Genomic DNA, 135,543 nt, shown 5'->3' with positions numbered 1-135,543 from the left:
AGATGGTTAGTTAGCGTCATTGACTCAGTGGACATGAATCTGATCAAACTCTGGGAGACAGTGAAGGACAGGGAAGCCTGGTGTGCTGCAGACCATGGGGTCACAAAGAATCGGACATGACTTAGTGACTGAACAGTAATGGCAATAGAAACTAACGCAACATTGTAAAGCAGCTATGTGGTTGTTTAGTTGCTAAGTCATGTCTGGCTCTTGCGACCCCATGGACTGTAGCCTGCCCGGCTCCTCTGTCCATGGGATTTCCCAGGCAAGAACACTGGAATGGATTGCCATTTCCTTCTCCAGAGGGTCTTCCCTACCCAGGGATCAAACCCAAGTCTTCTTCATTGGCAGGCAGATTCTTTACCGCTGAGCCACCAAGGAAGCCAGAGCAACTATACTTCAATAAAAAAATTTAAAAACAAGTAAAACACACACTTTTAAACTATAGAACATATTTGATCACTGTCTGCAATCATCTCGCTTCCTTATTTACTTACTTCTCATGCATTTTCCCCACCAGGTCACTGCCTTCAGAACAGGCACCTTGTCAGCCTTATCAGCCCGGAGACCCTCTGTGCTGACTCAGAGCCTACTGTTGCTCACATTTGGATGAATGAATGGCTTACAAGGCCCTTGTGAATCTCTCCAAGAGCACCCCAACCCTACCCTCCATCACCATCCTCCAGCTACATCAGCTTCTTTCAGTTCTCCTGTCAACTCTCCCCCCCCCACTCCACCCCCTGTTGCCCCAGGACCCTCATACATGTTGCCGCCTCCCCAAAGGACAGTGTGTCCTTCTTTCTGCTTCCTACTCCATGTATGCTTACCTGTGTGGTTTGGTTCAGTCAGTGGAATTTGAGCATAAATCGTTCATGCCGCATCTCAGTAGAAGTTTTAAGAGCTCCAAGGTGGCTTGGCCTTTCCTGTTTTCCATCTGCCCTGGGTCAAAGGTACCTCCAGGTGGTGGTAGCCTCTCTAGCCTGGGGTCTAGAATAAAGACAACATAGGGACTTCCCTGGTGGTCCAGTGGTTAAGATTCGGTGCTGCCACTGTAGGGGTCTCAGGTTCAATCCCTGGTCAGGGAACTCAGACCCCACATGCTGTGTGGCATGCCAAAAAATGAACAAACACACACATTCAAGCTAAACAGTGAAGGACGTGTAATATGAATAGGAAATAAACTTTTTGAAAATGCTAAAGGAAATTCTCTAGGCAGGAAACACAAGAGAAGAAAAAGACCTACAGAAAATAAACCCAAAACAGTTAAGAAAATGGTAATAGAATCATACATATCATTAATTACTTTTAATGTAAATGGATTAAATGCACCAACCAAAAGACAGACTGGCTGGGTGGTTGAAAATGTGCGTGTATGCACTTCCACTTACCACAGCACTCTGCTTGACCCCCCAAATTGTATGTAATATTTTATTGTTAGGTTAATCATGTTCCCAATATGACTTGAAACTGTAATTATCTTTTATTTTTTGTCTGGCTGCTGCTGCTACTGCTGCTAAGTCGCATCAGTCATGTCCGACTGTGTGCGACCCCATAGATGGCAGCCCACCAGGCTCCCCCGCCCCTGGGATTCTCCAGGCAAAAACACTGGAGTGGGTTGCCATTTCCTTCTCCAATGCATGAAAGTGAAAAGTCAAAGTGAAGTCGCTCAGTTGTGTCCGACTCCTCACGACCCCATGGACTGTAGCCCACCAGGCTCCTCCGTCCATGGGATTTTCCAGGCAAGAGTACTGGAGTGGGGTGCCATTAACTTATAAACACCTTTTACTATTATGATTATGTAACTATTACTCACTTAATACCATTATATCATGATTGGTCAACAGAAAAATAATAAAATTCTATATCACCAAAACTACTATTTAGTAGAAAAACCTGTAATCACTTTTTAAAAATCCAGATGCATATAAGAATTATCTTGGAAATTTTTGAAAAGTACAAATGCTCAGGTATTGCTTTTTTTCTCAAATTCAAGACATGTTTCTAATGAGCAGCCCTGTTTAAAAACAACTGGACTATATGAGGATCTTTTACTTTTAACTATTTTGTTTCACTTTTTCTATTTTATATTCAGTGCTGCCATTTAATTTAGTTTATGTTTTCCAATTTCTTCATCTTTTTTTAAATGTTCTTTCTCCAGCTTTTATCAAGTGAGGTAGAAAAGATTTTGTATACATTACAAATTTTTTTAAATTAGAAATCTAGAAATTAACCAAAAATTTTTAATTAGACAAAATTCATGTTTTCTGAAATATATATATTGTACATACCTAATAAAATTTTAAAACATTATGACGTTTTGATTCTACTTGTTTGACTTAGTATGAACAGAATGCTAGCTTTCTAATTTAAAAAACAGATATGCAACAAGCAACAAAGCTTTACTGTACAGGGAACTATAGTCGACATCTTATAATAACCTGTAATGGAAAATAATCTGAAAAATAATATGTATGCATATGTATAACTGAATCACCTTGCTGCACACCTGAAACATTGTAAGTCAACTGTACTTCAGTAAAATATATATATTAGGAAAAAGATGAAAAAGAATATAGGTATAACTAAATCACTTTGCTGTACAGTGAAACATTGTAAATCAACTCTAATTCAATTTCTTTTTAAGAGGAGACTCCTTGCTGAAACTCAAACTAAAAATCTTAATTTATCTACTTAAAAAAACTTGTAATATACAGTGGAATTGCATGTAACTTTGTTCTGTATTTTCCAGGCCTCCTGTAAATGTGTTATCATACTTTCATAATTTAAAGAAAAAAGAAAATGAAAAAAAGGAGACTCTTGTTAAACATTTCCTCTAATTCCTCTTTAAAAAAAAAGATAAGAAAAACTTCTGTTTTGAAAGCTGCTGAGATTTTGGATATCATTGATATCAAATAATTATTGATATTATTGGGTTGGATTTCCATTTCCTGCTCTAACAAATCACCACAAATTCAGTGGCTTAAAATAATGTGAATCTATCATCTTCCAGTTCTGGAGGCCAGAAGTCTAAAATGAGTCTCAGTCTGCTAAAACCAAGGTGTGGGTGAGGTTTAATTCCTTCGGGCGGCAGCCTCATTCTTTGGCATCTGGCTTCCGGCTTCCTTCCTCCTCTTCAAAGACATAGCTTCTACTAACTCTGATCCCTCTTCCACTTTTTTTTCTTCTCTTCCACTATTAAGGACCCTTGTGATTACACTGGGTCCATGTGAATAATCCAGGATAATCTCCCCATCTCAAGATCCTTAATCACATCTGTGAAGTCCCTTTTGCCATGCCAGATAATATGTTCATGGGTTCCAAGAACTGGGATGGGTACATATCTGGGAGGTTATTATTCTGCCTACCACATTTATCACAGCATAATTTCTACTGAGCTAACTAATATACAGTTTATAAAATAATTGTGCTACAAGCTAGAGGCATACGTCCGTTTATTGTGTTTTGCTTTATTGCATTTCACAGATATTGCTTTTTTTTTTTTTACAAATTGAAGGTTTATGATAACTGTCAAAAAGAATAATCAGTAAACAATCTATACTAGGAATAGAAAAGAGGTGTTTTTTTGTTTGTTTGTTTCTTGGTTCTTTTGTTTTTTGGCTGCACTGCACAGCTTGTGGGACCTTAGTTGCAGGATTTTAATTGCCCCTGGCAGTGGAAGTGTGGAGTTCTAACCACTGGACCACCAGGGAATTCCCTAGAAAAGAGTTTTATTTGAAGCAAGCTGAAGACTGTGGCCTGGAAGCCAGCTTTCCAGATTACTCTGAGGAACTGCTCCAGAGGAGCAGGCTTTTCAGCACGGTTTTATAACTCATCAGAACAAAGAACATTAAACAAATCAGAAATACATTCCTTCAAGGTTTTGAAAAATGGACTATAGAGAACGCAAATCAAAACTGTAATGAGACATCACCTCACACCAGTCAAAACAGCTATCATCAAAAAATCTGCAGACAACAAATGCTGGGGAGGATATGGAGAGAATGGAGCCCTCCTACACTGTTGGTGGGAATGTAAATTGGTATAGCCATTATAGAGAATAGTATGGAGATTTCTTATAAAACTAAAACTAGAGCTACCAATGGCAACCCACTCCAGTATTCTTGCCTGGAAAATCCCATGGGCAGAGAAGCCTGATGGGCTATACAGTCCATGGGGTCACAAAGACTAACACTAACAGAGCTACCGTATGACCCAGCAATTCCACTCCTGGGCATATACCTGGAGAAAAACATGGTCCAAAAGGATATACGCACCCCAGTGTTCACTGCAGCACTGTTTACAATGGCCAAGACATGGAAGCAACCTAAATGCTCATCAGCAGAGGAATGGATAAAGATGTCATACATAGATACAATGGAAGGTTGAAAGTGAAAGTTGCTCAGTTGTGTCCAACTCTTTGTGACCCCATGGTCTATACACGCCATGGAATTCTCCAGGCCAGAATACTGGAGTGGGTAGCCTTTCCCTTCTTCAGGGGATCTTCCCAACCCAAGGACTGAACTCAGGTCTCTTGAATTGCAGCCGGATTCTTGGGAAGTAATGGAATGTTACTCAGGCATTAAAAAGAATGAAATAATGCTATTTGCATAAACATGGATGGACCCCAAAATTGTCATACTGAGCGAAGTAAGTCAGTGAAAGGAAAATACTGTATGACATCGCTTATATGTAGCATCTAAAAGAAATGAACTTATTTACAAAATGAAAATAGGCTCACAGACTTTGAGAACCAAATTATGGTTACCAGGGGGGAAGGGTCGGGGGGAGGAATAGTTGGAGAATTTGAGATTGACATGTACACACTGCTGTATTTAAAGTAGATAACCAACAAGAACCTACTGTGAACTCTGCTCAATATTATGTAGCAACTTCAATGGGAAAAGAATTTGAAATAGATGCATGCATATGCATAACTGAATCAGTTTCCTGTATACCTGAAACTATCACAACATTGTTAATCAGCTATCAGTTCAGTTCAGTTCAGTCGCTCGGTCGTGTCTGACTCTTTGTGACCCCATGAATTGCAGCACGCCAGGCCTCCCTGTCCATCACCAACTCCCGGAGTTCACTCAGACTCACGCTCCAACATAAAACAGAAAGTTAAACAAACAAGAAAGCAGACCAGCAAGTACAGCGAGTCAGTATGGATATGGCACCTGGGAAGTGGTCTTAAACAAAAGAGGACCAGCATTGGGGTCCCAGGAGGCATTTAATCTTTACTTTTAACGTGGATATTCTTTGCTTCTGGTCATCGCGTCTTTTTATTTCGTAATTAAAGCAGCTAACCCATGTATAAGCCAGAATGACTTTCCCACAGCTCAATATGTGAACATTTCTTTTATCACAACCATACGCCGAGCTCATCTATCGGCATCATTTTTCCAACAGCATTTGCTCACTTTGTGTTTTTGTGTCACATTTTGGTCATTCTTCTAAAATTTCTAACTTTTTCATTTTTATTATATTTATTGTGGTGATGCTACTATTGCAAAAAGATCATGACCCTTCATTAATTTTATTTACTTATTTTTGGCTGTGCTGGGTCTCCGCTGCTGTGTTGGGCTTTCTCTAGTTGCAGAGAGCGGGGGCTGCTTTTTGTTGTGGTGTGCGGGCTTCTCACTGCGGCAGCTTCTCTTGTCGTGGAGCTCGGGTTCTAGGTGCAAGGGCTTCAGTAGCTGTGGCAAGTGGACTCAATAGTTTCGATTCCCCAGCTCTATCGCACAGGCTCCGTTGTGGACACAGGTTTAGTTGCTCCACAGCATGTAGGATCTTCCTGGACCAGGGACTGAACCTGAGTCTCCTGCAGTGGCAAGTGAATTCTTTACCACTGAGCCCCTAGGGAAGCCTTGAACATGACTCTTCATGATCCATCGTCATGAAGGCTCAGATGATGGTTACCATTTTTAAGCAACAAAATATTTTTAAATTAAGGTATGTACTTAGTTTCATTTTGACATAAAGCTATTGCACACTTAATAGGCTATAATAGAGTGTAAACAACTTTTATATGTACTGGAAAACCAAAAAATTTGTGACCTTGCTTTATTGCAATATTATTTTATTGTAGTAGTCTGAAAGGGAATGTACAATAACTCTGAGATATACCTGTATTTATACATGAAAAACAGGATAGTTCTAAAAGATGCATGTAACACATTCAGAAGCAGAAGTGAACCCACTAGGTGGCGTTTCAGAGGGCTCTGAGGAATTCTGATCCTTAATGTCTCAGTGCAGAAAGAATTTAGTGAGAGGTAGAGTGGTAGACACAATAAACTGTGGGAAATTCTGAGAGAGACGGGAATACCAGACCACCTGACCTGCCTCTTGAGAAACCTGTATGCAGGTCAGGAAGCAACAGTTAGAACTGGACATGGAACAACAGACTGGTTCCTAATAGGAAGAGGAGTACATCAAGGCTGTGTATTGTCACCCTGCTTATTTAACTTACATGCAGAGTACATCATGAGAAACGCTGGACTGGAAGAAACACAAGCTGGAATCAAGATTGCCGGGAGAAATATCAATCACCTCAGATATGCAGATGACACCACCCTTATGGCAGAAAGTGAAGGGGAACTAAAAAGCCTCTTGATGAAAGTGAAAGAGGAGAGTGAAAAAGTTGGCTTAAAGCTCAACATTCAGAAAACGAAGATCATGGCATCTGGTCCCATCACTTCATGGGAAATAGATGGGGCAACAGTGGAAACAGTGTCAGACTTTATTTTCTTGGGCTCCAAAATCACATCAGATGGTGACTGCAGCCATGAAATTAAAAGATGCTTACTCTTTGGAAGGAAAGTTATGACCAACCTAGATAGCATATTCAAAAGCAGAGACATTATTTTGCCGACTAAGGTCCGTCTAGTCAAGGCTATGGTTTTTCCTGTGGTCATGTATGGATGTGAGACTTGGACTGTGAAGCAGGCTGAGCTCTGAAGAATTGATGCTTTTGAACTGTGGTGTTGGAGAAGACTCTTGAGAGTCCCTTGGACTGCAAGGAGATCCAACCAGTCCATTCTGAAGGAGATCAGTCCTGGGTGTTCTTTGGAAGGACTGATGCTAAAGCTGAAACTCCAGTACTTTGGCCACCTCATGCGAAGAGTTGACTCATTAGAAAAGACTCTGATGCTGGGAGGGATTGGGGGCAGGAGGAGAAGGGGACGACAGAGGATGAGATGGGTGGATGGCATCACGGACTCGATGGACGTGGGTCTGAGTGATCGGGGAGCTGGTGATGGACAGGAAGGCCTGGCGTGCTGCGATTCAAGGGGTCGCAAAGAGTCGGACACGACTGAGCAACTGAACTGAACTGAACTGAGAGTGATAGATCCGAAGTGATTTATTACAATAGGATGCTTGTGAGGCTTACGAGGGGGTAGGTGAGCATCGCACGGCCCTGAGTACTTCAGTTCAGTTCAGTTGCTCAGTCGTGTCCAGCTCTTTGTGACCTCATGGACTGCAGCATGCCAGGCTTCTCTGCCCTTGACCAACTCCCAAATCTCGCTCAAACTCATGTCCATCGAGTCGGTGATGCCATCCAACCATCTCATCCTCTGTCATCCCCTTCTCCCCTGACTTCAATCTTTCCCAGCATCAGAATCTTTTCAAATGAGTCAGTTCTTCCCATCAGGTAGCCAAAGTTTTGGAGCTTCAGCTTCAGCATCAATCCTTCCAATGAATATTCAGGACTGATTTCCTTTAGGATGGACTGGTTGGATCTCTTTGAAGTTAAAGGGACTCTCAAGAATCTTCTCCAACACCACAGTTCAAAAGCATCAATTCATTGGCACAGCTTTCTTTACTCACATTCATACATGATGGATGGAAAAACCATAGCTTTGGCTAGATGGACCTTTGTTGGCAAAGTAATGTCTCTGCTTATTAATATGCTGTCTATGTTGGTCATAGCTTTTCTTCCAAGGAGCAAGTGTCTTTTAATTTCATGGCTGCAGTCACCATCTGCAGTGATTCTGGAGCCCAAGAAAATAAAGTCTGTCACTGTTTTCATTGTTTCCCTATCTATTTGTCAAGAAGTGATGAGACTGGTTACCATGATCTTTGTTTTTTGAATGTTGAGTTTTAAGCCAGTTTTTTCACTCTCCTCTTTCACTTTCATCAAGAGGCTCTTTAGTTCTTTTTTGCTTTCTGCCATAAGGGTGGTGTCATCTGCATATCTGAGGTTATTGGTATTTCTTCTGACAATCTTGATTCCAGCACTTAGTGGGTTACCTTTTTATAGGGAGAGAACAAGATCATCTTCTCCCTCATTCTTGAATAGACATCATGCTTCCATTATCAGCTCCTCCTCCAGGTTGGGCAGGGGAGTTTTTTTTGTCCTTACATGGTCAAGCCAGGACTGTCAGGGTACAATGGAAAAATTATTTTAGGTCTCAGTACAATAAAGGGCTTTCACTTTTAAGTGTATCCTTTCCACAAATTATCATGTGTGTAGAGAGCATGACCTAGGGATCATTAACTTATGAGCTCACTGGGCAGAATGTGGGTTTCATGCCACCATTGTTCTATTGTTCTGAGGCACATCTCATTCTTCTGTTGCATGTTTTTGTTCCTTAGCGAGCTTACTTGATTTTGTAGTTAAGCAAACCTGTTTTCTTGAATGGTCATTAACTCACCATGATCTCTCAAAGCCCCTTAAAGTTTCCTCTCTATTTACAATCCCCTAATGGGATTTCTGAGCTAACTATTTGATTATCCTACTTCATCTCTATCAGAAAGATGGAAAAAAATACTAGGCAAATGTTTACTAAAGGCTGGAATAACTATATTAGAAAAAAAATCAGAAAAAATTAAATTTCAGGTTAAAGAGGTTGCTTACTTAGTGATTTTTAAAATACACAGCAATTTAAAATTCATCCTTAAAAATAAGATCAACAAGCAATAAATATACATATATATATATATGGTTCTATCCTATATATTTGTTGTTCAGTCACCAAGTCATGTCTGACTCTTTGCAACCCCATGGACTGCAGCATGCCAGGCTTCCCTGTCCATCACCAACTCTTGGAGCATGCTCAAACTCATGTTCATTGAGTCAGTGATGCCATCCAACCATCTCATCCTCTGTTGCCCTCTTCTCCTTCTGCTTTCAATCTTTCCTAGCAACAGTGTCTTTTCTAGTGAATCAGCCCTTCCCATCAGGTGGCCAAAATTGGAGCTTCAGCTTCAAAAACAGGCCTTCCAATGAATATTCAGGGTTGATTTCCTTTAGGATTGACTGGTTTGATCTCTGTGAAGTGCAAGGGACTCTCGAGTCTTCTCCAACACCACAGTTCAAAAGTATCAATTCAAAAAAAAAAAAAGTATCAATTCTTCAGCGCTTGTGGTTCTATTCTATAGAATAGAATATACATATATAGGACCGCAAGGAAAAGCAGATTACATCACAATTTTATTTGTAGACTCCATGACACATGCAAGCAAAAAATTTTAGCTGGGATATAAAAGATATGAAGAATATGGTTAACAAATTTGACCTAGTGAAGCATTGCATGTAAATGCAGAACAACATATAAAGAACATTTCCCATAAATCCATCAAATTCTAGACCATCACACAACTCAACTAGTTTCAAAAAAGTAAAATCATACAGTTTGTATTCTTTTTACTGCAACATAATTAAGTTAAACAGTGCCAACAAACAGAAAAATGGGGAATCCCATGCATTTGAAATTAAGAAACATTTTATGAAATATCTGGATCATGGGGGAAAAAAACCCACAATTGAAATTAGAAAATAGAGTATAAATATGTGTTGTTTTAGATTATAGTCATAATGAAATATCATATATCAAAGATGGAGGATCCAGCTAAAAATTCTTAGAGAAAAATTTATGACCCCAAGTGCGTACATTGGAAAATAAGAAAGGGTGCAAATAAATGAGCTTAAAAGTTACAAGGTGGGACTTCTCAGGTGACCCAGTGAGATTCCAATGCAGGGAATAGGTTTGATACCTGGTCCGATAACTAGATCCCACTTGCTGCAACTAAGAGTTTACATGCCCCAACTAAAGATCCCAAAGGCTGCGGGGAAGATCAAAAGATCCCCCTGGTACAACTAAGACCCAGCGTAGCCAAATAAATAAATACATGTTAAAAAAAAAAAAAAAAACTTACAAAGTAAAAGCAGAGGGACTTCTGGGTAATCAAGGACCACAGTGGCTGCCTATGTCCCCATCTCACAGTGCTTCCTTCCCAAGCAAGTCGAAACAACAAGCATGGGAGATAAAACTCTGCTGTAGCCTCAGCATAACTTGAAAGCAGAGAATGTCCACACTTCAGAATGAAAGTGAAAGTGTTAGTTGCTCAGTCTTGTCTGACTCTTAGCGACCCTACGGACTGTAGCCCTCCAGGCCCCTCTGTCCATGGGATACTCCAGGCAAGAATGGAGTGGGTTGTCATGTGCTTCTCCAGGGGAATCTTCTCGACCCAGGGATCAAACTCGGGTCTCCTGCATTGCAGGCAGGTTCTTTACCGTCTGCGTCACCAGGGAAACTACTCTTCAGAATAGCTGTAAACAGAATGACAGCGAACCATAGGGTTATGCTGGTCTCTTGCGCTCTGGCCCCGCTCCACCTTCTCAGGTGGCTTTCTGCCCAGAAAAACAGGGAAGAGAGAAAAGGACAGCTGGCAACACGGTCCAATTCGTCAATCTAGAACCTTCATCAGGAAGAGGACTTTCTTTCTTCAGGCTGTAAATAATAGGAAAATGTCCTGGGACATCAGAATGCAGACCGCTGGGAAGGGACTTCAGGTATATGGCATCAGGTATATGGCATATGGTCAGTCTTTCAAATACATAGGTTCTGGGAAAGGAGAAAGGGGGGCAGCAAATGGTTGAAGAGTCTTTGGGCAATTGAGTGATGAAGGAGGGGAAAGGCAAAAATTTAGGGTCTTACAAGACAAAAGAGACACAAAGCTAAACAGAAAATCGGAGGACACAAACCCCTTCCCCCAACTAAACAAATTAAAATCCACTAAAGTGTCTGGACTTTGGTATATTGACATGAGAGTGTTCGATAGAGCTAGGAATCTAGTAAAACACCCCAATAGCACAAAAAAATGAACAAGGAAAAGGTTAACAGATCCATTTGGAACTATTATTTAAAAAACAAAAAATTACCAGAACATAAAATCCAACACACATCAACAGAGGAAACTTTCCCCTGAAAAAGAAAAACCCATAAATCCAAAGAAACAAAAAGTTAATCATATTAATCACAAAAAAATTTTAGTAAGTTGAATAAAATGGAAATGTTATAAACAATATTCTCTGAATACAGTGTAACAAAATGAGAAGTCATCAACAAAGACAAAACCAAAATTAAATAGGTGAAAAACTGGAATACAAAATTCTAAAAAATAATAAGACTCTATGAGATACACTTAAAGCAGTGATTAGAGAGAATTCCCTGGTGGTCCAGTGGATAGGCCTTTGAGCTTCCACTTCAGGGAGCATGGGTTCTATCCTTGGTCAGGGAAGTAAGATATCACACATCATGCAGAGCTGCCAAAAAAAAAAAAAAATAAATCAAAATAAAAGTACAGCAATGATTAGATGAACGTTCATAACACAGAATCATTTTATTATTTAAAGTAAAAGAAAGAGAAGAATTGGATTTAATTCCCAATTCTAAGAAACTAGGGGAAAAAACCAACAAGAAAGTAAACCAAAAGAAAGCACAAAGAGGGAAGAATAACGAGAAAAACAGAGATTAGTGCAGGAGAGGACAGAAATTAGACTTGTATTTTTGGAAAAATTAGCAAACAGACAAACCACTAGTTAACTTGTTCAAGAAAAGGGGGGAAAACATATATACAGCAAATAAGCGACAAGAGGAAAACCACCATTGGAATAAGAAACTTTTTTAAATCTTAAGATTGATTTTTAGAATGGCAGAGTGAAGAGCACGGTTGAAACTCCCCCAGGTAAAACAACTATCTAACTAGAAAGAAATGTTTTACCTAATTATTTAGTCTGGAGATTATCCTAAAGGCACATCCAGCAAATTCAGAAGCATTCATTTCAGGGAATGTTGCTCAAAACAGTGAGAGTCGCAACAAGGATACACTATTTAGCACAGGGAATTGTACCCATTATCTTCTAACAACCTCTAATATATAATCTGCAAAAACACTGTCTCTCTGTGCTGTACACCTGAAACTGACACAGTACTGTGAATCCACTGTGTGCTTAGTTGCTCAGTCATGTCCGACGCTTTGTGTCCCCTTGGAGAGGCCCCCCATGCTCCTCCGCCCGTGGAATTTTCCAGGCAAGAATACTGGAGGGGGGTGCCATTTCCTTCTCCAGGGGATCTTCCCAACCCAGGGATCGAATCCACAGCTCTCGCATCTCCTGCCCTGGCAGGCAGAATCTTTACCACTGCGCCACCTGGGAAGCCCAAATCAACTATACTTCAATTTAAAAACAAAAGCAAACAGATAAAAACAGTGAGAGTCTATGACTTCTGAGCTACCACCTACTGCTTTCTCTTTCCTCTTCTCCTTTCTGTCTTCCAGGAGTTTAATTCCACCCAAGGGCAGCCAAGAAAATAGGGGGCGCCCTCTACCACTCTAGTCCCCAAATCCCAGCTTAGAGCAAAGCTCTCACCTTGAGAAAGGCAGGTGGTCCATGTCTCTCATCCTCTCGTTGTTTAAGCTCTGTCCCAGGTAGGTGCAGCAAAAGAGAACTGGGCATCTCTTCCTTGACACAACCCACACTTGCAGGCAAGAAGCTCTACAATCTGGGGACGACAGGCATAAAATACTGGATCCTCGTGGCTCTCCTGAAACAGAGAGTCCACGCCAGAAGGGAAAAGTCAAGAAGAACAGGAGCTGCTATCTCCCACTCCCACCAGCTTCTAGAGCAGGGGTGTCACTCATGGATAATGGGCTGCTTTCCCTACTCCTAGTTTCTAAAGTGTGGGGCAGAGGTTCTGCCCAGGTGGAAAGGCAGGCCATAAAGAACTTTGCCTGAGGCACTTACCTTATCTGGAACAATGCCTATTAGCATTATCAAACAAAATGAGATATTTGATATTTTTGTGGAGAGCGATTAAGAAGGTACTCCTTGATACTAGTAGCAATAGGTAAAATGGCAACTGGACGTTTACAAGACAATCAGGGAAAGAGGCAGCCAGGAAGGGCCCTCCTTGGGTCCCAGTCTACCCTGGGGCTTGGGAAGGCTGTGCACAAATACCAGGCTTCACCCACTCAAGAGCCCAAAATAGAGCCACATAAATATAGTGGGTCTTTCTTTGACACAGGAGCAAAGGCAATACTGTGGAGAAAAAACTGTCTTTACAACAGATGATATTGGAACAATTGGACATCCACATGGAAAAAAAAATCTAGGCATAGACCTTATACCTTTTACAACAATTAACTGAAAATGGATCATAGACCTAAATGTAAAATAGACAACTATAAACCTCCTAGAAGTTAACATTACAGAAAATCTTGGGTTTGGCCATAACTTTCCCCCCCAGTTTTACTGAGATATAAATGACATATAACATTGTATTAGTTTAAGGTGTAAGGCCATGATTTTTCAAATACCACACCAAAGGTATGATCTGTGAAAAAACAACTGATAAAGGAATCCATAAACATGAAAAACTTTTGCTCTGCAAAAGACAATGTCAAGAGAATTCGACAGGGAGACAACATTTGTAAAAGAGACATATCTGTTTAAAGGACTGTTATTCAAAATATACAAAGAACTCTTGAAACTCCAAAATAGGAGAGAATTCCCTGGAAGTCCAGGGGTTAGGATTCTGTGCTTTCACTGCTGAGGGCCTGGGTTCCATCCCTGGTAGGAGAACCAAGATCTTGCAAGTCAAAAAACAGACAAAAACAAAAAGATAATGATAAGAAACAAAATCCGATTTTAAAACGGGCCAAAACCCTTAACAGACATTTCACAAAAGAAAATATACAGACGGCAAATACTCATGTAAAAAGATGTCTCATATCATATGTTATTAGAGAAATGTAATTAAAGCAACAGTGAGATACCCTGCATCCTTATTAGAATAGCCAAAATCCACAACACTAACAACACTAAATGTTGATGAGGATGTGAAGCAGTAGGATTTCTTAGTCATTTCTGGTAGGAATGAAAAACAGTACAGACATTTTGGAAGAGAGTTTGACAGTTTCTTACGAAACTAAATACATTCTTACATACAGTCCAGCAACCATCCTCCTTAGTATTTATCAAGGGAGTTGAAAATTTATGTCCACCCAAAAACCTGCACACAAACGTTTCTATCAGTTTCATTCATAATTTCCAAAAACAAAAGCAATTAAGATACCCTTTAATAGGTGAATGGATAAACAAAGTTGTGGTATATCCATAAAATAGAATATTACTCAGTGGTAAAAAGTGAACAAATGATATAAAGAAGGATGAACACTGAAGAATTAATGCTTTTGAACTGTGGTGTTGGAGAAGACTCTTGAGAGTGCCTTGGACTGCAAGGATATCTAACCAGTCAATCCTAAAGGAAATCAGTCCTGAATATTCATTGGAAGGACTGACGCTGAAGCTGAAGCTCCAACCCTCTGACCATCTGATCTGAAGAGTCAACTTATTAGAAAAGACCCTGATGCTGGGAAAGATTGAAGACCGGAGGATAAGGGGATGACAGAGGATGAGATGGTTGGATGGCATCACCGACTCAATGAACATGAATTTAAGCAAACTCTGGGAGATGGTGAAGGACAGGGAAGCCTGGTGTGCTGCGGTCCACGGGGTCACAAAGAGTCAGACACGACTGAGGGCCTGAACAACAACAAAATGAAACGAGCTGTTGTGATGGCTTTTCTTTTTAATTGAACTCTGGTTGATTTACAATATTGTGTTAGTTTCAGGCATGCTGCTGCCGCTGCTAAGTCACTTCAGTCGTGTCCGACTCTGTGCGACCCCATAAACGGCAGCTCACCAGGCTCCCCCTTCCCTGGGATTCTCCAGGCAAGAACACTGGAGTGGGTTGCCATTTCCTTCTCCAATGCATGAAAGTGAAAAGTGAAAGTGAAGCCGCTCAGTTGTGTCTGACTCGCAGCAACCCCAGGGACTGCAGCCCACCAGGCTCCTCCGTCCATGGGATTTTCCAGGCAGGAGTACTGGAGTGGATTGACATTGCCTTCTCCAGTTTCAGGTATACAGCAAAGTAAAGATTCAGAAATTGATGTGGGTATGCAAGAGACTCAAAATAATCAAAACAATCTTGAGAAAAAAATTAGAGTACACTTGAAACGAACACAACATTGTGATTCAGCTCTACTCCAATAAAGATTTAAAAAAGCAAAAATAACCAATACAGTATTGTAAAGTAAAATAAAGTAAAAATAAAAATTAAAAAAAAATAAAAATAAAAAATAAAAAAGTAAAAAAGCAGAGAGAGAACAAAGCTGCATGATTCATTCTTCCTGGACTCAAACTTACTGCAAACCTACAATAACCTGGACTGTGCGGTACTGCCATTGTACCCGAAAGTGGGGTCCAGGTGCTTGCTGCTCAAAAGCCAAAAAAGAGGCAAGGTTGGTGGAAAGGAAAGTTGACTTTATTTTGGATTCCAGCAACCGGGGTTGGGAAGGGCTACCACCTGTTCAAAGGTTGACTCTCCCCCACTGACAATATAGACAGAGGGGGCTACATGCAGAAACAGCAGACAACTCTGACAGGCATCTTGAAACTGATCATCAGTGGTATGACCAGTATCGTCTTGATTGTTTTAAGTACAGTTAATCTTTAGTTCCATGGTTGATTTGTTCCCATTTCTTAGAGGCCAATTCTTGAAATTTGTCAGATTATCTCATGGCTACTATCTGGTCATCCTGTAATTAACTTCTTCCACCAGGTGGGGGTTTCAGTATCTAAAAGACAGCTCACAGGATACGGCTCATAATATTGTCTATAGCCCTTGAGAAGGCACTAAACGTCCTTGACCAGATTTAAGGACTAAACAATTACTTAGTCTTGTTGGACTGTTTTCCTTTGTTTCTGATTTTCTCGCTTCTCTGATTAAACTTACTCTTTGGCTAAGACGAAAGGTAGGCTGAGGACATGGGGGCAAGGATCATAGGGTCCTGCTCCATCTCACCATTAAGACAGACAAATAGATCAACATAATAGAACTAGGCATCCAAAAATAAACCCCTGCATTTGCGGTCAACTGATTTTCTGTAACAGTGCCAAGATCTTTCAATAAGGGAAGAATAGTCTTCTCAGTAAATGGGTGCTGGGACAACTGGATAACCACATGGAAAGGAATGAAGTTGGACACCTGCCTCACACCAGATGAATAATAAAATAAAAATAAATCATAGACCTAAAATCTAAGAACTAAAACCATAGTATTCTCAGAAGAAAATATGGGCACAAATCTTCATGATCTTGGGTTAGGGTTTCTTAGATACAACACCAAAAGCACAAAAAAGAAAAAATTAGCTACATAAAAATTAAAAACTTTGCGCTGTGAAGGATACTACCAAGAAAGTAAAGAGACAACTACAAAATAAGAGAAAATATTTGCAAACCAGGTATCTGATAGGGAACTTGTACCTGTAATATTTAAAGGACTCTGACAACTGTAGCCCTTATTTTTTCATTTTCATTTTATGTATTTATTTATTTATGGGCCCTGCTGTATCTCCATTGCTGTGCAGGCTTTCTCTAGCTGCAGAGAGTTGGGTCTACTCTCTAGGTGCAGTGTGCAGGCTTCTCATTGAGGTGGTTTCTTGTGTTTCGGAGTACAGGCCGTAGGGTGTGCAGCCCACGTACTTTTGACACGTGGTCTCAGTAGCTGGAGCTCCCCGGCTCTAGCACACAGACTCAATAGTTGTGGCTCACGGGCTTAGTTACCCGGCTGCACGTGGGATCTTCTGGGACCAGAGACTGACCCTGTGTTTCCTGCATTAGCAGGCAGGTTCTTTACCACTGAGCCACCAGAGAAGTCAAATAGTCCTATTTTTCAAATGGGCAAAAGAATAGACATTTCTCCAAAGAAGATACACAAACAGCCAAAAGCACACGAAAAGACGCTCAGAATCACTAGTCATTAAGGAAGTGCAAGAAAAAGAGAAACCACAACAGACACTACTTCACACCCACTAGGATCCTAGTGACACAAAATGACGGGTGTTGACAAGGGTGTGAAGAAATTGGAGCCTTCATACATTGCTGGTGGGGATGTAAAATGGTGCAGCTGCTTCAGAAAATAGTTTGGTGGTTCTTCAAAAAGTTAATTATAGACTTACCATATAATCCAGTCATTCTGCTCCCAGGTGTATACCCAAGGGAACTGAAGATATATGTTCACACGAAACCTTGTATGTGATATTCACAGCAGCATAATTTCCAAGAGCCAAAAGGCAGAAAGAACCCAAATGATGAGTGGATTAAACAAAATGTGATGTGACCATGCAAGGGAATATTATTCAGTCATAAAAAGACATGAAGCACTGGGAATTCCTTGGAGGTCCAGTGGTTAGGACTGCATGCTTTCACGGTTGAGAGCTAGGGTTCCATCCCTGGTTGGGGACTCATGATCCTGCAAGCCTTGAGGTATGGTGGTCAAAAAAGAAAAAAGAAAAATGAAGTACTGATGCATGCTACAACACGGATGAGTTGGACAATATTATTTTACATGAAAGAAGACAGTCACAAAAGGCACTATATGGTATGATGTTATTTATGTGATATGTCCAGAATAGGCAAAGCTGTAGACTGAAAGCAGATTGGTGGTTGCCTGCGGCTGGAGGAACAGCCAGTGGGGAGTGACTGCTGATAGATACTGAGTTTCTTTTTGGCATCATGAAAATGTCCTGAAATTGGATTGTGGTGATAGCTGCACAACTTTGAATATACTAAGAACCCATTTTACACTTTGTAGGAGTAAATTATATGCCATATGAATGCTACCTCAGTAAAGACTTTTTTTTAAACTTACACAAAATAGTCAAATTTATAAAGACAGAAAGTAGAATGGTGGTTTCCAGGGGCTGAGGAGAGAGGAAAACGGGTACAGAGTTTGTTTGGCAAGAAGAAAAAAAGTTTTATGGATGGATGGTGGTGAGGGATGCATGATGTGAACCTACCTAATGTTGTTGTTAAGTCGGTAAGTCATGTTTGACTCTTTGTGATCCCGTGGACTGCAGCACACCAGGATCCTCTGTCCTCCACTATCTCCAGGAGTTTGCTCAAATTCAAGTCCATTGAATTGGTGAAGCTATCAAACCATCTCATCCTCTGCTGCCCCCTTCTCCTTTTGGCCCTGAATCATACCTTTAAAAAAATTGAAAAATGATGACTTTTATGTATATATGCTCAGATGCTCAGTCGTGTCCGATTCTTTGTGACCGCATGAACTGTAGCCCACCAGATTCCTTTGTCCGTGGGATTTTCCAAGCAAGAATACTGGAGAGGGTTGCCATTTCCTTCTCCAGGGAACTTTTATGCATATTTTACCATAATTTTTTTAAATAAAGAAACTTTTTAAAGAATTTTGAAATTATGAGGTTACTGTGCAGACTTTAATAAGAGTAAATTTGGAAAGCCTGGGATAAAGTAATAATGTCCTAGGGAAACAGAGATTAGCAAAATTTATCTCATTATAATGAAAAAAATCTTAGCTAGACCAATATCCATAGAAGAAATAAGAAAAGTTTTAAGGAACTACCTCACAAAAAAGCACTGGGCCCAGATGGTTTCACAGAAGTTTCTCACATCTTTTAAAGAACAGATAGTCCCAATGTTCTAGAAATCATTTCAGAACATTCTTTCTTTTATTTTTCTTTCAGTTTAAAAAAGTTTACTGTATGGATGTATGCTTGAGTTACAACTTATTTCTTTTATGAAGCAAGTAAAACATTAACATCTAAACCTAGAAGGCAGAATAATAAAAGATAACTACAGACTCAAATCACTCATGAGTATTGAGACACAAATACTAAGTAAAATATCACCAAATGTAACCCAACGCTACAGCAAGAAAACAATGCACCACGACCGAGTGGAATTTATTCCAGAAGCCCAAGATTGATTTAATGATAAGAAATCCATTAATATCACAGGCCACATTAATAGATTTAAGGGAAAAAATTATATGATTATCTGCATAGATGCTAGAAAAACCTACCAAATTCAACACCCTTTCTTTTTAAAAACATTAAAGAAAATAGGAATTAACAGATATTTTATACATTAATATAGGCTTCCCTGGTGGCTCAGACGGTAAAGCGTCTGCCTACAATGCAGGAGACCCGGGTTCGATCCCTGGGTCAGGAAGATCCTCTGGAGAAGGAAATGGCAACCCACTCCAGTACTCTTGCCTGGGAAATCCCATGGACGGAGGAGCCTGGTAGGCTACAGTCTATGGGGTTGCAAAGAGTTGGACACGACTGAGTGACTTCACTTTCACTTTATACATTAATATATAGTATGTATGTATATATCTTAATATATGTATATGTACTTATACAAATATGTATATAATAACCAATGTATAATATAATGTTACTTTGTATAATTAATATATAATATAGAATGTTAATATATATAATGTGTGACATATATTTCTTCAGTTCAGTTCAGTTGCTCAGTCGTGTCTGACTCTTTGCGACTCCATGAATCGCAGCATGCCAGGCCTCCCTGTCCATCACCAACTCCCGGAGTTCACTCAAACTCACGTCCATCGAGTCAGTGATGCCATCCAACCATCTCATCCTCAGTCGTCCCCTTCTCCTCCTGCCCCCAATCCCTCCCAGCATTGGAGTCTTTTCTAATGAGTCAGCTCTTCGCACGAGGTGGCCAAAGTACTAGAGTTTCAGCTTTAGCATCATTCCTTCCAAAGAAATCCCAGGACTGATCTCCTTTAGAATGGACTGGTTGGATCTCCTGCAGTCCAAGGGACTCTTAAGGATCTTCCCCAACACCACAGTTCAAAAGCATCAGTTCTTCGGGGCTCAGCCTTTTTCATGGTTCAACTCTCACATCCATACGTGACTCCTGGAGAAACCATAGCTTTGACTAGATGGACATTTGTTGGCAAAGAGATATCTCTGCTTTTTAGTATGCTGTCTAGGTTGGTCATACCTTTTCTTCCAAGGAACAAGTGTCTCTTAATTCCATGGCTGCAGTCACCATCTGCAATGATTTTGGAACCCAAGAAAATAGTCTCTCATCATTTCCATTGTTTCCCCATCTATTTGCCATGAAGTAATGGGACCAGATGCCATGATCTTTGTCTTTTGAGTATTGAGTTTTAAGCCAACTTTTTAATTCTCCTCTTTCACTTTCATCAAGAGGCTCCTTAGTTCTTCGCTTTCTACCAGAAGTGTGGTTTATTTGAGGTTATTGATATTTCTCTTGGCAATCTTGATTCCAGCTTCAATCTTTGAGTAACTACTATAAGAAAAAAGAACTGAACAATACAAGTATTGTACTCTTAGTAGCAACTTTGTTTTTCAGAGAGATGTGGGTTAGAAATTCTGAACCTATTTAATATTTACAAGTACTAAGCACATAAATAGAATATTGTAAATTATGAGAATCCGATTTCTCACTGTCAGAGAAGAATTACAAGTAGGGAAAGGGGAAAGCTAGAAAGAACCCTGTGATGTTGGATGAGAATCGAAGGCATTAGTATAAACTTGTGTGATGAATACATATGTACAGATGGGTAGATCTAGAAATAAACAGATGGGTACAGACATACATATATTTCCTACTCTATCCACTGAGAGGACCTGGAGGCGATAACACCCCAGTAACAATGAGCACTGCTGACGCCCAGTTCTTGGTTCTTAAATTCCACTCTTCAGTGAAAAGGAATCAGGGCTCTTTGGAGAAATGGTTCATTTCAGCGCTGGTGCAGAGATGGTACATCATGAATCTGGAATATCACCTAGTGACAGAAAGTAAGGAGCAAGATGAGTCAACCTGAAGGAGCTCCCTGGGGCTTAATCTGGGACAATTTGAACAATAAAATAAGCAATGATAGTGCATTATTTAGGGTTCTTCAGAGAAATAGAACCAATAGGATACACATACAAAGAGATTTAGTATAAGCAGCCGTCCCCAGCCTCTTTGGCTCCAGAGACTGGCTTCTTGGAAGACAATTTTTCCATGGTGGAGGGAGGCGGGGATGGTTTCCAATGATTCAAGCACATTACATTTATTGTAACTCTATTTCTATTATTATTACATCAGCTTCACCTCGGAGCATCAGGCATTAGATCTGGGAGGTTGGGGACCCCGGTTATTAGGAATTTCTTCATGCAGTTATGGAGGTGGAAAAGTCCCACCATCTGCCGTCTGCAAGCTGGAGACCCAGGAAAGTGGTGGTGTAATTACTTCTGAATTTGAAGACATGGAAACAAGGGTGGCCAAGGACAGAAGATCGATGGCCAGCTCAAGGAATCGGGTAAAGGGGTGAATTCTTCCTTCCTCCACGTTTTCCTTCTACTGAAGCGCTCAGTGGGCTGGGTGATGCCCACTCGTATTTGGGAGAGCAAACTTCTTCACTGATTCTGAGCAAACTGGAAGTTTCAACTGGAAATACCCTCACAGAAATAAATATGTAGCCACATATCTGGGCACCCTTTGATACCGTCAAGTTGACACATCTATCATAGATGGTAAGGGATTGCTACCCATGGAATAAAACAAATATCCATGAGTCTATACTGGTATAAATAAATAAGTAAATGGTGGAGAAGTGACAGCTCTTTCTCTTTTAAAAACTTATTTATTTTTGGCTGTGCTGGGTCTTTGCTGATGCCCGGGCTTTTCTCCAGGTGTGGCAAGTGGAGCTGTGGCTCCTAGTCTGGCTGCTCTCTAGTTGTGGTGGTGGCTTCTCTTGTTGTGGAGCACAAGCTCTAGGCCACTTGGGCTTCCGTAGTTGAACCACGTGGGCTCAATAGTTGTGGCTCCCAGGCTCTAGAGCCCAGGTTCAATACCTGTGCACGGGCTAGTTGCTCCAAGACATATGGGATCTTCCTGGATCAAATGGTCCAGCCCATGCCTCCTGCATTGGTAGGTGGGGTTTTTACCACTGAGCCACCACGGAAGCTGGATAGTTGTTTTTTCCAGTAGGATTTTGTAAATAAAAGGAAAAGGCGTGATTAAAATAGAAATTCACCAATAGGCAAATGCCACAGTAGTACTTGTTGCAGTCAGGAATCACTATGATTAAAAAGGTATGATAAGAAACAAGATATTTGCATAAATTCAAAGTATCTCCCCTCACCCAAGATATTTACTAATTACAAAGGGGAAATGAGTCAGTTTGCACTGGAGAAACCTGGTAGACATATCCTAACCAAGTGATCAAAGTTAATGTGGACCAATCACAGACAAGCCAATTTCACGTACCACCCAGTAGGATACACTGAGAAGCGCACATCACTTCTGTATTATTCTTGCCCCTACTGAATAACCTCAAAGTAAGCATTAGAAAACATCAGATAAATCCAGACTGAGGGATCTTCTACAAAATAACTGGCCAATACTTTTCACAAGTTTCAAGTTCATAGAAGAAAAAGAAACCTGAGAAATTGTTCCAAATGGAGAAGACCGAGGACAGTTGTGGTAGCCAGCCTCCCAAGTGGCCTTCAAACGAGCCTGGTATTCATGGAATAAGGCTGACCTGTATACCAATGGGACATTGTGGAAATGACATCTTGTGACTTCTGAACCTAGATGGTAGAAGACTTTGCAACTTCAACCTTACTTTCTTTTCTTTTTATTATGAAATTAAAAGACACTTGATCCTTGGAAGGAAAGCTATGACAAACCTAGACAGCACATTAAAAAGCAAAGACATTACTTTGCCAACAAAGTTTCATATAGTCAAATCTATGGTTTTTCCAGAAGTCATGTATGGATTTGAGTTGGACCATAAAGAAGGCTGAGTGCTGAAGAACTGATGCTTTGGTATTGTGGTGCTGGAGAAGACTCTTGAGAGTCCCTTGGATAGCAAGGAGATCAAACCAGTCAATCCTAAAGGAAATTAACCTGAATATTCATTGGAAGGACTGAAGCTGAAGCTGAATACATTGGATGCTGAAGCTGAAGCTGCAATACTTCGGCTACCTGATGCAAAGAGCCAACTCATTGGAAAAGACCCTGATGCTGGGAAAGATTGAAGGTGGGAGGAGAAGGGGATGACAGAGGATGAGATGGTTGGATGGTATCACTGACTTGATGGACATGAGTTTGAGCAAGCTCCAGGAGTTGGTGATAGACAGGGAAGCCTGGCATGCTGCAGTCCATGGGGTCGCAAAGAGTTGGACATGACTGAGCAACTGAAAGGAACTGAATGATACCAATAAAATTGACAAGCCTTTGGCAAGCTGTAATCAGAGTAATTTTTAAGAGAAGGCACAAATTAACAATACCAGAAATAAAAAGTGAGATATGTTAGACAATAAAAATGCAAAGACGTTATAAACAACTTTATGCCAATTCTTATGTTTTATATCATTTTAATATATTTAAATTATATAAAAATAGACAAGTCCCTATACAAAAATAAAACTCAGCAAAACTAAAACAAGTAGGAATATTAATCCTGATTAGGGACATCCCTAGTGGTCCAGTGGTTGAGAGTCTGCCTTTCAATGCAGGGGACGGGGGTTCCGTCCCTGGTCAGAGAACTAAGATTCTGTATGTCTCAGGGTGACTAAGTCCTTGAGCCACAACGAAAAGTTCACACAACAACAACAAAAATGCTGGTTAATCCTATAATATTAAGCTGAATCAGTAGATAAAATTTTATTACAAAGATGTAGAATGGCTAAACAACAAGGTCCTACTATATAGCGCAGAGGACTCTATTCGATATCCTACGCTAAACCATAATGGAAAAGAATATTTTGAAAAAAGAATGTGTACACATGTATAACTGAATCATTTTGCTGTACACCGGTAACAAACACACCATTGTAAATCAACTATACATCAATATAAAAATTTTTTAAATCTTATCATAAAAGCCTCAATAGAAGATTAACTAGACATTCAAAGAACAAACACTTCCATCTTGCATAAATTCTTCCAGGGTATATAAAAAGAGGGACCTTTCCCACTCACATGTAATAAATGTAGCATCTAATCTGTTAAAGGGTAAATTACATTAATTAATTTTCCTATTCCTCACCTTGAAGTTTTGGAATAAATCCAACTTGGGGACAGTGTGTTACCTTGTTTATATATTACTAGTTTGGTTAATAATTTGCTTAGGTTTTTTACATCTGTGTTTATGAGCCTGCAGTATCTTTTTTTCTTATGTAGTCCTTTTTAGATTTTGGCATCAAGTATGCTCATACTTCGGAGAAGGCAATGGCAACCCACTCCAGTACTCTTTCCTGGAAAATCCCATGGACGGAGGAGCCTGGTAGGCTGCAGTCCATGGGGTCGCAACGAGTCCGACATGACTGAGCGACTTCACTTTTACTTTTCACTTTCATGCATTGGAGAAGGAAATGGCAACCCACTCCAGTATTCTTGCCTGGAGAATCCCAGGGATGGCGGAGCCTGGTGGGCTGCCGTCTCTGATGTCGCACAGAGTTGGACACGACTGAAGCAACTTAGCAGCAGCAGCAGCATGCTCATACTTCAGGCTTCCCTTGTGGTTTAGCTGGTAAAGAATCTGCCTGCAATGTGGGAGACCTGGGTTTGATCCCCAGGTTGGGAAGATCCCCTGGAGAAGGAAATGGCAGCGCATTCCAGTACTCTTGCCTGGAGAATTCCATGGGCGGAGGAGCAGGACAGTCCATGGAATCGCAGAGAGCCGGACACAACTGTGCAACTAACTTACACTTTCACTTTCATGCTCATAATACAGGCTCATAAACGCAGATGTGAAAAACCGAAGCAAATTATTAAACTGAACCTAGTAATATATAGAAGGAAATGGCAACCCACTCCAGTGTTCTTGCCTGGAGAATCCCAGGGACGGTGAGAGAATCCCAGCCTGGTGGGCTGCGTCTATGGGGTCGCACAGAGTCGGACACGACTGAAGCGACTTAGCAGCAGCAGCAGTAATATATAGACAAGATAAGACACCCTGCACAAGTTGGATTCATTCCAAAAATGCAAGGTTAGGGATATGAAAATTAATGTAATTTACCCTTTTAACAGATGAGAGGAAGTAAAAAGTGCATCATCTCGGAGAACGCCAAGGCTCATTGTGCCGTGCCCAGTGATAAAGACCGCACGAGGCAGAGGGGGACAAGTGGTTAGAGCAACAGGAGAGGCAGTGGTTGAGATGGGATCAAAATACTGGCAGCTTTATCCGGAGTGCAGTCAATTCCGCGCTGAAAAGCAAATCCATTCAATGATTAACTGGAACATTTTTGCAAGCATATTTACAATAAAATAACCACTTTGGTTTATGAGAAAAATAAAATCAAGGTAATGAGTTTAAAACCATTTAATATTTAAAAATAATATAATTGGGAATATGGTATCTTGGGGTAGGAGACAGGGAGGTGTGATGGGAAAGGGAAACAGGGAACTGGCGATGTTGCTAATAGTCTGATTTGATTTCACTCCATTGCTTAAGTATTTGTTATTGTTGTTGTTTAGCCCCTAAGTCATGTCCAACTCTTTTGGGATCCCATAGACTGTAGCCCGCCAGGCTCCTGTGTCCATGGGATTTCCTAGGCAAGAAACTGGAGTAGGTTGCCATTTCCTTTTCCAGGGCATCTTCCCAAGCCTGAGATCGAATGCAGGAGGATTCTTTACCCCTGAGCCACTGGGGCAGCCCTTGCTTATGTATATTTGACATCAATTACTTTGTACATGTCAGATATCTCATTATCTTACAAAGTGAACTTGACATGCTGCCTGCAAATCTGCTGTCTCTGGGAAGCCCCATCCTCAAGAACAGTTCTACCTCCCACAAGAAGACTGGGGCAGGTGGTTCAGAGATGAAGACTCCACACGTCCACTGCAGGAAGTGTGGGTTGGATCCCTGGTCGGGGAACTAAGATCCCACATGACTGCCGTGCAGCCAAAACAGGAAAAAAAAATAATAATAAAATAAATATTTAAAGAGAGAAGAAGACTGGGGCCTCTGAGGTCCTTCCCCCGCCCACGCATAATCCAACAGTGCCTCCTGGCCCGTCATACCTTCAGCCTGTCCACCCTGCTCAGCCCAGCACCACTGTCTTTATCACTCCCTGAGCAGTTGCATCAGCTTCCTGACCACTCTTCCTGCTCCAGCTGAAGCTCCCCTCCCTCCTCCAGGCTGGTGCTCCGTGCAGATCTGTTCAGCTATCTCCTGCTGAAACCCTGCAGGGTCTTCCTACTGACCTGGATAAACCCCAAGTCCTGTAGAGAGTTCGGCACATCAGGCCCCACCCACCTGCTCTGACTCCTTTTCGGCCATTCTCAGCCTCTCTCCCCAAGCTCCAGTCACCCTGGGATTCTCTTTGCTTCCTAAAATACAGACTTTCAGGCCAGAGATCTTCCCACTGATCTGTATGCCTTTCTCCCTCTAATCCTCCTTTGGCTCCATTTTATATGTCACTTCCTCATCCCACTTTTCATTACTCTTTAGTATTCATTACCAGATATGGCCTTTGAAAACCTCTGTCTCTTACGATCTCTCTCACTTTCTATATCCTTGACTTCCAGCCAAATGCAGAAGATTTGCAGGGAACTCTGAAGGCCCCTTGGGGATAGCAGGGCCATCAGATAGGAGTTGGGTTCTTGAATATGCTGAGAGGAAGCCCACCCTTCAACTGCTCCTTAATCTATCCATGACACCTGGTGTATGAGTTAACTGTTGTTGTGTAAAAATTATCCCAGGACTCTATGGCTTAAAATTTTAAAAAGCAATTTATCTCACTGTTCTGTGGGTCAGGAATTCAGGAGCAACTTAGCTGGGAGGATCTGACTCACAGCCTCATGAGGTTTGTAGTGAAGCTGGCCAGAGCTGCAGTCCTCTGAAGGCCTGGCTGGGGCTGGAGGATTCCCCTTTCCCAGGGGTCACTCTCACAGCGTGGGCCTCAGTTCCTCAGCACCTGGACTTGCCTGTTGGGCTGCTTGCGTGTCTTCCTGCCATTCCTACCCCCTACTTCATTTTATTCTATTCATTACAAGCCAGTCACTGAGTATGGCTTACATTCAAGGGGAGGAGAATTAGGGTCCACCTCTTGAAATGAGAGGTATCATGAATGTATGGACATGTCCCCAAACTGCCACACCCAGAAGGTTCCATCCCTGGCTGAACACTTCCACCAACTCGGTGCCTGTGCGGGGGTAGAAATCAACTCAGATAACCAGCAGGTTGTTTCACTTTGAACTCAGGGCCAGAGGGCCATAAAATTCTTTGGACACATATGCTTCCTGGTACTCCTGCTGCAGCTCAATACAAAGTTCCTGTGCCCTCTTTCTGAGATAATTAATCCCAGCTTCTCCGCACGCCTCGCTTCTCTTTTCCTGCTCCTGTATCTACCTGAATCCACATCTATATCCACCTCCAGCTCAGACAGAACTGTCTCTCCACCTTTCAAACACTCAGGATCCTCCTCATCTGCTCCACCTTCCCTACCTTTCTAAAATTTTTAAAAATATGTTTTGTTTGGGATCTAAACTAAAGTGGGATCTTTAGTTGCGGCATTTGAACTCTTGGGCTTCCCGAGTGGTGCTGGTGGCAATGAACACACCTGCTACTGCAGGAGACATAAGCTGCGCTGGTTTGATCCCAGGGCGGGGAAGATCCCTTGGAAAGGGGCGTGGCTACCCACTCCAGTATTCTTGCCTGGAGAATCCCACGGACAGAGGAGCCTGGCAAGCTATAGTCCATAAGATTGTAAAGAGTTGGACATGACTGAGGCGACAACACACACACACACACACGTGCTAACTCTTAGTTGTAGCTTGTGGGATTTAGCTCCCTGCCTAGGGATCAAACCTGGGGCCCCTGTGTTGGGAGCTCAAAATCTTAGCCACTGAACCACCAAGGAAGTCCCTCCTCTCCCCTCCCCTATGGATTTCCCAAAGTCCTCACTTCGCTATGTGTTTCCTTGTTTGTCATCTTTTATTGAATGCATGCTCCAGGAGGGCAGAGATTTCTATCTCTTTTGTCCACAAATTCATTCTCTACTCTTAGAACAAGGGCTGGCTAATGGTGATGACTCAGCATATACTTGCTGGATGAATGAAAACCCATGGGAGGAGGGAAACTCCATCTGTTCTAACGGGAAAAAGACGGGAGCAAGGGAGAAGCAGGAGGAAAGGAATGTGCCTTGGGTTTCTTACCCTGGGCAAGAAGGCTCCAGAGAGCAGAAGGTGTCTTTTTGTTCACAACTGAGTTCCCAGCACTGAGCCCTACTCTGACGCAGAACAGGTTCCACACAAGTGTGTTGGGCTGAGTGCCGGCTGATTGCCCAAGCGACACCTTTCTTTGTCTGTGCTAGACCTGGGCAATAGGTGCTGTCCCTGGACCTGTCCTCTGTATTGTGTGTCCCTTTCACTGAACCCCTGGTGGCCCAAGCTGCATCCTGATGTGGTCTCAGACCTGGCTGCCTGCCCCCTGTGGTGGGCAGAGACTCGGACTTCGAGCCCTGTTCTGCCCTCCTAGGACACCCAGGTGGTCTAACCCAGTGGTGGCTGTCCCCTGGCTTTGCCCAGAGACTGTTGGGAAGGACACAGCCCCCTGACCCTGCTTGGACTGGGGGTGGATTCATCACAGACCCTGAGGGAGTTGGGGCCAGACAGTGGGACCTGGTGGCTTATCAGAGGGCTGTGGTGTGTCAGGGAGCCAGACAGTCCCACCTCAGCCACTCTCCAGGGTGACTTAGGGTAAGTTCCTTGCCCTCTCTGAGCCACTGCTTTTTCATCAGTGAAACAAGTTGTCACAGGATTGAGAAGATGGGCATGTTGCAAAGTACGGAGGGTGAGAGTGGGGCTGTGGGCCACACTGCCCACTTCACTTATTTATAGAAATTCTCCTTTTTAAATTTATTTATTTCTCTTTAGCCGTGCTGGGTCTTCGTCGCGGTGCACGGGCCCTTCTCGCTGTGCCGGGGCTTTCTCTAGTTGCCGTGCTCGGGCTTCTCCTCGCGGTGAGTTCTCTTGTTGCAGAGCACGGCCTCTAGGGTTCACAGGCTTCAGTAGCTGTGCCGCACAGGCTTAGTTGCCCCTAGGCATGTGGGATCTTCGTTCCCTGACCAGGGATCAAACCTGTGTCCCCTGCGTTGGCAGGTGAATTCTTAACCACTGGACCACCAGTGAAGTCCCCACACTGCCTGCTTTAAATCCTGACTTTGTCTTCCCCTATTAGCTGTGCAAACCTTGGGCAAGTCGCTTAACTTTTCTGTGCCTTGGTTTCCTCATCTATAAAATAGGCATGAGAATAGGACCTGACTCACAGGACTGTTTTGAGGGTTAAACATGTGTCTGGTAGACAGTCCGAGCTCAACATGCCATGGGCTGTATAACTATCCTTGCAATTTATAGCACATGTACAGTACTTTTTTTTATTTTTATTCTGAGCCCTGCCCTGATGGAGGTCACAGACATTGGAGCAATTACAACATAGGGTCGCACAAGACTGTGTTCCCATTGGGTCAACGCCACTGGTGCCAAGACAAAGGAGAGACTCACTCAGATTCTTAGCTGATGCTAGAAAGTGTCTCTGGGTATGTGAGAAGGGTTTCTGAGCAAATAGGAGACAGAGAGCATCTTACAGAAAGAGGAGACACCTAGTCTGAGGAACAAGCATATTTCAGGGAATGGGACAAGTTAGTCGGCCACAAAACAAAGTGGGTCATGTGGAAAGGGGGAGGCAGGCTGGATATAGATTGTGCAGGAATCCAAACGCCCAGTTGAGAAGGTCTTTGGCAGAGCAGCCAGTAGAAGTGGAAGTGGGTGTAGCCGACTGGCTCACTCAGCATCTGTTGCCACCTCCTCCCAGCTGCCTTCCTGGACTGCAGAGGCTGGAACAGTAAAAACCACGTGTTCCAGGCATTCCTCCCACAGTTGCAATCATGCGAGACTTACATTTGGAGCTGAGTGAAATGGTGGCTCTCCAGGCATCCCTTCGGCCACCGTGGTTCTGGCAGGTATGGTGTGGTTCTGGCGGGTATGGTGTGGCTCTAGAACTCCTGCACCGCAGAGGCTTCCACGTCTCCAGGTTGCCCTTGAACGGCTGTGAGTGCACTGCCTGTAATACACTGCCCCAAGTAGACCTTGCAGGCGCCCTGCATTTATAAAAATCCCAGCAGAGACTGTTGCCTCATCCTCCACAAAGCTGTTACTCTTGGGATCCCTGATTCTGCCACAACCTACCACCCACAGGTTACCAAAACAGTTCACTTATCCCTCCATCACCCATTCTTCTATCCATCTATCCAGCCATCCATTTGTTCATTCACTCCTTCAATACTCACTGAGCTCTTATTTTTGTACCAGGCCCTGGAGCTGGGCCTGGGAACAGGGAGACAAACCAGACGTGCTGCCGACTACCTGGGTTGTCAATGACTGTGGAAACAAAACAAAACAAAACAAAACACCTGAAACCTGGAGGTTTGCAACAAGAACAATCATTTATTTCCTTACCATTTTGCAATTTGGTCAAGGCCTTGCACGAGCCTCACACGTGGTGCAGTTCTGCGGGGTCATTCTAGGAAATCGGGAGAGGCTGGGAGTACTTGGGAGTGTTCCATCAAGAAAGTGGCAGGACAGGACTTCCCTGACAGTGCAGTGGCAAGATTCCAGGCTTCCAGTGCATTCTATCATGCCTGTGTGCTAAGTCACTTCAGTCGAGTCCAATTCTTTGCGATTCTATGGACGGTAGCCCGCCAGACTCCTCTGTCTATGGGATTCTCCAGGCAAGAATACTGGAGTGAGTTGCCACACCCTCCTCCAAGGGATCTTCCTGATCCTGGGACTGAACCTGTGCTTCTTACATCTCCTGCCTTGACAGGTGGGTTCTTCACCACTAGCGCTACCTGGGAAGTCCAGCATTCCACTGCATGGATACATAATTTAACCACTGCCTGTTGATGGATGTGTAGGTTGTTTCTCAATTTCCTCTATTACAAACCCTGCTTTAATGACTTCTGTGTGAGGATAGGTTCCTAGAACTGGAATTCCTGGGTCATTGGTATCTGAATTTTCTGGTTCATTGAAATCTTCAAAATCATTTTATAAATTATTATATAAGTAGTAATAAACAGGGTAAAACACAGTAATCTCCCCTCACAACACCCCACCCCCATTCTCCTTTCTCTAGAGATGTCCATTGTTTAACAGTGTACCCTTCTTTAATAGGTTCATATCATACATATGTATATAAATATACACTCATAGCTTATTTGTGTTTATGTAAATGAGATCGTGTTTATAACGTTTTTCTAAAGGTGGCTGTTTTAAAACAATCATTTCTTAATTGATTTTGGGCTGTACTGGGTCTTCATTGCTACACGTGGTTTTCTCTAGCTGTGAAGAACGGGGGCTGCTCTCCGGCTGAGGTGTGCCAGCTCCTCACCGAGCTGGCCTCTCTTATTGCAGAGCGTGGGCTCCAGGGCTCAAGGGCTTCCACGGCTATGGCCCCTGGGCTCAGTAGCTGTGGCTCCCAGGCTCTATCTAGTGCAGAGGCTCAGTAGTTGTGGCTTAGGGTCGCAGTTGCCCAGATCAGGGATCGAACCCATGTCTCCTGCTTTGGCAGGCAGATCCTTTACCACTGAGCCACCAGGGCAGCCCTGAAAGTTACTTTTTTAACGTCATAAAATGTCTTAGAAATTTTTCTATACCAGGATACACAGATTTGCCTCATTCTTGTTACTTAAATATTTCAGATTACAAAAAGAGAAAAATGTAGGTGCACACACACATACCCCCCGACCCAGCGCAGGAAAAGAAACACTATAAACACAGCTAAGTATCTCTGTAGGACCATATTTCTTACATTGCCCCACTTTCATCCTAAATTTGGGGCAGTTCTTTATGTCTTCACTAGTAAGTATATCTCTATCCATAACAAAATGTAAGAAAGGGTGTCATATTCTACGTGTTCTTCTGTAACTTGTTACTTTGATCAACACGTTTTAGAGATTTCTTCATGTTGAATTTGTTGTTCTGCTGCTAAGTCATGTCTGACTCTTTGTGACCCCATGAACTGCAGTTGCACCAGGCTCGTCTGTCCTCCACTATCTCCCAGAGTTGCTCAGATTCATGTCCATTGAGTTGGTGATGGTATCTAACCATCTCATCCTCTACCAACCCCTTCTCCTTTTGCTTTTAATCTTTCCCAGCATCAGGGTCTTTTCTAATGAGTCAGTTCTTCACATTAGGTGGCCAAAGATTTGGAGCTTCAGCTTCAGTGACAGTGCTTCCAATAGATATTCAGGATTGATTTCCTTTAGAATTGACTGGTTTGATCTTTTTCCAGTCCAAGGGACTCTCAAAAGTCTTCTCCAGCATCATAGTTCAAAAGAATCAATTCTTCAGTGCTCAGCTTTCTGTATGGACCAGCTCTCAGATCAAGACATGACTACTGGAAAAACTATAGCTTTGACTGTACAGACCTTTGTCTGTAAAGTGATGACTCTGCTTTTTAAAACGCTGTCTAGGTTTGTCTTAGCTTTCCTTCCAAGGAGCACGCATCTTTTCATTTCATGGCTGCGGTCACCATCTGCAGTAATTTTGGAGCAGAGTCCAAGAAGATAAAATCTTTCACTACTTCCATTTTTCCCCCTTCTATTTGCCATGAAGTGGTGGGACTGGATGCCATGATCTTAATTTTCTGATTGTTGAGTTTTAAGCCAGCTTCTTTCACTCTCCTCTTGAACCCTCATCAAGAGGCTCTTTAGTTCCTCTCACTTTCTGCCATTAGAGTGGTATCTTCCACATATCTGAAGTTGTTGATATTTCTCCTAGCAATCTTGGCTCCAGCTTGTGACTCATCCAGCTCAGCATTTCAAATGTTGTACTCTGCACAGAAGTTAAATAAGCAGGATGACAACGTACAGCCTTGTTATATTCCTTTTCCAATTTTGAACAGTTGTTTCAGGTAAGGTTCTAACTGTTGCTTCCTAACCCACATACAGGTTTCTCAGGAGACAGGTAAGGAGGTATGGGACTTCCATCTTTTTAAAATTTTTCCACAGTTTGTTGTGAACACAGTCAAAGGCTTTAGTCAATGAAGCAGAAATAGATGTTTTTCTGGAACTCCCTTGCTTTCTCCATGATCCAATGAATGTTGGCAATTTGATCTCTGTTTCCTCTGCCTCTTTGAAACCCAGCTTGTACATTTGGAAGTTCTCAGTTCATGTACTGCTGAAGCCTAGCTTGAAGGATTTTGAGCACCTTGCTAGCATGAGAAGTGAGAACAATTGTAAGGTAGTATTCTTTGGCATTGTTCTTCTTTGGGATTGGAATGAAAATTGACCTTTTCCAGTCCTGTGTTCACTGCTGAGTTTTCCCTCTGTTCATTTTCAGTATACAAAATTCCACCACATGATTAAATTACAACTTACTTATGCATTTTCTTCTAAAAATGCCTACTTGGATGTCTCCTCTACTTATGAAAAACCACAATGAATATTCTCTGCATGTGTCCTTTCTGTACACATGGGAGACTTTCTCAAGGAGTGAAATTGCTAGGTTGAAGGGCAGCTATGTGTTTAAATCTACCAGATATTGCCAAACCACTCTGCTTTACCTTCTTCCACCAGAGTTACTTTGCTTTATGTTCTTTTTGGCCATGCCTCAGCATGTGGGATTTTGGTTCCCACCAGGTTAGAACTCATGCCCCCTGTGGTAGAAATGTGGAGGCTTAAACACTGGATCACTAGGGACAGGGATGTTCAAACTTTTACTTTTTGCCAACACTGTGAATAAAAAATTATATCTCATTTTTATTTGTACATTCATTTCCCTAATCATTGGTGATGCTGAGTACCTTTTCAAGTTTTGTGGATTAACTGGTTTTATTACACAGTCAAGGAATCAATAAAACAGCATTTCATCTAACAACTAGAAAAGTGCTCCAACCATTTTTCTTTCAGGTTTTCTTGTTGATTTGGAAGAGTGCTCTTCATATTCTGGATACTAATCCTTAGTCTTCTCCCAATCTGTCATGTATTGTTTCCTTTACTTATGGAATCTTTTAATTTTTTTAATGGCATAAATTTATTGAGGCTTATCTGACATATGTCATTTGCCCACTTAGAGTGCACAATTCAACAGATTTTTAGCAAATTTATCAAGTTATACAACCTTCATCATAAATCAGTTTTAGGACATTTCCATCACTTCAGTATGATTCTTCACATCCACTGTTAACCCTATTTATGGAATCTTGAGTACATAAAAATTTTATGTTTTAATGAAGTCAAATGTATCCATATTTGTTTTCCTTTATGGTTTGTGCTTGTTGGGTCTTTTTAAGGAAATCCTTGACTACCTCATATTTCCCCATATTTTCTTCTGAAAGTTTAAAATTTTTGCTTTTTAACATTTAAGTGAATCAATTTTCCTAGAACTGATTCTTGTATATGGTGTGAAATAGAAATCCAGTTATTTCCCACATGGATAATCAGTTGTGTCTGGAGGAGATTGTTAATACTGAGTCATCTTAAAAATATTTGTTGGTCTATTCATGTTCTCTATTCTGTGTTGCGTCAGTCTTACACACCTTTTCTTTTCTAGGAAATTATTCCTTTCACCTAAGTTTTCAAATGTATTGCCATAAAATTACACCTATCATATTCTTATTATTTTTAAACCTTTGCTGTGTTTGTGGTTATCTCCCATTTTTATTCATTATATTTTTTACTTTTAACTTCACTTTATGTTCTTAATCAGCCTTGCCAGAGTTTTGCCTATTAGCTTATTCAAAGAGCCAGCTTTGTACTTTATTAATCTTCTCCCTTTTATTGACATCATAGAAGTATTGAGTGTTCTGCTTCACAGATATGGTATATCTCTCCATTTATTTAGATATTTAATTTCTCTTGGCAATGTTTTGTACTTTTCAGTGTACAAGTCTTGCATATTTTTACACCTCCTGACCTGGGGAGTTCATCTTTCAGTGTCCTATCTTTTTGCCTTTTCATACTGTTCATGGGGTTCTCAAGGCAAGAATACCGCAGTGGTTTGTGGTCCAGTGGACCACATTTTTGTCAGAACTCTCCACCATGACCCATCCATCTTGAGTGGCCTTACACAGCATAGCTCATAGTTTCACTGAGTTAGACAAGGCTGTGGTCCATGTGACCAGTTTGATTAGTTTTCTGTGATTGTGGTTTTCTGTCTGCCCTCTGATGGATAAGGATAAGAGGCTTATGGAAGTTCCTGATGGGAGACACTGACTGTGGGGGAACTGGGTCTTGTTCTGATCGGGGGGACCATGCTCAATAAATCTTTAATCCAATTTTCTGTTGATGGGTGGGGTTGTATTCCTTCCCTATCTTTTGATGTTACCACCCTTATGGCAGAAAGTGAAGAGGAACGAAAGAGCCTCTCGATGAAGATGAAAGAGGAGAGTGGAAAAGCTGGCTTAAAACTCAACATTCAGAAAACTAACATCATGGCATCTGGTCCCATTACTTCATGGCAAATCGATGAGGAAACAATGAAAACAGTGAAAGACGTTATTTTCTTGGGCTCCAAAATCACTGCAGATGGTGACTGCAGCCACGGAATTAAAAGACACTTGCTCCTTGGAAGAAAAGCTATGACCAACCAAGACAGTGTATTAAAAAGCAGAGACATTACTTTGCTGACAAAGGTCCGTCTAGTCAGAGCTATGGTTTTTCCAGTAGTCGTGTATGGATGTGAGAGTTGGACCATAACGAAAGCTGAGCGCCAAAGAATTCATGCTTTTGAACTGTGGTGTTGGAGAGTCCCTTGGACTGCAGGGAGATCCAACCAGTCCATCCTAAAGGAAATCAGTCCTGAACATTCATTGGAAGGACTGATTCTGAAGCTGAAGCTCCAATACTTTGGCCACTTGATGCAAAGAACTGACTCATTGGAAAAGATCCTGATGCTGGGAAATATTAAAGGCAGGAAGAGAAGGGGACGACAGAGGATGAGATATTTGGATGGTATGACATGAGTTTGAGCAAGCTCCAGGAGTCGGTGATGGACAGGGAGGCCTGGCATGCTGCAGTCCATGGGGTTGCAAAGAACCAGACACAACTGAGACGGAACTGAACTGAAGAAGTATTTTTAAATTTTTAATTTCCAATTGTTTACTACTAATATTTAGAAATGTAGTTTCTCTTGTATACTGACCTTCCATCCTACACCTGCTGAACTCACTTAGTTCTAGTGGCTTTCCTGTGGATTCCTTGGTGGTGGTTTCGTCACGCAGTCATATCCAACTCTGTGCCTCCAGGGACTATACGGCACACCAGGTTCCTCTATGAGATTTCCCAAGCAAAAATAGTGGAGTGGATTGCCATTTCCTTCTCCAGGGGATCTTCCTGACCCAGGGACTGAACCTGGGTCTCCTGCATTGCAGGTGGATTCTTTACCAACTGAGCCACCAGGGAAGCACTTAGTAGTGTTTATATAGACAATAATGCTGACCGTGAGCAAAGACAGTTTTATTTCTTCTTTTCCAATCTGTATTTTTTTCCCTTGTCTTAGTCTCCTGGCCAGGACCTCCAGCACAATGTTGAGTAGAAGTGGGAAAAGCAGACATCTAGCCTTGCTCATCTTAGAAGTTGTATAATTTGTTGGCATAAAATTGTATGATACTCTCTTATTGCCCTTTTAGTATCTGTAGAATCTATACAGATAACACCCCTCTCAATCCTGGTATCAGTAATTTGTATCTTTCTCTTTTTTTTCCTGATCAATCTGATTGGAAAGTCTATCAGTTTTATTTATCCTTTTAAAGAATCAGCTTTTCCTTTGATTTTTATTTCTGTATTTCATTGATTCCCTTTCTGAATTTGATTACTTCCTTTATTTTGCTTATTTGGAGTTCAATTTTTCTCTTCTCTTTCCAGTTTCTTAAGGTAGAAGCGGAGGTCATAATTCCAATCCTTTCTTCTTTTCTAAGGTAAGCATTCAGTGCTATAAATTTCCCCCAAATACTTCTTTAGTGGAATCTCTTAAGTTCTATTATGTTTTCACCTTCACTCAGTTAAAAATACTTTCTAATTTTTCTTGTGGTTTATTCTTTAATCCATTACTTACTTAAAAGTGTTTTGTTTCCAAAAATCTGAGGATTTTCCAAGGATTTCTCTTGATTGCAATCTAATTCTATTGTGGTCATAGAAATACTTTATATGACTTGAATTCTTTTAAATTTATTGAGTCTTGTTTACTGTCCCAGAATAAATCCATCTCCCTGGAGAGGAAAATGGCAACCCACTCCAGTATCCTTGCCTGGAAAATCCCATGGACAGAGGAACCTGGCAGGCTACAGTCCACAGGGACAAAGACTAACATGAACGAGCAACTTGGCACACACACACTATCAGTCTAGGTAAATGTTCTATATTCATTTAAGAAAAACATGTATGCTGTAACAGAACATATAAAGTGTTCTGTAAATGTTCATCAGGACAAGTTATTGATATCATTGCTCAAGTCTACTGTGTCCTTGCTGATTTTCTGCCTACTTATTGTTCTGTTAGTGAATGAGAGATTATTAAACCCTCTGACCATTATTATGTATTTGCCTATTTCTCCTAGCAGTTCAACCAGGGAAGTCTCATCAGTGGTGATACTGTTTGCTTGGAAATCTACTTCCGTTCAGTGTGTGGCAAAAAGAGTCGGGCCTCCATCCTTAAGCTCAGGACCTCTAAAAATGAGAGTCACGTTCATTGCCAATGTCAGCCCAGGGTGCTGAATGCCACTATAACGGAAGCACAAAATATCATGGGAACACATAGAAGGGGCCCCCATCCAACTCAAGAAGTTAAGCAATGTTTACTGTGATTATAACTGAGAAGAAAGACATTCCTTGGAGAAGGAAAGGACTTTGTGGACAACATTTAAATGAAGGAAAGAGGAAGAGGGCAGATACATAATTGGGGGAAACACAGAGGCATGTGGGGTCACAGAAGCTCAAGGAGAAGACTGTTAAGAATCAAAGAGATGGGGACGTCCCTGGCTGTCCTGTGATAAAGACTGGATACTTCTACTGCACGGTGCACGGATCCGATCCCTGGAGGATCAAAGATCCCTCATGCTAATCGGTGCAGAAGGAAGGAAGGAAGGAGAGTGCGGTTGAGTCACCAAAGAACTGAAAGCTGCCCACTGGATATAGTCATTAGAAAGTCATAGATGGTCTTATAAGGGAGCCAGCTCAGTGACAGGCTACAGGTTAAACTGATCAGGCCAACTCAGGTTAACAAGTGGTGATAAAGGTGACTGAGGCTAACAGTATGGGAATTGAGTTTGACAGATCCGGTGTCCATCCCAGGACTTGCTAAATCTCTATACCTCAATTTCCAACATATAAAATGAGAATGTATAAAATAAGAACACATAAAATGCATTGCAGGAGACATAGGAGACGCGGTTAGAACCCTGGGTCGGGAAGATCCCCTGCAAAAGGGCTTGGCAACCCACTCCAGTATTCATTCTTGCCTGGAGAATCCCCTGGATAGAGGAGCCTGGCGGGCTACAGCCCATAGGTCGCAAAGAGTCGGACACGACTGAAGCAACTGAGCACACGGTACAAAACGAGACTAGCACCACTTAGCTTATCAACTTCAGTGGTTGATGATTAAATGCGATGACGGAGGAACACGCAACGCACGGTGGGCGCATTAACTCTATTCTCTCAATTCTGTGGCAACGGTGGCCCAGGACAGAACGATCTAAGAACAGCAACGCAGTAGGCTTGGGGAGGGGTGAAGGCACGCGACGGTGAAGTCACTCACTGCATAGAACACTCCCATCGCAAGGTGAACCGGAATGAAAGGTCTATCTTCTACTCAGACTCAGGTACACCTCCCTTTTGCGGCGCAGCAAACGTTCCCCTGGGGCAGACTCAGAACACCCGCCCACGGATTGCGCCCTCTCTACTCGCTACCCTTCTGGGGTTGGAGCTAGCCCCAGGCAACGCTACCTTCCGCCCCTAGCAACGGCTCAACTGCTTTCCTCTTCCTATAGGCCAGCAGTTTTCATTTCTTTTTCTGATTGGTCCGCGTAACTCTATTTTGAGCAATCAGTAGCAGCCACGGGGATCTAACTCACTCCCACCCAATTTGGGGGTGATCTAGGAGGGAACACGTTTTTCTCTCCTGCATCCAGTTCTCTGAGAAAGCCCCTAACTTATCAAACTGTTGTGAGTCCCCTTGGAATGAGTCTCTAAGACATTCTGTTTATTTCTCTTAGGCCCGTAATGTCTTTCCCTTGCCTACGCAGCCCCTCCGAATGGTACGGCCCGCAAGACTCCTCTCCCACCCTCCTCTCCCGCTAGCAGCTTTGAGAGCCCGTGTCCTCGGGTAAGTTAAGTCCACTCAGCGGCGGAGACGCTACCATCTGTGCTTAGTAAATGGGGAGACTCTAATCTTCCCCGGGTGCCCCTCTGCCGCTCAGACCACCTCTCGCCTCTCTCATCTGTTGCGCGAACCATAGGCGCGAACCCCAGACAGGTGGTGGGACTGCCGCTCCCGGCGCCACCGGCAGCGCGGGCACGGGAAGGGGGCGCGTGGTACGACCCACGCCCCGCCCCGCCCCGCCGGAAGTGAGGTGTCTCACCCTCCAAGTTCCGGCTCGCAGGGGGTGGGGAGTGTTGTTAACCGGAGCCGCCTCCGCAGTCGCGGGCATTGAGCGGGCTCGCGGTGCTGGGCTCCTGGTGAGTGGGCCGGGGTCGGGCCCGGGTTGTGGTTGGAGTCGGGACCTGGGCGTTCCCCCTCGAAGCCTCCGGGGTTGACGCGCCGCCTCAGCCCCGCCGCCCGCTGTCGGCCTGTCAGCTGGTGGTAGACTGGCGCCCGCGCGGCCGCTCTCCCAGAGGCCCGGCCCCGCCTGCGACGCTCGCAGCTCCTGGCGCTTACAGGTCCTATCCGTCTCGCTCCTGCATCCCGACGGTCGGCCGTTTCTCCGGTGCCCCGAGTTGACACTGCCCCGGGGGGTGGGGGCGCCAGGGTTCCAGGCTGACGTACCCCGCCCCGCTCCCGCGGGGCGCGCGTCAGAGCTGCCCACCCTGACCGAGCTGTCACTGGCGCTGCCCCTGTCCGGCTGCGCCCCCCAGCACCTTGCCTTCTCCCAGACCGGGCAGCTTGTTCCCGCTTCTGGAGGTTTCTGCTGTTGCATCCCACCCCATCAAAGTCACTTTTAGGGGCAAAGGGAGCAGGTCCCTTCTCCGACTTTGCCGCCTTTCCTCATTCTTCCCTAGAGGCGGCGGTCTGGCAAGGCAGCGTGGAAAGAGCCCTAGATTTGAAACAGGACGAATTCAGGCTCCAGGCCTTGCGTCAGTGTAACCTCTTAACCCCTTTGAGTCTCAGCCTTCTAGTTTGTAAGATAGGGGAGCATATGTTATTCTTGACGCGATGATGGTGAGGACGAAGTGAGGTTTTCTTTCCTTTCTCCTGTTTATTAACACGGCGTCTCAGGCACAGTGCTAGGTTTGCACGGTATGGGCATCAACAATTCTCTCTTTTCCCCTTGCAGGTCCTCAGGCCAGGGCAATGTTCCGAACTGCCGTGATGATGGCCGCCAGCCTGGCGCTGACCGGGGCCGTGGTGGCTCATGCCTACTACCTCAAGCACCAGTTCTACCCCACGGTGGTGTACCTGACCAAGTCTAGCCCCAGCATGGCAGTGAGTTCAGGGCTCGGGGAGGGAGGAACTCCCTGGGAGGGAAGGAGGAGTCGGCTTGAGACAGGGGTGGGGCTAAAGGTCAGGTAGGTAGGAGAAGAGTGAAGTAGCTGCCAGACCTAATTTGGAACCAGTTGTGTTGGGGATGTGGAGAGGTTCTTGAATGATGAGCCCCGGACAGAACAAGGCAGAAGGTGACCTCAAAACATAGCCTCTCTTCACTCCTAGGTCCTGTATATCCAGGCCTTTGTCCTTGTCTTCCTCTTGGGCAAGGTGATGGGCAAAGTGTTTTTCGGACAGCTGAGGGCAGCAGAGATGGAGGTAAGATGTTCATGGCTCCGAAGGTGAGGAGCAGGGAGCTGGGCAAACAGAATGTCTGAGTTCCATATCCTTCGTTGTTCAACCTCCAGCACCTTCTGGAACGTTCCTGGTATGCTGTCACTGAGACTTGTCTGGCCTTCACCGTCTTTCGGGACGACTTCAGCCCCCGCTTTGTTGCTCTCTTTACTCTCCTTCTCTTCCTCAAGTGTTTTCACTGGCTGGCTGAGGACCGTGTGGACTTTGTGAGTTGGGTCAGGGGGTTCTCTGGAGCAGAGTGGCTAGAGGGCAGACTCGTGGAGTGAGGGCTGGGTTCGGGGTGTGGGGTGAGCCCCAGACTTCCTGACAGGCCCCCTCTCTGCTCTGCCTCAGATGGAACGCAGCCCCAATATCTCCTGGCTTTTTCACTGCCGCATTGTCTGTGAGTGAGACCCACGGGAATGGAGAGGAGGGAGCTTGAGGGAGAAGAGGCGCCATGAAGGACTGGAACATGAAAAGTCATTACCCATGGAGCATGCCATAGAGCACAGGCTGCCCGCTCCACCCACAGCTGTACAGGAAAGATAATTTAGGAAGTTAATTTGCATCATCTCTGCCCTGTTCCACTCCAGGGCTTCTCAACTGCCTGGCCCCTTGTTAGCTCTTTGCCTCCTCACCTGGAGCTTGGGCCACCCTTAGGCAGAACCAGAGATCCCAGGGGGCCGGGTTCGGTGGAGTGTGCCCACTTGACTAGATGGCTGGGGCCATGGTGGGCTTGAGGGTGGGAGCTGTCTTGGAGCAGGAAGTGGCTGTCAGGCCCTGGGCTGACCCCACCAACCTCCCATTTGGGGGGTCCCCACAGCCCTTATGTTCCTCCTGGGTATCCTGGACTTCCTCTTCGTCAGCCATGCCTATCACAGCATCCTGACCCGAGGGGCCTCTGTGCAGCTGGTGTTTGGCTTTGAGGTAAAACTGGCTTGGGAGGTTGGGAGGACAGGCCTGAGGTGGCACTGCACGTGCCTTGAATCACTTCACAAACCTTTACTGAGCACCTGCTCTGTGGCCAACCCGTGTGGCCACCAAGGAGCAGCTGTCAGTCAGTCCCAGCCCTGCCCACTACACACTCCTAAAAGAGTGGGCAAGGCCTAGAAAAGCATGTGTGGAGGAGCCCTGACCTGTTGCTCAGTTGATGCCAGAGGAGCTTGCTGTTAATGGACAGAAGGAATTAGCTTGATGGACAGCTGGGGAGGTGTGTCTGGTGATGATGGTCCATCTTTGTTGAGTGCTTTCTGTATGCCTGGCCCTGTGCTGAGCACAACCTGCATCTGTTTTGATCAGCAAAGCAACACTGTTACACAGAAGCAGTTAATTCTGTCATTGACAGACATGCAAACTGAAGTTCAGAGTGGTCTAGTGAGTTGCTGAAAGTCCCATCAGCTAGTGAGTGGAGAAGCGAGGAGGACCCTGGTGGCGTCCAAGCCTGTGCTTGTCCCGTGGCACTCCGCTGTGCACAGGCCTGGGGATAGCAGAGTCTGGCTGGAGCAAGGGGGCTGTATTCTTATGTTCCCTGCCCTCTCCGCCAGTATGCCATCCTGATGACCATGGTGCTCACCATCTTCATCAAGTATGTGCTACACTCCGTGGACCTCCAGAGCGAAAATCCCTGGGACAACAAGGCTGTGTACATGCTCTACACCGAGCTGTTCACAGGTGAGGAGCCTGGCCCTCCCCAACCTGTACCGGTGTCCCCAGCCCGGCCTGCCCAGTCCCGTGACCCGTCACTCTCTGTCCCCGACGCCCAGGCTTCATCAAGGTTCTGCTGTACATGGCTTTCATGACCATTATGATCAAGGTGCACACGTTCCCCCTCTTCGCCATCCGGCCGATGTACCTGGCCATGAGGTGAGCCTAGCCCGGCCCTGCCACACCTTCGACCCCTCCCCCTCTGTCTCCCTCCTCTACTGAAACTGTCCTTTCAGGCAGTTCAAGAAAGCTGTGACTGACGCCATCATGTCTCGCCGAGCTATCCGCAACATGAATACTCTGTAAGTGGCCCCGTCCCAGCTGCTCGCCCAAGCTCTGCCCCAGGTGCCCCACCTCCAGCTCTGGTCTTGACGTGCCCTTGGCCTGTTCTGACCAGGTATCCAGACGCCACCCCAGAGGAACTGCAGGCGATGGACAATGTCTGCATTATCTGCCGAGAAGAGATGGTGACTGGTGCCAAGAGACTGCCCTGCAACCACATTTTCCATACCAGGTGGGAGAGGCCGAGGAGCCTGGGCATCAGGGGTGGCTCTGGGAGGCAGAATCCCAGCGACCTGCCAACCACTGCCTGGTCTTGACCCCCAGCTGCCTGCGCTCCTGGTTCCAGCGGCAGCAGACCTGCCCCACCTGCCGTATGGACGTCCTTCGGGCATCGCTGCCGACCCAGTCACCGCCGCCCCCTGAGCCTGCAGATCAGGGGCCGCCACCTGCCCCCCACGCCCCACCACTCCTGCCCCAGCCCCCCAACTGTGAGTGGCCCCTTCATCTGACCGTCCAACAGTGTTGGATACTTGCCCTGGACTGGGAATGGGAAATCCTGAGGAGAAACAGAGTCTCTGCCCTCTAGAGGAGGTGGGGGGGCCACAAGGGCTGGTCACAGGAAGAGACATAGATGATTGCAGTCACAAGTGATCTGTGCTGAGCTCAGAGAGGGCCTGTGGGAGCAGAGGACAGGGGACGTCCAGACGCCCTGCCCGCGACCTGGATCCGTCAGTTGGACCTTTTCTCACCACTGGTCTTCTCTCTACAGTCCCCCAGGGCCTCCTGCCTCCCTTCCCTCCAGGCATGTTCCCGCTGTGGCCCCCCATGGGCCCCTTTCCACCTGTCCCACCTCCCCCCGGCTCAGGAGAGGCTGTGCCCCCTCCGTCCAGCAGTGCAGGTGAGCCCTTTGGTACCTCAGCCAGGGGATGGAAGCAAGGGAAGCAGAGGCCTGTCAACACTTGCTGACTTCCTGTTCTTGCTCTTCAGCCGCCCTTTCTCGGCCCAACGGAGCAGCCACAACCACAGCCGCTGCTGCCGCCTCTGCCCCAGCACCTGGCTCTGCCTCTTCTCCGGAGGCCAGCCCTGCCCCCGGCTTCCCCTTCCCCCCTCCCTGGATGGGCATGCCGCTGCCTCCACCCTTTGGTAAGTGGGGCCTCTCCAGGGGTGGTTTGGGGAGGTGGGGGGTGTCAGGCCCAGGCTGAGCCTCTCTCTCTCCCTTCAGCCTTCCCCCCCATGCCTGTGCCTCCTGCAGGCTTTGCTGGGCTGACCCCAGAGGAGCTGCGGGCTCTGGAAGGCCACGAGCGACAGCACCTGGAGGCCCGGCTACAGAGCCTGCGCAACATCCACACGCTGCTGGACGCCGCCATGCTGCAGATCAACCAGTACCTCACCGTGCTCGCCTCCCTGGGGTACGTCTGCGCCTGGGGCCAGGGTGGGCGGCAGGCTGTGGAGCTGCCAAGAGAAGGCCCCCAGCGGTGGTTTTCAGCCCTTTTCTCCTGCCACCCTTTGATTCAGGCATTCTACCTGTAGGCACACTCAAGGTGTCAGGGTTCTTGGTGACTTTTTATCCTGCCCCTGCACAAGGCCTGTCTGGATCTACAGAGTAGGGTTTATTAAAGAGCTGACCTGAATCTTGTTCCTTTACACTTTCCTAAAGTCAGATTACTCGTAATTCCTGGTACTTCAGTTTTGTCTTGTACACCCTCTCGACACAGGGTGACACTTTGACTGGGAATCACTGCCCTTGATCTGAGACAGCAGATAAAGTCACCTGCAGCTAGCCTGGCCCAAGTTCAAGTCCCAATCCTATCACTCGCTTCGTGACCTTCATTACCTTATTTGAATAGAGGTGTTCTAATTCCTATTCGCAGGGAACGTGTACAAAGTGCATGGTACCCAGCAATGTCAGTACAGACTTGGAGGGGAGCTTGAGTCTGAGACTTGTGTGCTTTGTGGGTTATTCAGTGGACTTAGTTGGTCTGGAAGGTGCCTGGCACCTCAGATGGGGACTCGGCAGTTTAACAGTGAACGTGGCCTGCAGTCCCTGCCTGTTCGTGGTTTACTGTCTGTGGTACAGAATTCCAAGGAGTCACGCAACATTTGTTCACTGGCGTCCGCTGATGACGTTGGTGCTGGACTTCACCCTGCCAGGCGCACCGAGTGCAGTCTGTCCAGTCAGGCCAGGATGCCACGCCCTCCTCTCATCCCTTCTCTTCCTAGGCCCCCCCGGCCTGCCACCGCAGCTAACCCCACTGAGGAGGCTGCCCCTAGTGCTGTTGCTGCCACCTCTTCCACCAGCATCCCCAGCTCTGAGGCCACCACCCCATCCCCGGGAGCCTCCCCACCAGCCCCTGAACCTGAGAAGCCTTCAGGTAGTTGCGGTCAGCCCCCAGGGAGTGGGCCAAAGGCCTTGTCTGGGTTCCATTTCTGGACCTCTCTATCCCCAGCTCCGGAGTCAGTGGGCACCGAGGAGCTGCCTGAAGATGGGGAGCCTGATGCAGCGGAGCTGCGCCGCCGCCGCCTACAAAAGCTGGAGTCCCCTGTTGCCCACTGACAACGCCCCAGACTTGACCTGCCCCCTCGAGCAGCCCTCGCTGGGACACATCCTGCCACCAAGTGCCAGCTCCCTCCCTACCTGCACCAGGGAGTAGTAACCCCCAGCTCTGGGGCGGAGGAGGTGGCACCCTAGACTAAGTGGAAAGAGGCTGGAGGCCCCAGCTGACTCTAGCCCTTACAGTCCCCTGGCGGCCATGGGGATTTGGGGTCACTTGCAGGCTTCCTCTCCAACCCTTCAGCCTTGTATTCTGCTGGGACCGTGAAGGCAGAAAGGTGCAGCATCTGAGACGCCCTCTGACCCCCCAATGCCCTTCTGGGAGAAGGGGCAGCCCCTCTGAGCCCCCCTTGTGTGTGGAGTCACGCTGCAGTGCCGAACAGTATTAGCTCCCGTTCCCGAGTGTGGACTCAAGGGGCTGGAGGCAGGCCAGGAACTTGCTCTTGGGCCCGCCCTCCAAGACTGGTACCTAACCTCTTTTCCTACCTAAACTCTCCAGAAGCTCTTTGCGGTGGTCTGCTGTGCCCTTTGTGCCCTGTGGCACTTCCATGTCTTACTGGCAACCACACAACTCAGGGAAAGGAGTATCTGGGGGTAGAGGGGCAGGCGACAGCACCAAGGGGCCCTGCTCTGCCCCTCCCCCCCGGGCCCTTTTCTCTCTGTAGTTTAAGGTGAGACTCTGGTCTCACCCAGCAGGGACCTGGCAGCCTCACTCTAGGCCAAGAGCTCGTGTGTCTGATTTTGAACCACTGCAAGCCTCAGAACCTATGGAAAGGCCACTTCTTAACTTGCAGAATTTCTCTTGAGTTTAGAAGAATGGGAGTTATTCCTTGCTATGTCTTCTGGCTTAAATTTTGAATTGGAATGCCTGACCCCCAGGAAAGGGAAGCAGGAGTGCTGAGCTCCTCATCTTTCCAGTTTAGAGAAGGCTCTGGGCCAGGTAGGGCCCACAGGAGCCAAGGCCTTGCCTGCCCTGTCTTTTTCCCCTTGGTTTTATGTTACAAGAGTTGCTGGAGACAGTTTCAGATGATTATTTAATTTGTAAATATTGTACAAATTTTAATAGCTTAAATTGTATATACAGCCAAATAAAAACTTGCATTAATGACTGGTGGAACTGGTGTGATAGGATTGGTGTGCCACACTCCCTTTTTCTAAACTCAGGGTGTAGCCTTGAGAGTGGCCTGGAATCTGTGGGTTTATTTATATAAGGCAGTACTGTCCCTGGGCACAGTGTTGAATTAAGGTCTTCGGAAGATATACCCATTTTACATACGAAAAAACCACCCCAGAGAGGGTAACTACCTTGCTTGAGGTCAGAGCAAGTAGGGGAGCCATGCTTTGAACCCTGTCTTGAGGCAGCCTGATCCTGAGGTGGGGATGGGGTGGGATCTCAGGTCTCTGGCCTTTAGGACTCCCAAGGTGAGGCAAGTGTGAAGGTTCCTTGGCTGGGGCAGGATAGGACAATAGGGACAAAAGGTCAGTATCTTCCTGCCTTAAGTACACTGTCCAGCCTTGATACCAGGTCAGCAACCTGAGAGGGATGGCTGTGGGCTGCGCCAGGAACTCTCCAGGAGCCCTGCAGGCCAGCTAATCACTTTAGCTTCCTGGAGCTAGAAGCCCAGTCAGGTCCAACTCTAATACAGAATGAGATGGAGGCCATTTTTTACCTCCATGGGTAAAAGGAATGAGCCCAGGGTCTGACGTGCATGGCACTTGGAAATGAAGACCTCCAGGATCTGTGTCTGAGTCACTCTAGGTTCTCTGTAGCCTCTACCAAGCCAGGTCTGACCTAGAAGGGCTCAAGGATTTTTTGCATCAGTGAAGGTCTGCGGGCCAAGGAAGAAATGTGCCCAATGGGTCTGCCCTGGGCTACCCTCCGGTAAACCAGGCTGGGCTATTGCTTTTGAGAGAGGGGCAGTTAACAACTTCTAAAGCTTGAGTGGCTAAAGTCAAGGAGCTCCAATGAAAGGAGAGAAGGATCACGCCAAAGTGGGGCAGGGAGGAATTAACACTCCCCTCAACCTGGCTGTTTCTGGTGCGTCTCCAATGTTAGCTCTCCCCCAGTGCTGACACCCACACAGAGTCCCATTTCCTCCTTTATGCATGCAAGGCCTGCTCCAAAAGCCCTCAGCCCTGGTCTCTGTACCCTCTCTTTCCTTGTTGCTCCAACAGCCTCCTCCCGGGATCCCCAGGACTCCAGTCAGGGGGATGCTGTCACAGAGGCTGCTCAGCTGGGCATCAGAAGCCCTTCTCCAGGAGCCAGGCTTTGAGCTGCTGATCAAAGTAGCCCTTGATCCGAAGGGTACCGGTCACCTCATTGACCTGGGTGATAGGTGTCTTCCCCAGCAGTGGGCTCAGAAAATCTTCCACATCCTTCTGCAGGGCCTGGGGGAAGATGACGGATCAGGCCTGGTCAGGAGACCCTTCCCTCCAGAGGCTCCTGTCCCTTCAGCCCTGAAAGGTCAGAACTGGACCCTGACCTACCCACCCACTTACCCAAATGTCCCCCTCCACCTTCCGGATCACAGTCATCTGACGGTTTCCATGCGTGATGTCCTTGTAGACTGGGATGTTGTGCATCCGAGAGCGCCGCACGAAGTAGGGCAGGTTGGGTGGGGGGTCTGTGACAGAGAGGGACAGGGATAAGTCAAATGTCCTCAGACTTCCTCTCACCTCGCCTTTCTCCTCGGTGTGTAGGGGGTCAGTGAACACAACAGCAAAGCCACCTCCAGACTTCAGATCAGGAGACCCGCTCTTTCTGTAAGTTTAGTGCCAGGATCAGCTTGTTCACACTGGTACCTCGAGGCCCAGCACAGGCCTGGCACCAGCAGGTGCTGAAGAAGAAATGAAATCGGGGCTATGCCTCTGTGGATCTTTGGGTCCCCCTCTGGAGCCAATTGTTGCCCTTCTCCACTAGGTCAGGGAGGCTAAAATCAATCTGGCACAAAGGGATGGTGATTTACAAGAACCAAATACCTAGCACGGGCCGAGCTCTGCACAATGCACTTTAACGTGCTGAGCAGATGAGCTCTATTTTGTTGAAACTAAGGTTGGAAGAAGCTAAGCAACTAGATCATACTGACAATGCATGGCAAAACCAAACTTGGACACCGAAATGCCCAACTCCCAAGCCATGTTCTCAGTTATGGCCGGGGTAGAAGTTTTTGGGTTATCTATCTATGCTTCACTTTTCCCACATGAGAAGACCTCACCCCAATAGTGTGAATGGATGGGTCCTACTAAAACAGGTATCCAATCCCCGGCCCTTTGTTGAACCTAAGATGCCAGCTCTAAGTGATCTCAATATAACCCTCTGGGAAGTCAAGAGCCTGGGCCAGGGCAGAAAGACCTCTAGGGAGAGGGATGTTTCCCTGCAGCCTTCAAGCTATCCCCATCATCCAGCTCACCTCTAGGGGGCTGCCAACCACAAGGAGTGGGATAATGTTCGTGCTTTGGGGGCTTTGGGATGCTGGTGGGGGGTAACAGGCGCTCCACAAAACGGTATTCATCCACAGACTCCAGGAAGCGGGGGTAATCAGGAGTTCCCTGGGTCTGGCTCTGAGACAAAAAAAAAATCTCTCCATCAGCTGGCAGAACTTCAGTTAAGTAGAAAAAGGAAACATTACAGGCAAAGAGAATAGTATAAATAAAAGGCTGGAGTTTAAATAGTATAAATAAGAGGCTGCTCACTGCACTGCTACCCCTTTTCCTGGGTCAGGAGGTAGGAAAGCACCAGACTTGGGTTTGCCAGGCTGCAGGGTATAGGCTGAGGCCACAGGGTTACCCTCAGGGTACAAGGCTGAGGATATGATGGTGAGTGCCACGGACTCAATAGACACGAATCTAAGCAAACTCCGGGAGATAGTGAAGGACAGCAAAGCCTGGTGTGTGCTGCAGTCCATGGGGGACATGACTTAGTGACTGAACAACAAAGGGTACAAGTCAGGAACTCAGAAGGGCCTGCCTCTCAGGACTTTTGTGGGACTCAAATAAGAATTGTGTGTATACCTCTGGAAGACGAGTAACCCTACTTCCAACCAATCCGGCATTTTTCATTATTTTAGTTTCCTCTGAAGATTCTACTGAAATATTCCACCTCTCGGTTAGGGACTTTCAGCAATCCTGATAATTTCCCACTCACACTCATCTGAAGTGACCTTCCCTCACCTGGAACATTTCACGCTCAAATTCATTTGGACACAACCAGGCACTAAGTGCCTAGGGGTACTGTTTCACTTAATTCTTTTAATTCGACATGTTAGGGGTTTTACTACCTCCTTTGTACATCCAAGACAGATAAAGACATTAGCAAACAATATACCTAAGGTCACATTACAGTCTGTCCTTCCATACTTCTCCCAACAGAAAGCCCGGGCTCCCAAGGTTACAATGAGAATGAAAAGATGAAGCGGCCTATATATCTTGAGTCCTAGGTTCCCAAAAGTCTCGCCAATGATCTGGGGCCCATCTTCACCCTCTGGAACGGCTTCTTCAAAAAAAAAAAAAAGACGCAGCCAAAAAAAGAAAAAAACTAGGCAGCGAGAGTCGGATTGCTGATTAACTCTAATTGTCCTCCAATCATATTTCAATCCTGTTAATTTAATTAACTCAAGTTGTCCTCCAATCATATTTCAATCCTGTTAATTTAATTAACTCAAGTTGTCCTCCAATCATATTTCAAGCCCCACATTCGGAAACGCGCTCCAGGCCCTGCAACCTTCTCTGTCAATCTTGTATCTGAGCTCCAGAAAAGTGCCCCCTAGGGAGGGGCGTAGTTTTTAGATTATAAGGCACACAGTGAGCCTCACACCTAGCCCTCTGCCCTCAACTCCAGGATCAGCTCTCTCACCAGTCGCCGTAATCCGCAGCCCGGCGGAACACCGGTCCTCCAGCCCCGCAGCACAAACCGAAACGTAGTCGCCGCCATCTTGAACTGCCCCCTAACTACCTTTCTGCGTGCGCAATCAGCCTGGTCCCGCCCCTTCCTGTTCGCCCCGCCCGGGACCGAGAAGGCGCCTGCGCAGTCCTAAAGAGGCGGAGCCAGAACGGCTTCGGGCGGTACAAATATCAGAGGCCGTGGCGGTCGCTCCTCAGTGACGTCGCACGCAGCAGGCGGAGAGGACGTGCGCTTCCTCGCTCCTTCCTCTTTCTTGACTCCATCTTCGCGGTAGCGGCGGCGGTGTCCGCGATCTAGGTAAGAGTTGGGCTACGGGTGGATCGGAAGGACTTATTAGCAGATTGGGCTCGAGGTTAGAAGACGCGGAAAAAACAGGGAACGAGGGACTGTTCTTGGGGCTGATTCCCGTCGGTCCTCGCTGGCAGTTCGGGCCTTACCCACGTGAGACCCCGAGACCACCTACTTCCCTGCGCATCCGTCCCCGTCCGCCCACCCATTTACCGATCCTCCTCTCTCCCAGAGTATTTCTTCTCTTAGAAACCACCCCTCCCTATCTTTTTTTCAGTCGCCAACATGCAGCTCTTTGTCCGCGCCCAGGAGCTACACACTCTCGAGGTGACCGGCCAGGAGACGGTCGCCCAAATCAAGGTAAGACTCCCTGGTGCCCTCTGGTTTTTTTGTGCGTGTGTTCTTCATCCTCGCTCCTTGCAGGAACGCTGAACCTTGTTTTTCTCCTTAGGCTCATGTAGCTTCGTTGGAGGGCATCGCTCCAGAAGATCAAGTCCTGCTCCTGGCTGGCACGCCCCTAGAGGATGAGGCTACTCTGGGCCAGTGTGGGGTGGAGGCTCTGAGTACTCTGGAAGTAGCCGGCCGCATGCTTGGAGGTGAGTTGGGGAGGACTGTCTTTTGAACCGCCTGTAATCTTATGGGTGTAGAGTGTGTCCTCAATCCAGGGTGGTTCTTCCTGTTTATCTCCCTCAGAAGGAACTTTTGAGCGGTCCACGGGAGACTGAGCCAGAGTGTAGTTCTGTTTCAGTCACTTACCGGATAGACCCTTGTCTGGGTCCTAGTTTCCTCGGCAAAACTGGGTCGTCAGACCAGATCACTAAAGTGCACCTTGTCGTTCACTCGCTAAGTGTGTCCTCCTTTTTGCGACCCCATGAACTGCAGCACACTAGGTTTCCCTGTCCTTCACTATCTCCTGGAGCTTCCTTAGGTCTTGTTTAAAGTCAGGAGCTAGAAAATTCTGAAGTGGCACTCCAGAATGTTCCAGACTAGACATTCTTGGTCAGAGTTCAAATCTCTATGACTTTGTTTTCATTTCCTCTTGGGCCCATCTTGCCTTTAAAAGCTTAAGTTGGAGGGAGGGAGAAAGGATTTTGCTCGGTGGTGCCTTCTTGTTCTAACTGCTTGCTGTCCTCCTTTCCCACTACAGGTAAAGTCCATGGTTCCCTGGCCCGTGCTGGGAAAGTGAGAGGTCAGACTCCCAAGGTAAGTGAGAGTATTGGTGGTGGTGTTTGGATTTTGTTTTTTTCTGGCACAGCTAAGCCAAAACCCTGGGCTCTTGCCCTGTTTGGTTTCTTCGTTATTGGCAATGAGCCAGAGGAAGGCCTAGGAGAGGCAACCTAGGTCTGATTATCCCTCCGTTTTCCCAGGTGGCCAAGCAAGAGAAGAAGAAGAAGAAGACGGGCAGGGCCAAGAGGCGTATGCAGTACAACCGGCGCTTTGTCAATGTTGTGCCCACCTTTGGCAAGAAGAAGGGCCCTAATGCTAACTCCTAAGTCCTCTGTAATCTTGGCTTTCTCTAATAAAGCCACTTAACCCGATCATACCATTGTTTCATCTTCATTTCCGGGGCCTGAGGGAATGATGTGGTTTCTAGGGCTAGTGGTATGAACAGGCCTCACTTTGGTTTCCTGGCATTGTAAACTCAGTGACTGGATGGGAGTGGAAGAGTGGTAAACATGTTTTCAAAAAACTTCCTGTGAAAATTGGTAACCACAGAGGCCAGCCTTTTGGGGAATATCAGTCTAGTGTTTCTCTGAACTTGGAATAGGTGTGGCCTTACTGGAGTCCAGGTCAGGAATCTACCCTAGCTTTAGAAAGTGTTGCCTGATCATATTGGCACTGCAGTGATCATTTGTTGTGATTTCCTGACTGGCCTTGCTAACCTAATCATAGACCTCACAGGTGAGGTTGCTTGGTTGATGGGTTCAGTGTTTCCAGAAGTGGAGTTATCTGGAGCTGATTAAAGTTTCCTAGAAACACATGCATACACATTTATTCTGCTAAGGTTTTTGAACCTCATGTTTCTTGGGATACAGCATACTATGGGGTAAAGACCTTGGGCTCTAGACAGGACTGTCTTGAGTCCGGATCCTTGCTCCATTTATTCACTGGCTGGCTGGCTTTTTTTCTTTTTTTTACTGTGTTATGCAGCTTACAGGATTCTGGTTTGGCAACCAGGGCTCGAATCCAGGCCCGGCAGTGAAAGGCACTGAGTCCTAACTACTGGACTGCCAGAGAAGTCCTCTGCCATCATCTCCCAGATCTTTGTAGCTCCATGGGGAACTTTGGTTGCACCATCAGGGATCTAGTTCCCTGACAAGGGTTGAACCGGAGCTCCCTGCACTGGCAGTGTTGAGTCTTAACCACTGGACCACCAGGGAAGTCCTTGCTATCTTCTCTTGAGAGTTGCTTTTGAGGATTAAAGGATATAAAGTGTTTAGATCAGCTCCTGCCATCTGGAAAAGTGCACAAATGTACTGACTATTTTTGTCTTTTATAGTGAGCTTTCTAGAAAGACACTGGCCCCATCTCTTCTAGGAGTTTAGTTTCTTGTGAGGAAAGCAAGAAAGTAGGGTGCGGTAATCAAAGGGGTAGTGAGTGGTGGATAGACAGCTACCCTAGGAAGGTCTCTGAGGATGGGATCTGAGACCTTAAACAGGAAATGATTAAGTGGTTAAATGGTGACTTTCAGCCAGGAAAACTCTGTGGCGGTATGTAGCAGATCCTGCAAGGTCTTGTCAGATGTGGAGAGGAGTGTGGTTTCAGTCCAAGTGCAGGTCAGGGTTTTAAAGTAAGGGCCTGCTGGATTGTGACTTGTGATCTACTTTCTCTGGAGGGCTGGCGAAAGGAAACCAGTTAGGCTGGTGTCGTCTAATTGAAGAACAAGTAGCTTAGACCACCAGGGGTAGTGTGGGTGTGTGTGCACTGTTGCTCAGTCATGTCCTACTGTTTGCAACCCCATGGACTGTAGCCTGCCAGACTCCTCTGTCCATAAGAGTTTTCCAGGCAGGAATACTGGAGTGGGTTGCCATTTCCTCCTCCAGGGGATCTTCCTGACCCAGGGATTGAACCCCTGTCTCTTGCGTCTCCTGCATTGGCAGGCGGGTTCTTTACCTCTAGTGACACCTGCGAGCCCACTTCCCTGGTGGCTCAGACGGTAAAGCGTCTGCCCGCAATGCGGGAGACCCATGTTCAATCCCTGGGTCGGGAAGATCCCCTGGAGAAAGAAATGGCAACCCACTCCAGTACTCTTGCCTGAAAAATTCCAGCGACACCTGGAAAGAGGAGATGCAAAAATGAGCAGACTCTTCAAATCCATCCAGAGCTTGGTAGGAAAATAGATGATCCATATTCAGATAAAGAAGGTATTTCAAAGGTAGAACTGACTAGTTGTGGGACTGAATATGAGTAAGGTGAGGCACCAAAGAACCAGAGCTTTCAGGGGTGCCATAAATCGAGGCTTCATAGCTTTTGGCACAGTTGGTGAGTCATCACCCCCAATCTACCGCAAACTCAGTTCCATTAGGACAGGTACCCCATCTCATTTTGCTCTTCGGTGTATTTTCTTTGGAAGTCGGAGGAGCTCAAAAATTTTAATGTTGCTTCCTCAAGAGGGGAAATGCTCCCAACACACCCTGTCTAGGCTAAGTACCCCTCCCTGGTCTTCCTTTCATTCTCCTTCCATTCTTCCCTGGTAGAATGGCCGCCCCTCCAGCGCAGGGACGCCTCATCTCCCATCGACTTGGCACAGTTAGTGCCTAGAGTAGGTCAGTTCAGTTCAGTCGCTCAGTCGTGTCCGGCTCTGCAACTCCATGGACAGCAGCACGCCAGGCTTCTCTGCCCTTCAAGTTTAGTCAAGATTGGGTTTTGGAAAAAAAAGACTGGGTTTTGCCAAAGCGCTTTATGATGCTAAAAGCAACCACTAGGGGGCGGGCTGGTACCGACCGAGCTCCCTGCAGACGCCCTTTTCCTACGCTCCCACCGCTCAGGGCGGGGCTACCTCACCAACGGGTCCGGTGCCGTATCTCGGGTCAAGTGGGGGGCGTCGCTTGACCTCCGAATGCGGCCGGAAACTGCCGAGAAGGGCTTTGACGAAGCGCTCCGTCGGCCCCGCAAGGAGGCGGAAGTAGCCGAGAAGCGCCGGAAACTTCCGATCTGCGGCGCGTGTGAGTTCCTTGGCTGTGTGCTGCGCCAGTTGCCATGGAGCCGGCCGGGCCGTGTGGTTTCTGCCCCACCGGGGAGGCCCAGCCGGCTCGCTACACCTGCCCTCGCTGTAACGTGCCCTACTGCTCGCTGCGCTGCTACCGGGCGCATGGCAGCTGCGCCGAAGAGTTCTACCGTGACCAGGTGCTGGGAGAACTGCGCGGTCGCAGCGCCTCGCCCAGCCGCCTGGCCACCGCCCTGCGCCGGCTGCGTCAGCAACGTGAGACCGAGGATGAGCCCGGGGACGCAGGCCTCGGGCCTGGCCCGGCGCCCGACGGCCTCTCAGGACTCTGGGAGCGGCTGGCCCCGGCCGAGAAGGTGGCCTTCGAGCGGCTGCTGAGCCGAGGCGAGGCCGGGCGGCTGCTGCCTCCGTGGCGGCCATGGTGGTGGGGTCGCGGGGCCGGGCCGCGGCTTCTGGAGGAGCTAGGTGATGCCCCAAGCGGCGATGCCGAGGAACTGGAGCCCTCCTCCGCGAGGATGCCGCCGGAACCCGTGAGGGATGAGCCCGCGGCTGTCGAGCCGGTTCTTGGAGACCTCCCCGGGGCCTGCCCTCCCGCCGTGCCCACCCGGATCCCCGCGCTGGCCAGCCTGAGCAGGGGCCGGACGTCGCCGCTCGTGCGCTTCCAGCTGCCCAACGTGCTATTTGCCTACGCGCACACTCTGGCCTTGTATCACGGCGGCGACGAGGCGCTGCTCTCGGACTTCTGTGCCACACTACTCGGCGTTTCCGGAGCCCTGGGCTCCCAGCAGGTCTTCGCCTCTGCCGAGGAAGCCCTGCAGGCCGCAGCCCATGTGCTGGAAGCAGGCGAGCATCCCCCCGGACCTCTGGGCACACGGGGAGCCATGCGCGAGGCTGCCCGCATCCTGCTGGGTGAGGGCCCGGCCAACCAGAAAAGCTACACGCTGGCAGCGCTGGGGGACCTGGCGCAGACCCTGGGCCGGGCCCGGAAACAAGCGGTGGCCCCCGAAGAACGAGATCGCCTCTACCGGGCCCGAAAGAAATGCCAGTTCCTTCTGTCTTGGACCAACGAAAATGAGGACGCCCTCACATCCCTGGCTCTAGACTGTGCCACGGCCCACCGAGCTCACACTGTGGCAGCCGAGGAGGTGGCAGCCCTCACGGGGGAGCTGGAGCAGCTTTGGGGAGGCCCCCTGCCACCTGCCCGGAGGACTCTTATCGAGGAGCTCCCCGGCTGAACCCTTTGTCATTAATAAAGCTGTGACCGCTCTGTCCTGTCGCCAGGGCCCATTTCTGAGTGGTGGTTCTTGTGCCACCGTCCCCCAGACTCTTGGGCCCACAAACTGCCTGTCAGCTTCTCCTTGACTGGTGCTGACCCAGCCAGTCTTTAAACAGCCTGGCCCAGAAAGGGAGAGAAGCGGCACCAAGGATTCCAGCTGTTTATCTAAGGAGGAAGAGCAGCACACCCCCCCTGCACACCCACTCCATTTTGGAGCACTGGCTTCATTTCCCCCTTGCTCCAGCCACCTATCAGGCCGTTCATCCCAGTGTTTTGGAGCTCAGGGCAGGGTAGGGTACAGGCCCTTGTGTCCCGGGTGCGTCCAGGCTCCTGGTGCCCAGTGTGCTGGCAGCTGGGCAGGCACGTGCCCCAACCTGGGGTGTCTGGAGCTGCTTCAGTAGACGTAGGGCACGATTCGGTAGGGCACACGCCGGCAGTATTCATGCCAGGCCAGGCCGTACTTCTGCAGACACTGCCGCTCATCCCGGTCCTCACGGTGCACCAGCAGCGCAGTGAAGTAGAGGAAGTAGAAGTAGGGCAACAGGTGGAACACCCCTGTGGGGAAAGGGGTTTTTCTGACCACTCAGCCAGCCTACCGGTTCACAAACCTTTCCGCCGCTAGTGGCTCACAGGGGCATCGGCTCAATGCTGAAAGGGCTAAAGTCTGCAGGGAGAGCTGGCATGCTAGGCTGTTGCAGAGGTCTGCCCCAGCCACAGCCTGAGTGCATCCCCAGCTCCCTGATTACTCCCTCCACTGGGGTGCAGCCCTGTTCTCCATTCTGCATCCAGACTGGGCATCTTCTACCTTGGCCCCCCCCACACACAGTTGTGGCCCCTCTCAAATAACTCACCGCACGGCAAGGACCAGGCCAGAGCCATGATGAGGTCTCCAAGGTAGTTGGGATGGCGGACCATACCCCACCACCCAGACACCAGCAGCCGTCGCCCTGTGGCTGTAGAGATGGTCTCAAGGTCTGGAGAAAGACACAGCGGGATGGGGGAACCCTTGGAAATCCAGCTGCCCCACCTCACTGATGGCACCCAAGAAACCCAGCTCACCAGCCACTCTGGGATCAGAAGGATTCTTTCGGAAGGTGTTTTTCTGAGAATTGGCTCCACGGAAGATGTAGTAACCAACAGCTGGGGGTAAGCGTGAGCAGGTGGTCAGGGGCCTTCCATCTGACCCTGACCAACTACCCACAGCCTAGACTCAGTCTGCCAGGAGACCAAAGACCCAGCCCTTAGCTTTAAAGAACCATGTGAGGCTTGGCACCTACCCAAGGGGTGCTCAGTAAATAATGAAAGGGGGAAGGGGAATGCTGCTCCTTCCCCACTGACCATTGATGAGGCAGATGAATGAGGCCAGGGGCCACCCCAGAGGCTGTGGGTGATACAGCAGGAACTGGGCCTGCAGGCTGTAGGTGAAGGGTACCCAGGCGAGGTCCCCAAAGGCCAGCATGAAGCCAAACCCGTCATGGATGATGTCCATGGTGGTCAGGACTGCCTCCTGCAGGAACAGGACCCAGACACACGGCTTAGTCCCTGCAAAGTCCTCAGGCACCCTCCCCTACCTCCCCGGCCCTGTCCTGCCTCACCTCGTACCAAAGGGCATCAGCCACATACAGTAGCTGGAAGCCATTGACCAGCCACATGGCCAGTGAGGGACTCCCCCGAAGTTCTGCTTCCTGCATCAGCAAGGCCAGGTTGATGAGGACCTGGGGGTTAGGCGGAGGGTGAGACAGGGCAGTCCGTCCCCAGTCCATTTCTACAAAGGTGACAGTGCCTGGAAAGGCAGCGACCAGCCTGTCCCGTCTCAGCTCTCCGTCGCTAACTCTCCAGGCCTGCGTTGAGTGGCTCCAGCCATGTCCCCAGGGGCAGAGAGACTGCATTTGTCTGCCTCCTGACCTGTTTTTCCTTGCCTTGTCCTGCAGTGTTCCCTTCAGGAGAGCAGCATAGGGAGCAACTGGACACTGCAGGCTTGAGAGTCAAATCTGACTTGGTTTTGAATCTCAGCTTTGCCACCTGGGCAAGCTGCTCACCCTCTCTAAAGCTCAGCCTCCTTTCCCACCTCCACGTAGAAAATGGAGATAATCATGGCCGTAATGTGTGTGCAGTGCTCAGCATGGTGTGTTTGGCCATAGTAAGTGCTCAGTAATGACTAGCTGGCATCAAATCTGTAATGAGCATCCCCATTCAGGTAGCACTGGGCTTGGTGCTGTCAGTCAGGCTACCAATTCTAATCCTCACCATAATCTTGGGAGGAAGCTCTTACTCCATTTCACACATGAGGAAATAGCCTCGAAGGCCAGGATCCAGACCCCTGATGGGCACTCAGCATTCCTCCCGCCTCTGGATGAAGCAGTTTCCAGGGTGATGGGGACCTTGCCCAAGACATGCTTCAGGAAATCATGACCACAGACCAGTATGCGTGATTATAAACAAAAAACACAGTTGGCCTGTTGTCAAGGCCACCAATGATGGACAGGTTGCTAAGTCCACTGATGAGTTTGAAGTTCTGCACCGTTCTGACCTCTAGCAGCACAGAATCATCTCTTCAAAATTTTGCACTTGATGGTTTTATTTAAAATGGTCTCTCCTAATTCCCTCCGTGCTTTTTCCTCGCAGCATCCCCTGACATGTGACATATTTTATTCCTATTAGAATGTAGGCTTCATGAAGACAGACTTTTTTTTCTTTCTTCCCTGTAACTATGTTTTTCTTTTGTCTCCCAGTACCTGGAGCAGTGCTTAGAGCACATGATGAACTCAACAAATAATTGTGGAATGATTAACGACATGTCAGCACTATTTTGGCCCTGCCTTGCCCAGGCATTGCTCACCCATCCCACCCCTCCCCCTGGTTGGAGGCCCACTTAGCCATGCCCAGCATACCCAGCCGATGAGGCCAGGCCGCAGTTCGCAGAAATATTTGAAGTCAAAGGAACAGATGCGCGGGTTGAGCTCCCGTCCCAGGAAGAAGTCATAGATGAGATTGCCTGGAGAATAAAGGAGGGTGAAGCTGCAAGCCAGCACCCCCATCTGCCTCTATCCTTACCCGACCGGGTCTCCTCTCACCTGAGTTCCCTCCAGGTGCCAGGGCCGAGGCAGGGGCTACCAGAGCCTTCAGATACAGAAGGAGGCTGAAGATGAAGGCGGTGAGGGTGGCCGCAAATGCCAAGGGCAAGAGCATTTCCGGGAGCGCGCTCAGGGGCAGCCCGGCTGACACCCCCAGGCCCACCAGGAGGGCTGTCAGCACCAGGGCCTGGAAGCCTGAACCGCAGCACATGGTGAGTCCTGGGATTGAGACTCTCCACCTCCGCCGCCCCCCACCCCTGAACACACACACACACAACCTAAAGCCCAGGGAGGTTGCAGACCTAGCCACTAATCTGACACTGGCTCTTGGGGGGTCACCCCAGCCACGTCTCTGAGTAGCAGCAAGTGCTAGGAATGGAGAAAGGAGGGGTGTGGAGGGAACCAATGAAACCCCCTATGTCTGTCCTGGGTGTAAAAGAGGCGCAAAATAAGTGTCTGGGGTCGCGGGCGCATCTCTATGACCTTCCCATTGGGCCTGGGGCTCCACCCGCCAAACCCGCAGCTCCACACAAGGACCTAGCCCCCAGGCACCGTTAATGGGGTAGCGCAGTCGACTCTTGTCCTTCAACTCCTGCCCCTCAGCCACCTGCGGGCACAAATTGGTTCTGATAAGGGTTGAGGGGGGCCTTCCTTCTCGCCGAGCCCCTGCCCTCCGCCGCCTCCCCCGCGCGTTCGCGAGCAGAGGCCACACCTTGCGCGCCGGCAAGAGGTAGAGCGCCGCCTGCAGGCCGAGCCAGGTGAGACAGAGCAACAGCGCCCACGGGCTCCACAGCTCCTCCAGTCCCGGCAGATAGGGGGGTGGGCCCAGAAGGCGCGCCGGTCCCGAGCGGGCCACCAGTAGCAGGTGGAACATAGTGACCGGGAGCAGCAGCATCAGCGCCGCGGCGCCTGGGGAAGGGGGCGATCCGTCCGGGGGTCCGCTCTCCGGCTCTCCCTGACCCCCACAGGCACCTTTCCATATCCAGGGCTCCCTCGGCATTCCCACTGCCCTCTTCCTTACCCGGTTCTCAGCCCTTGGTCCCGTTCTCTGACTTCTATCTTGCTCCCCTCGAGGACTCCACTCCTATTCCCCTAGTCGGCCCAGTCCTCCACTGCACAAATCCCCAGCTCTGCAGCCCCTTCTCCCTACACTCCCCTGCAAACCCCTAGATCCCACTGCCCCCCCGATACCTCACGGTCTTTCACCCTCAGATCCCTGTTCACAGCTCAACCCTCCAGTTCTCCCTCTAAGTCTCAGGGCTTCAGTACCCCTCTCTGCCCCATTACCCAAGGGTCCTCCGAATTCCAGCGGGGCCCGAGAGCCCTGAGGGGCCATGGTCTCCGCTGCGCTGGGGGCTGGAACCTCTCAAACGTCAAGGAAACACAGCCCATCCCATCCCCCAGGAGGTGGGCTCACTGCCGAGGAGGACCGAGCCCAGCTGGGCTTGCACCTGTCTGGGCAGCAGACAGCGACCGCTTTTGTCCCGAGGTCTTTAAATGGACCCGCCCCCGGCCCATCCTGGGCCCAGCGGGTCAGCCAATCAGCTCTCGGGGGCGAGACCAACGTGAGCACCTCCAAAGCAGCCTCTGCAGTCTCAAGCAGGCTCACAGCTCCACCCCAGTCCTCCAAGTCCCGCCCAGCCTCCCCGGAAGCGACAGAGAGGAGGAGACATCACGACTTTATTAGGCAGTAGGCAGAGCTTGAGAGCAAGGGCCGCCGGGGCAGGAGACCAGGGGATGGGCGGATTGGGGCGACTGGGCAAGCCCGTGCATGGCCGTGACGGAGCCTAGCCGCGCTCACAGATGACCTCAACGACACTGGGTTCCATGGGCACTGGGTCCGGGCAGCGCAGGGCAGCTGAAGCCACCACTTCGTCCAGCAGCAGGTGCACAAGCTCCTCATCAGCCACGAAGCGCCACAGGTAGAGCTGCAGGAAGTGGCAGTCCACTTGCACCTGCTGCAGCCCGAAGCGCCCAAAGGTGCGCAGCCGCACGCACTCCAGCAGTGTCTTCAGGCTGATCTTGATGATGCCGGTCAGCACCGACACCTGTGGACAGGGACATGGGGCTGCAGAGCCACGACAGCAGGTGCTGGGGAGGGGCACTAGACCCCTGAAGGCACCCGCGTTCCGTGCAGGGGCCAGGGGCCAGTAGCTGTGATGGGGTAGAAAGTCCCAGAACCCAGGTAAGAGGGAAATAGGATGTCGGCCTCATCACCTGGGGGGGAGCAGACAAGAAGGGCCCAGCGATCTGAGGCAGAGATGGCGTCAGCATGGACGTAGGGAGGGGAAAGGCTTACTACGTTGGAGGGAGAGCACCGGGTTCCTGAGCACGGGCTGGGTGGGGGCGGAGATCATGGGGGGAACAGCAATCCCCAGGGAGGAGCCACGACTATGGAGGATGTAAGAACAAAGGCCAAAGAGGCAGACTAGGTGACCCCTCAGATGCAGGCTTACAGCACACCCAGGGCAAGGCCGAGAGCGATGAGGCGGTCATGGTGGGGCGCTGGGTGAGCATTTGCTCCTAGACACATTTCCCAGAAACAGAGACGAGGGGACTGAGTCCCAGGGCTTCCTGGGACCAATGTGGGGCTGCTTCAGCTGACCTTCCCAAGGGGCCCAGGGAAGGCAGGGTCACTGGGGTATTCGGACCTTATTGAACTCCACAGGGCTGAACACATCAATACGCTCAGAGAACAATTTCTGAATGTTGCTCAAGAGGTTGGTGTCCATTGGGGCACTGGATGGGGGGAGACAAGAAATCAGAGCCCACCCCTGCACCCCAGTCTTCCTTCTTCCACCCGCCCTGCCTGCCCCCCCCCGCCCCCCCCCCCCCCCCCCCGCCCCGGGGCTACCCTGACCAGTCAGACCTGGGTGTATAGCTGGGTGCATAGCGGCCCTGCTGCCGGGAGCTGCTGTAAACCGAGAAGGTCCTCTTGCTGGAGTCGCTGCTCTGGGCCTTCCGAACACCTTCCTCATACAGGAGCCCCACCTGGTGGCAGAAAGGAGGAACTGCAAGGAGGCCAGAGCATGGGGAACTTCAGCCCACCAAGGATGCCCTAAGTTACACTCATGTTACAAAAATTACAATATGTTACATGTTATAAAATAAACACAGGGTAGTGGTGGGGGGGGGGCGGCGGCCAGGGGGTGTACTCGCTGGTACTCAGTCATTATTTATAGAACCAGTGGAGTGCAGGAAAGGTGGAACATGAGTTGGTACTGAGGCCCAATCTTCAGTGTCAACCCTGCCCCGATTTCCCAGGTGACTCTGGGCCTCAGCTTCCTCCTCTGAGGTGAAATGGGGGTGATGCCACCATGGGTGAGGTGGAGGCCAGAGATGCAGGCACTGCCTGAACCCAGCTGTCTCGATCCTTAGAGGGCCGTTCCCCTAGCACCACCGGCCAGCCTGGGGCAGCACCTGCACATCGATGGCTGTCGTGTCCTCCACCACCCGCTTCATGACAGCACGCACGTTCCGCGGCTCCAGGGTGCTGAGCCAGTCCCGCGTCTCTACACTCTTGCGCAGCATCTGCGATATGACCAGCCCCTGCACCTTCACGTAGTGGGTCAGCAGGCGTCGTGCCGTCTCCCTGGCCTCCGCACACAGTGTGCTCACGGGCGTCACTGGAGACTGGTCCTGAGCCACGGATGCAGAGGACAGGCAGTCAGTGGGAACTGGGGTCAGCTCTGCCGCCAGTGCCCACGAGGAGCTGAGCACAGGCTTGGCAAGGGGGAGGCTAAGCTGGGCACAGGCAGCCCTAACTGTGAGGACACTGAACAGTCTCCTATGTTCTTAGCATCACCACTCCCCACCTTGCTATGAGCTAGCAGTTCACCTGCACCAGAAACTGTTCATCGGTGAGGGTGAGGATGTAGGAGATGGTGGCCGTCTCGTAGTCCAGGCAGAGGCGGGAGAGCAGCAGGAGCAGGGCAGGTGGCGTGGCACCCCCCTTCTCCCCGGGGCTGTCGCAGAAGCTCTGAGCCGTCTGGCACATGGAGCGGATGAAGCCCACGATGAGGCTCTCACGCACACCCTGGCTGCAGAACTCGCCCTGTGAGGAGGAGGGGCCTAGATACACAGCAGGCCCCCTCTTCCAGGCAGAGGCTGCCAGTGATGTTCTATTGGGACCCCAAGTGCCCTGGCCTCTCTCATCCTGTTTCCAGTACCCGAGAGCAGCTCCCCTGCTTGGAGAAGGGACTGCAAGGGGGCAAAGCCTGCACTGGGGACCCTGCTTGGAAATGCCCTCAGAGCCTGCCCCACCCCTCCAGGCTGTGGCAGTCTTCAAGACAGCCTGAAACCACATCTAGTCGGCGTGGGGCAAAGACTGAGGGCCCTGGAGCTGTCAAGCCACATACAGGATGAACAAAGGAATGCCCCAAAAAGGAAAAAAAAAAAAAGGATGCACAGGGACAGGCCGTACCCGGAAGTAGGGCTTGTTGGAGAAAGACACCTCCTTGGCGGTGAAGAGGTGCACAGAAGCGAGCGAGGCCTTAATGTGGCTCAGGATGGAACTGGCCACATTGGCCAGCAGCTCTGCCAGACCGGGGCCTTCCTTCCCAGCAATTCGAGGGGCTGCCAGCGCCTGCCGCACATCCGTCAGGCTGCCCAGGAAGGCCGCCTGCAGGCCCTGCAGATGGTGGCCCAGGCGCTCGCGGGCCACACGCTCCACGATCTCGGTGGCGGCCTCCGCCAGCCCTGCAGCGGCCAGCAGGGCCCCGGGTGCGCGCAGGCGCCGGTGGAAGCGGTCCAGCGCCCGCACCAGCAGGGAGTTGTCTCCGCTGCCCTGCTCCTGCGCCAGCCGCCGCTCCACCAGCGCGAAGTAGCGGCTGCCCAGCTCCCGGGCAAAGGCTGCTAGCTTCTCGGCGCCCGCCGGGCCCTGGGCGGCAAACAGCTCCTGGTAGGCCGCCGCCACTTGGCAGAGGCCACCGACGAAGCCGCTGCCGCCGTGGTCAGTGAACTCTAACACGTCGGGAGCTGGAGGGGAAGGCCCCAGCTCAGCCTCCAGGCTTCTCAGCTCCTCCTCCAGCCGCCCTCGGGCGTGCGCCAGGAACTCCTCGCACAGCTCCTCCGCAGGCTCGCCGAGGGCCAGCAGCAGCTCCACGCACTCGGCTTGCTCAGGGGCGCCAGAGCCGCCCTCCCTGCAGGAAGGGAGACGGAGGTGAAGGGCAGGAAGACAGAATTCGGGGGGCAGGGGAGGAGCAGACCTGGGAGCCCAGCGGCAGTGGCTGGTGGCCCAGGACCCACACCTGAAGCGCTGCCGTAGCTGCTGGGCCAGGCGAGCCGTAATGACCTGGCAGTCGTCCTGGATGGCGCGGAAGGAGGGCAGGTGCTGGTACTGCTGCAGCACGGCCCGCGCGCGGCCCTGGTATCGCACGGCCTGCCCATAGGCGCCCAGCTCCACGCACTTGGTGAGGCGTGAGGGCAGCTCGAAGAGGAACTGCAGCTTCCGCAGCAGCGCGTGGACCCCTGGGGGACAGGCGGAGGTGGTGTCAGCCTCAAGGGTGGCCCACTTTAACACCGGCTCTGGGGCACGGCCCACCTGCCAGCTTGGTGATGCGCTCGTGGCGGTCCTGCAGCGTGGCGCTGATGCGCGCGCTGAAGTCCGTGATCACCGCCATGTTGGTGGCCAACCGGTCCATCTCGTCCTCCATCTTCCGGAAGTCGTTCTTCATCTTCCGGATGGTGTCTGGGAGGACAGGGGCGCAGGAGGGAAAGGCGGATGACTAGGGGCGCCGGCGGGACTCTCAGCTTGACATGAGGCCCGGGTGCCCTCACACACTCGCCCCCTCCCCAGCCGCGCCTGAGCTCACTCCTGGAGGGTCACCTGGATGACTTGGTGCTTGAAAAGGGCGGCAGTGGTGCTTGGTCACTAGGAGCCAGGGTGAGGTGTCATGTCAGTGCCCCAAAGGTTTTTTGGGCACCCCCTGTGTGCCCAAGCTGGGATGCAGAGAGAAGATGGCCCATGAAGCCTCAGCCTTTGCTCTCAGGAAATGCCCAGGTTCAAAGGAGGGTACAAGGACCTGTCCGCTGGGTCCCAGAGGCATCCTCTATGCCCAGCACCCTGCCTGGCACAGGGCAGAGAGTAAATACTTGTTCACCCTTATCTTTTTCCTGGACTTCCAAGCCGTTGGCCTTCTGGAACATGGCTGACCGTCTCTGAAGGGCCCTTCCTCTTCAGTCCTGACAGAAACCTACCTACGGAGGCTGTTCTTCCTTTCCACCCAGGTGCCTCAGGGCTTGGCCCCTTAAAGCTCCTACACAGCTTCTTCTTCTCCTACCTTTGAAGACCATGGCATCAAACCACACCCCTTCTTGTTGCCATCCCACTGTCCTCTTTGCCATGCCTCTCAGTTTGGGATCACTCACCTTCTTGAGTGATCACTCACCTTCTTCATCCACAAGGATGAAGCTTAGGACATTCCTGATTCTGTTTGCTGACCTCCTTAACTCCATCAACTCCTGCCTCTGTCTCATCCATGCCACCCTCTCCTTGCCCTAACTAAGAACTGCCTCCTCTAAAACCTCAAAGCTTCCCTGGTGGTCCAGTGGTTAAGAATTTGCCTGCCAATGCAGGGGACACAGGTTCGATCCCTGGTCTGGGAAGGTCTTACATCCTGAGGAGCAACTAAGCTGGAGTGCATGAGCCGCCAGGACAGAAGCCGGTGGGCCCTAGAGCTGGTGCTCCCCAACAAGAGAAACCACCTCAATGAGAAGTCTGTGCACTGAAACAGAGAGTAGTCCCTGCTGGCCACAACTAGACGAAGCTCTTGCATGGCAACAAAGACCCAGAGCAGCCAAAAATAAATGTTTTTAAATTTAAAAACATTAAAAAAAATAACTTCAGCTTCAAGTCTCACTGCCTTCTGTAATTACAACCACTCATCCTGTGGACCACACTCTAAAATTCCTTTGGCTTTTTCAGGAACTCCAGACCCACTGGCCCAACCACTGGTCACTTCTTGTAATATCTCTCATGGCTGCACTTCCCTGCTCACTCCTCTTAGAATCGGTGGGGCCCCACCCATTTGCACCCATTTGTCACCCATTTGCAAGCCCCCTTGCCTCTCTTGACCCCGACTCCCATTATTTATCAGCAACACCTTACCACAGGTTAAGCCCAATTAGCAACCCACCGCCTAAGAAGGAACAGTTGAAAATGGGCCACAAAATCACACTAACTGGCCTCCCCTTAATGTTACTGAATAGGACTTAGGTCCCAAAGCAGCACTACATATTGGTCAGCCATCCTTCAGATGTGTCTGTGTTCCCATTTTCCAAACTAACATTTTCTCCTCAGTCCTCAAAACTCCAATACATTCCCCCAACTCTCAAATGGTGACCTTGATTCACACTTCACAGAGAAAATACAAGTAAACATCAACTCCTTCCAAATCACTACTTGCAACAGCTCTCATGGCTGCACTTCCCTGCTCACTCCTCTTAGAATCGGTGGGCCCCTGTGCGTGAATGGACCCCTGTGGGGTCTCCTCCAGTGCCACGGCTGTGATGACTCAGACGTTTCTGCCTCCGGGCCTAACCAGCGCCCAGCTAACAACTTACTTAACACCTTGATGCAGATGGCAAACGGGCACCTCAAATATGACAGGTCCAAAACAGAATTCCTGACTCTCCCCAAACCTGTTCCTCCACTAATCTTTTCCATTCTGGCTCCTCGCCATTTCTTAAGAGTCATCTTTGATTTTTATCTCTCCTTTACCCTACATTCAGTCCAACAGCAAGTTGTGCAAAGTTTACCTCCAACATGTTCTTCCCAAGAAAGAAAGAAATTCTTGGCTAAATACTTGTCTAAATACTTAGAAATTCATTTCTTGTCTAAATACTTCTAGTATTTACCAACTGACTTTCCTAACTCCACTCTGGAAGTCATCATCAATATGCCTAACAGAGAGCAGTGAGGATGCAACTGAAACATATCTATTATAGGAGACTTTAATCCACTTCCATCAATCCATGACAGATCAAAAAGACAAAAGCCAAATGAAGCTACCGAAGACCTAAATAACACAATATGGAAGACCTACTTGATTTATATTCAAGATTCCATAATACACCAAAACCTTACCATGTATTAGGTCATAAAGGAAATCTCAATACATTTACAGAAGAAACTGATATGGTACAAATAGCATTCTCTGATCACAATGCAATGAAATTGGAGATTAATAACAAAACTAAAAAATAAAAAGATCCCATTATTTAGAGAAAATCCTCATTCTTGTCAACTATTGGATCAAAAAAGGAAATCAAAACAAAGGAAGCTGGGTCTTGTTGCTGTGCTCGGGCTTTTCTCTAGTTGCGAAAAGTGGGGGCTACTCTTTCTTGCGGTGCTTGGGCTTCTCATTGCAGTGGCTTCTCCTGTTGCAGAGCATGGGCTCGAGGCTGTGCAGGCTTCCAGTAGCTGGGGCATGAGGGATGAGCAGTTGCAGTTCCCAGGCTCTAGAGCACAGGCTCAGGAGCTGTGGCGCACGGTCTTAGTTCCTCCGTGGCATGTAGGGTCCTCCTGGACCAGGGATAGAACCCATGTTTCCTGCACTGGCAGACGGATTCTTCACCACTGAGCCACCAGGGAAGGCCTGCTACACTTTCTTGAATTATGATTTCTCCTTTATGGCAATATTTTTTTAAGTCTATTTGTCTACTTTCTAATTCTTATGGTTTTATTTTTCACTTGTTAAATAATATTCAAACATAAAAATGATCCATTTAGGAATGTATTTATTATGCATAATAATGTTTATCTTTTAGAGACATGTAGCTCTTTCAAAAGCTACTACAGGTACTAGGACAAAAAACCTGATTTTTTTAAGGTTATTTTTAGATTTGCTTTGTGTTTGAAACAAGGCATTAAACATTGTGTTTTACCTATAAAATTTTAACTGAGTTATTTAGCATCTCATTACCTGTTTCCCCATTTGTAAAATGGATATATAGTTAACTACTTCATGTATGTGTAAGAATTTAATTAATATATGTTAAGCACCGCAATCAAGTTGGTTCTTTGAAAAGCTCAACAAAATTGACAAACCTAGCTAGACCAAGAAAAAAATGAGAGAATATTCAAATTACTACAACCAGGAATGAGAAAGGGGATGTTACCACCTGTACAAGTATAAGACTTGTACGTTGAAAACTAAAACAGTTTGAAAGAAATTAAAGGATAGTATTAGCCAAAGTTGCTATTATTTATAATTACTAATAAACTAGTTATTACCAAAAAAATTCTGAAATTCAATTAATCTGAAAGCTTACCCTATACCAGAATTATACTGTCTTGATTTTGTAGATTTGTAGTAAATTCTGAAACCAAGAAATGTGAGTCCTCCAACTTTGTTCTTTTTCAAGATTTTTTGGCTATTCTGAATCTCTTGCATTTCCTTATAAATTTTAGGATCAGCCTGTCAATTACGCAAAAAAAGGCATTTGGAATTTTGATAAGAACTGCACTGAATCTGTAGATCAGTTTGGAAGTATTGCCACCTTAAATATTAAGTTTTCCAATCTATGAATATGGGACATCTTTTTATTTATTTAGGTATCCTTTAATTTCTTTCAAACTGTTTTAGTTTTCAACGTACAAGTCTTATACTTGTACAGGTGGTAACATCCCCTTTCTCATTCCTGGTTGTAGTAATTTGAATATTCTCTCATTTTTTTCTTGGTCTAGCTAGGTTTGTCAATTTTGTTGAGCTTTTCAAAGAACCAACTTTTGGTTTCATTGATTTTCTCTATTGTTTTCTATGCTCTTAATTCTAATCTTTATTATTTCCTTACTTTTACTTACTTTGGGTTTAGTTTGCACATTTTTCCTCTTCACTTTCTTAGGTAGTAGGTTATTGATTTAAGATCTCTATTTTTAAACTTTATTTTGGGCTGCGTTGGGTCTTCGTTGCTGTGCACAGGCTTCTTTAGGTGAGGTGGGCAGGGGCTACTCTCTAGCTGCAGAGCGTGGGCTGCTCACTGAGGAGGCTTCTCTTGCTGCAGAGCATGGGCTCTAGAGCTCATAGGCTTCGGCAGTTGTGGCGCACAGGCTTAGTTGCCCCAAGGCATGTGGAAACTTGCTGGACCAGGGGTCGAACCCATGTCCCTTGCATTGGTTGGCAGATTCTTAACCTCTGGACCACCAGGGAAGTCCTCTCTTTTTTCATGTAAGCATTTACAGCTATAAATTCCCCTCTGAGCACTGCTTTTGCTTCATCTCATAGGGTTTGGAATGTTGTTTTCATGTTCAATCATCTCAAAGCATTTTCTGATTTCTTTGTGATTTTTCCTTGATGCATTGGTTACTTAGGAGCATAGTTTAATTTTGACAAATTTGCAAATTTCTCAAATTCCTGTTATTGATTTATAATTGAATTCCACTATGTTCAGAGAACACTAATCACTTGATTCCAATCCTCTTAAATTTACTGAGACTTGTATGGCTTACGATATGGTCTATCCTGGAGACTGTTCCATGTACACTTAAGAAGAATGTGTATTCTGCTGTTGCTGCAGGAGAGGGTTTTGTAAGTATCTGTTAGGTCTGTTTGGTTTAAGTGTTGTTTTTTGTTTTTAAAATTTTATTTATTTTTAAGTGAAAGGTAAATTGCTTTGCAGTATTGTGCTGGTTTCTGCCATACATCAACATGCATCAGCCGTTAAGTATACACATGTCCTCTCCCTCTTGAGCCTCCCTTCCACCTCCCACACTATCCCACCCCTCTAGGTTGCCATGAGCCCCAGTTTAAACTCCCTGAGTAAGTGCTGTTTAAGCCTTCTATTTTCTTGCTGTCTAACTGTTTGCTCCATTTTTGAAAGTGGGATATGGACATTTCTAACTATTATTGCTGAATTTCTTTTTCTGTCTTTAATTCTATCCAATTTTGCTTTATGTATTTGGGATTCTGTTGTTAGGTCCATAAGTGTTTATATTCGTTAACATCTTAATGAGCTGACTGTTGTAAAATGTCCTTCTTTTTCTTTAGTAACAATTTTTGTCTTACATATTATTTTGTCTGAATTGGTACTACTATCCCAACTCTCTTCTGGTTACTGTTTGCGAGAAGTATCTTTAGAGTTCTTATGATAAAGACCATAATCCTTATCTTGTCTACAAAGGGCCCTCCTGACGTGGCCCCACAGGCTCCACCAGGTTCATGTCATGCCTTACTCCCGTTAAAAACAAAAACAAGAAAAAACCTAGCTCATCATGTTTCCACGCTTACACCAGATCTTCTTGCAGTTTCTCGGGCACCACATGTGCCATCCAGTGTTCAAGTTGAAACTAGGGCATTCTGTTTATTCAAAGCTCCTCAACACTATGTCCTGTCAATGGTGCCCCTAACACTTCTCAGTTTACTCATCACTGTCCACCTCCACCATCACCATCCTGGAGTAAGCTCCCAGAATCTCTGGTCTGGACTACTGAAATGGCCTCACTCTAACCCCCTCTCCAATCTATTCCTTCCTATGCAGCTAGGAGGTAGAGGGATCTTTTCAAAACAAAAATCGTAACAGCTTGATTAGCTAAGTATGCTTTAGATAAAGGTTAGACTCCTTAACGTGCTCTGGAAGGTCTCTAGTTGAACTCTATCTGCCTATCCACCTGACTGGCTCTGGCCATAGTCTGCTCTCCCTCCTGCTGCAGTAGACGGGCTCCTGGCCTTGTCTTCAGGTGAACCTCTCCACTGTGCACTGCTCAATCCCCTCCTTCTTTCCTGAGGACCTTGCTTCTGTAGTTTCTCCCTCTCTTGCACCACTGATGAGCACTCCATGAGCTAACATATTGGTCAAGCTTATCAATTTCTTAGAATGCTTCTCTTCATTTATCTTCTAAGACACCCAGGGTCCTGGTTGTTCTCAAACTTTCCCAAATGTTTGCTCCTTTGAGAAGGAAGATGTGTGAGAGTTTCCTTCTCTTCATGACTTCCAAATCTTAGGATGCCCCAAGCTTCAATCCTCAGACCTCTTCTCTCTGTACACTCCCTCCCTAGATCTCATCTTGTTCCACTTGTGTCTCAAGTTCCAGCCTTCTCTGAACTCCAGATCCCTCAACTAACAAACTTTTAAGAATCTTGAGCCATTCTACTTTCCCACTGCACCCACCCTGGTCCATACAACCAGCATCTTGCCTGGACTGTTAAAACAGCCTTCTAATGGGTGTCTCTACCATCCTTGCCTCCCTATAGTCCACTTTTGACAGGGGACAGAAGGGTCCTTTTAAATCAAAAGCCAGGTCACCCCATCTTCTGTTCATTTCATCTCACTCAGAGTAAAGATAATATACACTGCAGGTAGACCCATGAGATCTGCCTCTAGGACTAAGTACATGTGGGTCAAAAATTATTACAGAAGTCTGAGCAGTACATTTCCCCAACACAGGACAGAAGGTAGCGTGGATGAAAGCTGAACACTGCCTAGCAGTGTCTTGAATAGAGAATAAAGGGGACAGAAGAGGGTGGGGGGAAGCCTTTACATGATCTTTGTCCCTTAATGACATACATTTTCTGTCTCTTTGCTTCATTTACAGAAAGAGAAAAGAAGAGGAAAAGGGGAAAGAGGAGGGAAGAAAAGAAAGAAGAGAGAGAAAAGGAAAGAGAGAAATAAGCCCATTCTTGATTCAGACTTGAAACAGAAGAAAGCTACCACTAATCAAAGAAACTGTTACCGAGGCATCCTTAGTGTCAGAGATTCTAAGTGCTTCAGATAAATTCATTTCTTTTTAAAATTTCATTTTGTCTTTTTCTCCCCTTTGGTCCTCAAAACAACCCTCTGAGAACAGTTATTACCTCAATGGTTATCAAACCACAAAAGCTCTAAGAGAGAGACATGAGAGTGTATTCGCGTCAGGGTAGGACCATAATCTGGGTCTGCTCTGTCTAAACCCTCTGCTGGCTTCTCCAACACTGGAGGAACTGGGGGGTGTGGGACGTGAGGATTTGTGTCCCAGTAGGAATCACCTGTCGCTGAGATGAACTTGTTGTAGTTCTCATAGACCAGGGTCTGCATGTCGCTGTCTAGAGCCCGGATCTGCCGCACCATGTCCGTCTCACTGTCCATCAGCTGGGCCAGTGGGCACTCTCTACGCAGCTGGAGGAAATTAGGTGGTTAGTGTCCAGGACAGGGGGCACTCATGTCCCCAACTAGTAGGCTTTTAGTGCAAGAAAATCCTGATCTCACCCCTGTCAAGAATTCCAGACAAGGAAACTATGTGGCATAGCTCAAGAGTTTCCAGGTTAGACCCTATTTGAGGTTTGTCAGCATTTCAAATCCTCAGATTTAGCAAGTCCTGGTCCTTCCTACGCCAGTCAGCGCCTGGGACACGCCCCCTATTTCGGGTCTAACTGAACATCAGCCCAGGAGACCTCAGACTTCACACCACTTCAGGCCAGTTCAAGTCTGCCCACGCCCCCTTATCCTCCAGCTCTGCCCCTACAGCTCCACCCGGGGCTGTCCTGCTTTTATGAACCCTTCCTCCCACACCCCCGCAAAAAGTCGGAGGCATGATCTGGGGCGTAATATATCGGGGCCTGTTCCCCCTCCCCCTACACACACCTTATCCAGGTATACTTCCGGGTCGAAGTGCGCCCCATTGAGATCTGTAGGGTCCAAGGGGTCTGGCCCCGAGGGGCGTCCCGCCGCCTCCCCCTCTGAGAGGCCGTAGTAAAGCTTCAGCATTCCGTGAGCCTTCCGCCGACGCTCTGGAGCCTCCGCCTCGGGTCCTTCCGGGGAGTCCCCAGGTCCAGACCCTGGGCCAGGCGCAGCGGTTGCCGCCGCCATGGCTCCAAGTGCAGCCCACAGGCGTGAGGCTGGGCAGGGGACAGGGAGGAGGCACTTCCGGGAGCCATAAAGTTGTTGTTGAAACGAGGCAGTCCTTCAGGTGAAACGTCCCCCTGCAGCCTCGAGTCCTTCGAGACTAGAGTTCCCCCGCATGTTTTCTCCCCGAGCTCAGAGGTTCCGGGAAAGCCCTGGGTTCCCGCCCCCACGCCCCACCCCCCACCCCGCACCCCTTCACCCCCCTCTCCAGCTTCTCAGAGGGAAGGATTTTGCGAAACTGGTTGGGTCGCTGTCTTCCCGGAAGGAGGACGAGTCGTGGCTTCCACCCTATGTCCCTAGATGCAGGCAGTGGAGGGAGCACGGGCCAGTGGAGCCAGAGAGCGTGTGCCTGGCATCCTGCCACTGCCTTGTTGAGGGGAGAGGGGGTGGGCAGCAGCTCATTTTCCTTCATTCTTAATATCGGGGTACATATTTAACAAGGAGACTGTGAGGATTAAATGCATATATTCTCGCCTGGAAAACCCCATGGAGCCTGGCGGACTACAGTCCATGGCGTCTCAAAGACACGACTTAGGGACTAATGGACAACCACAGTGCCTCAAGGGAAGTGTCTCTCATGGCCTGGTCCTCTGACGCGCATCAGAATAGCCTTCAGAATTACCTGTGGCGAGTTGTGAAGACTGGGCTCCCCTCAGACCTAGCTTCTTTTTTTAAAGTCTTTAAGTAATTCTGATGCACTTACATTTGAGAACTCCTGTTATACCCTGAGAAGACACACTTGGTAGATCTTAACTCACTGATAAGGCTTCCCTGGTGGTTCAGTGGTAAAGAATCTGCCTGCAATGCAGGAGACCTGGGTTCCATCCCTGGGCTGGGAAGATGCCCTGGAGAAGGGAATGGCAAATCACTCCAGTATCCTTGCCTAGGAAATCCCACGGACAGAGGAACCTGGCCAGGCTACAGCGCATGCACTCTGGAAAGACTAACTTTGTTTCTCCAAGTGACTGTTGAAATGGGCTGCCTGGAGGGGTTAGGCAGGGGTGTTGAAGGTAATTCTCAGGTTTCTGGTTGGGACAAATGCACAGCTGTTCACTGAAGTAAAGAGCTGAAGGTAAGGAAAGACTTGGGAGTTCAAATTGAGACACACGGAGTTTGAGTGGATGAAAAAGGAGAAAAAGACTCTGTCAGTGTGGTCTTTGAAACATATTATGGGTTGGGGGTCCGGGGTGGAATGGAAACCACTTTATTTATTCTTTGGCAGGCAAAACCATTTACTATCTTGTTTTTCACAGAAAGTTTGTTGACCCCTAAATCTATGGGATATTCAGAGACTGTCTAAAAATGTATATATGAAGATTTCAGCTTATGAAGCTATAATCTTAAGAAAAATGAAGACAAAAGTATAAAGATTTAGATCTACTCCAGGAAATCTATAAACTTAAAAAAAAATCACAGAATACTGTTATGAAAAATTATCCAACAGTTGGAATAAAGACAGTGTAGCATGACCTTCCAATACCATACTGGGGCATTGTTTCACAAGCTCACCCAAAGACTATTTAATTACCCACAGGAGTGTACATTTGTTTGATCTTGCTATTTAGATAGTGTTGGAGAGATGTGAAACATCTCCAGTGAAAATATCCAGTGGAAAAATAACCTCAAATTTTTGTATTTATTGCCCTGTAGGACATCAACCAATCTTGTATCTAGTAATCATGTCCTAACACTCTTCTTCAAATGCCTATCAATAACTAGCGCCTCATCATGCATTACACGAGTGAGGGGGAACCCCTTCACTGACGAGTTAATATATCTTAGTTGTGTTTATTCAAGTTTATTTTTAACTTTTAAAAATATTTATTTGGCTGTGCCTGGTATTAGCTGTGGCATGCAGGATCTAGTTCCCTGACCAGGGAATGAACCTGGGCCACCTGCATTGGGAGTACAGTGTCTTAGCCACTGGACCACCAGGAAAGTCCCATGTTAACTTTTAAAAAAATTATATTTTAACAATATGTGTGGCATGATTTTTTTAAGTTATGCATGTAGAGACATACATGCCGGTGTATGAAGTTACATCAAGGAACTCAAAAGATGCCCACTCACCAAACTGTTGAAGGGGTTACTTCTGTGGTGGGAGGGGTGCGGAGGAAGATTCCTCTGTATGCTTGTGTATCATGCAAATCTTCCTCAAGAACATACTCTACTTGGATAACTTTTAAAAATGGCATTGAGGTAGGAGACCTAACCGAAAAAAAAAAAGTTCACCTGTATTCAAATGAAAACTACAGTGTGAACAAGTATTTCAACAGTGTGAACACAGCGGGGGAACAGGCATCACCCGTTCAATGTGTTAAGATGAGGTCTGAGGGTTTTGTGATTAATGACACTGGGCAGCAACCATGGTTGATGGGGTCAGGTTCTAACCTTACTCCTTCCAAAGGCAGGAGATTTCAGATCTTGGCCAGGCCTGGGACCTGACTTCTGGGGCAGTCAGGCAGGAGGAAACAGGGCTGGCCAAGTTCAAAATCAACTTTTTCTCCTTTAGTTTCTGGGAGATTGCACATCCCTCCACACCATTTTGGGCCAGTTTTCGGCCTTATTTTGTTGGCAGTCCTGGAGTTCTCACAATTTTCTTTTCTTGGCTTCTGTTCTTGCCCATTCCACAGCCTTGGGTAGAACTGGATCTTAGTCTCAGTACCAAGTCCCTTACTGTCTGTGAAAACTTCAGCAGACAGTCCCTCTCTGTGCCCCAGGTCTGTGAGTAAAATAGGCTTTGTGCCACCAATACCAGCTTTCTCCTGGGACTCCTGGCAGAGTAGAGGCGATGGGTGTGAGGATGCTAACTGCGGGAAGGTGGCAGAGGGGAGAGCTGGTCAGCATCATATGTTGGAAGAACATCTAGGAGAAGATGGAAAAGCCAGCTGCTCTCCAGGCCATGCCTGGGAGGTTGTGGGAAGGTCCCGGGACAGCTATGGAGGATCCACTGTCCCTTCCATCAGAAGTTGGAACAAATACTTGTAGCTTGTGATCCAGCTCAGGCCTGCCCTCACCTGGTTACACCTTCCAGTTACACCGGAGAGACTTGAATAAATGAGATCACATCTGACCTCACACACACCTAAGATGCCCTGAGGATCTACATGCCCTGCCCCTTGTCTGGATCCCAGTTCTTCATCTGTGGAAGGTGACCACACTACCTCCTGCATGGACATGTTGCGGACTCAGTGAGAAGACTCACACCAGAGCACAAACTGGGATGAGGAGCGCTGTCCCTTCCTCCGTACGATAGGGCCCCCTGCTCTGTACGTTTAGCCTGGCGCCCTCCCCCAATTTAGAGCTGCCCTGGCCACCCATGAAACACGGCTGTATTGGCCGGAACCAGCCCATGTTCTAGAATCTTGTACTTTACAATGTCCTTCTTATTCTAGAATCCCACGGCTATTCCAGACTGGGCGCTCTAGAACCGGAGGGGTCGGCTGCTCTTCCTGGACAGTGTCTGCCTGCTCAAGCTCTGCCGCCCGCCTTGAGTCTGTACTCCTGCCATGATGAGGTGGCGGGACCGTGTGGCTGTGCTCTTCTTCCCACAAGGAATGATTCTCACCATGGCTGCACTGATGCTCTTCTTCATACACCTGGCTGTCTTTGCCAACGACGTGCACAACTTCTGGGTCACCTACCGCTACGACCGCATGAGCTTCCGCTACACAGTTGTCCTGATGGTAGGCTGGGGCGGGGGCTCGAGAGGTGGTCCGGGGAGGCCCAGGGGCTGATGGAAACCCCACTGTTGTGTCAGGGGCCACTCTCCCACGGGATGGGGCCTACAGTTCTCCCAGGTGATCAGCATCTGCTGGGCCGCCATGGGGTCACTTTACGCGGAGATGACATATGACAAGTTTCTTCGCTGCTTTTCCCTGACCATCCTGAGTGAGTAGGGGAGGAAGGGGACTCGGGGAGTGGGGAGCTTTGGAACGCAGAGACACAGCAAGGAGGGGGCAGGCAAGGCTGACGGGGGCTCTCTCCTCTGCCCAGTGCTCAACGGGGCCATGTTCTTCAACCGCCTGTCCCTGGAGTTTCTCGCCATCCAGTACCGGGAAGAGAGCCACTGAGGCCTGGGACCCGGGCTGAGAAGGGGGAAGGAAAAGGCTGCTTCGGGTGTTTTAATAAAGTCTATCATTTATTTCCACCTTTTGGCTCCTTTTGGTCGGCAGGAAGAATGGGGAGGCGGGGGAAGCTGGAGACCCAGGAGGAGCAGGTCAAATGCTTGATCTGCAGGGACCCCAGGCCTAGCCTGCAACCACTCTGGTGGACTTGACTTTGGGTCTGGGATCTTAGTGTCTCAGGCTTAAGAGAGAGGAACAGAGAAGGGCCCCCCAGACGGCCTCCCCTATGCCCCTCCTCAGGCTCCTAGGTCCTAGGCTGGCCCAGCCATAGGCAAGGATTCAGGAGGGACCCACACGGATGTGAGGGTTCATGAGTGGGTCCAGGTTGGGGTCGCTGTCAGCCGCAGCCCGGCCCAGGCGAGACATGAGGGCCAGCAGGGCCAGGAAGCCCAGCAGCCCCAGCAGCAGCAGCAGCCCCGCCCGCTGCAGCAGGGTCAGCGGCCGCTTCCGGGACCCAGCCCGGCTCCTGGGGGGGCGAGGGGAAAGTCAGGTCAGGCCTCAGGTCCCTGGTGGCCCTGCGGCTGGGAGAGGAGTGCCAGCCACGACCCTTGTCTTCTGGCCCCAGTGCCACCAGCCCTGAGCCTCGTTTCCTCAAATGTGCCATGGGGGCAGAGGGGGCGGCTCATCCCTGCGCCTGCCCGCTACAAGGATGATCGTGGAGCTCAAAGCAGCTGAGGCAACAGCTGTGTTCTAGAAGCCAGAATGTGTCAGGCGTAAGGGGAGTCACAAAGACTGGGGAGGTGTCAGAGTGGGAAGGGGCCTCAAGAGCCTGAGTCTGAAACTCATATGCAGCAGGGAAGGAAAGAGCTGGAGAGGGGCAGACTCCAGCCCAGGCCTCCATGCAGGGGCCCAACACCAGGTCCCGTTATTACCCAGGACAGGCCTCCTTTATCATGAAACCGTCCCCCCAGGGCCTCTGGCTCTCACTCCCCCAACTCCTCGTTCCTAGCATCCTGCCCCACCTGACCCTGTGTACCTGAGCAGCTGGGCCAGCCACCCCAGGGCTGGCCGGCGCCGGTACTTGTCGTCATCATAATCCCGGTGGAGGCCTGGTGCCCGCTCATCATCCCGTGTGTCATACACCTTCCTCGGGGCTGAGGCTGCAGAGGCAGAGCCACCAGCATCCATAGGTTCAGGAAACTGGCCCAGAGAGGGGTGGGGAGGGGGGAGGGCAGGAGACCCTAGCACTTTTCAGCCTGACAGAGCATATTGGGATCGTGGGGAGGTGACGTCTGATGGAACAGGAAGGGTTCTGTGGGTGGGTGGGTGGGTGGAATGCTGAGCTCCCTCCGCATACCCGCCCCCCATTCTATCCCCCTCTGGTCTGGACAATTCCCCAGCTCACCGTGAGTCAGAGGCTCTGGATTGCCCATGTGGATCACCGTGTGCTGTTCAGGCCGGCTCGGGGAGGCAGGGGGCCGGGGGACTTGGCTGTAGAAGGTTGGGGCAGCAGAAGCACTGGCTGTCTCTTCCTGTTCGGGGCTACCGCTGGCTATGGGCAGGAAGAGAGCGGTCAGCAGGGTGGGAAGGCAAGGACCCCATCAGCAGTGGAGGGTACCACTTACCATTAAAGCTGGACCAGTCAGAGAACTCGGATGTGTTGAGGGGTTCAGGCTCTGGGCTCACCAGCTCGTCAATCTGGAGGAAAGAACTGATGTCACCAGTCTGTCCAGTGCTGTCCCGACCCACCCCTCTGGCCCAGGTGGGACCCAGGGCAGAAAGATTCTCACCAGAGGAAGACCCAGTCCTGCCCGGGCCCAGTTGACCGTGGCCAGCTTCTCTCTCAGCGCAGAGGCCACAGGGCCAGCCAGGTTGGTTGGAGGGAAGATGGGGCCACTGCAGCTGGGGCACTGGTAGCCAGCAGGTGCTGTGTTTCGGGGGAGCTGGGCAGCACGCTCATTGAGGCAGGCCCAGTGGAAGAGATCTTAGAGCCCACGAAGTAGTGGAGGAAAGACATGAAGAAGACACTTAGGACCCCTAGTTCACTAGCCCACTGCAGAGATATCTGCACACGTGTGTAAGCCCAGGGCCCCCTCCTTCCCAGGTAGATTATATCAGTGTACCTTAAGACTTTGGTCTTCCTGGCCACCACTGTCTAAGATAGGGCAGATGCTAACAGGCTGCCCAGCCCCTAGGGGGTCGGGGGAAGTGGGAAGAATATGCCACCTACCCTCTCCGGGAGTCCTCTCTGGACCTGCACTCATCACAAACTCACTGGGCTAAGAGCTCAAAGGTTACTAGACATATACACAGGCACCTGTATGCGTGTACACATCCATCAGCACAAATGTACACGTTTATATACACGTAGTCAAACACAAGTGCCATCCCCTATATCCACACTTATAGGCACACTAACTCTCACATACACTCAAGTATGCTAATACCCAAGCATTCACACCCAGGAATTCTGCAACCTCACAACATGCTCATATATTCATATACAACACTGACCCATTCACTCACCCACAGTACCAATGAATACACTAACAGGTAAAGACACAACACACATTTAACTCATGAACATATAAACACACACTCACAGTGAGAAACACATACGTTAAGCTCAAAAAGTGGAGCTAAGGCTCTTACAGCAGAGTCGGGTCAAGATCATGACACATGCCTCTGTTGACTTCTCTTAACTGACGCTACTGTGGGAAATTCAGTTCCTCTCTGTGTAATGTTGGAATTAGAAATAGATCCTGAACGTCTGAGAGCCCCATGCTTTCAGCTCACTACAGGTACAGCCAGCTACTGCTCAGAGCCACAACCACACCCGAGAGATTGGCAGGCAGGAAGCTAGGAGCTTAGTTTTCAGGGAAAAACACTAAGGCCTAGAAAGGGAAAGTGACTTGCCTGAGCTCACACAGCAGGTAAGTTACCTAGTGGGACCAGAATCTGAGTTCCAGCCTCCCAAGCTTGAAGGTCTCACTGTCCTGCTGCTTGGGGAGCCGCTGGAAACCAGTCACACTGGTCTTGTCCAGATCCCCACCCCCAGGGTGCCCAGGCCTCACCATAACAGATGAGGCGGGTTGTCTCCCGAGCAGCCAGGGGTATGTTACACAGGCGGCAATTGGGGTTGTAATCGCTATCTTGGAGCCACTGCAGGTAGGACTGGACGATGCACTGAAGTGGGAGAAGGGGGTCACAACTGGAGCCAGGGCTCCACAGCCCGTCTCCCCAAGGCCCAGGTGCCTCTTTTTCTGTCATCACAGAGGAGATTCATTCTTTTGTTTGACCAATCAATAAACATTCATGGAGCACATCTGTGCCAGACTCTGTCTTAAGCATTGGGGATACAACAGTGAACAAAATAAACTAAGTCCCTGCCCTTGCGGAGCTCCCATTCTAGGGCCAGACCTTTCATAAATTTGGAGGAAAGTCGACGACCTGCCCACCTAGTGCCCTGCTCGGTCTCTAACATGAACACCCACCTTGGCGTGATTGGCTACCAGGCAATGCTCGCAGACGTTGACCCGGTGTTCGAAGCAAAATAGGTTGGTCACCTTCCTCTTGGGGCACTTGCAAAGTCCCATAGTCGACCCTGAGGAAAGCGTCACAGTTGGCAGGAAGCCAGGTTCTGCTGACCTCTACACATTTACCAGCCCAGTTTGTTTCCACTCTTAACTTCCCTAGACACCGCACGTATCCGCTCCAACCCCAAACTCCTGCCCACCGTCTCTCTATATTCTGGGCCACGGCCCCTGCATAAATCCCGCCTCCTGAGACCCCCGCATTCGTCCCTCATCCCATCCTTGGGCAGGCCCCTCCATCAGTCTCTCCGATACCACCGGCCCCGCCCCCAGAGGTCCCTCCTGAGCCCCACCCCCTCCATGCCCCGCCCCCACCTTCTCCACAGACCCCACTCTCTGTGTTACTAATCGGCTGCGGCACCGGTCCTCACGGGCGCGAGGGCCGGTCCGAAGAGCGGAAGGTCAGACCGCGTTCAGCCAAGCTCTCGCCCAGCTCTCTCCAGCTCACAACGCTCCGATTATCCCTCGGCTGCCACGTCTCTTCCGGGTGCGGCGCGCTCTGATGACGTCAGGGTGCCAGTGACCGCCCCCCCCGCCCCTGTAGACGCTAGACATGGAGGAGGGTGGAAAAAGGAGTGAGCGGAGCTCGCGGCCCTCCCCCTTACGTCACTTCCGCTTCCTCCCGCGCAAGGCGGGTAATTCGAACGTTTACCCTTCGGGTTGGCGCGCGCTCTGGTGGCGGCACCTGCGGCAGAGGGGATAGAGACCAAAGCTAGACATGTCCGAGAGACGAACCCGGTCCGGAGGGGCCGCCCAGTGCCCCGGTGAGCGGAGGGGGCGCGCGGGAGAGGTGGGGTTGAGCCGTTTGAGGGACGCAGTTCGGTGAGGAACCCCCTCCCCCGCCCGCCGCCCTCCAAGGCTCCCTCGTCTCCTGGCCAGGAAGGCGCCCCCAAAGGGCCTGTTTGGGAACCTTCTCTCTCTTTCTTCAGAACCTGTTGTCTAGACTCAGGCCTAGAGTCCTCCCCTACCTTCTAAATTTTTCTGATTGCAGGACCCAGCGCCCCAACTCCCACTCGGTCTCTGCGGAGGTCCCAGCGGAAATCAGGCTCTGATCTCCCAAACACCCTCCCGGAAATCTTGCCTAAGGTGAGCCTCAGGTTCCTCCTGCCCTGGAAGCCTCTCGGCTAATATAGACCTCATGTTCACTCCTCTTCTCCAGGCGCCTCAGGAGGCTCCAGTCAGAAAGCCCATCGTCTTGAAGAAGATCGTGGCCCATACTGTAGAGGTGAGGGCTGAGAGAGGGGTTGTAGGTGGAGAGCCAGGATCGGGAGTCGGCTGTGTGATCAACTCGTTGTCTCCACAGATCACATCCATTAACTCTCCTCGAAGAAGCCCCCGGGTAAGTTCATTTTCATTTTCTTAGTTAAGGGGAGTCCAGGACAGACATTCTACAGCTGGGGTGGGATATAATGGCTGCTCATGTCTTGTGGCTCCGCTGGTAGAGAATCCGCCTGCAATGCGGGAGACCTGGGTTCGATTCCTGGGTTGGGAAGATCCCCTGGCGAACGGAAAGGCTACGCACTCCAGTATTCTGGCCTGGAGTCGCAAAGAGTTGGACACAACTGAGCGACTTTCACTCACTCATTCATGTCTGCCCAGGGAGTTGTTTTTGCTGTATTTTGAAACAGTTTGCCTTTGGACACCTGCATATGTTGCCAGGCTTGCTTACTTCCTACACACTTGGTGCGTTTAATGCCCTGGTATTCTCTACCATTTTCCTTTTAAAGTTGAGTTGGATCTTACTACTTTTTCTTCTTTCTAACCTCTTTTACTCAGTAGCTTATAATGTCTTGAACTGTTCTAGCAGAAATTATTGTTAAAGGTGTCTCATTAACACAAGATCTGCACCTGAAAATATAACGAATGAGAAATGTTACTTGCCTTTGAGTAGCTCAGAGGCTTCTAGTCAATTGGGGAGAAAAACAAGTGATAACATAGTGTGCTGAGGACTTGTAATAAAGAAAGTAGTAGATGCTGTAAAGATACCTAACCCAGACCAGGTAGCTCAGGGAACGTTTCACAGAGGTGTTTGAACTTAGTCTTTGAAGACAAGTTAGCAGTGTTCCAGGCAATGGAAACTGTGTTTGTAGACACCTGGAGTCCACAAGGAGAAGCACAAGGTTTCAGGAACAGCACTTTTGGTCTGTCTGCAGTAGATCTTGTCAGGAGAGGGAGTGTACTAAGCCAGAGCAGATCCTGATGAACTTGGATTTCATCCTTCGTTCTGTGGGCAGCTTTGGAGAGTTGCAAGGTAGTTACTGAGGTAGCCTTGGGTGTTTTAGAAAGATCCTTCTTGGGTCTGGTTGGAGAATGGGTTGGAGAAAGCCTTCTGGGGACTCCAAGACCAAGTAGGAGGACATCAAAGGAGTCCTAAAGTGAGACATTGGGCGCATGAAGTAAGGTAAAAGCAGAGTGTTGCTGGAGTACTGCTGGAGAGCCCCATCACACAGGACTCAGCTCAAAGGATACCTCCTCCCTGAAGCCTTCCCGATAGGCCTTATGAATAGCCAAGAGTACTTTGTTTGTATATTTGTTGTCTGAATGATAAATTCATGAGATATTGGACCAAAAAAATGTGCAAGGACTTGGATGGCTGTAGGGACTGACAAAGTGGTAGTCTGGGTGACCCTCATTTTGTTCAGCATTCCTTTTAATAAGACTGATGGGATAGATTCCCCAGAGCCTATAGCCAGGAAGTGTCTCATGATAACTAATGAAATTCTTTTAAACCACAAGGGTCACTAAATTTGTCCTGTTTCTCACCTTAGTTATCAGAAAGCTCAGTGTCAAGTTTTGTGAAAGTCAATTGAGTCTTTATGTATTGAACACCTGCTCCATGCAGGGCTCTGCTGAAGGTGCTGGGCATAGGCCAGGTCAACCAGACAGATGAAGACACCTGCTCACGTGGGACGTGCACATTCTAGTTGAGGTCTCAGCCAACCAGCAAACAGTCAAAACCAAGTAGTGATCTCGCTGGCCAGCAAAGGGGTCACTGTGACAGAGGGTGATGGGCAGAGGTAAGGAGGGGCTAGCCTCCATTCCATGGTAAGGGACTGTCTCTCTGAGGAAGCAGCACTAGAGCTGAGACTGGAATTATGAGAAACCAGCGTGTGAACATCTTAATACACATGTCAGATTAAGCATTTTCCTGTTCACAACCTTCCCATGGCTCCCGGGGCCTCCCCTTAAAATGATGGCCTGCAGAACATGCCCTATAACACCCGCGTTACCTCTCGAATCCCATCACCAGTTCCTCAGCTCACTCCCTCTCACTTCACTCTCACTGCCCTTCTGTCCTTGACCCTGACTGGCACAGTTTCACCTCAGGACTTTGCACTTTCTGTTCTCTGCCTAGGACAGTTCTCCTCTGGATGACTGACTCCTTTGCTTCCTTCAAGTGCTACGTCTGTCTCGGTGAGGCCTACATTGACCTACACCTATTTAAAATTCCCGCTCACCCCATGTACGCTCCATCCTGTTCTGTTTTCTTCCCAAGGTGCTTAGCGCCTCTAACATGTGACACGATTCCCCCTGTGGTCTTTTTCCCACTAGAATGGAAGCCCTGTGGAAACAGGTGTGTCTTCTTTGTTTTCTTCCCTGCTGTCTTCCCAGTGCCTGGCACAGTGCCTGGCAGGTGACCAGTAAGGACTTAGTGACTGGATGGACATTTTAGATCCTTGGGCCTTTCTTGAAGTCAGTAACACAGTTAAATAACTGGGAGGCATTCTCTCTTCTGTCCTGCTACAGATCGCCTTTTTATCGGAGAAAGAAAACAACCCTCCTAGCAAGAAGCTCACTAAGGAGGACCTCTTCCAGACCTGCACTGTCCCTGTCACTGCCCCCTCCACTCCTGTGCTTTGCCCTGTGAGTGCTGAGTCCAACTCCTGGAAAGGAGACGTGGACGCCAGAGACTTGGAAATGTCAAAGAAGGTCAGGCGCTCGTATAGCCGCCTGGAGACTCTGGGCTCTGCGTCCACCTCTACCCCAGGCCGCCGGTCCTGCTTTGGCTTTGAGGGGCTGCTGGCAGCTGAAGACTTGGCTGGAGTCTCGCCAGTGGTGGATTCAGTGTTAGCTGAGGTCCCCAGGGTTTCTGTGAAGCCCTGGGCCCCAGACACAACTCTCCCTGGAATCTCCCCTCTGGTTGTGAAAGAGAAACGAAAGAAGAAAAAGCTGCCGGAGATCTTGGTGAGTGAGGGGCAGGGGTCTTCCTCTGCTACCACGCCAGACACCCGGGGGGACACATCAGGACACAGGCACGGCATGGGCTCAGCCCTGGCTCTTGTGGTGGAAAGGCAGTGCCTGCAGAGTATGGGTGGAGATGCACAGCTGACGTGCCCCCTTCGCCACTCACCTGCCCCCCATTTCTCTTCCCCCAGAAATCGGAGCTGGATGAGTGGGCCGCGGCCATGAATGCTGAGTTTGAAGCCGCTGAGCGCTTTGATCTCCTGGTTGAATGAGATGAAGTGGGGGTGTCCCTGGCCAGACTCTGCCCTCCTCCCACTGTACATAGTTCCCTCTCCTTGTGGAAAAGATGCTTGGGGTCCCCTCCGCTGGTCTTGTTCCCCACGCGTGTGCTGTTGCTGCATGTGGGGCCTGTCCTCTGGGGGTTGGTGCAGTGGCAGCAGCCATCCGAGCTTCCAGAAGGGGGACCTCCCTGGCTCAGCGTCACATTGGTGTCCTGTCTGTCGTCAGTGACTTACCATCCTCCCCTCACCTCCCAGAGTATCCCAGCCACTTTCCAGTCAGGCCACAGACTCAGGAGCAGGCATCACTGGCCCAGCCAGAGGAGGTTAAAGGGCTGGGGGTCGTGGGGAGAGAGGGCACCTCTCTGCTGCTGTGGGGAAGTGCTGCTGTTCTGCACCAGCCCGCCGGAGACGGGTGCGGGGGCCGTGGCCAGCCTCGGGCTTTCTCTCCTGAGTCTCCTCTGCTGGGGCTTGGTTCCCCTCCTTGAGCCCATCTAGTAGCGAAGCTTGGGTTTCCTCTTAGATTCTGTAGATGGTCCGGGAGCACTGAACCCATGGATTGGAGAAGTCCTATCTGTGAGGAAGAATCTGGACTCTCAGCCTATAGAGTCTTTTTTGTAGGAGAGAGGGAGGCCTTGGTTGTGTCTCAGACGATAAATGTCTACTACAAGGAAGCTGTATTTTGTAGTCCTGTGTGTTGCTGCTGAGGTGTTGGGTTAAATGCAGGCTGATGGAGCAATGGCTGCTTGAGATGAAGAAGGTATCTCGAGGAAACGTAGAACCTGAGGCTCAGGGATTCTGGGTCGATGCCTGCAGAGGGCCGGGAAGGGGCCCATGGCTGAAGGCGCCCTCTTGTTGGTCATACCTGTTTTTTATAAAGTGTACAGTCTACTCAGCTCTAGAAGAAAAACTTCGGGGTTGTATGGTCCTGGTGACCTTAGTGTTTTGTAAAGTTCTAGGAAGCTTTTCTCACGTGCCAGAAAGGGGCCAGGTTGATAGCAGCTTGAACTTTCAGCTTCCTTAGCGTCCTCTCACACGAGGACCCTGCCTGAGGTAGGTACTAGGAGTTGAACTGGGGGGAGGAAGGGGTCATCTCATTGTCTCTGGTGATCCGCATGCCCCAGCCCTTGTTTCTCTTTTCTCAATATTGGTGAAAGGTGAGCTTTCAATGGCTGCCCAGCCACAGCTTCCGCGGTAGCCCAGGCCACTGTGCCTTTTGATGATTATGGATTCATGGAAGTAGAAGCTAAGAGGAATGCAGAGGGGCTAGTGGATAGCAGAGGACGTCAGGGAAGATGAGTGTTTGCTTGGTTAGGGTCCCTTGAGTAGCCCAGGCCTGGTGGGTACCGGTTAAGCTCTGCGAGGCCTCGGAGCCCTAGACTACCCGTCCAGTGCTTCATGCTCTCTCACGCACGCGCCGTGGCCAGGGTGAACCCCGACGCCCTTGAACTGGGCTGCGCCTGGAGAGTTGTCCTCACTGACTGGCAGGACAACTCCTGGGAGTTGTCTTTGTCCTGAAAGCCGGAAGTCACCAGATGATGTTCAGTTGGTGTTGTTCCTACAGACTCCTCTCTGTCCCTGAAAAACTAAGAATGGAGTTGAAGAAAAAACTGGGACTTATTAAAATTAAAAGAAACAAAAAATGTTCTGCCTGTTCATAGACTCTTCTTTTGTTGGCTCAAAGGCAGAGCCGAGGGTGTGGGACCCAGGAAACCATGCTTTCTTTGGGCTGGTTGTCTGTTTTTAAGGGGGACCGCCAGCCTGGCCTCCAGTAGCCCTGTGGTAGATCACTCCCACCCCCAGGTCTGTGTTTTCTGTCCAGTCACTCCTCCAAGAAGGGGAGCCCCATACCCTCATGTCCCGGCAGGAAAGAAGTCGGTCTGGGGTGAGGCTGCTAAGAGCTTCACTCTTAGCACCTGGGCACCAACCCTCAGCTCTTACCCTGCTTCCTCTCCCTGACAGATTCCTGTGAAGGAGCCAGTTCCTCACTGGCTCAGCCTGGGTGCTCGACAGCAGTGGGTGCAGAACGCCCTGGGGAGCTAGTCAAAGCTGTGATTCCCAGGAATTCTCCCACCAGGCCAGAGGAGGCCCAGGGACATAAATGCATCTTTATGCAAGTGGCACCCCCACTCTCCCTTTCCTCATCCTTTCTACACTTGCCCTTGCCTCCTCGTTTTTAGAATAAACATGCCCCTCCTTGCTCAAGACTTGCTAGGTTGTTGGGTTTTTCCGCTCCACTGAGTCTTCCTCGCAGCGTGCAGGCTGCTTTAGTTGCAGTGCTCATGCTCTCTAGTTGTGGTGTGTGGGTTTAGTTGCCCAGCGGCATGTAGGATCTTAGTTTCCTGACCAGGGATCGAACCTGCATCCCCTGCATTGGAAGGTGAATTCTTAACCACTGGACTACCAGGGAAGTCTCAAGATTTTACTAGTCTTTATCTCCAAACCATACATCTCTACTGAGCTCAAACTGGAATCTAGAACTGTCTTCTAAAACTCTCAACTCAGAAGTCATCTCAAATTCAGCTCATCTACCAGCATGCCTTTTTCTGTGCTTGTCGTGTTATTGTCAACACCACCTGCTGACCCGGTCACACAGCCAGGAACCCGGGATCATCCGTAGATCTACCCTCGCCTTCACCCTATCCCATCAGCCAGAACCTCCTCAGCACCTCTCCATCCCACCTCTGTGGCCCCTGGACATTTGCCCTGGCCTCCTAGTGGATCTCCTTAGAGTGAGTTTTCTAAGAGACAAAATATGATGCTGTTTCTCTCCTGCTTAAAACCCTTTGATACAATAATCCCACACATTATCTGATTCAATCCTTAACAACAGCCCTGTGTATTACATGGATTTCTGTCCATTGTATCATCAGGCAAGTCCAGAGTGGTGGTTTGTTTTTTTTAATTTATTGTGACAAAGTACATAACATAAAATTTACCATTTTAAGCATCTTAAGTGTACAGTTTGGTAGCATTAAACACACTCACAATGCTGTGCAGCCATCACCATCAGTCATCTCTAGAACCTTTTCATCCTCCCAAGACAGTAAGTAATTCCCTATTCCCTATTGCCTCAGCTTCTGGCACCCACCATCCTACTTTCTGTCCATAAGGAGCCAGAGAATGTTTGCCCTTTTGTGTCTCATTTCTTTCTTAAAGTTTTTAAAAATTTGTTTATTTTTATTTTGGCTACACTGGATCTTCATTGTGGCACTCCAGCTTAGGTGCCCTATGGCACATGGGATCTTGCATTGGAAGGTGGATTCTTAAGCACTGAATTACCAGGGACATTCCTTTATGTCTCATTTCACTTACCATGTTGTCAAGGTTCATCCATGTGATAGCATGTGTCAGAATCAATTCCTTTTGAAGACTGGCTAATATTCCATCATACCTATTGTATATAACAAAACTGTATATTGATACAATTCACTTCTGGGTACAATATCCAAAAGAAGTGAAAGCAGGGTCTCAAGATACTCGCACACCCATGTTCATAGGAACATTATTCACAATTGCCAAAAGTTGGAAATAGCACAAATAACCATCGATGGATGAATGGATAAAATGTAATATATACATTTTTGTATATTCTATTGTACCTATAAGCACATGAGCTTGATCTTTGGTTCAGGAATATCCCATGTGCTGCAGAGCAACTAAGCCAGTGTGTCACAGCTGCCTGGCCTGTGCTCTAGAGCCCGCGAGCTACAACACTGAGTGCATGTGCAGCTCCTCAGCCCATGCTTACAGCCTGTGCTCTGCAAAAGAGAAGCCACCGCGATGAGAAGCCCACAGTGAAGAGTAGCCCCTGCTTGCTGCAACTTGAGAAAGCCTGCGTGCGGCAACAAAGACCCAGCACAACCCCCCCAAAAATAAAAGCAGCCATGAGAAAAACACCCTTTGATGACTTCCCATTGTCCGTGCAGTCGTGTAATGGATGTTATCAGGTTTTGGCTGCCGAGAGTGTCAACCCCTACAAATGGCCCAACAGCAAGACCCGCTTTTCTCCTTGGGCATGAAGGGGTCAGACACTTGCCCTGATCCCAGAGATCAGAACATGCGCATCTGACCTGAGTCAACCAGCCAGACTGCATGAGGACCTGGACCGAGGACCAGGAGGAGAGGGAAGGATCGTTGAGGATTCAGTGAGGTGAAGGCCTCACAGGTCTGGTGGCAGCCCTGGACCTCTGTGGTCCAGTGTGGAGATGGCAGAGCACTCCGGTTGGGTCCTGTGTTGGGGTCCTCATGTTCTGGCAGCCAGCATCCCACACCTCCGGCCCTTTGAGTCTTCTTCCTCAGAGTTCCCTGACTCCCCAGTACCCTTCCTCGTTAGCTTAAATTACCCAATGCTGTTTTCTGTTATTTGCAACCCAGAGCCCTGCTGGTCCAGACTGCTTGCTGGCGCTCATGAGGACTGCAGGGTGAGGCTGCTGGCCAGGTCTCCAGTCTAGGGTCCAGAGACCCAGCGCAGGCCCCGAGCTGCTGCAAGGTCCTCACCTGCTGAGTTCCGCCTTGGTTAGGTGTGGCTTTGGCTCAAGTGTCACATCTGCTCAGTCTTTCCTACCCGCCTATCCCAAGGGTTCAATCCCTGATCCAGGAGGATCCCACGTGCCCTGGGCAACTAACCCCCTGGGCCACAGCTACTGAGCCCACGGGCCCTAGAGCCTGTGCTCCACGACGAGAGAAGCTACCGCAGTGAGAAGCTCATGCACCGCAGCTGGAGAGTAGCCCCCACTCATTGCAACTAGAGGACAGCCCATGAAGCAACAAAGACCCAAACAGCCAAATATAAATAAACATTAAAAAAACAACAAAAAACTATAGGTTTCCCAGATATCTGAAAATAGAGCATTCCTGTGAGACCTTTTGTAAACTGAAATGGTGTAAAGTGAAGAAGCAGTTACCTTAGGACACTCAGCTTGCTAACAGAGGCATAGCATAAATCGAGGTGAAGCACAGATGCTCATGGTGCTGCGATGGTGGGTGCAGTTTCTGGTAGAGTTGCTTGGAAGGGCTATTCTGGCTGCTTGGAGTGCAAGCTGCCTCCAAAACTCGAAACCAAAACAACGTTGTTTTTGCTTCTTACCTTTTTCCCTAAAAATGTGAATTTTCTCCGGTTTCCTAAAACTGAAAATTTCTTTCAGTTAGCAAGAACAGGTGCTAGTGTTAGGTCTTTTTGTAAAAGCAAGTGGCATAAAGTGAACTTTGAAAAAGTGGGAAATAGCTGTCCCCACCTCATGTCATTTCGATGAGAATGAGAGGAAATGATATGAGTAAAATGCATAGTACATGATAAGTACTCAGTGAACAATAGTTATTTACAGGTAGACCTGACCATGCCCACCTTTCTAACTCCCCAGACCATGTGCAGACCCCTCGCAGCACCTTTAAGCTCACAGTCTGTGTGTTGGACATACACATTTACACAGTAGTCTGAGCTCTGAGGGTAGAGGCCGAATCAGTCATATTTAGCTCTGTCCTCCCAGTGTCCAGGCACATGAAGGATGAAGAGGGGTGATGCTTTCCCTCCAGCCTGGCCCACGGCAGCTCACAGCCTCCTGGAGAGCTTCGAGCTCCCTGGAGGAAAGAGAGGGGCAGGGTGAGTCAAAAGCAGTGGCACCTGGGTGGCCTGAGGCAAACATGAGACCTCAGCCTCCCCCAGTACGAATCCTGGACCCAACCACAGGGTTCACACTGATCCCCATGGCCCTGGGTGTAGACTTCACTCTTGCACAGGACAGTTCCCTCCCCAGCTCCCCTCCCCCACCGCTTCATCCTGAGTCCTGAGACCCTGTGACCTGCCACCTCTTCAGGCTTGAAAGAAGAGGCTTGAAGGCCTTGGCCCAAGGCTTGAATGGTCCTGAGAAGGCTGCCTTCCCCACTCCCACCTCCAGCCCATGTGCTCCCACCACGTGACTGGCAAGTTGCCAAACTCTGACAGCCATCAGACTGGAACTCAGCCTTGGCTCTGAACCCCATCTTTGTTTCTTCTGAGACCACAGCGAAGTTACTTAGCCTCTTCAAGTCTTGCTTTTCTCTTATGAAAAGTGGAGCTGATTCCACCTCTATGATAGAGTTGCTTTGGTCAACTGGTTGTCCAGGTTGATGATCACATGCATAGCTCCTGGTAGAATATGTAATAACTGACCCCAGGCATCTTTATATGCGGTCCATAACAGACTCCCCAAAGGAGGGAATTCCTTTCTATATCCTTTCCACATTCAGGGCAGGGCCTGGTACAAAATCAAGGCTCAGTATAAATATTTGTGGAGTGGAATTCCAACTGAACTATTTCAAATCCTAAAAGATGATGCTATGAAAATGCTGCACTCAATATGCCAGCAAATTTGGAAAACTCAGCAGTGGCCACAGGACTGGAAAAAGTCAGTTTTATTTCCATTCCCAAAGAAAGGCAATGCCAAAGAATGCTCAAGCTATCACACAATTGTACTCATCTCACATGCTAGCAAAGTAATGCTCAAAATTCTCCAAGCCAGGCTTCAACAGTACGTGAACTGTGAACTTCCAGATGTTCAAGCTGAATTTAGGAAAGGCAGAGGAACCAGAGATCAAATTGCCAACATCTGTTGGATCATTGAAAAAGCAAAAGAGTTCCAGAAAAACATCTACTTTTGCTTTATTGACTATGCCAAAGCCTTTGACTGTGTGGATCACAACAAACTGTGGGAAATTCTGAAAGAGATGGGAATACCAGACCACCTGACCTGCCTCCTGAGAAACCTGTATGCAGGTCAAGAAGCAACAGTTAGAACCGAATGTGGAACAACAGACTGGTTCCAAACTGGGAAAGGAGTACATTAAGGCTGTATATTGTCACCCTGCTTATTTAACTTATATGCAGAGTATATCATGTGAAATGCTGGGCTGGCTGAAGCACAAGCTGGAATCAAGATTGCTGGGAGAAATATCAATAACCTCAGATATGCAGATGACACCACCCTTATGGCAGAAAGTGAAGAAGAACTAAAGAGCCTCTTGATGAATGTGAAAGAGGAGAGTGGAAAAGTTGGCTTAAAACTCAACATTCAGAAAACTAAGATCATGGCATCTGGCCCCATCACTTCATGGCAAATAGATGGGGAAACAATGGAAACAGTGAGAGACTTTATTTGGGGGGGGGGGGCTCCAAAATCACTGCAGATGATGACTGCAGCAATGAAATTAAAAGACACTTGCTCCTTGGAAGAAAAACTATGACCAAGCTAGACAGCATATTAAAAAGCAGAGACATGACTTTGTCAACAAAGGTCCATCTAGTCAGAGCTACGGTTTTTCCAGTAGTCATGTATGGATGTGAGAGTTGGACCATATAGAAAGCTGAGCACTGAAGAATTGATGCTTTTGAATTGTGGTGTTGGAGAAGACTCTTGAGAGTCCCTTGGACTGCAAGGAGATCCAACCAGTCCATCCTAAAGGAAATCAGTCCTGAATATTCTTTGGAAGGACTGATGCTGAAGCTGAAACTCTAATACTTTGGCCACCTGATGCAAAGAACTGACTTATTGAAAAAGACCCTGATGCGAGGAAAGATTGAAGATGGGAGGAGAGGGGACAACAGAGGATGAGATGGTTGGATGCCATCACTGATGCGATGGACATGAGTTTGAGTAGGTTCCAGGAGTTGGTGATGGACAGGGAAGCCTGGTGTGCTGCAGTCTATGGGGTCGCAAAGAGTCGGACATGACTGAGCGACTGAACTGATACCCATTTTATAGGCTAAGAAACTGAACCTGAGTGCTTGGGGCTGCCCCATCTTTGAACTGCAGAGCGAGAGTCCAACATGGGTCTATGGATTTTCAGCTTGGAGCTGTCTTCTGTCTAAGTCTGAATTAACCACCTCTAATGCTTGGCCAGTGGGACCCTGATGGGGCAACAAGGGAATGCCGGGCATTCTCTGGGAAAGTGCTCAATGGCCTGGGGGAGAGAGCTTTCATACAGTCGGCTGTTAGACAGCCAAGCTGAGGCTAATGTGGACACAAAGGGAAGTCTAAGAACCAGTGACCCTGGACTCCCTATCATGTTACAACTTTCCATATTTCTTATTGTTCAGATACTCTCCTCTATCTCCAATCATCTTCTCCAGTACTTTCTGGTTACTAATTCTAGCCAGAAAGCTGTTTGTGCCTCCCAGTTTCCTCTGATGGGCACCAATAGGTGGGTGTGGTGTTAGGCTTGCCAGATTTAACAAAAATATGCAGGATTCCTGGTTAAATTTGAATGTCAGATAAATAATGAATTTTCTATTTAAAGTAATCATCTCCCAAATTCAATAAATAATAATCTTGCAGTACAAGTATGTCCCTTGCAATATTTGGAACATCACCATACTAAAACAAACCTCACTGTTTATCTGGCACTCAGATTTAACCAGGCATCCTGTATTCTATTTGGCAACCCTGTGTGGTGCATTGGTGCATAGCATATGCAGACCACGTGAGGCCTGCGTTTGTGGCCTGACAGCGCCTCGTGCTCACCTTCCAAGGTACAACTCAGAGTAGACACTTGTCACAGGCGACAATCGTGAATGTCTCTCTCCTTCACCCTCAAGGCCCTGGGCTTCTGCCCCCAGGCTCTCCTCCTCCCATCCATCTGCTCAGCCACGGCTCAGACAACACAAACACCCAAAGATCTCCCACGCTGACGCTAAAATCTTGGCTCTCGGTTCACTGATGCTGACTAGAAATACGGAGACAGAGTCTGGAGGAAAAAAGGAAGAATAGCTTTATTCTTTGCCAGGCAAAACGCAAACAGCAGGCCAGCACCTCAAGAACTGTGCCCCCAGGAAAGACAGAGGTTTTACATCCTAATGAAAATCTTGCGTGTGTTTTTTTTTCCCTTTTGCAAGATTTCAAAACAGGGACTTCCCAGATGGTCCCACTCGCCAATGCAGGGGACTCAAGTTTGATCCCTGGTCCGGGAAGCAGAGCAGATCCCACATGCCACGGAGCAACTAAACCTGTGCTCCTAGAGCCTCTGCTCTGCAACGAGAGAAGCCACCACAATGAGAAGCCCCAAGTACTGCAGCAAAGACTAGCCCCTGGTGGCCACAACTAGAGAAGGACCGCGTGCAGCAATGAAGACCCAGCACAGGCAAAATAAATATGTAAAATTTTAAAAGAGAAATAGATTTAAAAAAAAAAATCTCAAAACAGCCACAGCTGGCATCAGGCAGATGGTAACTGGGGTTGGTCTCTAGTTATCGGCCCGTGACCTTCTTTCTGAAATGAAGAATGCTACGAAAGAGTGTAGGGGGAGAAGAGAGCCGGGTGCAGAGTGGAATTCTGGCGGAGTCAGAGAGTAATTTCCTTTGTTTAGCTTTGTGAAGAACAAGTCCAACTACAAGTTGTTTGTTAGCAGTAACCCTAAAGAATACCCAAGATTGCTTAACTATTTCAGTTTGTGCTGTTTCCCCAGCCTGTTCATTGTTTCCTTATTTTTCTAAGTTATCAGAAAAGTCTCATCTCAATTTTTGCTGCAACAAATTCCCCACCATTACTTCATTCCCTCCATATCAATGGAGGAAGGAAACGGGGCATCTCACCTGGCTGAGGACAAAGCTTCAGTTTTATTCCACCTGACAAACACCAGGTCTCTGGCCCAGGGGCCCATCTATCTCCTACTTCAACTCTTCCTTATCCCCTGGGGGCCACAGCCCGGGCCTTTTCACCCCGGCTCTCAGTGGGAGCACCCCACGCCTGAATGTGTCATGTCCGTTGGCATCATCCTGCCCAAGCCACTTCCTCTTTTGGATTGCCCTTCTTCCTCCTCTGGCCAAGACGCCCCACTCGTAGACCAAGCAGCACCCGCTGGTGGAGTCTTTCTGGAGCTCCTAAGCCAAGTGGCCCTCTCAGTCAAGGCTTTCTTTACAGGCTTCTGGATGGCACATGTCCCTGCCCAGTGGGCATCTGAGAGCCTAGGCCACCCCCGCCCCCCATCTCTGGGGGCTTCTGGGCAAAACTTGGTCACAATCATCTATCTGTGTGGTCTCAGTATCCAGCATAACACTTGGCTCAAGGACAGAGTTTGGTGGACCAGTGTTTACCAAAGACCATGAACTTCAGAGTGGATTGCGTTCTATCACAATCATAAGTCATTGCTTACTTCCCTTTCCTTGTATTTGGGCCCTTCAGGCAGGTTTCAATTTTTCTTCTGGCTGTTGGTCGGCTACTGTGGACCTCTGTGTGAATTATTTTTCTTTCTTTTGGAGATGTTTCTTTAGGCCTAGTTTCCAAAGCAAAGTTACCAGGGATGTCTTGCATTTGCAAGAATTTAGTTGACAAGATACCGTTACCATATAGCTTTGGTAGGGTTGCCAGATAAAACACAAGACACACCAGTGAAATTTGAATTTCAAAAGAAAAACAAACACTTTTTAAAGTATGAGTGTGGCTTGTGAAATGTTTGAGATACGCTTGAAAAAAATGACCATTTATTCTGAAGTCAAATTTCACTGGGTGTCCTATATTTTACATACTAAATCTGGCAACCCGTTGAGGTCAGAGCTGGTGGTGGTGGTTCTCAAGGCTGGAGGTCGCCCCAAAAAAAGCAAGGGAGGCTGGGAAGGGGAGACCAGCGGGATGGTGGGGGTGGCTCACCAACTGAGTTACCATCTCCCTCAGTGTCCCTGGGATGGACAAACAGCCCACTCGGAGCCCGAGGAGAAGCCAGCGCTGCCACCTGCTGGGGAGCAGAAGCCAGAAGACACTCAGATCTCCGGGGAGCCAGACACAGAGGTGACAGGACCTCCTGAGGCCATGGGCAGGGCGGGGGCTGGAGAAATTCTTCTCCTCGTTGGAGGGAGGTCTGAACCCCTAGCCACTGCGCCCATCCTCTTACGGTCGGGTGTGGGAGGACCCCAGTTCTTGGGCGGCCAGCCAGCCTCATGCTGCTTCAGTCACCAGGGCACCCTCTCTGCCAAAGCCATCTTTTTCAGATTCTTCAGGGCAGCAGCTGGGCCAGGAGCAGGAAGCCAGCGCCACTTTCCTGTTTACCCTCCTGACTGCAACCGAGCCCGCCAGCGACCCTGCAGAGTAAGGCCATGTGAGAGGGGAGGGGCCGGAGGGTGCTTCTCCGCCATCAACATTCAGATCTGGGCCAGGACTCAGCCCTGGGGCGTGTGTGCAGGGGTGGCCTAGACAGGACTGAAGAAGCCTGGGCCTTGGGCTGGGTTTCCCCTCTGCTCACCCTACCCTCCAGCCTCCAGCCTCGGGTCCAATCCTCCTTGTGCACCCACCCAGGGACTTGGACATCCAGGAGTCCCAGTTCCTGGATAAGGAAGACTGGGGCCCGCAGCGGACCTCAAAGGAAATGAGCCATTTGCAAAATGTGTGCCTGAGGTGAGCCGGACAGGGGCAGGTGGGGACAGGGAGGGTGACAGGGTTTCCCAGAATGGAGTGCAGGGCCTGTGGCTTGATGTAAGTTGACACCTTGACTGGGCCCTCTTCTTCCCTCCTTCCCTTCCCTGCTCTCTGTTCTGCTCTGGGTGACCTCCTTACTAGCCAGTAGGTCCCGTCCCTCTCAAGCATCAGTGGCCTTGTATGTCCTTTCCCAGAGGAGTGGGGGCCACAGCCCTTTCCCATCAATGTGCCCATGTGCCTGATTAGCAGGCAGTCTATGACGTTGCCTGCAAGGGGCCACCATCTTTAACTGTCCAAAACTTGAGGGGTATTTTGGTCTGTGGAGAAAGGGGATGGGGGTGGTCAGTTCTCTGGATGTCAGGCTCTGGAGCTTAGGTCTGCACAGTCCCATGACCACTTGTCTACCAGTGGCAATGCCAGGGTCCAAACTCCATGGAGACAGAGGTCTTGGGGTGGGAGGAGTGTGACAGTCATTCCCCAAGGCTGCAGGAGATTCCCATAGCCATGGATCTGAGTGGTTGACACATATTCATCTACATCTGGCCAAGGAGCTTGGGCCAGGCTAATTCCACACAGAGACCATGCAGAACCCTGCCACAGCGCCCACTGCAGACCAGAGGGGTGGGCGGCTAGCCCAAGGCTCCTTTAGAGGGTTCCCGGGCCAGTACGTGCAAGGCAGCAGTCGGATCTCCCCTTGCTAAAGAAGAGAAGCAGGATTCATCTCCCTCTAGGTCCCCTGCTGCCAGTCACAAGGGGAGACGAATTCCCTCCCTGCCTGTGGCTTTGCCAGAACCAGACTGGGCTCCTGGTGAAACCCTGGGCTTGTGGCTATGCCAGATCAGGAGCTCATGCAAGAGCTGTGTGCCGTGGGGGTGGGGGGCTGCCTAAGACAAGTCTGGGGGCTGAGGGTGCAGGTCTCCCTTTCAACCCTAGGCTTCGGGAGTCGCTCAGCACTATCCAAGCTGACAACCTGGCTCTGGGGGAGAAGCTGCGAGACCTGGTGAGACCTCAACCCAGGACCCACCTCCTTTGTGGTGCCTTCTCCCCGCCTCCTAGCCCTGCTCCTGGGCAGGCCCCTGGCAGGCCGTCCTGCCTGGCGCCATCTACCCACCTCTGGCCCCTGAAACCCTTTGTTCCAGCCTGACTCCTTGTATAAAAGCCTGAAAGAGGAAGCAAGGGCCATCCTGGAGGGAGAGAAGGCCGTCCAGGAGGAAGGAGAGGCCTTCCAGGAGGAGGGTAAGACCATCCAGGAAGGAGCCCAGGCCGTCCAGGAGGGGGCGCTGTTCCAGGTACCAGGAACACCCAGCTCTGGGTGGGGTGAGAGGACCAGTTTGCCCAGCGCCACTCAACCGGTTCCCCCCTGTCTGCAGCAACCCAGCTCCCAGATGGCAGGGCTGGTCATCCTGCAGCCTGACCCTGCCCTCAACAGCGGAAACACATGTCAGCCCTAGGCCCTAGCTGAGCCAAGGCTGGAGACAGCACATCTCCTTGGGGAGCCCCCTGGCTGTTCCTCTCAGCTCCCTGCAGTAAACTTTACCGAATCTGAGCCACGGCTCCCCCTGCTTGTGTGTGGGCCCTGGGAACCGGGTGGAGAGGAGGCCACCAGCACCAAGTAGGCCGTCCTCCAACATCCTCCACCTCCCTGGGCCCTGAGCTGCCCCCACCCCAGAGGAGGCTCCAGATCTGGCTGTTATCATCCTCAAGATAAGCGATCCTGTGATAAGCACTGGGGTGGGACTGGAAGGGGGCCACACCCTCTCCTTGGGAGGCTGGAAGCCCCAGGTCTAACTCCAAAGGGCAGATTAGGGAGGGGCAGGAAGAGCCACTTTCTACCCTGTGGCCTTGGATGAGTCTCCTCTTTTGTCAATCAAGTCATCGGGGAGTGGGGAGTGAGAGCTCCCCAAAGGGGCCCCATACTTCAGGCCTGGAAATGCTGCTGGAATTTGAATTCCCACTCCCACCTCCAACCAGGGTCTCCTGGGGCCCCGCCTTGAGACCTGCTCCCCTTCACCAATGATGGTCTTCCTGTCCACCCCTACCTCATCTGTGGACCCGAGTGTCCAGCTGTGGTCCCTGTGCTCCGGCCACCGACAGGCCCTCAGGGCTTGTACCCCTCAGCTGCATTGCCCTCAGACCTGGCCCAGCCCCAGGAGCCTTCCTAGGCATCCCCTGATTACTGATGTAATGAGAGAGAGAAGAGACAGACGCACAGAGAATGTATAGGTGGAGTATTCAAAAACTTAGAAATTTTTCCCATACCACTAAACAAATAAAGTGCTTTAGATTTTTTTTTTAACTCCCTAATGAAGGAGATGACAAAGCCAGCAAGCTGACAAAGCCTGTTCAAAGGAGGATACAAGAAAGCAAGACACATATATGTTCAAGGGAGAAAAAGAGGAGGAATCCTGAAACGAGATTGCTAAATGAGATACAAAATCGGTCAGCATGCTATAGGACAACTTTTGGCAAAGCCCCATAACCCTAAGGGTGGTATTGTTTATTGGGCAGAATCCTGTAGTGTGGCGTGGAAAGAACCGTGACCATCTCTCTGCCTTCATATACCCACTGCAGGGTACACTAGCTGGGGGGATGGAAGTCCAGGTTGGGCCCCTTGTCAGACCCAGTTTGACTTATACCAGACCCATGGGATCCTGCCCAGGCCAAAACCTCGTGATCCACTGGACCAGTGAAGGACTGATTTGGTCACAGCTTTAGACTGAGGCTTCCCTGGTGACTCAGACGGGTAAGCGTCTGCCTACAATGTAGGAGACCTGGGTTCGATCCCTGGGTTGGGAAGATCCTCTGAAGAAGGAAATGGCAACCCACTCCAGTACTCTTGCCTGGAAAATCCCAGGGACGGAGGAGCCCAGTATGCTCTGGTCCGTGGGGTCACAAAGAGTCGGACACGACTGAGCGACTTCACTTTCACTTTATACTGAGCTGTGTGTGTGTGCGTGCTCAGTTGTGTCTGACTCTTTGTGACCCCATGGACTGTAGCCTTCCAGGTTTCTCTGTCCATGGAATTTTCCAGGCAAGAATACTGGAGTGGGGTTGCCATTTCCTACTCCAGGGATTGAATCTGAGTCTCTTGTGTCTCCTGCATTGGAAAGCAGAATCTTTACCAGTAGTGCCACCTGAGCTGGGCTCTGATTTACCTGCCCTCCACTCCCAAGACTCCACCCTCCTCCCTTAGCCAACCAGTGACCCAGTGGTACAGCTGTGTTCTTTTCCTGAAGGGAGTCATGCCATAATGATATTGAGGAAGATAGTTAGATCAGCTAAATAATTAAATCAGTTTAACCACTTCTATCTCCAAGATATTGCATGGTCTCATTTGATAGGTGGCAGGTTTTTAAAATTTTATTTCATTGAAGTATAGTTGTTTTCTGATGTGTTAATATCTGCTGTTCCTGCACACTCAGTCACTCAGTTATGTCTGAATGTTTGCAACCCCATGGACTGTAGCCCGCCAGACTCCTCTGTCCATGGGATTTTATAAGCAAAAATACTAAAGGGGGTTGCCATTTCCTCCTCCAGATTTCTGCTGTATGGCAAAGTAATTCAGTTAAATAGGATTGACCAAAAACTTATTTTGGGTTTTTCCATAACATCTTATGTGTATATGCATACTTTTTTTTTTTTCTCTAGACTGCCTCTATTATGAAGATTGGATTAGGGTAGGTGAGAATCACAAGTGAAGTGAAGTGAAAGTCGCTCACATGTCCGACTCTTTTCTCCCCCATGGGCTATACAGTCCATGGAATGCTCCAGGCCAGAATACTGCAGTGGGTAGCCTTCCCCTTCTCCAGGGGATCTTCCCAACCCAGGGATCTAACCCAGGTCTCCCGCATTGCAGGCAGATTCTTTACCAGCTGAGCCACAAGGGAAGCCCGAGAATCACAAAGATTTAAAAAAATAAAGAAGAACCCATGTCAAAGCTGCCGTCAGGTGGCACCAGGGGCAATTTCTTGCACTTTTCTTCCCTGTCTCAGTAACCCCCTCCACAGAAGGCAGACTTTATTGGAACAGCTCTGTCTTCCCTGTGAAGTCTACTGGCACCAGTTTGCTGGCACTGCCCAGCAAACCTGGACAGTGAGGGGATGCCTGCCTTAGGCTGGTTTTATCACAGGATATTGGGTATAGTTCCCTGTGCTATATTTGCAGCATGGGGGATCTTTAGTTGCAGCATGTTTTAGGACCTTGCTTTTTTCTATACTATATGTAATAGTTCTTGCCTGCTAATCCCAAACTCTTAATACATCCCTCCCTTACCCCACTTTGGCAAGCTAGGCAGCAGTTTTTATTTATGTATTTATTTATTTTAGTTTAGTTTTATGTATTTATTTGTTTTCATTTTGGCTGTGCTGGGTCTTCGTTGCTGTGCGAATTTTTCTCTCGTTTCAGTGAATGAGGGCTTCTCATTGAGGTGGCTTCTCTTGTGGAGCCCGGGCTCTAGGGCACCTGGGCTCAGCAGTTGTGGCTCCCAGGCTCTAGCGCACAGGCTCAGTAATTGTGGCGCACGGGCTTAGCTGCTCCGCGGCATGTGGGATCTTCCTGGACCAGGGATTGAACCCAAGTGTGCTGCATTAGCAGGCAGATTCTTTACCACTGAGGCGCCAGGGAGGCCCACATGCCCGCATTTGGTATCCCTGTGGCTGCCCTGGACGCCCCTTAAATATCAGACAGCTGAGTATGAATGCCCAGGGTGGCGGAGCTGAGCTCATTCGGGTCAGGTCTCCATCCACTCTACAAGTATTTGTGGTGTGCCTACTATGCACCTGGCACTGCTCTGGGCTCTGGCGATTCAGTAAAACAAAGATGCGGGCCCTAGCAGAACCTACATTCTAGAAGAGGAGATAAGGGATAATTAATATCAGAGCAGTGATGGATGCAATAGAGAAAAATGAAGTGGGAGAGGGGAGGGAAAGCCTGAGAGGTAAAGGAACACAATTTAGAGAGAGTGGCAGGGAAGATCGCGTGCAGAAGTGACTTCTGAGCAGAGCTGTGGAGGACCTGAGGGAGGGGCCACAGTGGGATGTACAGCCATGAGATCACCTAGAAAATGGGTGCAGCTGGGGAAGCCGTCCAAGGCGAGCCCTGGTCGTCTGACACTAAGAGGTCAGGAGATGGAGAGGACCCAGCAAAGGAGACTGAAAGGGAAGAAGGAAACCGGGCAGATGAGATGTCCTGGAAGCCAAGTGACCAAAGCACAGAAAGACAACGGGTGATCTGCTGTGAGCAGCGCTGCAGCCGGTTCAGGTAAGAAAAGAGGACAGAGCTGACCAGCGCACTGAGCAACGCGGAGCAAAGTGGGCTTTCTCAAGAGCGATTTCAGTGGAATAAAGCCTAAACGGAGTGGCCTCAGGAAAGAATGGGAGGAGGGACTTCCCTGGTGGTGCAGCGGCTGAGACTCCTCACTCCCAATGCAGAGGGCCTGGGTTCAATCTCTGGTCAGGAAATAGACCTCACTCACTACAACTAAAGATCCCGCATGCCGCAACGAAGATCGCATATCCCAAGTGCCACAACTAAGACCTAGCACAGCCAAACAAATATCTAAAATGAAGAAGAAGGATGGGAGGAGACGAATTGGAGACGAGCATGGTCTACTCTTCCGAGTTTTTTTGTAAAAGGGGACAGAAAATGGGACAGTTACTAGACGAGCAAGTAGAATTGAGAGGTGTTTTTTTTTTTTTTTTTTGAAAGATAGTGTTAAGCACCATAAACAGATGCTTTAGGTGGGTGGAAGTGATCCAGTAAAGGCAGGGAGACGTGGGGCCACATCCTTGAGCGGTGAGGGCAGGGTGGGTTTTGCCCAGGGTAGAGGCTCCCTTGGATGGAAGTGTGGATCACACAAGGGGATGTTCCTTCTGATTTTCTCAGTGAAATAGGAAGCACAGTCTTCAGCTGAGAGTAAGGGTGGAGAAGAACGTGTCGGACGCTTGAAAAAAGAGGAGGGAATATGAAACCTCCATCTAGGATGGGGGGAGGGACTGTGGACTGGGGAAGGATGGTAGGACTGCTGGGCAGTGTTGAGGGCCTGCTTGAGGTCCCGGATTATAAACTTAAGGTGAGATGAGTGTGGTCATCTGACTGCACAGGTACGTTTGGGGTCAAGGGTGAAGGTGAAGTGTAGGCAGAGGGGTGGATGTAACCAGGTCAGGGATTTTTCCAGTGAATGTGACCAAAGCAGAGAGGATCAAGGCGGTGGAGAGGGTTTGCAAGAGACTCCGGCTGGGTGAGGAAGAAGATAAGCACACTTGGGAGTTGAGAGAGAGAGGACAGGAGCCAGCGCCAATGGACTGGCCGTCCTGGAGGATCAAAGAACTCTGAGTCCGAGGGATGGACGGAGTGAGGTGGGAAGATGAGGAAATCAAGAGACTTCCCTGGCGGTCCAGCGGTTAAGACTGCACCCTCCCACTGCAGGGGGTGTGGGTTTGATCCCTGGTCAGGGAACTAACATCCCACATGCCAGGTGGTGCGCCCCAAATGTAAGATAAATGGATGAGTGGCTGGACAGAATCATTCACTAAAGGAAATCAAATGCATTAGCTCTCTGAAGGGATTTCCATCAATACCCACAGTCCATCCAAAATGTTCAGAGGGGCCATACCACCCTCCCAGCCAAGATGGAGAAAGAAGATTGATCAAGTTAATGTCTGGTGCAGACAGCAGAGTTGATGCCAGTTGATTCCAACAACCTGACCTGGAGTTCTCCGACACCACCCACTCAAATGTCACCCACTCCTGCCCAGGTGTCTTGTCTGCGGCCTCACACTTTCCAGGACGGGGGCAGGGCAGGACCATGGGGTTTCTGTCTCATGGTGTCATCACCACATCTGTTCCTTAATTATCAGTTGACCTTGGTGTCTGGCTGGCTGCCTGGTGGTGACTGTCCTCTCATGCCCTTGTAAAGGAATATGTGCACTCCGCACACTGATGGGCTACCGATAAGATCACATGCTGGGTGCTGATAATCATCTCTCCAATACCTGGCTTTCTGGGGCACCTCCCTGAAGTCCCTGATCACAATGTACCCCACCCCTAGTCCTGACACGCTACTGTGCTAACACACCTGACCAATAGCATGAGGGAGGTGGGCACCATGGCACAGGTGAATGGGGCTGTAAGCAGTAGGAAGGGGGCTGCTCTGCTCTGAGAGGGTGCTGTGAAATCACACACACACACAAAGTCTACCATGCCCAGCTCTCCTGGATCTCCAGGCATCTTTGGGCCGATCAATAGATTGCAGCCTGGCTGGACAAAATCCCAAGGCAGGATAAGCCATGGAGGGTGGAAGGAGTCACATTTGAGCCCCAGGGATCTTCCCAGCCCTTCCTGGCTCTCTTTGAAGTCAGAAAGAGGCTCAACACTTACACTAAGTACTTGGTGGCTCCCTCTCCACCCATCATCTGTATGGATGGCCTACCCCTTGCCTTTTCTGCATGCCAAATACTATCTTATCATTGGAAGATCCCCTCAAATGTTCCCTTCCGGACAGAATGTCATTCATTCCACTGGGAGCACGCTGGTCCTCCCCTCTATAGGGGTGCTCACCGCATGGTTGAACCCAAAGCCTGTCTGGTTCCTCTGCTGGATCTGAGTTCCTGGGCACTTTGGCTTCCCCAGAGCCTGGCATGGGTCTGGCATAGGGCTGAATAAATGAAAGATGCTGGCAGTTAAGAGTGAAGAAATGAATAAATGAATGAATGGATGGAGGGGAGGGCAGAGGATGGGTGGATGGGAGAATGGGTGAATAAATGGGGTGGGTGCATGAACAGATGGATGGATTCCTGATACAGTCAGGGGATGAGGAGGAGGAGGAGGAGGTCACCTTATCAAGAAAGTGTGGGCTTCCCCAGCTGCATCCTCTACAACGGTTTTCATTTTAAGGGTCCCACTTCCTTCCGTAAGCTCAGATCCCTGCGGGATAGATACAGAGAGTTCCGGGTCTCTCTTCTTCCCTTAGCTCTAGGCTTAGCGTTTTTAGGGAGTTCAGATGAGGCAGAAATGGCTAAAATATACTGAGTTCCCACTATGGGTCTAACACCAGGCTAGACATTTTTACAGATGTGGCCTTGTTTAATAAAAATAGCACCCCAGTTCTGTGAAATTGGTTCTATTATATTATCCCATTTTTACAGCTAAGAAAACGGGCTCAGAGACACTAAGTGAATTGTCTAAGGTCATACAGCTAATGTCTAGCAAAGGATGGAATTTGAACTTAAAACCTACTCAAGGAGCCAGGGCTGGATGGGCTAGAGATCAAGCGACACCGAGGAACCAGAGGCCGGGATGGTGAGCAGCAGGGCCAGCCCTGCTCTGGAGACAGGGGCTCTGAGTTCTAGTCCTGGCCTGGCCTCTTTTACTGGCAGACAGTGGGTGAGACTTTGCCCATCTCCAAGCCTCAGTGTCCACGCGTGGATCTGCTCCCCCTCAAGGGTCTCTTCCAAGTGAATATCACAGAAATCGAGGTGGATGTAAGGAGCTCCTGGCCCTTCCTTGGGACGTCCCATCCTTTCTCTGCCAGCTAGTGACCAAAGGGCAGGGCCGCATATTAGATAATGGTTAACTGGATCTGAGGCCCCGTCTATAAGGAGGCCCCGTCTATAAGGAGGCCCCCGAGCTGGCCAAGATCCCACAGGATGCAGTGGGTGAAGGTGCTGGGAGGGGTGGTGGGGGCCGCTGCCCTCTTGGGGCTGGGGATCATTGTGGGTCACTTTGCCATCCCCAAGGGGGCTGACTCGCCAGCCCCCAGTGCCTCAGCCTCCCAGGACCTGGACATGGAGATCCTCAAGACTGTCATAGAACAGCTAGATGCCGACAGGATCCGGGAGAACCTTAGGTCAGAGGCCTGCCTTTGCACCTCTCCCGTGTGCCAGAGGCCCCTCCTTGACCCTGGACCCACCCCTCTCTCGCCCACCCTGCAGAGAACTCTCCAAGGAGCCGCATCTGGCCACCAGCCCCTGGGATGAGGCGTTGGTGCAGCTGCTGCTGCAGCGCTGGCAGGACCCGGAGTCAGGCCTGGACTCAGCCAGGACCACTGAGTACGAAGTGCTGCTGTCCTTCCCCAGCGAGGAGCAGCCTAACCGTGTGGATGTGGGTGAGTTCCGGCTCTGGCTCCGGGATGCCTGTGGGCTGGGGGAGCCGCCGGCCGTGCCCCGACACTGCCCTCTCTCGACAGTGAACTCCACTGGGGCCATCCTCTTCTCCTGCCGACACAGCGAAGAGAACCTGACTGGGGAGCAGGGGGGCCCCAACGTGGTGCCGCCGTATGCTGCCTATGCTCCCCCGGGAACCCCACAGGTGGGCCTGGGATGCCCCCTCCCCACTGCCGGCCCAACTCCCCCTGGTTCCCTCCTCAACTGCTCCCATCCTGACCCCAGGGGCTGTTGAAGAGAAGTGCCTCAACTGGGGCTCAGCCCCCACCCAGAATGTACTCGCTTCCACACTCCATTACTACTCCTTTTGCCCATCGCTTAGTCATTCAAACACTAACGGGCCCTGCTCCAGGCCTGGCCTGATACAGGGTACCTGGACACAGAGCACAGAGAAAACCAGGTGTGACTTGGTCTTGGGGAGCTGAGAAGCTCTGGGTGAGGTGGGGGGACGGGATCTAAATCCTTCATCCTGCCATTCAGCCTTTCCCTTTCTTTCCTGAGCCTGGCTTCAAGTCACCTTCTCTTGGGAGCAGGGCCCCCTCGTCTATGCCAACCAGGGCTCGGAAGAAGACTTCAAGGAACTACAGAACAAGGAAGTCAAACTCCAAGATAGCATCGTCTTGACCCGCTATGGGGGTGTAGGGCGCGGGGCTAAGGTAAGCAGCAGCCCCCAGTGCAAGGGGCTGGGTGGAGAGAGGGGTTGGCAATGGACAGGAGGAGTGAGGGGAAGGGGATGAGCAGTGCTGAGTGGGGCACCAAGCCCTGGGCTTGGGGCAGAAGAAGGGGGTGATTCCTCCTTCCACCCACGATGGCTGCTATGGGACTCCGCCCACCCAGGTTCTAGTCCATGGGTAGGCCCAAAGAATACCTATGTGCTATGTAACCGTGGGTGCCTTTCCCAACATCCCTGAGCCTTGGGAAATAAAGGAATTGGGGAAAAATTTCAGCTTTCATATTCTGGAAGTCTAAGTTCTCCTGTGAATATCTCCTGTGAAGTTCTCTGAATATCTGACTTAAATCCCTCCTGTTGTCCCCTCCACCCACCAGTTTGCTTCGTTGCAATACAGAATTTTGACAGAGGATTCCATGCCTATTGCTATTTATTATTATTTTATTTATTTATTCTCTTTTAAGCTGCACTGGGTCATGGTTGCTTGGTGCTGGCTTTCTTGGTTGTGGGAGCAGGGTGGGAGGCTATTCTTCCCTGCGGTGTGGTGGCTTCCCCTGTTGTCTAGCACCAGCCCCAGGGCACTCGAGCTTCAGTGGTTGCGATGTGTAGGCTCCACAGTTGTGGCTCAAGGGCTTACTTGCTCTGCTGCACGTGGAATCTTCCAGACCAGGGTTTAAACCAGTGTCCCTGCATTGCAAGGCAGATTCTTAACCACTGGACTACTAGGGAAGCCCTGTCTATGGTTTTTAAATGTTTATTTACTTACTTATTTTGAATATAAAAAGGTACATAACAAGAGATGGGACTAGGGAATTAGTGTTTAGTGGGTTAAGAGCTTCAAATTTGCAAAATGAAGAGAGTTCTGGAGATAAATGGAGGTGATGGTAGCACAGTAATAGCAATGTACTTAATGCCACTGAACTGTACTCTTTTTTTTTCTTCATATTTGTTTGGCTGTCCTGGGTCTTAGTTGTGGCACGCGGTACTCGTTGGCTGCAGAATGCGAACTCAGCTGTGGCATGTAGGATCTAGTCCCTGAACTAACTGTACACTTAGATACTAAATTTTATGTTATGTGTATTCATCAGTTTTTTTATGCAATAGTAAAATATAGTTATCAGTTTTCAGAATCAATAGCTAGAAAAAAATAAAAGATTATAATTGCAAGCCATAATGAAAATATGATTAACCTAACAATATAAAGCATCTGTCTGCAATGTGGGAGACCTGGGTTCGATGCCTGGGTCGGGAGGATCCCCTGGAGAAGGAAATGGCAACCCACTCCAGGATTCTTGCCTGGAGAATCCCATGGACAGAGGAGCCTGGTGGGCTACAGTCCACGGGGTCACATAGAGTCAGACATGACTGAGTGACTTAACTTTCTAACAACATAAAATAGTTACACACAATTTGGGGGGCCAAGCAGAGTGATGTAGTAAGTGGAAGTGCATACGTGCACATGTGTGCTACCCAGCCAGTCTGTATCTCTTGTTTGGTGCATTTAATCCATTTACATTTAAGGTTATTACTGACATGTATGATCCTATTACCATTTTCTTTATTGTCTTCGGTTTATTTTCTGTAGATCTTTTCCTTCTCTTGTGTTTCCTACCTAGAGAAGTTCCTTTAGCATTTGTGGTAAAGCTGGTTTGGTGGTGCTGAATTCTCTTAACTCTTGCTTGTCTGGAAAGCTTTTGATTTCTCCATCAGTATGAATGAGAATCTTGGTGAGTATTCTTGGTTGTAGGTTCTTCCCTTTCATCACTTTAAATATATCATGCCATTCCCTTCTGGCTTGTAGAGTTTCTGTTGAGAAATCAGCTGATAACCTGATGGGAGTCCCCATGTATGTTATTTATCAATTTCCTCTTGTTGCTTTTTAAACTATATATATATTTAATATTTATTTATTTGGCTGCCCCAGGTCTTAGTTGCAGCACATGAGATCTTCAGTCTCCATTGCAGTATTTGGGATCTTTAGTCTCTGTATGCAGACTCTTAGTTGTCACATGTAGGAACTTGTTCCCTGACCAGGGGTCTAACCTGGGCCCCCTGCTTTGGGAGCGAGGGGTCCTAGCCCCTGAACCACCAGAGAAGTTCCTCCCTTGTTGCCTTTAATATTTTATCTTTGTCTTTAATTTTTGTCAGTTTGATTACTATGTGCTTCAGTGGGTTCCTCCTTGGATTTATCCTGCCTGGCACTCTCTGTGCTTCCTGGACTTGGTTGACTATTTCCTATCCCGTGTTAGGGAAGTTTTCCGCTATTATCTCAAATATTTTCTCAGGTCTTTTCTCTCTTTCATTTCTTTCTGGGACCCCTATAATACAATTGTTGGTGCCTTTAATGTAGTCCCAGAGGTCTCTTAGGCTTTTTTCTTTTTGTTTTTTTTTTCATTCTTTTTTCTATGTTCTATTCTCTGGCAGTGATTTCCATATTCTATCCTCCAGGTCATGTATCTGTTCTGCCTCAATTATTCTGCTATTGATTCTTTCTAGTGTATTATTCATCTGTTTTTTGTTCTTTAGTTCTTCTAGTTTCTTGCATCTTCTCCATTATTTTCCCAAGATCCTGGATCATCTTCACTATCATTATTCTGAATTCTTTTTCTGGAAGGTTACCTAACTCCACTGAATTTAATTGTTTTTCTGGAGCTTTATCTTGTCCCTTCATCTGGTATGTAACTTTCTGTTTTTTCATCCTGATTAACTTTATGAAATGTGGTTTTTGTTCTAACCAATTGTGGTTATTCTAGCTTCTTTTGTCTGCCTTCTGATGGAAGAGGCTAAGAGTTTTGTGTAAGCTTCCTTATGAGAGGGACTGAGTCTTGCTCTGGTGGGGAGGGCTGTGCTCAGTAAAGCTTTAATCCAATTTTTTGCTAATGAGTGGGGTTGCACTCCCTCCCTGTTAGTTGTTTGGCCTAAGAGAACCTCGCCCTGGGGCCTATGGGCTCTATGATAGAGTTAATGGCAACCTCCAAGACAGCTTATATGAAGGGGGCCCTTCCAGGAGTGCTACTGCCAGTGTCCCCATCCCTGTGGTGAGCCCCTGCTGACCCTCGCCTCCACAGGAGACCCTGCAATACTAGCAAGTGGTTCAGTCTCCTGTGGCGTCACTGCTCCTTTCCTCTGGGTCTTGGTGCCCACAGATTTTGTTTGTGCCCTCCAAGACTGGAGTCTGTTTCACCCAGTCCTGTGGAACTCCTGTAATCAAATCCCGCTGGCCTTCAAGGTCAGATTCCCTAGGGGTTCCCAGTCTCTTTGTCAGATTCCCAGGCTGGGAAGCCTGACGTGGGGCTCAGAACCTTCACAACAGTGGGAGAACTTCTTTGGTATATTGCGCTCCAGTTTGTGGGTCACCCACACGGCAGGTAAGGGATCTGATTTAGTCGTGATTGTGCCCTCCTACCCTCTCATTGCTGCATCTTCTTTGTCTTTGGAAGCCAGGTATCTTTTTTTGATGGGTTCCAGCATCCTCCTGTGGATGGTTGTTCAACAGATAGTTGTGATTTTGGTGCTCTCACAGAAGGAGAGGAGTGCCTATCCTTCTACTCCACCATTTTGACCCAGAAGCCCTCTCATCACAATTTTAAAAGAAGTAAAAATAAATACACATGTACATACATACATAAAAGAAGTGCCCTTGATAAGAGCTGGTGGGGAAAAAAAGGAAAGGGGAACAGGTGTGGTAAAATGATACAGACAATGAAACTCTCAGTTTAAAAAGAAAAAAGTTTTCTCATAATCCTACCCTCCAAAGAGATAGCTTTGTTTATTTGTTTATGGAATGTGATCCAGAGTTTCCTTGGGAAGAAGAACATATGAAGGTATATTCTTCTTTCTCTTTTTTTATATAAAAATAGCATACAATACCCACTGTTCTGAACTGTGCTCTTTTCATCTTAATATATCTTAGAGGAAATTCTCTGGTGGTCCAGCAGTTAGCACTCCTTGCTTCTACTTCAGGGGGCCCAAGTTCCATCCCTGGTTGAGAAACTAAGATCCCAAAAGCCACTCAGCCTGGCAAAAAACAACAACAACAACCCAAACCAACCAACCAAACAAAAAGTTATCCTGGAGATCATTCTCAAGTGGTACATAAACTCTGTCCTTGATCTTCTTTAACGTATTGTTTTCATTGACTTAAAATCTATGTAACATAAACTGTACTATGTTAACCATTCTTTAGTGGGTCTTCGTTGCTGTGAGAGCTTTTCTCTGGTTGCAGTGAGCATGGCTTCTCATTGCAGCAGCTTCTCTTATTGCAGCTCCTGGGATTTAGGGCACAGGCTCAACAGGTGTGGCACATGAGCTTAGTTTCTCTGAGGCATGTGGGATCTTCCTAGTTCAAGGATCACACCCGTGTCCCCTGCGTTGGCAGGCAGATTCTTTACCACTGAGCCACTAGGGAAGCCCGGTGAACTGTTTTTCAAATGTACGTTGCAATTAAGAACATTCAGTGTCGTGCAGCCATCACTACGACCCATTTCCAGATTGCTTTCATGGTTCCAAGTGAAACTCTATACCCATTTAACACCGTTATTCTCCCTCTGCAGCCCCTAGTAACCTCTATTTGACTTTCTTAGCCTATTCTAGATAGCTCACATAAGAGGAATGATGCAATATTTGTCTTTTCACGTCTGGCTTACTTCACTTAGCACAATGTTTTGAGGTTCATTGATATATCAGAGCTTCACTCCTTTTTAAGATTGAGTAATTTACGTTTGCATGCTATATAATCAGTTTTGCTTGTCTGTACATCAGTGATGGATAGTTGAGTTGTTTCTATCTTTTGGCTACTATGAATAGTGCTTATATGAATAGGGGTGTAGGAGCACATTCTCCTTCCTTTATACAGCTGCACGTTACTCCACTGCAGGGTACCTCAGTTTAACGGTCCCACCGATGAGCCGTTGCCTACACTCAGCAGTCTTCTGCTGTCTCAAGCAGCACTGCAACAAGTGACTTGTGTAAGAGTCATCTTGCTGGTAGGAAGACAGACCTGTACTGGCTTCCAGAGTGATGAAGGGAAGAAGAGGAGGGATGTGAGATGTGCCCCCTTTTCACCTCCCTTCCCTAAACACAGCCTCCTCTGCTTCCTGCAGGCTGTGAATGCTGCCAAGTACGGGGTGATTGGAGTGCTAGTGTACACGGATCCCAAAGACATCAACGACGGGAAGAGCTTGCCAAATGAGACCTTCCCACACTCCTGGTGCCTGCCTCCCTCGGGCGTGGAGCGAGGCTCCTACTTCGAGTATTTTGGGGACCCCTTGACTCCTTACCTTCCAGCTACGCCCTCCTCCTTCCGCCTAAACTCTGACAATGTCTCTGGATTTCCCCCAATTCCCATTCAGCCCATTGGCTTCGAGGATGCACAGGTCCTTCTCTGGTGAGCTTGTGCCCTGGGGTCTCCTGCCCACTCTCCCGTGGTGGCCCCCCGACTTCAACCCCCACGTGCATATTTGCTCTGAAGGACCTCCCCCTCCTCCCCAGTAACCTTGGAGGAAACTTAGCGCCGGCTGACTGGCAGGGAGGACTGGGCTGTGACTACAATTTGGGGCCAGGCTTCCGGTCGAACGGTACCTTCCCAGAAGACAGGTAAGATGGAGCTCCCTCCTCCCTCAACACTCCCATTCTCTTCCCTTGTTATGCTTTCTTTTTTAAAAAAAAATTTAATGTATTTATTTTTTATTTGTGGCCGTGCTGGGTCTTCGTTGCTGCACGTAGTAGACTTTCTCTCATTGCGGCAATCAGGGGCTGCTCTCTAGTTGTGGCGTGCCGGCTTCTCATTGCGGTGGCTTCTCTTGTTGCCAAGCACAGGCTTTCGGGCATGAGGGCTTTAGTAGATGTGGCCTTCAGTAGATGTGGCCTCAGTCGTTGTGGCTCACAGACTCTGCTGCTCGACGACACATGGCATCTTCCTGGACCAGGGATCTAGTCGGTATCCCTTGCATTGCAAAGCAGATTCTTGACCACTGGACAACCACGGAAGTCGGTTATGCTTCCCTGACCCTGGGCTTCCTCTCTGCTCACTTTGAGGCCTGGCCCTTCCCTTTCTCCTCTCTCCCAACCCCTCCTTGATTCCAAAACACCTGTCTTGTCCTGGGGAAGCCTGTGAATCAGTTGTGTGCCCCACAAGTCTCTGTGGAGTCCCCCGACCTCACCTTGGACCTCTGTTCTCCAGCCAGCCCCTCTCTGGAGGAGCCCCGACACACCAAGCTCCTTCCTAAATCAGGGCCTCTGGACTTGCTGTTCCAGCTGATGGAACACTCTTCCCCAAGCCCTGCCATTCCTGGCCTGCCCTAACACCCCACCTGCCACCAGGCACCTTGTCAGTGTCCCCCCAAGCTCCTTCACTGCCTTTGGTTGCTCACTTCCTTGGCGTCTGGCTGCTCCAGGAGCGGGAGATCCGATGAGGGTGGGGTCCATGTCTGTCTCAGCCATTGCCCAGAGCTGGTACGATGCTGACATACACTAAGTATCCGGTAACTGAGTGAGTACAAAGGAGAATTGGAGTCAGAAGAGCTGGGCTCTAGCCTCGCTGTCTCTCCTGATATTTCCAAGCAGGTGACTTTGCCAGGTTTCTTTCTGACTCTGGGCCTCAGGTTTTCATGCATTTTGAAGGGGGAGTGGGCGGTGCCAAGACTCCTGTTCCCCTCCAGCCAGGTGAACGTGAGTGTCCACAACCGCCTGGAGCTGCGGAACTCCTCCAATGTCCTGGGGATCATCCGCGGGGCTGTGGAGCCAGGTGAGCGCCTCCTCGCGGCTCCGGCGCCCCCAGGACCCCCCGCCCAACCCCGGGCGCCGCTCACCACGGCCCCTTGGCCCCGCCTGGCTGCCCCGCCCACCCTTGCTCCTCTGAGGTTTCTGACTCTGCTCCTCCTGCCAGACCGCTACGTGCTATATGGAAACCACCGGGACAGCTGGGTTCACGGGGCCGTGGACCCCAGCACTGGTACTGCCGTCCTCCTGGAGCTCTCCCGCGTCCTGGGGACTCTGCTGAAGAAGGGTGAGCGGGCCGCCCTGCCCCGGTCCAGGGACTCGCTCGCCAAGAGGGCACCTAAACCCAGTCCTCCCTGAATTTTGGGCGCTGACACCCCCTCCACTCTCACTTTCTCCTGTGCCCAAGCCTGAGGGCCCTGGGGGCAGACACGCATGACACTAGCTCTGGCTTCGCTCAAGTAGCCCAGTGCGGTACAGAGAACTCTTGCAATACCTTCTGAGGGTCTTCTGCACCCCTCCAGTAAAGCGAGATCGGCTGTGGTCACGGGCAAGGCCGTGCCCAGGCTCTGCCCTTGGGGAGTCTCAGCTTGGTTGAGGCAGGGGGACAGACAGTCGTTAACTCTACAAACACTTCAGCCATGCCTACTGTGTGCCAGGCCAGCTCTAGGCACTGGATGTCCCCCCAGAGAACCCCAGAATTCTGACTGTAATGACAACTATGAAACGTGCTATTAGGAAAAATATCTACCGGGCTTTCCAGGTGGAAGCCAGATCTCAGGGAGGTGGCAGTTCCAGGTGGGAGTGGGGGTCCAGGTGGGAAAGAGTGGCTGCACCAGGTGGCAGAGCTGTGTATTTCCTGAAAATAGGGACATTTCCTTTCATTACCACACTACAATGATCAGAATCAGAAAATGACATTTTTTTTTACCAATTGTTCCAATAAATTTCAAAAATAATTAGGGCTTTCTCTGGTTGCAATGTGCAGGCTTCTCTTGTTGTGCAGCACAGGGCTTAGTTACACTGAGGCATGTGAGATCTTAGTTCCCCAGCCAGGGATCGGACTTGTGTCCCCTGGAAGATGGATTCTTAACCACCGGACCACCAGGGGATTCCCTCCGATAACATTTAGAGCAAAAGAATGTTCTGGTCCAAGAGTCAATCCAGGAACACAGGTTGCCTGTGTAGTAATCACATGGGTCATCTGTAATAGTTTCTTAGCTGTTCTTTCTTTCCTGATCCTGATATTTAGTTTGTTGACTGTCCCTCAATTTCGGTTTGTCGGATTAGATTCAGCTTATGCATCTTGGGCAGAAAAAAGTGTGGGAACTTTCCATTGCAAGCATATAATCATTTTATCCTTTAAAAAAGTTGATTCAAAACAAAAAGATGAGAAATGATCAAAGAGGACTGAGTTGCGCCTGGAGATGGGAGTACAGCCCAGAGCACACAGCGCCATGGAGGGTGAGGGGCGTCTGGAGGTGAGGGGCAAGCAAGGGCTCCGAGGCTTCCAGGAGGTGACTGAGGACTGTGGCAAGAGCAGTGAGGGCATGAGATGGGATGGGAGCTAGCCTGCAGGAGGCTATGAGAGCAATGTGGGGCTTTGGTTAAGCCCCTAGACTCTGGAGCCAGACCCTGAATTTGAACTCTGGCTCTGCTGCCTACCAGCTGTGTAACCCTGGGCAAGTCACTAAACCTCTTTGTGGCTCCATTTCGTCAATGGAGACAGTGAGAGTCTGTCTCTCAAGACCTTCTTGTAAGGACTGGCTCAATATGGATAATGCTCTAAGGTCAATGTGAGTGTTTCATCACCAAATGAATAGGAGTAGGGGCCGGTTTTGCATAAGATGCCAGAAAGAGAGTTAGGGGATCTCCAACCATCACATCCAGAGAGAAGAGAGGGGCAGGGCATTCTGGCAGAACGGACCACCGAACTGAAGGAGATTGGTGTTGGGGGTGGGGGCCAAAGTTGGGGGTGTCGCAGCAGATGAGAGGCCCTGGTAAAAAGAGGGCGGAGCCTCAGCGAAGGTTTGGCCGGAGAGGTGCCAAGACCTACCTCCAATCGCCAGCTGCCCTGTGGCTTCCAGCCCTCCCTCCCCTCCACATGCCCAACCTTCCCCCTAAGCCACTCCGAGATCTGGGGGGATCTTGCCCTCTAGCACTTTATCCCCCTCCCCAGGCACCTGGCGTCCCCGCAGATCAATCGTGTTTGCCAGCTGGGGGGCAGAGGAGTTTGGGCTCATCGGCTCCACAGAATTCACGGAGGTGAGTGAGCCCCGCAGCTGGGCGCTCGAGGGGATTCGCGGGGCGGGCCGTGCGGGGCTGACGTGGCCGCGTCCACCGGCAGGAGTTCTTCAGCAAGCTGCAGGAGCGCGCCGTGGCCTACATCAACGTGGACATCTCGGTGTTTGGTATGAGGGCCGGCGGGGCTGACTCGGGGAGCGGGGACACGAAAAGGCAGGGCCCGAAAAGAGTCTTCCTTGGATCCTCTCACAGCCAATGCCACCCTGAGGGTGCAGGGCACGCCCCCGATCCAAAGCGTCGTCTTCTCTGCTGCCAAACAGGTGGAAAGGGGAAGGGCTGGGAGCGGGGTGGGAGACTTGTCGGGGGCGGGCCTACACGGGGTAGGCGGAGCTGATACTTCGGAGAGGGGCCGGGGGTGGGATTGAGGCTGCGGGGAGGGCCTTGTAGGACCTGCAGGATTGCGCAGGGGCTGGAGACCCTGGTGGGTGGCGCGGAGGACCTGCCTGGTTGTTGGACCTCGGGAGGGCCCAGCCGCAGACTAGATTCCCCTCCACTCAGATCTCCGCACCGGGCTCCAGCGGTCTCAGCATCTATGACAATTGGATCCGATATTACAACCGTAGCAGTTCCGTGTACGGCCTGGTCCCCAGGTGAGCCCGGGGCTGGGATGGGGACCCCTGGCTGGTAAGCCGGCCCGGCACCCTGCAGCCTGACCATATTCCTTCCCATAGTGTGGGGACTCTGGGAGCTGGCAGCGACTATGCCCCCTTCATTCACTTCTTGGGCATCTCCTCCATGGACATCGCCTACACCTATGACCGGGTAAGCAGGCACCCCTTAGTCCCCAGCCCGGGACTTTGCTCCACTAGCCCCCTCCTCTCCCTCGGGCTGCTCCTTGTGCAAACTGAATCCATCACTCAGTAGCTGTGCTACCTCAACCAAGTTTCTCTACCTCTCTTGAGCATGTTCATCCTCATCTATGTTATCAAATTTAAGACACCACTGAGTATCAGATGCACTGTTGTGATATGCATTATTCAGAAGGGAAAAAATACACGGTCAGTTGATTTCAGGGTGACACTGACTGTAAGAAGCATCCTGATTTCAGAGATCTTAAAATGTGAAAAAACGTTTGTCTCAGAGTAGATTAAAAAACACTATAAAACGGGTGATTTGAGGGTAAAATGAGATAAGGGCTGCAGAGTGCCAGACTGTTCCCGTTTGATGCTCCAAAATACCCTTTCTCCCCTCCATGGCCACTCCGCTCCTGAGTGGTGGCACTGGGATCTGAATTCTCCCGTCTGACGGCACAGCCTCAGGTTCTTCTCCTTCATGTGAAACAGGAAACTGGCACTTGACCCAGCTTTGCCACTTATTAGCTGTGCGATGTCAGGAAGGTCACTTAACCTCTCTGAGCCCATTTCCGCCTCTGTAAGGTGGGAACCCCAGAACCTGCCTCACAGGTGTGGTGACAACTGACTTGAGATAATGGCTCTACATTGAACTCCTTCCACTTCTCATCCCAAGCTTGTCACCCGTGGGTCTTGTTTCCTCAGAGCAAGACCTCAGCCCGGATCTACCCCACCTACCACACAGCCTTTGACACCTTTGATTACGTGAACAAGTTTTTGGACCCTGGTGAGGAAGGGGGCAAGGGGTCTCCTGCGGCAGGAGGAGCCGGGGCTGAAGGCCGAGCCTGGCCTCATCGCCCTCCCCGCCAGGTTTCACCAGCCATCAGGCTGTGGCCCGGACTGCGGGAAGCGTGCTTCTCCGGCTCAGTGACAGCCTCTTCCTGCCTCTTAACGTCAGTGACTACAGCGAGACCCTCCGCGGCTTCCTGCAGGCTGCCGAAAACCTCAGGGTCCTACTGGAGCAGCACAATATCAGCCTCGGTACGGAGATCCCGATATCGAGGCACGGGGAGCCTTGTGCCCCCAGGGCTAAGATGCCGGCTGTTCCCCCACAGCACCTTTGGTGACCGCGGTGGAGAAGTTTGAGGGGGCAGCCACGTCGTTCAACCAACGCATAGCAACACTGCAAAAGGGCACCTCTGAGTAAGCAAGGGTTGCAAGCAGGTATCTGGGAGGGCAGCATGCAGGGCAGGATGCAGGCTGGCAGCTGGGTGGCTGTAGGGTGACCAGAGGGTCTTGTCACCCTCAGTCCCCTGCAGGTGCGGATGATCAATGACCAGCTGATGCTCTTGGAACGGACTTTCCTCAACTCACAAGCCTTCCCAGAAGAGCGCTACTACAGGTGAGCCTGTCCAAAGCTCTTGGGAGGTGTGGTGAGATGAGGCTGGGCAGTGGGTACCCATCCGAGGGAGGAGAATGTCACTTTTGCTGGCCTTTAGAGCACAACCCAGTCCCTTGAGATGGCTGGGGAGTCAGGCTAAGAGGGGGGAGGCAAGTCAGTTAAGGTCACCCTGGGACTAGAGCCTACAGCTCCTCCCACTCCCAGCAGAGAGGTGCTTGTGTCCCTAGCTGTACACAGGAGCTGTTGCAGGCTGAAGCTCTGCTCATTCTTGGCCCCTGCATGACCTTGATCCTTCTCCATTTCTCCCTTCAGCCATGTGCTCTGGGCACCCCGGACCGGCTCTGTGGCCACATTCCCTGGCCTGTCCAATGCCTACTCCCAGGCGGAGAACACAGGCCACGAACCTGCAGCCTGGGCTGAGGTGCAGAGACAGCTCAGCATCGTGGTGGCAGCCCTGGAGGGCGCGGCTGCCACCCTGAGGCCCGTGGCTGATCTCTGACTCCGCCCTCATTCTTCGGCTCCCACTCCTACCCTCTCCCCCTCCAGTTTTCTTTGAGTATGTCCCCATCTCCCTTCATGCTAGGAAGGGGCACGACCACAGGACCCTCTCAAACTTCTGAGGGGTCCCACAAGTGTGGACGCTTGAAGGGAGTGACAAGCCGCAGATGAAAATTTCCCTATTGCTGGATCCTGGTCGGCAGAAGGTGAACAGGAGACAGGGATGAGGGGAATGGCAAAACTACCAACTGCTCTTGGTGAAGATGGGTGAGGATGGGACACACAATGCCAATCTTAGATGTCAACTCAGAGACCGCCAGAGCCACCCCCAGTGATCAGCAGGGAAACTAAGGCCCAGGGTGGACAGGGCATGGTCCAGTTTGGGTTCCTCTTCCCCCACACCCCCAGCACGTCTCAACTCCTCCCTGCCCTCCCCAAATAAATCAAGCCGAGCTGTTGTTCCTTGTATCGTGCAGGAATCATGAAAAAAGAAACCTGAGTGCTCCAGCCCGACTCGGGGCTCTGGGAGACCACACAGTCCTCTTCATATCTTGGTCATGGGTCTGTCCACAGCCTCATCTTCCTCCTCTGCCATGACCACGTCTTCCAGAGTGCGCCCTCCAAGTTTGTTCCCCACCAGTATCTGGCAGGTCCCGGCAGGTGGCAGCCCCTCCTCAGTGTAATGACCCCTCAGGAACACCACTCTCTCCTGTCCATCTAAGGGTAGTCCGTGGGCCTGGCACAGGTCCCGTGCCTCCTTGGGCCCATCCAGGGCCAGCAGGTGGACCATGAAGCCCAGGGGCAAGGTCTGGCCCTTGGAGGTGCTGAGCGCACGAGCAAGGCGGGCCAGGGCTCCCCGGCGGGCACGGCCCACGTGGCACTGCACAGCGCAGCTCTGAAGGTAGGGCAGCGTCCGGAGCAGGCGAAAGAGGCGGGCGGCATTGCCTTCCCGGAAGGCGGAGTCAACTGCCAGGGCGGTGCGCAGGGCCGGGCAGGAACGCAGAGCTGCAGGCAGCTGCAGAACCTCGTGGAGGGCCTCTACTGAGCCTAGAAGGGTGAGAAGCCCAAATGAGGATGCTGAGTCCGGGAGCAGGCCCACCTTCCATGCCATCCCCTTTCAGTGATGTCTGACTCTTGGCAACCCCATGGACTGTAGCCCGCTAGGCTCCTCTGTCCATGGGATTCTCCAGGCAAGGATACTGGAGTGGGTTGCCATGCCCTCCTCCAGGGGATCTTCCCAACCCAGAGACTGAATCCCTGTCTCTTACATCTCTTGCATTGGCAGGCAGGTTCTTTACCACTGGTGCCACCTGGGAAGCCCATCCCCTTAGGTTTCCCCCCTCCCCTCCCACCTTCATGAATCTTCAGCCACCTTCTCTGGCCTTCCCATACCCCCAACTCACTCCTCCCCCACCAGCTCCTGCTCTGGCCATGCCCCATCCCAAGCAAAGCGAACCCTCCCTACGCCTTAGCCCCTTCCTGATCCTTATCAGAATTTGTTGCCAGTGATTCTAGAATCCCATCAAATAGTCTGGGTCCTCATAATAAAGTGAGGCAGTGTTTACAGATGAAGCAAAGAGGCTGTGATCATTTAATGATTCGCCTGAGACTGTCCTAGAGCTCATATCTATTTAAGAAGGTGACCCAATCAAATCCAAGTTTTCTGACTTAAAGCCCAGCCCTTTCTCCACTGCCCTAGCTGCCCCAAGGTTTGGTAGTTGGCTCTGCCACACCTTCAGCTGTCCACCTGGTAAGGCAGTTTCTTTTTCAAATTCTCCCCTTCCAAGGAGAATGACAACACTGGGACCTTGGGTAAACTGAAGCTTCTGACCCATCTGCTGTTCACTCACTAAGCTGTGTCTGACGCTCCTCTGTCCTCCACTATCTCCCAGACTTTGCTCAAATTCATGTCCAGTGAGTCTGTGATGCTATCTAACCATGTCATCCTCTGCTGCCCCCCTCTGCTTCTGCCTTCAGTCTTTCCCAGCATCAGGGTCTTTTCCAATGAGTTGGCTCTTCACATCAGGTGGCCAAAAGTGTTGGAGCTTCAGCATCAGGCATCAGTCCTTCCAGTGAATATTCAGAGTTGATCTCCTTTAGGATTGACTGACCCATGAGTGGGTTGTTAAGTCAACAGCATTTCATTAAATTAAGTAGAATTAATTAAAAAGCATCATCCATCCATAGGAAAAAATCTAGTCTTGAACCTTCTATCTCAGATATATTTGTTGGCATATGTGTTCTTGGCTGTTTTGCAATACTGACTGAAATGGAGGTTTAAAAGAAAAAGCTTGAAAATCACTATCTAGGTTCAACTGTCCCATTTCAGCTCTATCCCCTCCACTTTCATAATGAGAAAGCCGAGACCCAGAGAAGGGAAAGGACCGGTCAGAAGCTCCATGTAGGGGCTCAGTGGCTCTTGTGCAATGGCTGAGACACACATTTAGGAGACATTTAGGATGGAGAGGGAGCTACTGGTGAGGTTTGAAAGCTTCTCCTTCCTTTCTCGGCCTCCACTGTCCCGGCCTCTGCTCTGCCGCGGGGACCCTGACTCACCCAGGTTATACAGCAGAAAGAGGCCCTGGAAGGTGGCCTGGCGGGGGTGGGGGCCGGCGCCCAGCGCGTAGCAGCGGCGAAGAGAACCGAAGCTCTCCTGGACCTGGGCTTGCAGCAACATTGGGTCCACTGGCCCGTGCGTCGCGTTGGGTCCGAGCCGCGCCACCACGGCCAGTAGCACGGCCAGAGCCGATTCCAGCACCAACGCCGTCTCGCCGTCGCTCGCGCTTTGCAGGGCCAAGTCCAACCGCACCGCGCGCAACCGGTCCGCCACGAAGCTGGCCACCTCCGCGCAGGACGCATCGGTGCGCTCGGCCACCTCGCTGGCCAGGTAGCGCACAGTGGCCAGCAGCACGGACGGCGGACGAAGCTGACTCGGCGGGGGCCGGATCTTCCCGGCGGCCGGCCGGCTGTACTCCTTCACCGCGCGCTGCGGGTCGGCTCGGGGCCGGTCCCCGCGGCACCCCGGCGCCACCTCGAAGCGGTGCAGGCGGCGCTCCTTCTCGCGCTGTGTGCGCTCGGCGGCCGGACACATGTCCAGGCACGTGCCCACGGGCAGCTCGTAGCCGGGCATAGGTGGGCTGGGGGGAACGGACGGGCGCTCAGCATCCCGCGGACAGCGGCGGCCCCTCGCCCCATTCTGCGGGAGAGCACGCCGAGGCTGGCGAAGGCGGGGCCGACCCCTCCCGGCCCGCCTCCCCGCCCGGGTCTGCACCTTCCCCCCGCCCGTCTGGCCGCCGCAGTCCTCACCGAGTCCTGTCGCCTCCCACAGATCTCCGTGCAGGCCTCCCGAGAGCCTCTGCGTTGTAGTTCAGCGTCGCCAACACTGTTCCTCACGGTCGGGTCCCACTAAAGCCCAACCACAGCGCACCGCCATAGTCAGACCACTCCCATGATGCACCGCTTTGCAGGAGAGGCGGGGCAGGCGTGGAGCCACGCCTTCCCGGGCTCCTGTCCTCTAATCCCATCACTGTTTAGCTCTGAACCACCCGACCCAAGTGGGGACACCCGCTTTGGTTCCTCTTCACCCGATAACCTGACTCAGTCAGCTTTACTGCCGTTCTTTTCTGTTTCCTTGAGGGCTCTTCTTCCTGTTTTCTAGATCAGGGATCAGCAAACTTTTTCTACAAAGAGCCAAAATAGTAGATATTCTTGGATTTACAGGTCACAACCAATCACTCAGGCTTGCCGGTGTAGTGAGAAAGCAACGGTCGACAACATTAAATGAAAAAGCCTGGTTGTGTTCCAATAAACTTTTATTTTTTAGATACTTCAGTTTCATTATAATTTTCACCTGTCACAGAATATTATTATTTTGGATTTTTTCACCTATTAAAAAAAAGTAAAAACTCTTCTAGTTCATGCGCCTTACAAAAAAAGGCAGTGGGGCATATCTGACTGTGGGCAGTAGTTTGCATACCCCGGTTCTAGATGGATAAACAGATGGCTTACGGACCAGAGCTGCAGCCTCCCATAACAAGACAGAGACAGGCAGGATCAGATATGTGAGTCCCCGATTCCAAAGTGGCAGGTGTGGTCAGGGAGCTGAGAAATCATTATTTTTCTCATTCCTGGTCCAGTTACATATAGAAATGGCCAGTTACAGGACCAGGAGATCAGGCACCAGGGAGAGAAGAGGGTGGCCGGCAGTGCTGGAGCCAGAGTCCTGGGAACAGGTCCACTCCCATCTCGGGGTGGGAGTTAGGACAGATGCAGGTGTAGGATTTCCTCTGCCCGCTTCAGGTACTCGGCCGCCTTCTTCTTCACACCCTCTCGGCGGGCAGGTGATGGGTCACCTGGGAAGACAGAATGGCTCAGCGGGTACCTGGATTCAGAACCCCTGGTCTAGCTCCTTACTGTCCACAGAGCATCACCATGTGTCTTTCCCTGTTCCTTGGGAGTCAGATATATGCTCCCCATTTTACAAATAAGAAAACTGAGGCCACAAGAGATAAAGCAGCAGCCCAAGGTCACACAATTGGTCAGTGAAGAGCAATTCTGATCCTTGTTTTTCACTTTTCTTTCCCTTCACTGTACCATCCAGGATCCCAGGCCTGACCCTCCAGCCTCAAGTTTTGCTCACCAGAAACTCCCTGGAGCAGGATGTGCACACCATCCCGGTAGCCCTGCAAAGCAGCAGGGTAGGCACCTGCCTTCTCGTCCCGTAGGGCCTGGGTGATGAGTTCTGTGGCTTGGCTCAGATAGGCAGGGGCGGGCTCTCCTCCCTCGTCGTCCTCCTCTGCTTGTCCGCCTGGCTCCCAGGGTTCCTGGTCCGGCGTTCCAGATTCTGCCTCCAATGCTGCCAGCTCCCCTATGTGGGTAGGACTGGGTCCTGCACCTTCTGTAATCAGATATGGAGGACTCAGGTCAGATCGGCCCTCTTTTTCCCTGGGCCTGCTGCCCAACCCCAGACCTCTCTGGCCCACCAACCTGTCCTGGGTTTCTCAGTGCCTGAGCAATCCAAAAGCCACTTGTGCATAGCACACTAGCCGTGATCTATTTGGTTGGTGGAGTTTGTGTGCTTTTGTAAAAATAGTCTTACTTCCCTAATTCTTTGTTTATAGTGAGATATAGTTGATTTACGATCTTATATAAGTTTCAGGTGTACAACATTACCTAATTCTTTCTTTGTGTGTGTGCATTTTCAGTTGTGTCTCTTTTGAGACCGCATGGACTGTAGCTTGCCAGGCTCCTCTGTCCATGGGATTTTCCAGGCAAGAATACTGAAGTGGGTTGCCATTTCCTACTCCAGGGGATCTTCCCGACCCAGGGATCGAATCCGGGTGTCCTCTCTCTCCTGCATTGAGGTGAGTCATTATTAACATTTTACCACTGAGTCATCATTAACATTAATTTGCAAGCTACAGGTCACTGGTTCTACTTCCCTCCTGACTACAATAAATCCAAGAATTTCCTCCACAAAGTTTAATTGAAGGATGCTAGGCCAAGCATGCCAGGTCAAGGGTAGAAATGCTCCAAGCTTTGGAATCTTAGAATAATGGATCCAGAGAACCTCCAGGCTTTTTCAAGTCTTTCAATATGAGCTGAGACCCCAAATGGGAAGAAGTGGGTGGAAGGTATTCACACATTCCAGAGAGAAGGGCTCATATATCCTCTAGGACTGGCAAGGAGATGGTCAGATTCCCTCTGTAGATTCCACAATAGAAGGCTGGTGATCTGGTGAACCTTGGATGAAAAGGCCTTTAAAGGGAAGGTGCAGGACTAGGAACCACCGCTGCACACCACTGGCCTGGAGAGGGAAGGGTGGGCCTCTCTAGAGCCCCGCCAGAGGGACCCCGTGTGGAGCCCAGGGGCCTTATAGGAAGGTAAGGTGACATTTCACTGTCCAGTTGGACTACAGCCCTTCCTGTGTTGTTCATGAAGCAGAAGACAGAAGAGATCTTGGGACACCCTAGGACTTGAGTTCAAGAGCCTGGTGTATGTGATAAAGAGAGAGAGAGATGAATGCCAGCCCTCACCTGGAGAATTCTGATGGTAAAAGGTTGGCTGGACGAACCCACAAAGTGGGGCAAGGACAGGAGGCAGCATCTAAGCAACGTGCCCTTCCAGCTTGGTGGGGGCGAGAATTTAGGAGTTTTTCCATGGGTCAAGGGAACATCTTATGGGAGCTGCCTTTGAAGAGTCTTGCCAGGCTCTTGCCCAAGTACCTGGGTACTGGGCACCCCAGGAGGCTTGGCTGGGGCCAGGCAGAGTGCCTGGATCCTGCCTCTCTGTAGCCAGGTTCATCAGCCACGGTGACATCACCCCTGCCTTTCTCCTCCAAAGGACATTCCTCACACCCTGGTTACCATGGCCAGGGGCCCAGCCACCAATCAGGCCAGAGTTGCGGGGGTGGGGGATGTAGGGTAAGGCTGAAAACTGAATGCAAGACTGAGGTCCTGATTTGGATCGGACCTCAGAGTGAGAGAACTCAAGTGCCTGAAAAAATCAGAAAGCTAAGGGCCTGCCCAAGAGGTCACCAAAGGGTAAAGAAGGGAAGCCAACAAAACAGGCTGAAAAAGACAGCCGAGGAAGCCAAAATGAAACTGTGTCATGATGACCCGAAGTGCAACCGACCATTTCAACACCCTAGCTGCAGTAACAGCATAAACTCAGAATTTTAAAATGAAAAGATCCTGAGTCTCAGAGCTGGGGATTGTCAAGCTCCTGATCTGACAAGGAGCTCAGGACCAGGGCCTCCATGGGGGGCCCCTTCACGTCTGGTGCCCTCACACGCTGCCCCAGGGGCTTCCTCTGCTGTCCTTGGAGCAGGACTGCCATTCACTGAAAGGATCTATAGCCTTCAGGATCTACAGCCAGACCCTGAGCCAGCCAGGAAACCTCCACCTTGAGCTTCGAGCGAAAGAAGTCAGACCCTCCCAGGGCAGTGTGACACCCTGCTGGTTCCAAAGTGTTCTCAGGGAGAGGATCCATGGTGGGAAACGGCTCACTTCCTCTACAGTTGCTCACTGTGCTGGAGTACCTAGCTGGCCAGGGCAGCAACAGCACCTGGGAAGGGGCAGTTCAGTTCAGTTCAGTTGCTCAGTCATGTCTGACTCTTTGCAACCCCATGGACTGCACCACGCCAGGCTTCCCCGTCTATCAACAACTCCCGGAGCCTACTCAAACTCATGTCCGTCGCGTCGGTGATGCCATCCAATCATCTCATCCTCTGTTGTCCCCTTCTCCTCCTGCCTTCAGTCTTTCCCAGCAGCAGGGTCTTTTCAAATAAATCGGTTCTTCGCATCAGGTGGCCAAAGTATTGGAGCTTCAGCCTCAGCATCAGTCCTTCCAATGAATATTCAGGGCTGATTTCCTTGAGGACTGACTGGTTTGATCTCCTTGCAGTCCAAGGGACTCTCAAGAGTCTTCTCCAACACCTTCCTTGGGAAGGGGCACTGCTTCTAATTCTCATCAAAGCCACCTTTCGCCCACAGGGGGCACCTTTCTCTGATTTACACAGGCAAGGTGCAGCTGGTGGCTATGCCTCCCTACCATAAGGACTTTCTGCCCAGCTCCAGCCCCCTCACCCTACCCCCACCCCACTCATCCCAACTTGTTACCTTCCTTGGAGAAGGGGTCGAACAGGGCAAGCTCAGCCTCGGTGAGGGGGCCTCGGGCAGAGGAACTGGATGCCTCCTCGATGCTCCCACAGTTAAAGAGGAGATCCAAGGCCTCCTGAGCAGGGCTGGATGGTGGCAGGTCCGCTGAGGAATAGATCAGTGGGGACATTCATGCCTGCTTTTATTATTATTTCCCAGCTTTCAAAATGTCGTTACCTGCTCACTGAAGCCCTGCAGCAACCACAGCATAGACAATTCCATTCTTAAAGTTTGTGCCCATTTTACAGATTAACACTATAGCCTTGAGGAGGAAAATGACCTGGGCAGAGTTCCTCAGCAGGATAGTGGTAGAGGAGTCAGGAAAGGCTTTCCACTGAGGAGGGAGTGGTTCCCACTCCCCATACAGACAGGCTCTGGACCCTCCAGCCCTGGCTCGCTCTCCCGCCCCACATACCTGGCACCTCCAACTCCTCAAGGCCCCTTCTCTCTGCAGGAAGCGGCTGGGGCAACCAAGTCTCATGAGGCTGGGCCCGGGGCTCGTCAGGCGGTGGTGTGGGAATCAGAGGCGGGGGCAGGATGTGCAGGTCTCTGGACACCTCGGAGGGCCGTGTCATCTCCCCACCCTGCACGAGAGAAAGACCAGCCGGGGTAGTCACAGGGGACAGCCTGTGGGCAGGTAGGCTCCCCAGGTGCTGAGGACTGGGGAAGAGCAGGCGCACATACCCGGAAGAACTCCTTGAGCTGGGGGCTGTTGTTAAGCGCGGGGATGTGCACAGTGAAGCGAAGCAAGTCCTCGGCCCCCTTCCGCCGCTCCTCAATCACCGAGGCTTCAAACCGGCCTGCACCCGCCGGGACAAGGAGATAAGAGTGACCCACGGGGACTTCTGGCTTCCAGGCCACTTTTCCTGGTCCTGCCTGAGAGGATCTGAGCAGCCCACTGGCCCCCACCCCATTCTCCTAGAAATCTTCCTTGGCTCTGCCTGGGGTGAGGGTCTTGCAAGGAGCGACCTATCTCCCTATTCATCCATTTACTGGATGACTATTGAGCACCTACTATTGGTTGGTTCAGGAGGTGAATGAGAGTGAAGCGAGGTCTCTGCCCTCATGGTTATTACATCCCAGACAGGGGGAAGCAGGCAACCAACAAGAAACAAATAATTTCAGATGGTTTCGATGTATTAGGGAGGAAAGTAAGACACAGAGCGGGGAAGTGACTTGCCCAAGGTCACACAGAAAGTAGCCCCATGTTTACAGCTTCTCTGTTCGGTTCCAGGCATCATGTAGAGTTATTTAACTCTGGGCTAGTTATCATGCTGCCCGGGGGAGTTATCCCACTGCCTGGCATAATTTGCTAGCGAGGACTTTTCACCTTGCTACACAAGAACATCTCCTGTGAGTCCAGAGACACAAGTAACAGACCAGCCCTGTCTGGGAGAAATATAATATGAGCCTCATATGTAATTTACAATTTTCTAGGAGCCGCATTTTAAAAAAATGAAAAGAAACAGATTAAATTTTAATTATATATTCTGTTTAACCCAGTATATCCAAAATAGTCTCATTTGAACATATAAACAATATATCAACTATTGAGATAGTTTGCGTTGTTTTTTCAGTGTATTTGACCCATAAACACATCTCAGTCCAGACCAGCCACATTTTTGGTGCTCCTCAGCCATAGGTGGTTCATGGCTGCTCTTTCTGGTCAAGTGCAGGTCTAGAACAAACACCGGGTTGTGGCTTGGAGTTCTGGCTCAAGCCCCTTCACCCTAAGCCTCAGTTTCCTCATCTTGAAAATGGGGCTAATGAGGACAGGAATTAATATTAAAGGGCTCGACACACAACAAGGGCAGGGCCATTTCCCCATGTGTAAAATGAGATCGTCTTTAATGATCGCTGGGTCAGGAAGGTCCCGTGGAGGAGGGCATGGCAACCCACTCCAGTATTCTCGCCTGGAGAATCCCATGGACAGAGGAGCCTGGCGGGTTGCAGTCTATGAGGTCACAAAGAGTCGGATACAACTGAAGTGGCTTAGCAAACACACACACAAGGGCCCTTCCAGTGGTCTGAAACACATCTTTGCCAGGAGTTTCAGACTCCCTCCATCCACCCCTCAGCAGCAAGTGTCCCCTTTGCCCAGTGCTCCCTCCATCTTTGGCCTGAATGCCTGAATCAAGACTCACCAAACACCTGGGCGCGGGGGAAGGCTGGGAACTCCTCGAGGCGGCGGAAGAGGTTGCGGTGGGTGTAGGCCAGGTCTCCATGCAGCTTTCGGAAGTCACTGTACCGCTTCCAGACCACCACCTAAGAGGGACACGTGACTTGACTGGGCTGAGCAGTGGTGGGATGCGGCCTTCCCCAGCCCCAGCCCGGCTCCAGGCAGTGTGTGCGTTAGGGCCCAGCAGCCCCTCCTCCCAGAGCCAGGGAGAGAAGGGGGCTGGTCTCCTGTGCAGTTACCACCGTCGCTTCACTGGTTTTGGATCTGGAATTGGGAGATGGTCCCCTTCCTCCTATGAGGCTCACCTCTTTGACATCCTCCGGGTCCCTCTTTGAGATGAACTGAGGAAAAAAGGCAAAAACCAGTGAGACAGACATCCATCCCCTGTAAAAGATGGCCCAGCTACCTTCCAGCCCCCTTCAGAAGAGCAGAGCCCGTCAGCCAGTGGTATCAAGGGGTCCTGGTTTAAGGCCTTGAGAATAACTTTGAGCAGTTTTTGTACCATGTACCTTAGTTTCTTCATCTGTCAAACTGTTACCGACCTGGGTCCTTGGACTCTTTAATCAACAGAAACTGATGAGGCTGGCTGAGAAAAATCAGGCAAGGCTTTAATGGGACTCAGATGCAGCACAAGGGGTGGAAAACAAGTGACAGGGACCCTTATTCACTCTCTCTGAGGAGGGCTGGCTGGTTCCTTAAATGGTTTGGGCCCAAGGAGTGGCTTGAGTGATCAGCTCATCCCCTTGGTGGTGCGGTGTGCAGGGACCATGCACAGCACCCTGCTTTTGTGCCAGGCACCTCTGAAGTGGCAGTAGGTTTGTGGCCTTATTGTATCTCACGGTTCACAATTGCCTAGACTTAGCCTGGAGGAGCCTCGTAGGCTGCAGTCCATGGGGTCGCTAAGAGTTGGACGCGACTGAGTGACTTCACTTTCACTTTTCACTTTCATGCATTGGAGAAGGAAATGGCAACCCACTCCAGTGTTCTTGCCTGGAGAATCCCAGGGATGGGGGAGCCTGGTGGCTGCCATCTATGGGGTCACACAGAGTCAGATACGACTGAAGTGACTTAGCAGCAGTAGCAGCAGCAGCATGCAGGCAGTTATTTTGAGTTCCTTATAGTTTCTTTCTTTTCTAAAAATATCTATCTATCTATTTGGGCTTCCCTGGTGGCACAGATAAGGAAGAATCTGCCTGCAATGCAGGAGACCCGGGTTTGGTCCCTGGCTTGGGAGGATCCCCTGGAGAAGGGAATGGCTATCCACTCCAGTGTTCTTGCCTGGAGAATTCCATGGACAGAGGAGCCTGGCAGACTACAGTCCATGAGGACGCAGAGAGTTGGACACGACTGAGCGGCTGACACACACTTTTCTGTTTACTTGTGTATTTACTTGGCTCCATCAGGCCTTAGTTGCAGCACACGGAATCCTTTAGTTGTGGCACACGGACCCTTAGTTGCTGCATGTGGGACCTAAATCCCTGATCAGGGATCGAACCTGGGCCCCCTGCACTGGGAGTGTGGAGTCTTTGCAACCGGACCACCAGGCAAGTGCTACCCTTACAGTTTCTTTGTGTTCTCTTTGTCCAGGTGCAAGCGTAAGTAAGCCAGTACAGGGTCCCAGGTCCCAGCCATTCTCAAAATGGGAGGAGCCCTAAAGGCCCGTCTAGAGGGCTCCATCCTCAACCCAGCTTCTATCTCACTTCCTTCAGAGGGTAAGCCCCTGCATCTCTTTCTGAAACCAAAGACCTCCAAGTTCTCTAAAGAATGAGGTTCTGTCCCAGGAGCCACCCCTCCGTTCAAGGAGGAAGCTGCTGTGGGTGAACACTGCTGGACACGGAAGTGAACACTCCTGGACACGGAAGAAACCTCCCCGGGGTTGTGAAGAGCAGACTGGTGTCTGACATGGAAAAAAGACTCCATTTTCACTAGGGCACGCTCATAAGAATTTAAAAAATAACACCCTACAGCTTGAAGTAGCTCCGACAGTTTCCAAACATCTCCAGTTCATTACTCTACATCCCAGGGAGGCACATATGATTCACACGCCCATTTATGAGAAGAGGAAATGGAGGCTTAGAGAGGGCTCCTGACCTGTCGGGGGACTGCTAGCATTGAAACCCTGGTCTTTGCTTTTCACAACAGGCTTGCCTAAAATATTTTGGGTAAAAGAAACCATATTGAAAAACCATTGAGGAATATATACCTGCCAAAGGACTCCTTTCCAGGATATATAAATACCTCCCACGTGTGTGTGCAGTCACTCAGTCGTGTCCGACTCTTAGCAACCCCACGGACTGTAACCCACAGGCTTCTCTGTCCATGGGATTCTCCAGGCAAGAATACTGTAGTGGGTTGCCATTTCCTTCCCCAAGGGATGTTCCCAACCCAGCGATTGAACCCATATCTCCTGCACTGGCAGGATTCCTTACTACTAAGCCACCAGGGAAGCCGAAAGAACCCCTATAGGTACATATATACACAGAATATTACTCAGCTATAAAAAAGAACGAAATAATGCCATTTTCAGTAACACGGGTGACCCTACAGATTATCATACCAAGTGAAGTAAGTCAGAGAAAGACAAATATTATATGACATCTCTCATATGTGGAATCTAATGTTTTTTTAAAAGCTGCAAATGAACTTATTTACAAAACAGAAATAGACTTACAGATATGGAAAACAAACTTATGGTTACCCAAGGGGAAATAGGGGAATAAACCAGGAGCTTAGGATGAACATACTACTATATATAAGATAGATAACCAACAAGGACATACTGTATTGCACAGAGAACTCTACTCAATATTCTGTGATAAACGATAAGAGAAAAGAACCTAAAAAAGAATGAATATATGTGTCTGTATAGCTGAATCACTTTGCTGTACACCTGAAACTAACACAACATTGTAAATCAATGATACTTCAATAAAATTAACATAAAAAACAAACAAACAAGAAGGGGAAATCTTGAAGTTCATGTAAGAATTATTGGAAACAAAGTATAGAAAATTTAAAAAAAGAACGTTCTATAAATTAATATCAAAAAGACAAACAATCCAACTTTATAAAATGGACAAAATACTTGAACAGGCAACTCCCACAAAAGAAGACGTTTGAATGGCCAAAAAGATCATGAAAATATGCTCATTAGTCCTAAGAGAAATGCAAATTTTAATATCCCAGTGAAATACTACACAGCCACCAAGAATGGCTAAAATTAAAGACGCTGATGATATCGAGTGTTGGTGAGAATGAGAGTATAAAATGGTACAACTACTTTGGAAAACTGAAAATTACTAGGAAAAGTTACACATATGCCCAGCAAATGGCCCAGCAATGCCCAGGTACTCTCTTTTTTTCAACTCTTACTTACTATTGAATTATAGTTGATTTTGAACTTATTTTTGAACTGTGGTATTGGAAAAGATTCTTGAGAGTCCCTTCGACTGCAAGGCGATCAACCAGTCAATCCTAAAGGAAATGAGTCCTGAATATTCACTGGAAGGACTGATGCTGAAGCTGAGACTCCAATACTTTGGCCACTTGATGTGAAGAACCTATTCATTGGAAAAGACCCTGATGCTGGGAAAGACTGAAGGCGGGAGGATAAGGGGACAACAGAGGATAAGATGGTTGGATGGCATAACCGACTCAATGGACATGAGTTTGAGTAGGTTCCAGGAGCTGGTAACGGACAGGGAAGCCTGGCATACTGCAGTCCATGGGGCCGCAAAGAGTCTGACTGAACTGAGATAGCTGATTTACAATATTCAGGTATATACACATACATAAATAATATTTTTTCAGATTCTTTTCCATTATATTAGTTTATTACAAGATGGGATCCTGGTGGCTCAGACGGTAAAGACTCTGCCTGCAATGCAGGAGACCTGGGCTTGATCCTTGGCTGGGGAAGATCCCTGGAGAACGAAATGGCAACCCATTTCAGTATTCTTGCCTGGAGAATTCCATGGACAGGAGAGCTTGGCAGGCTATAGTTCATGGGGTAACAAAGGGTCGGACATGACTGAGTAACTAATACTTCTTCTTATTACAAGATATCAACTACAGGGACTTTCCTGGCAGTCCAGTGGTTAAGATGCCAGGCTTCTATTGCAAGGGGCATGGGTTTGACCCCTGGTCAGGGATCTAAGACCCCATATGCCTGGGGGTGAGGCAAAAAAAGAGAAAGATATTGCCTATTGCCTATAGTTCCCTGTGCTATACAGTAGGGCCTTGTTGCTCACCCCCTTTTTTTTTTTTTTTTTTTAAGATTTATTTATTTATTTTTGGTTGCGCTGGGTCTTCATTGCTGGGTGCAGACTTTCTAGTTCTCTAGTTGTGGTGCGCAGGCTTCCTATTGTGGTGGCTTCTTTCATTGCAGAGCATGGTCTCTAGGGCACACAAGCTCAGTAGTTCTGGAGCACTAACAGCTGCTTTGTGGCATGTGGCATGTTCCCGGACCAGGGATCGAACTCGTCCCCCGCTTTGGCAGGCAGATTCTTCCACCAGGGAAGCCCTAATCTATTTTATATATAGTAGTTTGTATCTGCTAATTCCAAACTCCTAATTTATTCCCCACACCCCTTTCTCTTATGGTAACCATTAGTTTATTGTCTGTGAGTCTGTTCATTTTAAAATAAGTTGATTTGTATAATTTTTTTAGATTCCAGATATAAGGGATACCATATGACATTTGTCTTGGATTATCTTTTTATTTTCATTTTTTAAATTTTTTTTTAATATTTGCATTTTTTAGATACAGGAATGACACAAAAGATTTGAGGGAAGACCACTTTAAACATCTAGGATTCTGCATTTAAATCATTTCGGAAATCTTTACATTTCTGCTTTACTTTAAGTTATTAATGCACCAGTTTAATAGTTGCCTACTTCAAAATTGTAAAAATACAAAAATATTTACAGTGAAAAATCTTCCCCAATTAGTTCTTGTATGTCATTCTACAGATAATATTATAGTTTCTATTTTTAATTCCTTTCATGATATCCTCTGTCTCTATACACCTATAACGTTATTACTACTTCGTATACCAACTTTCGTCTTTATCTACTGACTTCCTATTGTGACTGTGAAGAGACTTATTCCTTTATTTCTTTTGAAGTGTATGAATTTTTAGTCATACACAGGCATAATTTTTTGAAAAAATTTAAAGTAATTCAACTCCTTAAAGAGTTTTCATATGAATATCAAACAAACCAACAAACAAAACTTACTCCAAGAGACTGGAGACCTAATCAATATTTGGGATGAGCCAGTTTTCAGCTTAATTTAAAGAAATTCACAGCCTGACGCCAAGCTGCCACGCACTGGGCGTGGACGCACCTCGCAGTCTGGGAACTGCCTGCACGCCCTTTTAAAAGAGCAGCGCCCTCCTGTGGCCCCGCCCCTTGATGGCTAAAGAAGTAAACTAGGGCCCATTAACCCCCCCCCCCTTAAAGGGGAAATCCATTCTGTCGTCTAAAATGGGCGCTTCCAGCAGCGTCTTGCTTTAAAGTAAAACACGGCCCCACTCTTGTTAAAAGGGTAAATTCCCGCTGGGCCCCACCTTACCTGCGCCGTCACTTTGTATTCAGTGTAGCCCTTGGGGTGGGTCCGGGGGTCGGAGACTGTGTAGTGTCGCAGGAAGTCGTCTTTCGCCTGCCGGGACATGGCAAATAAATTGGAGCGGATCTGACCGCCGGCCTCCGCCTCCTCCAAGCCGCCCCCGCCCCTCCAGTTCAGTCTTCCCCAGTCGCCGCCTCGCCCGGGCCTGCGCCTTTCATCCTAAGGCCCAGGGAGCTGGTCGCAAGTGACAGCGCAATTCTCGGCCAGGCGCTTGGCCAAGGGAGCGTCTAAAAAGTTCTCGATGGTTGGTAAAGCCGGAACCAAGTGATTTGGGAAAGAATTGGGGAAGAGTAAGGAAGGCAATGGCAACCCACCCCAGTAGTCTTGCCTGGAAAATGCCATGGACGGAGGAGCCTAGTAGGCTGCAGTCCATGGGGTCGCGAAGAGTCAGACATGACAGAGAGACTTCACTTTCACTTTTCACTTTCATGCATTGGAGAAGGAAATGGCAACCCACTCCAGTGTTCTTGCCTGGAGAATCCCAGAGACGGGGGTGCCTGGTGGGCTGCTGTCTATGGGGTCGCACAGCAACAGCAGCAGCAAGGATTGGGCAAGCTGGATGACTCAGGTCTGCTTAGAGATAAACCAACCCCATGTGATGGTAAACCCTCATCAGTTCAGTTCAGTCGCTCAGTTGTGTCCGACTCTTTGCGACCCCATGAATCGCAGCACGCCAGGCCTCCCTGTTCATCACCATCTCCCAGAGTTCACTCAGACTCACGTCCATCGAGTCCATGATGCCATCCAGCCATCTCATCCTTGGTCGTCCCCTTCTCCTCCTGCCCCCAATCCCTTCCAGCATCAGAGTCTTTTCCAATGAGTCAACTCTTCGCATGAGGTGGCCAAAGTACTGGAGTTTCAGCTTTAGCATCATTCCTTCCAAAGAAATCCCAGGACTGATCTCCTTCAGAATGGACTGGTTGGATCTCCTTGCAGTCCAAGGGACTCTCGAGTTTTCTCCAACACCACATTTCAAAAGCATCAATTCTTCGGAGCTCAGCCTTCTTCACAGTCCAACTCTCACATACATACATGACTACTGGAAAAACCATAGACTTGACTACACAGACCTTAGTCGGCAAAGTAATACTTCTGCTTTTGAATATACTGTCTAGGTTGGTCATAACTTTTCTTCCAAGGAGTAGGTGTCTTTTAATTTCATGGCTGCAATCACCATCTGCAGTGATTTTGGAGCCCCCCAAAATAAAGTCAGCTACTGTTTCCCCTGTTTCCCCATCTGTTTCCCATGAAGTGATGGGACCGGATGCCATGATCTTCGTTTTCTGAACTGAGCTTTAAGCCAACTTTTTCACTCTCCTCTTTCACTTTCATCAAGAGGCTTTTTAGCTCCTCTTCACTTTCTGCCATAAGGGTGGTGTCATCTGCATAGCTGAGGTTATTGATATTTCTCCCAGCAATCTTGATTCCAGCTTGTGTTTCTTCCAGTCCAGCGTTTCTCATGATGTACTCTGCATAGAAGTTAAATAAGCAGGGTGACAATATACAGCCTTGACGTACTCCTTTTCCTATTTGGAACCAGTCTGTTGTTCCATGTCCAGTTCTAACTGTTGCTTCCTGACCTGCATACAGATTTCTCAAGAGGCAGGTCAGGTGGTCTGGTATTCCCATCTCTTTCAGAATTTTCCACAGTTTATTGTGCCACACAGTCAAAGGTTTTGGCATAGTCAATAAAGCAGAAATAGATGTTTTTCTGGAACCTCTTGCTTTTCCCATGATCCAGCGGATGTTGGCAATTTGATCTCTGGTTCCTCTGCCTTTTCTAAAACCAGCTTGAACGTCAGGGAGTTCACGGTTCACGTATTGCTGAAGCCTGGCTTGGAG

At 49.3% G+C, this 135,543-nt stretch overlaps 12 protein-coding genes across 19 annotated transcripts; 6 read left to right on the top strand and 6 right to left on the bottom strand.

Moving 5' to 3' along the window:
- The first annotated feature begins 39,262 nt into the window (after positions 1–39,262).
- Positions 39,263–46,775, top strand: SYVN1 (synoviolin 1). 3 transcript variants are annotated; one of them, XM_052661789.1, is made up of 16 exons: positions 39,263–39,480; positions 40,649–40,797; positions 41,023–41,115; positions 41,205–41,357; positions 41,485–41,533; positions 41,954–42,057; positions 42,675–42,801; positions 42,894–42,993; positions 43,071–43,136; positions 43,232–43,348; positions 43,441–43,604; positions 43,886–44,014; positions 44,104–44,259; positions 44,339–44,525; positions 45,337–45,488; positions 45,564–46,775. In XM_052661789.1, exons 2-16 carry the CDS (start codon positions 40,666–40,668, stop codon positions 45,668–45,670), a joined length of 1,836 nt encoding a protein of 611 aa, XP_052517749.1. In that variant the 5' UTR covers positions 39,263–39,480; positions 40,649–40,665; the 3' UTR covers positions 45,671–46,775. The 3 variants fall into 3 exon arrangements, with proteins under 3 accessions (XP_052517749.1, XP_052517751.1, XP_052517750.1); XM_052661790.1 differs by lacking the exon at positions 39,263–39,480 and adding an exon at positions 39,750–39,833; XM_052661791.1 differs by lacking the exon at positions 45,337–45,488.
- MRPL49 (mitochondrial ribosomal protein L49) lies at positions 46,510–50,613 on the bottom strand. The gene is made up of 4 exons (XM_052661792.1): positions 50,520–50,613; positions 49,078–49,228; positions 48,167–48,291; positions 46,510–48,055 (listed from the first exon to the last, which is right to left on the bottom strand). Exons 1-4 carry the CDS (start codon positions 50,595–50,597, stop codon positions 47,909–47,911), a joined length of 501 nt encoding a protein of 166 aa, XP_052517752.1. The 5' UTR covers positions 50,598–50,613; the 3' UTR covers positions 46,510–47,908.
- Positions 50,614–50,732: 119 nt separating this feature from the next.
- On the top strand, positions 50,733–52,393 carry FAU (FAU ubiquitin like and ribosomal protein S30 fusion). The gene is made up of 5 exons (XM_052662021.1): positions 50,733–50,864; positions 51,133–51,215; positions 51,307–51,451; positions 52,003–52,058; positions 52,223–52,393. The coding sequence occupies exons 2-5, from the start codon at positions 51,141–51,143 to the stop codon at positions 52,346–52,348; spliced, it is 402 nt and encodes a 133-aa protein (XP_052517981.1). The 5' UTR covers positions 50,733–50,864; positions 51,133–51,140; the 3' UTR covers positions 52,349–52,393.
- Positions 52,394–54,860: 2,467 nt separating this feature from the next.
- On the top strand, positions 54,861–56,290 carry ZNHIT2 (zinc finger HIT-type containing 2). Its single transcript, XM_052662247.1, has one exon. The coding sequence runs from the start codon at positions 55,056–55,058 to the stop codon at positions 56,253–56,255; it is 1,200 nt and encodes a 399-aa protein (XP_052518207.1). The 5' UTR covers positions 54,861–55,055; the 3' UTR covers positions 56,256–56,290.
- Positions 56,291–56,448: 158 nt separating this feature from the next.
- TM7SF2 (transmembrane 7 superfamily member 2) lies at positions 56,449–60,815 on the bottom strand. Of its 3 annotated transcripts, XM_052662107.1 has the most exons (10): positions 60,658–60,815; positions 60,083–60,279; positions 59,923–59,977; positions 59,371–59,565; positions 59,188–59,291; positions 57,892–58,011; positions 57,635–57,803; positions 57,356–57,436; positions 57,148–57,270; positions 56,449–56,851 (listed from the first exon to the last, which is right to left on the bottom strand). In XM_052662107.1, exons 1-10 carry the CDS (start codon positions 60,704–60,706, stop codon positions 56,691–56,693), a joined length of 1,254 nt encoding a protein of 417 aa, XP_052518067.1. In that variant the 5' UTR covers positions 60,707–60,815; the 3' UTR covers positions 56,449–56,690. The 3 variants fall into 3 exon arrangements, with proteins under 3 accessions (XP_052518067.1, XP_052518069.1, XP_052518066.1); XM_052662109.1 differs by lacking the exon at positions 60,083–60,279; XM_052662106.1 differs by lacking the exon at positions 60,658–60,815 and having other exon boundaries at positions 60,083–60,370.
- A 220-nt stretch (positions 60,816–61,035) lies between these two features.
- Positions 61,036–73,175, bottom strand: VPS51 (VPS51 subunit of GARP complex). Its single transcript, XM_052661930.1, has 10 exons — positions 72,928–73,175; positions 72,333–72,462; positions 64,913–65,059; positions 64,620–64,839; positions 63,794–64,511; positions 63,209–63,424; positions 62,791–63,009; positions 62,240–62,361; positions 62,022–62,109; positions 61,036–61,418 (listed from the first exon to the last, which is right to left on the bottom strand). Exons 1-10 carry the CDS (start codon positions 73,150–73,152, stop codon positions 61,158–61,160), a joined length of 2,346 nt encoding a protein of 781 aa, XP_052517890.1. The 5' UTR covers positions 73,153–73,175; the 3' UTR covers positions 61,036–61,157.
- Positions 73,176–76,697: 3,522 nt separating this feature from the next.
- Positions 76,698–77,261, top strand: TMEM262 (transmembrane protein 262). Its single transcript, XM_052662530.1, has 3 exons — positions 76,698–76,874; positions 76,980–77,079; positions 77,185–77,261. Exons 1-3 carry the CDS (start codon positions 76,698–76,700, stop codon positions 77,259–77,261), a joined length of 354 nt encoding a protein of 117 aa, XP_052518490.1.
- Positions 77,262–77,320: 59 nt separating this feature from the next.
- ZFPL1 (zinc finger protein like 1) lies at positions 77,321–81,327 on the bottom strand. 2 transcript variants are annotated; one of them, XM_052662094.1, is made up of 8 exons: positions 81,164–81,327; positions 80,750–80,859; positions 80,330–80,441; positions 79,046–79,239; positions 78,881–78,953; positions 78,661–78,807; positions 78,292–78,415; positions 77,321–77,781 (listed from the first exon to the last, which is right to left on the bottom strand). In XM_052662094.1, the coding sequence occupies exons 2-8, from the start codon at positions 80,849–80,851 to the stop codon at positions 77,595–77,597; spliced, it is 939 nt and encodes a 312-aa protein (XP_052518054.1). In that variant the 5' UTR covers positions 80,852–80,859; positions 81,164–81,327; the 3' UTR covers positions 77,321–77,594. The 2 variants fall into 2 exon arrangements, with proteins under 2 accessions (XP_052518054.1, XP_052518053.1); XM_052662093.1 differs by having other exon boundaries at positions 81,177–81,327.
- Positions 81,328–81,566: 239 nt separating this feature from the next.
- On the top strand, positions 81,567–98,143 carry CDCA5 (cell division cycle associated 5). Its single transcript, XM_052662520.1, has 9 exons — positions 81,567–81,612; positions 81,840–81,934; positions 82,008–82,187; positions 84,596–85,033; positions 95,955–96,068; positions 96,256–96,365; positions 96,573–96,671; positions 97,626–97,692; positions 97,832–98,143. The coding sequence occupies exons 1-9, from the start codon at positions 81,567–81,569 to the stop codon at positions 98,141–98,143; spliced, it is 1,461 nt and encodes a 486-aa protein (XP_052518480.1).
- A 7,194-nt stretch (positions 98,144–105,337) lies between these two features.
- On the top strand, positions 105,338–118,236 carry NAALADL1 (N-acetylated alpha-linked acidic dipeptidase like 1). The gene is made up of 18 exons (XM_052662101.1): positions 105,338–105,537; positions 105,623–105,795; positions 105,877–105,998; positions 106,387–106,509; positions 111,626–111,909; positions 112,014–112,118; positions 113,183–113,268; positions 113,410–113,529; positions 115,420–115,505; positions 115,588–115,651; positions 115,737–115,804; positions 116,043–116,134; positions 116,216–116,306; positions 117,041–117,122; positions 117,206–117,376; positions 117,451–117,538; positions 117,645–117,737; positions 118,050–118,236. Exons 1-18 carry the CDS (start codon positions 105,338–105,340, stop codon positions 118,234–118,236), a joined length of 2,235 nt encoding a protein of 744 aa, XP_052518061.1.
- On the bottom strand, positions 115,706–121,676 carry SAC3D1 (SAC3 domain containing 1). 3 transcript variants are annotated; one of them, XM_052662104.1, is made up of 4 exons: positions 121,542–121,676; positions 120,792–121,372; positions 118,731–119,282; positions 115,706–115,793 (listed from the first exon to the last, which is right to left on the bottom strand). In XM_052662104.1, exons 2-3 carry the CDS (start codon positions 121,363–121,365, stop codon positions 118,780–118,782), a joined length of 1,077 nt encoding a protein of 358 aa, XP_052518064.1. In that variant the 5' UTR covers positions 121,366–121,372; positions 121,542–121,676; the 3' UTR covers positions 115,706–115,793; positions 118,731–118,779. The 3 variants fall into 3 exon arrangements, with proteins under 3 accessions (XP_052518064.1, XP_052518062.1, XP_052518063.1); XM_052662102.1 differs by lacking the exon at positions 115,706–115,793 and having other exon boundaries at positions 118,405–119,282; XM_052662103.1 differs by lacking the exon at positions 115,706–115,793 and having other exon boundaries at positions 118,405–119,282; positions 120,792–121,431; positions 121,542–121,667.
- Positions 121,677–122,093: 417 nt separating this feature from the next.
- SNX15 (sorting nexin 15) lies at positions 122,094–133,806 on the bottom strand. Its single transcript, XM_052662227.1, has 8 exons — positions 133,648–133,806; positions 128,378–128,413; positions 128,038–128,158; positions 126,578–126,693; positions 126,309–126,477; positions 125,855–125,998; positions 122,875–123,132; positions 122,094–122,587 (listed from the first exon to the last, which is right to left on the bottom strand). The coding sequence occupies exons 1-8, from the start codon at positions 133,744–133,746 to the stop codon at positions 122,493–122,495; spliced, it is 1,038 nt and encodes a 345-aa protein (XP_052518187.1). The 5' UTR covers positions 133,747–133,806; the 3' UTR covers positions 122,094–122,492.
- Positions 133,807–135,543: the final 1,737 nt, after the last annotated feature.

The sequence above is a fragment of the Budorcas taxicolor genome, chromosome 25 (assembly GCF_023091745.1).
Source record: "Budorcas taxicolor isolate Tak-1 chromosome 25, Takin1.1, whole genome shotgun sequence".
Lineage (NCBI taxonomy): Eukaryota > Metazoa > Chordata > Mammalia > Artiodactyla > Bovidae > Budorcas > Budorcas taxicolor.
This window is presented reverse-complemented; position numbering and strand designations above follow the sequence as displayed.

Bases quoted from the DNA above. Each gene is read 5' to 3' on its own strand.
- ZFPL1 (XM_052662094.1), bottom strand. From the start codon at position 80,851: ATGGGACTTTGCAAGTGCCCCAAGAGGAAGGTGACCAACCTATTTTGC. The intron at 79,240-80,329 runs GTGAGGCCTGGG...GTGGGCTCTAAG, and splicing joins AACCCGCCTCATCTGTTATG to ATCTCTTCCACTGGGCCTGC. The intron at 77,782-78,291 runs GTACACAGGGTC...TCGCCCCCCCAG, and splicing joins TGGCTGGCCCAGCTGCTCAG to GAGCCGGGCTGGGTCCCGGA.
- SNX15 (XM_052662227.1), bottom strand. From the start codon at position 133,746: ATGTCCCGGCAGGCGAAAGACGACTTCCTGCGACACTACACAGTCTCC. The intron at 128,159-128,377 runs GTGAGCCTCATA...TGTCCCTCTTAG, and splicing joins ACCCGGAGGATGTCAAAGAG to GTGGTGGTCTGGAAGCGGTA. The intron at 125,999-126,308 runs GTATGTGGGGCG...TCTATTCCTCAG, and splicing joins TGAGGAGTTGGAGGTGCCAG to CGGACCTGCCACCATCCAGC.
- SYVN1 (XM_052661789.1), top strand. From the start codon at position 40,666: ATGTTCCGAACTGCCGTGATGATGGCCGCCAGCCTGGCGCTGACCGGG. The intron at 41,358-41,484 runs GTGAGTTGGGTC...GCTCTGCCTCAG, and splicing joins CTGAGGACCGTGTGGACTTT to ATGGAACGCAGCCCCAATAT. The intron at 41,534-41,953 runs GTGAGTGAGACC...GGGTCCCCACAG, and splicing joins TTTTCACTGCCGCATTGTCT to CCCTTATGTTCCTCCTGGGT.
- SAC3D1 (XM_052662104.1), bottom strand. From the start codon at position 121,365: ATGCCCGGCTACGAGCTGCCCGTGGGCACGTGCCTGGACATGTGTCCG. The intron at 119,283-120,791 runs GTGAGTCAGGGT...TCACCCTTCTAG, and splicing joins CTTTCTGCTGTATAACCTGG to GCTCAGTAGAGGCCCTCCAC.
- ZNHIT2 (XM_052662247.1), top strand. From the start codon at position 55,056: ATGGAGCCGGCCGGGCCGTGTGGTTTCTGCCCCACCGGGGAGGCCCAG.
- MRPL49 (XM_052661792.1), bottom strand. From the start codon at position 50,597: ATGGCGGCGACTACGTTTCGGTTTGTGCTGCGGGGCTGGAGGACCGGT. The intron at 49,229-50,519 runs GTGAGAGAGCTG...TTTTTGTCTCAG, and splicing joins GCTGCGGATTACGGCGACTG to AGCCAGACCCAGGGAACTCC. The intron at 48,056-48,166 runs GTAAGTGGGTGG...ATCTTCCCCCAG, and splicing joins AGGTGGAGGGGGACATTTGG to GCCCTGCAGAAGGATGTGGA.
- TMEM262 (XM_052662530.1), top strand. From the start codon at position 76,698: ATGATGAGGTGGCGGGACCGTGTGGCTGTGCTCTTCTTCCCACAAGGA. The intron at 76,875-76,979 runs GTAGGCTGGGGC...TGGGGCCTACAG, and splicing joins GCTACACAGTTGTCCTGATG to TTCTCCCAGGTGATCAGCAT. The intron at 77,080-77,184 runs GTGAGTAGGGGA...TCCTCTGCCCAG, and splicing joins CTTTTCCCTGACCATCCTGA to TGCTCAACGGGGCCATGTTC.
- NAALADL1 (XM_052662101.1), top strand. From the start codon at position 105,338: ATGCAGTGGGTGAAGGTGCTGGGAGGGGTGGTGGGGGCCGCTGCCCTC. The intron at 105,999-106,386 runs GTGGGCCTGGGA...TCTTGGGAGCAG, and splicing joins CTCCCCCGGGAACCCCACAG to GGCCCCCTCGTCTATGCCAA. The intron at 113,269-113,409 runs GTGAGCGCCTCC...TCCTCCTGCCAG, and splicing joins CCGCGGGGCTGTGGAGCCAG to ACCGCTACGTGCTATATGGA.
- VPS51 (XM_052661930.1), bottom strand. From the start codon at position 73,152: ATGGCGGCGGCAACCGCTGCGCCTGGCCCAGGGTCTGGACCTGGGGAC. The intron at 64,512-64,619 runs GTGTGGGTCCTG...CCCTTCCTGCAG, and splicing joins CAGCTACGGCAGCGCTTCAG to GGAGGGCGGCTCTGGCGCCC. The intron at 61,419-62,021 runs GTCCGAATACCC...CCCTGTCCACAG, and splicing joins GCCCTGTGGAGTTCAATAAG to GTGTCGGTGCTGACCGGCAT.
- FAU (XM_052662021.1), top strand. From the start codon at position 51,141: ATGCAGCTCTTTGTCCGCGCCCAGGAGCTACACACTCTCGAGGTGACC. The intron at 51,216-51,306 runs GTAAGACTCCCT...TTTTCTCCTTAG, and splicing joins AGACGGTCGCCCAAATCAAG to GCTCATGTAGCTTCGTTGGA. The intron at 52,059-52,222 runs GTAAGTGAGAGT...CCGTTTTCCCAG, and splicing joins TGAGAGGTCAGACTCCCAAG to GTGGCCAAGCAAGAGAAGAA.
- TM7SF2 (XM_052662106.1), bottom strand. From the start codon at position 60,370: ATGCCGAGGGAGCCCTGGATATGGAAAGGTGCCTGTGGGGGTCAGGGA. The intron at 57,437-57,634 runs GTCAGTGGGGAA...GCTTACCCCCAG, and splicing joins ATTCATCTGCCTCATCAATG to CTGTTGGTTACTACATCTTC. The intron at 56,852-57,147 runs GTGAGTTATTTG...CTTTCCCCACAG, and splicing joins GGCCTGGTCCTTGCCGTGCG to GGGTGTTCCACCTGTTGCCC.
- CDCA5 (XM_052662520.1), top strand. From the start codon at position 81,567: ATGTCCGAGAGACGAACCCGGTCCGGAGGGGCCGCCCAGTGCCCCG. The intron at 81,613-81,839 runs GTGAGCGGAGGG...TTCTGATTGCAG, and splicing joins AGGGGCCGCCCAGTGCCCCG to GACCCAGCGCCCCAACTCCC. The intron at 96,366-96,572 runs GTAAGGCCATGT...GCACCCACCCAG, and splicing joins CCCGCCAGCGACCCTGCAGA to GGACTTGGACATCCAGGAGT.